Below are 144,179 nucleotides of genomic sequence, written 5' to 3'. Positions count from 1 at the left end.
TCAAAAATAAAGCTTCAATGTTGCCATAAAAATTTTAAGGAGTCACACTATAGATTTTTTTTTTTCTATCAAAAGCTGAGGACTTTGGTTGAAGAATATTTTGCTACAATGATTGATGGTTGTATTCGTCATTGTGTGTTTCCAGACTGTGTTTATAGATGGTATATTTATAGGCTGTAACATGAATGAAGTAAAATGACACCCCAATTGTGAGCTAACCTTTTAGAATATGTATTACTTAATTCTTATTCTTAATGTCACAACAGTTGATCACTTACCCTACTGACATTTTATTAACATTTACAGTCATTTATTAAAAGAAGTTTTCTTTTTTTTCTTACCATGAAGCAAATATTCACTCCCACTGCTCTTTTTTCCTTATTTAGAGCCCTTTACCTCAGCTTATGGTGTGGCTGAAGAGACTAGATAAAGCTAGGTGCTCACTGTAATTTTTAGGTTCTTTTAAAACTCCTCCCATATCAGGTGACTGTTACTAAAATATTCAAACCGTGCTTTGCTTGGTGATCTCTCAGAGTCCTAAGTTAAGTGAAAGCCACATTTGCATAATAATGGCAAGCATTAATACAAACTGTGTTAATGTTGTTGTGAATTTATCACAGTTCATAGTCACGTGAGACCTATGAACTTGACAAATACATACTGCATATGGACAACTTTTTATTGTCCCCGTGGTCCTGTTGCCCAAGAGTTCGTTATCAGATCAGTGTGATTTTAGGATCCAGTTCAAAAGACCATGAGATTTTTAATTAGCCTCATGCACTTTTATCATATGCAAATCTGACCTTTTAGACATGATGCTCCAAGAAAAAGTATGTTAATGGTTGTCAAGTTCATGAAAAACCATATCTCATAGCTGATAGGATCAAGTCAATGTGAACACCTAATGAAGAGAAGAGGAGGAAGATTTGTTGAGGGGAACATTTTAGTAGGGTGAGTAGGCACTTCTGTTTTAGAGGCAGACAGAGCAAGTTCTCTGGCTCTGAGACCTTGAGCGTATTATATAACCTGACTGTGTCTTGATTTATTCAACTGTAAAATAGGAATTAACAATAACTGCATCTTACAAGGCTAATATTAAGTGAAATAATTCAGGGAAAGTGCATAGTACACTTATACCAAGTATATACTTAGTGCCTATAGTAAATATTCAATAAATATAAGTTGATGTTATTACTAACATTGTATTATTAAAATTTTAGGTGTTGCTATGTTTACTATAGCATGACTTCTCTGGGTAATAAGGCTTCTCATTAAAGTAGCTAGGTTCTAGGTATAGGAACTTTGTTTAGACAGTCACACCTCCTTATCACCTCATAACAGGAGTTCAAGGATTTCTTTTAAATAACTATAATGAAGGTTCCAGCACCAGTTTGTTCAATATTGTGTTGGAATGTGCATAAGAATGTATAGCTTGTTTCTTAGTCATTATATACCTTTTATGTACTATAGCAGTGGAGAGAAGTTTTCTTTAATGGTTTGCCGAATATAATTTTTAGAAGAGCAGCACCAGCAGTTCCTGGGAACTTGCTTGTACTTGACCCTAAACCTAAACCTCCAGAATCAGAAACTCTGATTGCTGTAGGGACCAGCCAGCTGTATTTGAACAAACCTTTCTGATTATTCTGATGCACATTCAAGTTGGGGAACCACTGTGTGAATGTTTCTAGGAACAGAAGACTGGAAATACTAATGGCTATTATTTAGGAATTGTTTGAGAAAATATCTTTAATTGATGAGATAATCCCTACTGTGTAGTCTTTTTTTGTTTTTTTAAGATTTTATTTATTTATTTGACAGAGAAAGCAAGAGAGCACAAGCAGGCAGAGCTGGCAGAGGGAGAGGGAGAAGCAGGCTTCCCACTGAGCAGGGAGCCTGATGCAGGGCTTGATCCCAGAATTCTGGGATCATGACCTGAGCCAGAGGCAGCTGCTTAACCGACTGAGCCACCCAGATGCCCCCTTTTAAATTTTTTTTTTTTAGTATTTTATTTATTCCTGCTTTGTAGTCTTCTATTGAGAGAACAGATTTGGTAAATGAGTATTTGGCTATGGTGTGGAACAAAGTGAAGAACTTGAGGACTCTTTCAGGAGAAAGAAAGGTGATGATTACAACTGAAGGAAGGACTCAGTATCTGAAGAATCCTTGCTGCTGTAGCTGCCCCTGGAATTCTGTTAGAGTAGCATAAGCAACATCCATAGTATATAAAACGGCACTAAAACTGGTAGCTTAATAGCTCATTTTCTTCATTTTCTTAAAACTCATAAGGGATTTGGGTCAATTTAAACTATTTTAAAATCAAAATAGAAATTAGAAAACTGGATGAGAAAATGACCTGATAGAGAAATAAGAAAGTCACAGAAGTTCCCTATTCACTCAAAGCTTACCATAGGTAGAAATTTCTTAAATATGAGTCTGAGGCTAGAAACTATTTACTCCTCATTTCTGCCCTACCTAATTAAATTACTTGGGCATTTTCTAAATGGAGCAACAATTAGTTCAAGAAGTCAGTTGTTTGTAATGAGAGAGCCCATTCTTCAGAAATAAGAGAGACTTAGGTATGAGACTCATTTTCTAGCTATGTGACTTTAGGAAAATTATTAAAATGTCCAAGAATCAGGTCTTTAATCTATAAAATAGGGCTAATAATGCCTGTTCTTTAAGATGGTGTTTCCCAAAGTGGGGTGAGAGCAGCATTTTCCTTTGGAGGGAGTTTCTGACGATCACAGGATCAGAAAAGACAGTGGCACTCATTGGGTAGAAAGCAGGGCGGCTGAGTACCCTTCAATGTGTGGGGCAGTCCCAGCATGGAGGATGGTACTAGTCCCTGAATTAATTTTTAAAGCTCCCAAGACATTCATGTTGGTAAAAATCCTTTTTATAATTATTTAAGTGTAGGACCAAACTACATACAAATATTTATTTTTAAATACACTGGACTTTCCAGGAATGCAAACTACTATCATCTAAATGGAGGGAAGATTACACTTGGTTTTGTTTGTGCTTACTTACCAAAAGTTGTTCACTCTTTTAGGGGAAAAAAAAAAAAAAAGGAAAGAAAGAAAAAAAATCACATAGCAAGCAGCAGCACTATACGTGGTATTTGACTTTCAGTGAAACAACCTTATCATACTTCATTTAAGGAGATTGTATTTCCAGTGATACAACAGATTACTTCACTGTGTCTTCTTGAATAATTGTGTCCGGGCATTTCCCATTAGTAAGGTAGTTACTAACAATATTAGTAAGAGGTTAATATTTGATGCATAGTAAGTACAAATATGTGATAGCTGCTATTATTAGGAGGCAATGACTGTGGTGTGATGGATACCAGTGTAAGTCAGCATGTGGTGGTTATTCATGGGCTGGGAGGTCTGTTTCTTGTCTGGAAATACAGACTGAGGCCAGCCTTATGCTAGGCACGTGTCCATGGGGACCTCTATTTTAGAATAATGGTGAGAACAGCCTGGGAGTTTCAAACTTAACCCGAAGACTCTTAAAGGAAAGGGAAGACAGGTGCCTAGTTGAGCTGGAAATGATGGGAAGATTAGGAATAGATTCAACATACGGCTTCTTAATCCACATTGGACAGATAGTAGGGCTGTGGGTGTTTTTGTTACTACTATTACTTGTACACTCTGGCGACAGGTTCAGCCATCTGGTTGCATATACAACTCTCTCAAGTGTTGCAGGTGCTACTTTTTACAGTTTCTGTGTTACCAGAATGAATTATTGAAGGGGTGTAAGCCTCAAGCAGCATTTTAGAAGACAAGCAGAGCTATCAGGTTTTAAGTAAGTGCAGTGGCCTTAAGTCTATGCCACTGGTACATAACCGTAACACACATGGGAGTGGTTCAACAGGAACCCTCCACAGTGCCTTATTCCCATTTGACTCTTGAGCTGTGACTTTTCTTGGGAGCAGGATACGAGCATTTCTTGTGGTCAGTGAAATAAATAGTTGAGTCCTTGAGCAAGAACTTAGAGACATTTCATGGGCTTAGATGAATTCCAAGATATGCTGACATTTTTCCCATATGCTAAACTCAGGTGTCATAAAATAATTTCATAAGAATTGATGACATACCAAGTGCAATAATAGATATATTTTTAGTGATGTAAGACCAAAAAAAAATCCTCTTTTTCTATTTCTAAGTTAGTTGTAACAGATTAAAAGCTTTAAGAAGGCTTCTGTGTATTTTTATGTCAAAGCAAAGAAACAATCTAGATGATGTTTCTTTAGATAATTACAACAATTCGCCCAAGTGTGGCTGCTTGTTTTATAATACTGTCTGGTCAGAATAATGTATAAACTCTTAAGGGAGCATTTAATTATTAATGATAATAATGAGGTTAGGTAAATAGTTAAATGCAGAGTGATTTGGTATTCCGTATTATCATATACAGAAATAATGATTGGCCGGTAAATAGTTTTAATCACTATGATACCTAAATATTTTTACTTGAAATACTTCTAAAATTTAACAATGTAGAAGTCAGCATGACCTGAAAGTATAAACTCAGAAACCTTTGTCTTAGAATATATAGACCAACATGAAAGATGGCCCTGTCCCAAAAGCCATATCACCTCTGAGGTTTGTTTGACTAGAACACTTCAAAAATCTGAAACAGACTGACAGTTAGGAATATACAGGCTTTCAAAATTCTGACAATTCTGCCATAATATATCTGTGTGGTGGAAATTTTCCCTCTCCTCTGTCTTTTCAATGCTGTTTCAGTAGAAATATGAAGCCTAGGAAATTTCTTTAAGGAATATTTAGGTTCTTTCCTTTGATTCTCAACTTGTCATACAAAATATGTTCTTCCCTTTGCAAATGTGTATTTTTCCTGAAAGCTAATTCTGTGTAAAGCACATTCTGGATGGTATAAAGCTCTAGTTTGTTACCAGCTTAGAAAGGAATGGACATGATTCCAACTGGGACTCCAAGTCTCCACACTTATAATTGAAATATATACTGTACATGGTTCCTTTGCCTTCAACACTAATACCCATCTGCTGAAATGGCAAGGTGCCTGATCTCTGGTTGATTGGATGGATGCCCTGGAGCACAGGTGCCTGGCAATGATAGGTTTAGAGAAATCCCCGACATAACATTGTTCGTGACATTTCCTCTGCAGGACATCTCTCCTGGGTGTGTGTTATACAGAGGGCTGTCTCTTCCTGTCTGATGTCATGACTACTGCTGGATGTCTTTAGAAATTTCTGTTTATCATTAAAAGCAAAAGGCTTAGAACATGGTGACATTTAGAAAGTGGAAATCATAATATTTTGGGCTAGCTTGGAAGTTTTTAAAAAGTGTTCTTTCTTGGAAGATCTTAAATAGCAAGTTTTAAACCCAAACTATTCTTCCAGGTACCATTCATTCATAATTTGCATTTTATAGCTCATGAAAATTGATAATATAAAGCCAAAAGCCATGCCATAATAGTATACATGTGACAGTATTTTATGTGATGTATATATTAGGATTTCAAAGTGAACAGTCATCTTTTGGTGATCTCATTATAAAGGCTTTATGGGGAAAACTAGCACATTTCTATTTCAGCTATTAATCAATATTATTTTTCTCCCCTCTGATTATTTTTCCTAGAGTGAAATATTCCATTGGAATAGCTAGTGGATTCTTTTTTTAATCCCTCAGGGACTAGGTATGATAGTACAGAGAGAAGAGAAACCCCATACATTATCCTAACTTTGGTTTCCAAAATTCTAAGCCTAAATTTAGGACAGGAAAAGTGTTCAAACATTAGACTAAATATTTAGGAGAAACAAGGGGGGAGGTCTTCTAAGCTTAATTTTTAGTCTAGAAAATAATTCCCTTAGGCTGGAAAAGGGAGAGATATAGAAGAAATGAGATGAAAATATGTTAATGGGTCATGGAGGTAGCATCATCTGTGTCTATCTCTTGGGCAGAGGATAGTATAAAACCTTAAAAAAAAAAAAGACTACAAGCTCCCTTGCAGTTATTTGGGAGCCATAAAGAGCTTTGCAGAGCTGCCAACTAATTCAAGGATCCAAGAATCCATGCCCTTCTCCCATCTCTGATGGCCCTGAACTTTGATACAACCTAAAGAAGGAAGAATAGAAACCCAAATTTCACTGAGTGGATGTCTTCTTCCTTGGGAGGTTTGCAATTGATTTAAATTGTTATAGAATATAAAATTATATTTCTAGTTCATCCAAACATGTATACTGAAATTCATATTTAGTATATTACTTATATATTACAATTTATTCTAGAAAGATTTAAGGACTATTGCAAGACTTTAAAATTTTTCTTTCCTATTTTTGATCTGTTTTCGTAAAGCTAGGGTTTATGTAAAATGCCCCATTCTGATGGGGTACACACTATTTGGCTTTCCTTTTCTGTTCACTAGAAGCCTAACTCAACACCTTGATATAATCAAATTCAGCTATCTCACTATAGCAATACTTAGAGGAGATTTTAGCCTGGTCTTTTGCAAAAACAACCAAAGGATTTTTTGATAGTGACCAAATTGATACACTATAATAGGAACTCTGTTCAGACTAATGAGTGCATATTTATATACAGTCATTTGCAAAAGCCATGCAATGTCTACGTCTTCCTCTTTTCTTAGGAATAAATAAAAAACCCAATCTGCTTGCAAAGATTCTGATCAAGAGAGAATCTCCTTTAATAGGTGCCATGTTTCTCTAGTGCCATGATGTCTATAATTTTGTTTCAAGCTTCTTATGACTAGGACCCCCCCCCCCTTTTTCCCATCTTTGCTTAAATAATCACGCAAAACATAAGTTTAAGCACCAAATCATTCTTAGTATGTTTCTACGGAAGATTTAATTTGTTGCCCAAATGCTTTGTGTGCATACTTAGTGTGAATGACTGCTTGGTGTTGCCGTTCATTTGTGAGTCTTTGTGTTCTCATTGACTGGTATTCCTGCTGCCTGATCAGCATTCTGAGTGCACCATTGATGTTCTGCAGTGAAGAGAGTGGCAAAAACCTTTTAAAAGTCTTTCGTGGGCAAGAGTCACTTTATGTGTAAGGTCCAAGATAAAAACAGGTTTTCCCCATTATTCAGCATCAAGAAAATAGTGGGTTGACACAATTTAGCATTCCCCTGACATTTGTCTCTTCATTTACTTTCGGTTTTTTGACTTCATATCCAAAAGAAGGTGGGCACATTGTACCAGTGAACCTGAAACATCCGTAAAACCAGAACCTTGGCTGTGGACCTCTGCTCCCTTTGCTTGTAATTGTGTTGTATGAGTCAGCCTCTGACTACTGCCTTAGTACCAAGTTTTTCAAGAGCTGGGTTTATCCCAATGAGGAAAGCAATTACTAATGTGATCAAAATTGTTGAAATCTTTTTGAATTTCAAATAACTCATAAGAGTTCTAAATGGCACTTGGGGCCTTTTATTTAACTCTACATCAAACATGAGAAAAATAGAAGGAAACATGTGGAAATAATTTACAAGCCATTCATATACCACATAATATAGTTATATAAATCCATGTTAACAGGAGACTTTCTGGGAATAATTTTCATTGATTAACCTTTAGGTCAATTTGTTATTTTAAAATAACTAACCATGACTTTGTTCCATATCTTTAACCTCTGATTCTTCCAGTTTATTAATTATCAAAATAGTTAATTATTTGAGAAGTACCAGATAATTTCTTCTCATTATCTTGTTCTCTAATGATTTCTTAAACAACTGAATAGCACTTTAATGCACAGTTTCTTTAGATCTGTCACCCACTCTGGACCTTTAAATAGAAAAAGGAAACGGGAACAGAGCCTTAATCTTGTCTTTTTTTAATGCAATAAATGAGGTATTTTCAAAATCTGTACAGTTTATAACCTTACATCAAATGTTATATGTAATGAATTAATTATATTGATATGGGAAAACATAAATCATATTAAAATATTTTTGTGAAAATCTGCCAATTTAAAATTTAGAGGCACAATGTAAGATGGTATTCAAATCTAATATTGTCAAATTTTAGAAGAAACAAGACTAGGAAAAAGCTGTATGTTTGGACAGTTTGACTCAATGAAAATGAAGAAATTTAAGCTGGTTATGTGGATAATTAAGGCTGAATCATTTTATTTGCAATATATTATTGTAGCAAATAATGTTGCAATTTTTTTTTCATTTTATTCTGCTAATGTAGATCTAGCCTTCATATGAATCCCAGGAATGACAACAAGAAAACAGAATCCAAATGTAGCAAAATAGAGTTAGATTTATAGCATAAATTCAGTATCCTCTATTTAGACAAGACTGACATAGCACTAACAGCCTGATAGAGATTCCATATTTATTTACTTCAGAGTGCTGAATCAAGCTCAATGAAAAGTGATTTGTAAATTGCTTATTCAGTGAACTTGAATAAATAACTCACAAATCAATGTTTTACAAGAATTTGGTAACCAGCGTCTTTCATTTGAAGCCATACTTCAGCCTATTGATTTTCTCCTCTAGATAATGTTGAATAGGAAAAACTGGAGTAAAAGCAGGCCATTCTACCTATTTGCCAAAAAGGTCAGTTCAGTTCTAAAAGACAGAAAAGTACACAGGGAGTTTTAAAAATACCTTCTTTTCAGGTACCACTACCACCATCAGAACTTAGGAAAAGGGACCTCTGACACAATCCCTGTGCTTTAGAAGGTCTAGATCTAACTTAACCATATCACTCTTCATAGAGCCAGGAGTCCACAGGGAAGCAGATGCGTCAACTCAAAGCTCACATTCCCTCCTTTTATTTTTTAGTTTTTTAAAAAGAGTTTATTTATTTATTTGACAGAGAGCACAGGTAAGGGGAGTGGCAGGCAGAGTGTGAAGCAGGCTCCCACTTAGCAGAGAGGCCCAACTTGTGGCTTGATCCCAGGACCCTGGGATCATGACCTGAGCTGAGGGCAGACACTTAACTGACTGAGCAACCCAGGTGTCCCAACATTCCTTCTTTTAGACACACTTCAGGTACTTGTGGCTTAAGCCCACCTCCAGGAGCGGCACAGACTTTTTAAAGGGTCCCTCCTTCCAAGTGTGGACTTCATTGTACCTGAGTCAGAGATATAGATAAGTGGGGTTAGTTTACAGGGGATGTGGATAGAACTTGGAAAGGCAGGTTGGGATGTCCTCACACCTGAATGTGAGGTCCCTCAGTGAATCAAAATAGAAGTTGAAACAAATTACTGGCCAGGTACCTAGACCTGGAATAGGTACTGTCCTTGATGTCACATTCCAGTGCACAATTCTGAGAAGTCCAAAAGTTTCAAATCTGAACTTGGCCTTACTGATTGTTATAAAGACAATTTTTTTTTTAATTTAATTTTTTATTTTTTATAAACATATATTTTTATCCCCAGGGGTACAGGTCTATGAATCACCAGGTTTACACACTTCACAGCACTCACCAAAGCACATACCCTCCCCAATGTCCATAATCCCACCCCCTTCTCCCAAACCCACTCCCCCCAGCAACCCTCAGTTTGTTTTGTGAGATTAAGAGTCACTTATGGTTTGTCTCCCTCCCAATCCCATCTTGTTTCATTTATTCTTCCCCTACCCACCTAAGCCCCCTTGTTGCATCACCACTTCCTCATATCAGGGAGATCATATGATAGTTGTCTTTCTCTGCTTGACTTATTTCGCTAAGCATGATACGCTCTAGTTCCATCCATGTTGTCGCAAATGGCAAGATTTCATTTCTTTTGATGGCTGCATAGTATTCCATTGTGTATATATACCACATCTTCTTGATCCATTCATCTGTTGATGGACATCTAGGTTCTTTCCATAGTTTGGCTATTGTGGACATTGCTGCTATAAACATTCGGGTGCACGTGCCCCTTTGGATCACTACGTTTGTATCTTTAGGGTAAATACCCATTAGTGCAATTGCTGGGTCATAGGGCAGTTCTATTTTCAACATTTTGAGGAACCTCCATGCTGTTTTCCAGAGTTAAAGACACATTTTTTAAAGGAAGGAAATATATTTTTTATTTAATGGTGTGTCAATTTGATTTATAACTTTAAAATAATTAGATATACAGCATATGAGCCACCATTTGAACTCTTGCCATAGGCTTACCTGATACCACTCCATCTCTCTACTCTCCCTTACTACAAGACTTATCAAAGTTTTCTTAACTTGCTGCATCCCATTTGCTCATCCCTTACCTATTCTTCTCCTCACCTGATTTAGCTTCAACAGCTGCAACTTTAACAAATCTACTCTTGCTTATGTCATCCCTTCCTCTTTGTTAGAAAAATGAACACAATCTTCAGGCTTAATCTTGTTTTCTTGGAGTATCCAGTATTTGTTGGAAGCTGCTTGAATCTGATAATAAGGCATCTATAGATTTGTGGTCTGGTAAGGGTTTGTTTCCTACTGCTTAGATGGCAGTCTTTTTGCTGTGTCTTCACATGGTAGAAGGAACAACGGTGCTTTCTAGAGTTCCTTTTATAGAGGCAATAATCTTGTTTGTGAGGACTCTGCTTTCATCACCTATCACCTCCCAAAGATCCCATTTCCAAATACCCTCACATTGGGAGTTAGGCTCTAACATACTAATTATGAGGAGATACCAAAATTAAGTCTTGACTGCTCTACTCCATCTGATCCTAACATACATTTCTACCTTCATCCAGGATCTGTCAATCTTTTACTACCACTTCTCTGTATCAGCCTTTCTCTCTCTTCTTTTTTTAGTCCATAGGGAACCTTGAAATAATTTTCAGATTCCAGAAAACCCTGTATAAAGTTAGTATAATATATAGCTTTCAGTATGTTATGTGTAGTAAGTTGTAGACAAAATAATCCAATTATAATTGTTAATGATTTCTTTTTTAAAAATTTTTTATTGAGGAATAATTGAAACATAAATTTATAAAGAATTTAAAATGTATACCATTGAGATTTGATATGTGTGTACATTGTGAAAGGATTTCCTCCATTGATTTAATTAACATATACAACCTTTTACATATTTACCCTTTAAAATTTTTTTTGATGAGAAAATTTAAGTTCTATTCTCTTAGCAAATTTCAAATATACAAAATAGTATTATTAAGTATAGTCCCCATATTATACATTAAATCTTCACACCCTATTTCAAAGAGTTGCACATCAAAGACACATGATAGTTAAATTATCCAAAGTTAAAGACAAGGAGAGAATTTTATTTTATTTTATTTTTTAAAGATTTTATTTATTTATTGACAGATAGAGATCACAAGTAGGCAGAGAGGCAGGCAGAGTGAGAGAGAGGAGGAAGCAGGATCCCTGCTGAGCAGAGAGCCCCATGTGGGGCTTGATTCCAGGACCTGGGATCATGACCCAAGCTTAAGGGAGAGGCTTTAACTCAGGCACCCCAAGGGGAGAATTTTGAAAGCAGAAAGAGAAAAGCAACTTTTTACATACAATCTGTTCATAAAACTATGAACAGATTTTTCAGCAGAAGATTTGCTGGCCAGAAGTGAGTGCTTAATAAATTCAAAGTGTTGAAAGAAGAAAACTGTCAACTAGAACACTTATTTTGGCAAAGTTATCCTTCAGAATTAAAAGAGATATAAAGGATTCTAGACAAACAAACAAACAAAAAACCCCAAACTGAAGAGTTTATCACTACTAGCTAGGCCTTACAAGAAATGTTAATGGGAGGTATTTAAGCTGAAATTAAAGGATATTAGCTAGTCAGAAAAAAACATATGAAAATATAAAACTCACTGGTAAAATCAAAGATACAATTCAGAATACTCTTAATATTTTGATGGTGGTAGGCAAACCATGTATGACTCTAGTATAAAGGTTAAAAGACAAAAGTATTAAAAATAAATATAACTATAATCATTTTAATGGTCATACAAGGTAAAAAAAAAAAAGTTAATTGTGACATCAAAACATAAAATGTGGGGTGAGGGTATAAAAATGTAGATCTTTTGTGTACATATGAAGTTAAATTGTTACCAGCCTAAAATAGACTGGTAGAAAATAGATTTTTTATGTAAGCAAAGCAGAAGCCTATAGTAGATACACAAAAGATAAAGAGAAAGGAGTATAAGCATACTAATACAGGAAATCTTCATATTACAAAGGAAGAGAACAAGAAAGGAAGAAACAAACATAACAATTCCAAAGCAACCAGAAAACAATGAAGAAAATGGCAATAGTAAGTCCATACTTATCAAAAATTACTTTAAATGTAAATGAACTAAATCCAATCAAAATTAGAGTGACTGAATGTATTAAAATAAAGACAAAACAAAAGGCCCAGCTATGCGCTGCCTACAAGTTACAGCTTTAAGTACTCACACATACTGAACATGAAAGAATGGAAAAAGATAGTCAATAAAAATGGAAACCAAAAGAAAGCTTGAGAGCTAGACTTTATCCAGAGTCTTCAAAGACTTTATCATAGACTTAATCCAAAGACTGTAACAGGAGACAAAGAAAGTTACTGTATAATGATAAAAGAGTAAATCCATTAGGAGCATACAACTTTTTTTAAAAAATTTTTTATTTTTTATAAACATATATCTTTATCCCCAGGGGTACAGGTCTGTGAATCGCCAGGTTTACACACTTCACAGCACTCACCAAAGCACATACCCTCCCCAATGTCCATAACCCCACGCCCCTTCTCCCAAACCCCCTCCCCCCAGCAACCCTCAGTTTGTTTTGTGAGATTAAGAGTCACTTATGGTTTGTCTCCCTCCCAATTCCATCTTGTTTCATTGATTCTTCTCCTACCCACTTAAGCCTCCATGTTGCATCACCACTTCCTCATATCAGGGAGATCATATGATAGTTGTCTTTCTCTGCTTGACTTATTTCGCTAAGCATGATACGCTCTAGTTCCATCCATGTTGTCGCAAATGGCAAGATTTCATTTCTTTTGATGGCTGCATAGTATTCCATTGTGTATATATACCACATCTTCTTGATCCATTCATCTGTTGATGGACATCTAGGTTCTTTCCATAGTTTGGCTATTGTGGACATTGCTGCTATAAACATTCGGGTGCACGTGCCCCTTTGGATCACCACGTTTGTATCTTTAGGGTAAATATCCAGTAGTGCAATTGCTGGGTCAGCATACAACTTTTGTAGATATTTGTGCACTCAATATAAGAGCACCTAAATACATAAAGCAAATATGAACATATATTTGAGGTAAGAAGTAGTGATACAATAATAGTAGAGTTCTTATACATTGGATAAATTATCCAGGCAGAAAATCCATAAGGAAATATTGGACTTAAACTATATGTTAGACCAGACTGACCTAACAAACATGTACAGAACATTCTATCTAACAACAGCAGAATACACAAGTGCAGATGGAATACTCTCCATGATACATCATAGGTTATGCCATAAAAATGTCTTAGTAAATTTAAAAAGATTAAAATTGTATAAACAGCTTTTCTGACCATACTGGTATGAAATTAGAAATCAGCTACAAAGAGTAGAAAAATTTACAAATATGTAGAAATCAAGCAACATGCTTCTAAACAACTATAGGTCAAAGAAGAAGTCAAAAAGAGGGATAAAATATCTTCAGACAAATGAAAATGGAAATATAGTATACCAAATATTATGGGATGCAGAAAAAGCAGTTCTAAGAAGGAAGTTTATAGCAATAAATACCTACATTAAGAAAAAAGAGATCTCTCAAGCAATCTAAATTTATATCTCAAGGAATTAGAAAAAGGAGAACAAATGAAACCCAAAATTAGTAGAAGGAAGAGAATAACAAAGATGAAAGTGGAAATAAAAGAAATAGACACTAAACAAGCAATAGAAAAGATCAATGAAAATAAGAGCTGTTTTTTAAAAAAGATAAATAAACCTTTAGCTAGACTTAGAAAAAAGAGAACTTTTAAGTAAAATTATTAATGAAAGAAAAAACATCACCACTAATACCATACAAAACTAAGGATCGTAGCAAACTACCATGAACAATTGTATGCCCCAAAATTGGACAGTCTAGAAGAAATAGATTCATTTCTAGAAACATAAAACCTACCAAGACTCAATCATGAAGAAACAGAAAATCTGAACAGACCAATTACTAGTAAGGAGGTTGAACTCATTAACAAAGACCTTCCAAAAAAGAAAAATCAAGGATCATGTGGCTTTGCTGGTGAATTTTACCAAACATTTAAAGAATTAATTTTACCAAACATTTAAAGAATTAATACTAATTCTTTTCAACCTCTTCCCAAAAAGAAAGAAAGAAAGAAGTGGGAACACTCCCAAATTCATTTTACAAGGTAAGCATTACCCAGATGCCAAAGCCAGGCAAGGACACTGCAAGAGAATGAAATTACTGGCCAATATCGCTGATAAATATAGATGTAAAAACCCCCAATAAAATATTAGCAAATCAAATTAACAATACACCAGACATCATGAGCAAGTGGGATTTATTCCAAAGAGGCAAGGATGGTTCAATATCCTCAAATTAATCAGTGTGATATACCACATTAACAAGATGAAGAAAAAAAATTATATAATCATCACAATAGATGCAGAAAAAACGCTGACAGAAATCAAATTCATTCATGGTGAAAACTTCAACAAAGTGGGCTTAAAGGGAATATACTTCAATATAATAAAGTCCATATATGACAAATCCACAGTTAACATCATACTGAATGGTCAACAGCTAAAAGTTTTTCCTCTAAGAACAGGAACTAGATAAGGATGCCCCCTCCTGCACTTTTATTCAACATTTTATTCAAATTCCTACTCAGAGTAATTAGGCAAGAAAAAGAAATAACAGGCATCATAATTGGAAAGGAAGAAAACAATTATCTCTATTTGCAGATGACATGATACTATATTTAAAAAAGAACCTTAAAGACACCACCAAAAACCTGTTAGAACTAATAAATTCAGTAAAGTTGCAGGATAAAAAATTAGAATATAAAAATCAATTGTGTTTCTATGTACCAACAATGAAATATCAGAAAAGAAATTAGGAAAACAGTTCCATTTACAGTAGCATCAAAAAAGAATAATATATTTCAGAATAAATTTACCATGGAGATGAAAGATCTGTTAATGCTTTTTTCAATGGAAAAGATTTTTCAGTGGATATTTTTATTTTGGCTAGTGTATAAGCCTACTTTCATATCATTCCACCTCTCTGCAGGATGTCAACTCTAACTCAAGTTAGCAAGTTAGTAAGGGAAATTTTAGCTTTTCCTTTATTTATAAATTTTATATTCAATTTTTTAAAAGATACTCAAATAGACCTAAACATATTATTATAAATTTATTCTCTATAAAATGCTAATGAGATTTGGCATGTATTATGTAGAGTATGTATAGTAATAGTTGTATTTTTTCCTTATTTAAAATTAAAATTGACTTTTTGTCCAAATTTTCTTTAAAAAAGAGTTAATTTTACTGCTTTAGAAATTATCCTTTACATAAATTCAGAAACAATTATAAACAAATGTAATAAGTTTATCTTAAATAACTGCTTTGAGCCAAGATGGGATTTAACTTTCCTAATGATAGGTTATATAGACTTCATTTAAATAAAGGTCATAAATTGATTTTAATTAATATTATTTCAGTAATGAAAATACATTAACAATATTGAATAGCAAAACTACCAAACAAGCAGCATGAATAAACAATATAGCTTAGGCATAATTTTATATGACTTTGAAGAACATCTTTTGGCTGAGTCACATATCAGTCTCAAATATAGGCCTAGACAGTTACAAAATCCATATGTACATATATTGTTTTCTTCATCTATTTTATAAGTCTGTATATACATAAACTAAAAACAAAGAATGAAATTCGCCTCTTTAATGTAAAACATGTTCCTATTTTTTACTTCACAAATATATTTAAAAAAGAACCTTAAAGACACCACCAAAAACCTGTTAGAACTAATAAATTCAGAGAAATGAGGTTCTTAGACTGAGCAGGAGAATCAGAGAAAGGAGCCATCACCTAGCCTGGTAGCTGTACTGAATGTGAGGAAAAAGACTGGTTTGTTCTGCAGGTCCTCCAAAAGGATTTCAAGAAGACGAGAATCTTGCTGATAATCTTGCTTTGAAACCCGAGCAAGAAATATTTCAAGGTTTCCTGTTGAAACACGTTTTTTTTTTTTTTTAACCAATGATTCTGTTGCTTTTAAAGCCAAACATCTTGTCATTTGAAGGCAAAACATTTTCTTGCAGAGACTTGTCCAATTGGTTCACATAACGAAAAATGTTTGTTAAGCAGGTTAGTCTGCAGCTATTCTTTATCACTCAAGCATTTTGTAAAATCTGGCTTTCTGGGTCCTTCTAGGTATTCCTGCAATTTGCCTTTCAGCTCACACACCCTATAGAAATCGCCTCCTATGCTAAGTATTTGGATTTCTGTAGGTAGCAGATTTATGTTGTCCAGGTTTCTAAAAATTCTTGAGTGAACTAAATCTTTGTCTAATAAAGTTAACCATTTTTATGGCATTACTTAGAGTCTTTTTATTTCATGTTGAAGAGTTTTTTTCACTAGTACTTCTCAGTAAAGAAGTAATGAGTAAGATAATATTAGACTTTTCCCTTTCTTTCTTTCTTTCTTTCTTTCTTTCTTTCTTTCTTTCTTTCTTTCTTTCTTTCTAATAAGAGACACAGAACCTTTCATGTAGCTAATCACTGATGGGATACCATCAACACGGATGCCAGCAGTTCCACATGACAGGCCTTTTGTTTCTAGATATATGGCACAACATTAACTAGTCTTGGCCTTTGCTTGTTTGGGCAGGCTAGATTCAGCAGAAAGTTTTTTTAAATTTCATCACCATTTAGAAATCATACAAATGTTACAATACAACATTTACCAATAAAATCTATTGATTCATCACCCTGTAATGGGAAGCTGTTGTTCTTTAGTTTATTACCCCAAAGCTCTTCAGCATCATGTGACATGTCATCAATATGACAACTTATCATACTATGTAATATGGAACCTTTTCAATTTCTCATACTACAACTTGACAGCATTTTCATCACTATATATTTATATGCTGGCATTATTAGATTCTCACCAAGTGCATGATGTTTTTCATTTCTGGGCAATGAGCTCTGTTACTAAATAACTTGCTTCCTGAGTCTTTTCAATAAATGTGACTTTTTTTTAAAACAAAGTTTTACTCTAAAACTTCATTTCATCTGAAATAACCAACCCTTTTACTTGTTAAATGACTGTGATTTATATTCATGTCTTTAGTTTTCTTGCAGCCATTGATGCATTTGCACAATGGATACAACTGGGTAACCAACCCATGCAAAACTCTTTGATAACTCGTTTTTTTTTTTAAACTGTAAAAATGAACTTATTTTATATTTCTTGCATCTTTCCTGTAGTACAGGGTAAGGCTTGGAAGTTTGTGACTCTTCTCACTAATCTTATCAGGATCATTCATTGACCTAGGCCCAGAATCTTCCTTCAAACTCATCTCTTCAAAAATTCCCATGATGAAATGCCAGACATTTTGGAAAACATAAAAACCTAAAAAGTATAAGCCACGAAACTACAATATAGTTCACAATTAACCTACACAATCTGTGTTTGCAACATTTACAGCAATAGCAAAGCAACATGAGAGAAGCGGAGTTATGGCACCTAAAAATACCTTTTATCTTTTTTAAAGATTTTATCTATTTATTTGACAGACAGAGATCACAAGTAGGCAGAGAGGCAGGCAGAGAGAGAGGAGGAAGCGGGCTCACCACTGAGCAGAGAGCCCAATGCGGGGCTCAATTCCAGGACCCTGGGATTATGACCTGAGCCAAAGGCAGAGGCTTTAACCCACTGAGCCACCCAGGTGCCCCTAAAATACCTTCTTTAGACTAAAAATTACCTTACAACTTTCTGTTTTATAAGTAGAGCTCAGTCAGTCCTCTAAGGCAGCCATTAGCACATAAGAGGAAAGTAAGGGAGACAGTTTGGGAGGGAGAGTCTGATGTCATCAGCGATCCACTACCCTCCCTTTGGGGTACCCCAATATTCACCATTTATCACTGACCTCGCCTAACTCATGAAACAGCTGAGAATGTCCTCTACTACTGCATACTGTCAGACAGAGCTTCAAGACTGCTAATGAAATTTCTTTTGGGGCTACTCAATAAACAGCCCTCACTATGAGTGCTAACATTGTGTGATGTGTGAAGTTTAAGAAAAAATACCCCCTCTCCTTTCCCCAATCTAGTGAAACAGCTGGTGACATCTTACAGAATCCTAGAGTTCTGTGGAAGCTCATTTGAGAAATCAGCTCTAGTTACCTTGATTTATTTTCTTTCCTGGAGTGCATCATGTTCTTTCCACTTCATGCTCATCTCATTATCATTTCCGTTGTGTGGAATGCCCCTGCCCCATTGACTCCTGGACACTCAAGACTCCAAATTCGTTCAGATTCCTCCATTAAACCCTTTCACCATTCCCTATACTGCCATTCATAGCACTTACCACAGTTGTGCTTGAATAATTAATAATATAATTTACCATTTATATATAATTTATATAATTTATCATTATAAAATGATTTACCATCATTTTCTTCTATTCGGACATAAACAGCAAGATGGGAGGGCCCATGTCTCCTTGAATTAACTGCTCAATCTTCACAGGCTCCAGATATAATGCTTAGTTTGGTTTTTGTGGCTTAGAATTTACTGAGCAAATATATGAAAAATTTAATCACTAAGCTGAAGCTGTAGGACTCTTAATAAGTGGTGGGGATGAAAACTGGGCCAGCACAGTAGATGGTATACAGGTGGCCCAAGATTTTCTGTGAATACTCTAACAAGCATTTCACAGTAAGAAAGCTAAGAAGACAGGGTCCAAAGGAATATCTTCAGGCCACATCAAATTTTTGTTTTAGAAACTGAGCTTTTTAGCGCATAAATTAAAGTAAAATTTTGGAAGCATAGTCAGAATTTCAACTTCATCTGACATAAAGTATTTTCAGTTTGCTGGCATGAAATTCCTAATGCTTCTTATGTGGATCAGTAGTTGTCAGGTGAATTTTTTCCTCAAAATTCTAGGAATGAAATGACTCACTGAGCAGAGGCAATTGTCTTTGTAACAACCGTAGTTCTAAAAGGAGGCTCCATTTTGTCCATGAACTGTACTCTCTGCCTTCAAAAATCATATTCTGAGGAATATGAGTTAAGAAAATGAGTAGAAGCAAATCAGTGGGTTCTGAGTTCTAATCTCTGTGTATATTTTATTGTTAATGATTACAGTGAGGATTTTTTTTTTTTTTAGATTTTATTTATTTATCTGATAGAGATCACAAGTAAGCAGAGAGGCAGGCAGAGAGAGGAGAAAGCAGGTTCCCTGGTGAGCAGAGAGCCAGATGCTGTGAGGGCCTGGATCCCAGGACCCAAGGGTCATGACCTGAGCCAAAGGCAGAGGCTTTAACCCACTGAACCACCCAGGCACCCCCAGTGAGGAGTTTTTAAAATTGCTTCCATGCAAAGGCATTCTCTGGCAGAAGGTAAAAACTCCAAGCGAAGCAGTTATAATCTCTCCTAGAGACTAAAGACACTATTCAACAGGAATAGGAAACACTGCCCGTCTACTTTCTACACCCTGTCCTAAATGAAGAAATGGATTTTGAATATGAGAATGAGACTTTTAGATTTGTGATGAATAAGAAGTATTTCCTTTCAATAGACCATGAAAGAAACTTGTTTGGGGCTTAGATCAGGCTTTTGAATTCAGTTTAGTCCAAATTCTGTTCCCAGGTTTTTCTTTGACCTTGGTAAAGGCATAATATTTGTCCTTTCTCTTTAGTACCATAACATAACTAGTACCACTGAAGAAAACAAAAGACCATCCTAACAAGGCATGTGAACTTTTGTTTTAGTACATATAATTTTTCCTATTTGTTGTGAATTTTTCAAGTAAGAGAAAACTATTCTAAGAGATACCTCTACTGTATTTTTGCCCTTTGAATTTATCATTCAAACTCAGCAAAAATTTCAGCATCATTAAACAATAAACTAAGGAAACGTTACCCCTCAAGTGAAAAATTGAACAATTCTATCTGTAGCAGGAAAAAACAAATTTACTTTTACTCCTCCAAAATTTAGAGCCTCAGAAGGCATTTGTAAAAATGTAAAACTCATATTCAACAAGCAATTAACCAAAAGTTGACTTTGGTGGAGAATATGCCATGCCAATATTCTACTGAAAGAATGGTTCCGTCAGTGCAAACTTGCTTTATTTCCAAGTGCCTGGGTGAGGCACTACATGAAAATTCAGTCAATCAATGTAGATTTTGACAGACAATCCCCCAAATTCTAGTGTTTAACTTGGTATATTGCTGGTTGTTTTGCATATGCAGAGAATTTGTTTCACCTCTAAATGATTGCTTTTATTTCAAGTGTTGCTCAAGGAAATCAGCATTCCACGGTTTAGTCACGAATTCTCAGAAAGTAAACAATAAAGAAATTACTACTTAGGACAGATAATTTGTAGTGTATGAAACCAGAATCAGACAGGACAAAAATAGCCTTTAACATTAGTGTATCGCCGATTTCGTTTTTCTCCTATCAAGTACATTTTCCTGGAATCATCTGACTAACGAAATATATTTCAAGAACAGGCATTAGAATACCAATGAAAAAGTAAATTAATCCAGGAATGTGTGGACACATTTAGCACAGATTATATTCTGAATGTAAAAGGCATTTTTCTTCAAACCTTCTCTAACTCACTTCTCCCAGAAAACACATGAGAAGAAACTGTCTCAACATTTAATGAAATGAAATAACTTTAGGTTCCATCTGATTTTTCCATTCCTTTATTACTTTTTAAAATTTCAAGTTGCAAGGCAGGTAAAAATTTCGAGCTTCTAGAAATGTCTATTTTTATATTGCCTGGAGAAAGGGAGCAAGTACTAGAAGGATTATGAATACCTGTGTAAACACCTTGATGAACAGAAGGGTCTTGCAGGGCAATCAGAAAACAACTTGATGTGATTTTTCCCCCCACTATTCAAACCTTTGGTATGGGGTTAATGCTCTCCTGCCCCTTGATGAATTCTTTGGCAAACCCATAACTTTCTTGGTCACTCACTCATAGTGAAAATTCCCCAGCCAATTCAAGACACAGATCATAGTCTCATTTCCATAATTACTATATCCAGTCTGATGTAATAATTAACACTCCAAATTTATTTTTTAAGTTAATTGCTCCCTCCTTGGACCTACCCAGGCTTGCCTCCTACAGTGGGAAATGAGGAGAAAGACGTGGGGAGATTTTCTCTCTCCCAATCTAGGAATACTACCCCATTGTTCATCTTTCTGACAGTTTTTGATCCTTCAATGTTTGGAATCTGGATGGGGGCAGAGAAGGTAAAATTAAGAGGAACAGGAGAATTTTACTTGCAGAAAACACAAGATTTCATATCAGCACTCTGGCCTTGGCAGTTGCTTCTGTTTTGTTGCTTCTGTGAGCTCCCTGGAGATGTTTCCCCTGTGGGGACCTTTCATTGGCAATGGCTTTGACCGAGGTCACATGTCTTTCTCAAGCTGCTTCTTTATGAAGTCTTCTAGAGCCCTTCTGCCTCCAGCAGAATACCACATCTTCTCTCTGCTCAACTTCTTTCATTCCTCAAGACAAAGTCTTGAAAAAATTCACATTATCTTTGTTGCAGGAGACCCACAGATGGTCGAGAGGGAAAACTCATCCCCTCTGCTCTGAGAAGTGTAGGCAGCAGGCCTCTCCCAGTACAGCAACTCCTTCCTTGCTCCATTCTTTATGCACTTGGCCAGCCACAGCATTGTGAACCTTGATTTGTCTCTCTCTCTCTCTTTTTTTAAAGATTTTATTTATTTATTTTGGAGAGAGAGAAAGCACGAGCAGGGGGAGGGAAAGAGAGAATTTCAAGCAGACTCTTTGTTAAGGGAGCAGAGCCTGATGGCAAGGCTTGATGGCAAGGCTTGATCCCATGTCCCTGAAATCATGAACTGAAATCAAGACTCAGCCACTGAACCAGTAGAGCCACCTCATCTCTGCACCTTTAAACCTGTTCTGTTTTGTCAAATGGTTTTTCTGCCCACCCCCAGCTCTCCCTCCATGAAATCTCAGTCAGAAACAATAAGACCAGATTATTTCGCCACTTTCATTCAAATATTAATAAATATCAAAGCCCAACCATTCATCTAATATAAAACCTGTTGCTTATCCCAAGTCTATGTCTGACTCGGGCTTGGAGCTGAGAAGGTAGGAAGCAGCATTTCTTAGGTGCAAGTTGATAGCCAAAGCCCCATACCCCCACCTCCAGCTCTTGGAGCACATATCAGGCCATCTGAGTGGTGCCCTCAAAGGTCCCCTTCCTAGGAATGAGGTGAGGAAAAGACAACCTGACTTCTCCCACTTGGGAAGGAATCTCTACAAATACCAGCTCCCTACAGAAGGTCTTTTTTTTTTTTTTCCTCCAAACATCTTCTAAAACTCCAAAATATTTTATGTGTTAATATAAGTAATAGATCAATAATCACAAAGCTGGCTTTTGGTCACCTCCTTTGAAATCTTTCATATTTATCTTGTGCTTCGATTAGGATGCTATGTTTACTATTTGGGGGGTTCAGTCTATTTCAACATCCTGTTAAATCTGGTTCTCATTAAAGATGACAGTTTAGCTTTTTGTATAAACAATCAACAAATTTTAGGGCTTATGTTTATCTTTTTACTTTATTGTTCATGGAAGCCAAGGAAGAGTAACTCAGCTCACCCCAAAAGCACCATTCTGAAGATGCTGCCGTTATGTTTGGTGTTCACAGCCTTTGGATTTTGGGACTTTGTTCTACTTTTTCATATATTTCTATTCTTAGTTTTATTTATTATTTCTCTCCAAAAATCTTTCACTTGGCAAATTTTAGTCAATTTAAAAATAAACCCATTTTAGTTAATTTAAAAATAAACCCATGGGTTCTAGACTGCATCCTTTTCAGACTTCACTGAGACTTTAGGCATCATTTATTTATCCCTTCTGCTTTATCTCCAGTAACCCTACCATTCACGGAGTCTCTCTGCTGAGCCTGCACATACCTCTCTTCCCTCTCTTCCTTTCCTCTCTCTTTCCCTTCTTGTCCCTCCCTCTTTCCTTTATAACTCTACATATTAAGTGTCTGTCTGTTGTGTGCTGGTCATGATACTGAGGGCTTAGGTCTCTCCCATTCTGTAAAAACAAAACACAGACACACCTTGATCTTACGCTTTCTTTTAGCTAACACCTTCTCTCTCTTAATTCCCTTTTATTCGGATGCACTGTATGCCATGTTTTATTTGGATACATTGTATGCCCGAAAGCTCCCATCTGTTTCTTTTGGGCTCTTTCCTTCTGGGCAGACTCTTAATTTGGCTTCAGAATGGCTTGTTCCTTTGAACAAGGGGCCCCTCTTTGTCACTGGAGTTGTTCTTGTATAGGCGATATGACCATGATCTCTGTCAGCATCTTAAAGGCTTTATTCATGTGATATGTATAATGACTAGAGAATTCACATCTAGATCCTGAAATTCAGCATTATTTTCTGTATTTTTAGGCATTGGAGCAAAGATTCAACACCGTTTTGGGGCCACTGACACCTTTTCATGCTTTACTCTTCAGTTTGAGGAGGCCAGCCAGCCACATCACTGTGTGGAACTAATGTGATATATGTAAGAACAAAACAGAACATTCTCTGAGCCCATAGCCCTCTCCAGTTATTGGCATATCTCTCTGCTCTTTCATAACCAAACTTCTCAAAAGCCTTGTTCATACTCTACTTTCTTACCTCTCATGTACCATTAAAATGCTTTCTGATTTGGCCTTTGTACTTACCCCTCTACTTAAACTGTTTTCTTGCCAAGGTCTTTAGTGGCAAATCCAGCAATCCCTTTTTACTCTATTTTATATCTTGGCAGCATCTGTCACTAGGTCTTTCACCCCCTCCCCGTTTATTTTTGTGTTCTTTCTCCATCTCTTTTGGAGGCTTTGTCCAAAAGCCTCAAAGTTTAGGTTTTCTTAGAGGTTTTTCCCCCGTTGCATCACTTATCTTCTCCTCCTAAAACTCTCTAATACAGAGTTTCATCCCCAAACTTTAGCCTTCATCTAAAAATTTCCCAGTTCTACTTTTTTAAATGACTCCTCTGAGCTGCAGTCTCTTACTTAGCTGTCTATTGGGTATATTCTCTTGATTTCACAAGGAAACCTTGAATTTGTGTCTAATACGGAAACTCTTCCATCTCGTACTTTTGTTGGTCTTCTTTATCCTTTATCAGTGAACGATACCACTCTCTTCACCTCCTTGTTAAAGCCAGAATTCTGGGTCACTTTTCCCTCACTCATTTGTCATGAAACCCAAGTCTTGTTAGTTCTGCTAACACACACTGCTGCTCAGATCTCTGCAGTTCCTTAGTCCTGCTCTTACCCAGCCGTGGCCATTCTGGACCCTTTCTTGGCTTACTGCAGCAGCTTCTCAACTCATCTCCATGACTCCCATATTGCCTCCCCTTCTGAACATCCTTCTTGTTGCAGCCAGAGTGACCTTCCAGAAACTGCCAGCTTCTGCAGCCACTTCTCTGGAAATGTCCCCTCCAGCAATATAATGGTCAGGCCCTGTGGCCCTGGCAATAATAAATTTCAAACAGAAGGGACACCTGGGCCAATCAGAATCTTTGGGAGGGTGGGGAATTTGGGGTCAACACTGAGAACTTTTAATTTATTTTTATTAAATATTTTAACTGGAAGAACTTGCACATGTGAGAGTTGTGAGGCTGTATCTTCTCTGATGGGCACAAGGAAGCAATGAATCTAGCTCAAGGAAAGTGAAAGAAAAGTATGTATATACAGAAAGGGACAGAGGGAAGACCCCATTGCCCAAAGTAAAAAACAGAAGCAAGCTTGACATTGGAGTTCCCAAACACAGCTCTGCATATGTCTGCCAGTCTTTTAGGTTCATGATTTATCCCTGTGTCTATAATTTCATATAATGGATCTGAGCTCCCCAGCTGGTGTGCTAAAGATGTATGCTTCAATATTGACCAACCATGCCCTTAGGGCAGCTTGAGTCCCCAGGCCGATTGCTTCCTGCCACAAGCAGTATCATTTCTTTTCTCCAGGGTGTTGTATAAATATTATTATTTTCCATCTGTGCCAGGATATGAAAAAGGTTGAAAGGCACTATAATATATAGTTAATAATCTTTTTCCTTTTTGCTTAAGTCAGCTCAAGTGGGATTCTGTATTTTACCACCAAGAGCTTTGACTAGGACATCTTTCCAAAATGCAGATTTGCACTGAATTTTCTTTTATGTAAAACTTTCTCTAATATCTTGGGGGTTTAATTCACAATACTGATGTAATATATAAAGAAAGACAGTACCACTTTCCATGAAAAATATGCCAGGCTTCCTAAAACTGTGGGTCTTTGCATCCACTAGGTCATGTACTGCCACACTCCCCCCATTCCTGTCTCCCTTTGCTTGGTTTACACCTACTCCTTTTGACATTATTATTATTTTCAATCAAGATGTCATGCACTTTGGAAAATGTTCTTCTAATCACAAATTCAAGGTTCTGTGTCCCTATGGAGATCTACACAATAAACTTCTATTTGGCTATATCATACTGAATAGTAATTTCACTTTTACTTACCTAATCCCTGTCTTGAAGGCAGAGTCTACTTTGCTACTTGAAACAGTGTCAACTTTGTTTATTATGTTATGCTCAACATCCAGCACATGGGAGGTGAACAAGCAATGTCTGTTTTGGGAGCAACACTATGAACGAACACTGGTTTGTCCTTATTCATTTATTTCTTCCATCCCCTTTCAAAACAATCTTAAACCTTCTCCAACCTCTTCAAGCCCTCTTCTCACTCCCACCCCTTACATAATCTCCTTTCGTAACCAGTGGAGGACCCGAGGCTGCCATATGCATCCTTCTTCTTCTCACTATACTTTCCTGCTTGCTCTACTTTCATCCTCTGCTTGCTGTTCACAGCCAACTCCATCTCCCCCTCCCTCAACCTAATCCATTTTCACCTCTTTAAGGACAGCCATCGCCTTTCCATATCTATCCTTATAATCTTTATTGACTTCTTCCCTTAAACCTGCAAACATTTCCAGGTTTTCCATCTTAAAAAAAATTAATGGTTTTTTTTCCCTCCAAGAATACTGGATTTCTTAGAATTTTTGAATAGTTTCTAATGCTTTTATGTTATTTTGCTATGAAATTCCTTCAGCATGGAATTAACCACTCTTCCTATCGAAATAAAATCTTAACCATCAAGGTCCATCCTCACTACCATTACATCCATAAGAAACTCCTTGGTAACTGAATTTAGGAATTTTCCTGTACCTTTTTTTTTTTTAAGTTTTTATTTATTTATTTGATAGATAGAGGTCACAAATAGTCAGAGGCGCAGGCAGAGAGGAGCAAGCAGGCTCCCCGCTGAGCAGAGAGCCTGATGTGGGGCTCGATCCCAGGACCCTGACACCATGACCTAAGCTGAAGGCAGAGGCATAATGCACTGAGCCACCCAGGTGCCCCAGAATTTTCCTGTACCTTTCTGACTCACTTATTAAAATTTATTTTACATTAAGTTTGTGTATTTGCCTCAACACCTAAACCACTATAGCTCTAATTCAATACCCCATAACTATAACCTCAACTTACTGAAACTGAAGACTACATCTTATTCATTTTTGTGTTTTTATGGTAGCTGGCACTAAGTTGAAAAGTAAGACAAATGGTATAACAATAGTAAGGAATATTTAATATTATTTACTATATTGTAGTCAATTTTCATAAATTTATTCAATTTGCTTAATAACCACTGAAGTTGTTATTATCCCCAAACTAAGGCAGAATTCAAAAGGCATGTATTTGTTACAGTGAAGATGAAAGTTTGAATCTTGATTCTGCTGCTCACTAGCAGTTAGATCTGGAAAGTTATTTAACCTCTCTGAGTCTCATCTGTGGTGAAGCCCTATGTCAAAAGGTTGTTATAAATATTTAAGGAACTAATAGAGCCTGCCATGCACAATTTACTTAATAAACATTAATTCCCTCTTTCTCTTCTTTTGTACACACAGATACTCAATAAATATCTGTTGAAGTAAGTTGAATATTTGTGTATGTAGGTACCACCACAGATAGGGCTGAAGAAAATGTTGTTCCCATGTGGCTTCTAAATTGATGATTTAGTCTTGAAATATGGTGGTGCCATGTCCTACCTCTGGAATTTTATTGCACATTCCTAGGAGATTCAGAAACATGGAAAAAATAGAGCAAATGAGACAGCACTATATCTCAGTATCTCTTTAAACAATCAAAAAGTGCATTGGTGACAGTAGCCAAAAGTAGAAAACAAAAACATCAAGTACTTATCTCTAATATGGTGATGTTTGAGTTACTATGGCTACATAACAAATCATGTGGAATGTACTTGAGTTAAACAACCACTTATTATGCTCATGGACCATGAGGGTTAGGAATTGGGATAGGGCACAAAGGGAACAACTTACCACTCCTCCACAATGCCTGGGGCTTCAGTTGGGAGACTCAAAGAGTGGGGGTTGAAGTCATCTGGAGTTGTGACTAGCTGTTCACTAGAACATTCACTCTCTTTCCATGTTGAACTTTTTCTGTGCTCTCTCCATGTGGTGTAGAGAGGAAGGGTGAGGACAGAGATCTAGAGAGAGGAAATATAGACCTTACCTCTTGACTGAAGTGTTATTGTCATATTGTAAAAATATATAAGATGGGTTATATATTGGTGCAGCCATCTTGGGAAATACACTCTGCCATAGAAGATATATAAATGTATGTATATATTTTTATACACACACACACACACACACACACACAAACACCCCTGGCATTTCTATAGCCCATTACTAAGATTATTAAATGTACACTTCAGGGACGCCTGGTGGCTCAGTCAGTTAAGTGTGTGCCTTCAGCTCAGGTCATGGTCCTAGGATCCTGGGATCGAGGTAAACATTGGGCCACCTGGGAGTCTGCTTCTCCCTTTACCAATCTCCATGCTTGTGCTCTCCCTCTCTGTCAAATAAATAAATAAAATCTTTTTAAAAAATGTACTTTTTGAGTTGTAACTTTCAAGGGATAAAATGATAAAAATCAAGGTGATGCCTTTGGCCAATTTTTATCTTAAGGCTGACATTTTAATATATCTAATAGTTGTTCCAAGTACAATTTAAAAAGGCAAGTTTTCATTTTTAGAAAGTAGGGAAAGGATAGAAAGGGGCAACAATTCTGATGCCTTTTGAGTCATTAAGAATCAGGCATCTGAACGGTTATATTATCTGCTTTCCCAGGGATATCTCCCTTCCCAAACCTTTCCCAAGAATATATTTTCTTCTCTGGAAGATATTCATTAATTAAGCGAAATAAAAGAGTTGAAATGTTTTCTTTTGGCCCTAAGTTTGTCATCGTTCTTCTTAACTCAAACATTGCTTTTTAGCTTTAAATTGAAATGTCAAAGATCTCCTACTTAATCTTTCTGGTAATTCTGTCAGAGGACCAGAGTAAAGAAAACTACTCTTAAGGTCACAAAGTCAGATTCTGATTAGATAAAGAATCAGCCAAATTCATACTCCAGAAACAAACTCTCTACCCTTTACTGTTTTCATCACAACCTTCCTATGATTTTTTTTCTATCATTTGATGTCTAGCATCTTTTAAAAAGATGTATTTAAATGTATCTTTAATTAGGGTTACTATGTTAAATAGTAATTAATATTTATAGTACTCTTTCTTCAAAGAAGATTTTGACTGGCGGAGTGGTTAGACAAGTCACAAATGCTGGGATGAGAGGGAACAAGTAGACTGAGGAGGATGGGATACTTGAAGTCAAGCTTCATCTCATTTTCTCCCTTGCCCAGGCCCATTATATCCCTGGTCTTAGTTTAGACATAGAAGAAATTGGGAAGCTGAACAGAAACGTAAGAATTACTAAGCAATGTGGATGGGTATAATAAAGGTTATGTAATTTCAACCAGAAGAATTGAGCTGTGGGATAGGAGAAGATTGACAGCAGGTCAGCTAATCTGACTTAAAAGAGTTCGGAAGTTTAAGCAAAACTTATAGCATGGGAAATCAAGGCACATGTATACCAGATCATTTGATGACAGCTATTAACAGTAATGGGGCCTGATCTGTGTGGAAATGACCAAGACTTTCAAGCATTGTTCAGGTGTAATCTCAGATAGATATAGGTAATAAGATTCATCTTTGAATATCAAAGGATAATGAGAACATGTCTACATTGCTAAAATCCTCAAGTCTTTATGATCCAAGAAAATTAGGAGCTTCTAGATGACTTATGAAATATTCTGTAAGGAAATTTATTGCATGATGTTCAGGACCTCTCTCTTCTTGCTTAGGTAAAAACCTTATGCTTTCTTTGTATTCTCAAAACTGAACACACACATGTCTTACACTTTGATAAAGAATAAACTCTGAGCTAACATTTTAGACAAAATAGGAAATGATTGGAGAAATATAGTACTATGTAGATGGAAGATGATGCATAAACTAATGTGAGAAAGATATCAAGGAAATATGTGAAAATTCTATTTTCAGCTAGAAAGCACTAAACAAAAATATAAAGGTAGTGGTAGCATACGTAATATTATTTGGAGAGCAGGTTGGGTACAAGAGAACAATGCTGTGTGGAAGAAGGTTCTGAATTATTCACAATAAGTCTTTTTTGAAGTAAGTTTTTAACTGACTTTGAAAACTTCCCTGCAAAAGAAATACATGCATTTTTATAAGAATGAACAGGTGTTAAAGGATTTATTTTCCATTTAACTCCCTGTGTCAGTTTTCTGAGTCATTGTTTTCCCACAGTTCTTTTAATATAGATCTTAATGGGTTCTGCTCCTAATCAGCTTTTCATGGAGTATGAAAGGAGCATGGAGGATTACCGGGCACACGTATCACAGAAAAGAGTTTCTTGGTCCCACAGCAATAGGTAGGTAGATACTAAAAAATTATGGATTAAAAGCACAGTAATTATTAAATATGGCAATTGTATAGCAGAACTAATTACTGTTCAGGTATTTCATACTTTTGTCAAATGATTGAGGCTTTAAACGATTACTAGTCTTGAGTGTAGTTATTTAGTAACTATGCTAGATTGGGGTACCAGGTGGTGGGTATTATAGAGGGCACGGATTGCATGGAGCACTGGGTGTGGTGAAAAAATAATGAATACTGTTTTTCTGAAAATAAATTAATTAATTTAATTTTAAAAAAGAGAGAAAAAAATAATTTTTAAAACAAATCCATGGGAGATCAACTGGGTACTTAACATGGTGTATAATAACACCCTCCCTCCATTTCTAAGAGCAGGAAAAGATGCTGAAGTAAAAGAAGCCCAGGGTATGGGGGCATCATAGTTATTAGAATTTGGGCAGACTGCAGACTTCTCTGAGTTTTTTTTTTCTCATCTGGATATAAGACTTGTTCTGTTTTACATTGTGAGGACAAAGTTCTAGGCTCTAACCCTCTGGATACATTAGGGACCATAACCCTGACATGTAAATTCCATCTGATCCTATTTGACTTAGGTAATTCTCTCATTGTTCAAACAACTTCCCCAAATCTCCCTCTTTCTGTAAGTTAAACTGAATTGAAGAAGAAACATGAATCACTTTTATCCAAATATATACTAAGTGAAATTCATGTCTCAGGGGAATAGGGCTCCCATGACTATACATAACAAAAAAATGAAGATTGCTATTAATACGTAGGATATATTTGATATATATGATATGAGAAATATATGAACTCATGGTTTTTTTTTTTTTATTTCTTTTCAGTGTAACAGTATTCATTGTTTTTGCACCAAACCCAGTGCTCCATGCAATCTGTGCCCTCTCTGATACCCACGACCTGGTTCCTTCAACTCCCACCCCCCGCCCCTTCAAAACCCTCAGATTGTTTTTCAGAGTCCATAGTCTCCCATGGTTCACTTCCCCTTCCAATTTCCCTCAACTCTCTTCTCTCCATCTCCCCTTGTCCTCCATGCTATTTGTTATGCTCCACAAATAAGTGAAACCATATGATAATTGACTCTCTCTGCTTGACTTATTTCACTCAGCATAATCTCTATTAGTCCCATCCATGTTGCTACAAAAGTTGGGTATTCGTCCTTTTTGATGGAGGCATAATACTCCATAGTGTATATGGACCACATCTTCCTTATCCATTCATCTGTTGAAGGGCATCTTGGTTCTTTCCACAGTTTTGCGACTGCAGCCATTGCTGCTATAAACATTGGGTTACAAATGGCCCTTCTTTTTACTACATCTGTATCTTTGGGGTAAATACCCAGGAGTGCAATTTCAGGGTCATAGGGAAGCTCTGTTTTTAATTTCTTGAGGAATCTCCACACTGTTTTCCAAAGTGGCTGCACCAACTTTCATTCCCAACAACAGTGTAAGAGGGTTCCCCTTTCTTCACATCCTCTCCAACACATGTTGTTTCCTGTCTTACTAATTTTGGCCATTCTAACTGGTGTAAGGTGGTATCTCAATGTGGTTTTCATTTGAATCTCCCTGATGGCTAGTGATGATGAACATTTTTTCATGTGTCTGTTAGCCATTTGTATGTCTTCATTGAAGAAGTGTCTGTTCATATCTTCTGCCCATTTTTTTTTGTATGATTGTCTGTTTTGTGTGTGTTGAGTTTGAGGAGTTCTTTATAGATCCTGGATATCAACCTTCTATCTGTATTGTCATTTTCAAATATCTTCTCCCATTCCGTGGTTGCCTCTTTGTTTTACTGACTGTTTGCCTCTTTGTTTTACTGACTGTTTCCTTTGCTGTGCAGAAGCTTTTGATTTTGATGAAGTCCCAAAAGTTCATCTTCACTTTTGTTTCCTTTGCCTTTGGAGACATATCTTGAAAGAAGTTGCTGTGGCTGATGTCGAAGAGGTTACTGCCTATGTTCTCCTCTAGGATTCTTATGGATTCCTGTCTCATGTTGAGGTCTTTTATCCATTTCAAGGTTATCTTTGTGTACAGTATAAGAGAATGGTCAAGTTTCATTCTTCTACATATAGCTGTCCAGTTTTCCCAGCACCATTTATTGAAGAGACTGTCTTTTTTCCACTGTATATTTTTCCCTGTTTTGTCAAAGATTATTTGCTCATAGAGTTGAGGGTCCATATCTGGGCTCTCTACTCTGTTCCACTGGTCTATGTGTCTGTTTTTATGCCAGTACCATGCTGTCTTGGTGGTCACAGCTTTGTAGTAATGCTTAAAATCAGGTAATGTGATGCCCCCAGTTTTATTTTTGTTTTTCAACATTTCCTTAGTGATTCAGGGTCTCTTCTGATTCCATACAAATTTTTCAATTATTTGTTGCTTCTGTACCTGATTGTCTTCATGTCTACTTTCTAGCTCTTAATAGGCTTCCCTGATTTCATTTAGGTCTTGGGGACAAGGACTATGTGTCATATTCTAGCCTGGTATAATTTATTTAATCATATAAAATGCATGTTCTCATTTTCAAATGAGTAAAGTGCTGAGAAAATAGCACTGGCCATGTTACATATAGCAAAAGTGTGGATGCTAAGAGCCAGTGTAATTTAAGCAAATGGATGTTTATAGAGTAGCAAAACTAATGGTTTCTGACAGTTGCTCTGGCCTTTATCTTAACCTCTATTTTCCCAGTTACAAATAGAAAGTAGGATATCTAAGCTGCCCTGGAGGGGTGCTAAAAATGTATTATGAGTATCATCCCTAGAAGTGGAAATACTCAAGTTCAATCTTGATAATAAATTTTGGATCTCTCTAGGTGTTATCCATTTACAGTATCATACATGTTAAAACCTTTGCATCTTCACCTAGAAATATATCAAAGGGTCAGTATTCTAAAATAGCATGGACCATTTTAGACTTTGAACTTATAAGATATGAAAGTGAAATACATTATTACATCCAGGTTTGGCAATGTGATGTATTGAAAAACAAAAAAACAATAAATGCCCTAAGAAGGACTCTTGGCTTTGTTTCTGCCCTTCCTCCTATTGATTCAGTAAACTTGGGCAATGTAATGTCTCTGGTCCTTAGTTGACTCTGATAAAAGAAGACTATATGAACATGGGGAGTAAAATCAGATGATTTTTACCAGCCCTAAGATCTATAATAAGAGTATAAATTGTAATAATGATATTAACCAATTGCTCAAGAAGTTATTGGAGTAAAAGTCCACTTCATAAGAATGCTTAATATCCTTCCTTCAGAAACCACTAAAATATCATCCTGAAGTTATATTTTCTGTGTAAAGTTAATTCATTTAATAAGAACCTATTAATTATGTACAATATGTTGAGTGTTCTCTGAGACCTTGAGGGGAGGAGGGAGGGAGATAAAGATGAAGAAGTCACAACACCTGTTCCAGGGGTATTTCCAAATTAGAAGGCAAATAAACACACAAAATAATTTTAGAGGACAAATAGACACACACAAATAGAGTAGACTATGGTAAATATGATATCCATTTGTACAGAGAACTAGGAGAGCTGAGCGAGAAATGGAGGTTCTGGGATAAAGCTTAAGGCAGTTGATACTGCAGCGTGGTATGATGGACTTGTTACTGAACAAGGACCCAGAACATCCAGGTTCTGTTCTTATCAACTTTACCTACTATCAACTCCATCTACTCACCATGTAACCTAGAACATATCACTTAGTTTTTTCATCTAGAAAATGAAGGGATTTCTACCAACAAGGAAGTTTCAAATTCTACTAAAGTGCTAAAACTCTGTGGCTCTTTGGGAGAAATAGCAGTTTATCTGATACTTACTCTCACTCTCTTTCTTAAAAAATTATTAATTTTATTTGGGGTTATAATACACTTGGACAAAAACTTGATTTCCTAGCTGCCTTTTTTTTTTTTTTAATAAGGATCACCATGTGACACATTCTAGCCAATGGAAATAAAATAGAATGTTTTCATTTCCTGATACAGACACTACTCTTCCTTCTGCTCACTTTCTTTTTCTCTCTACCTAGAATATAGCACAGTACAATGAGTGCAAGTGCCACCATTAAGATTGAAGAGAAGGAAGCTATGAGAAACCTGAGTCCTTAATGGGTCACTTAGCAGCTTTGCTGGCCCTAAAATGCCTACTTACAAACTTGTTATCTAAGTAGTATTTGTAACATTTCTGTTTAAAGCCACTAAGATCAATCCTAAGTGATACAGATACCCAAGCTTCAGTATCAAAAGACGATGTATTCAGAAGTTGGGCTAAATTATAGTTCTCTATGACATAGTTCTGTATATTAGTATCTGAGTGTATGTGTGTGTGTGTGTGTGTGTGTGTGTGTGTATGTGTGTGTATTTTTTGGTCATAATTTCCTATCTAGATGTGTAATAAGTCAATGATTCCCAGATTTATATTACCCATTCAGGACTTGGTCTAAACCAATTGCCATTCTAATATATCTTCTTGGGTATCTTAGAGCTCCCTCTAACCCAAAATAATCTAAAGCAAACATTAAAAGTACACAAGCACACCTCCAAATCCAAATATTCATTCAACATTTGCCATTTTTGTTTTGGTGTCTCCACTCAGATACTTAGACTAGACCACTTAAAGTTAGTTCTTCACTATCTTCCTATACACAAGATGTCGTGAAAAGTTTCCTACATCTTCTTCCAAGGGTACTGAGTATTTAATTTCTTTGGGCTTTGGTTTCCTCATTTTTAAATGGACATAATAATAGTATCTATAGTATAGGATGGTTTGGAAGATTATATCAGTTAATACATATAGAGTATTAGATGAGTGCATGATACATGCTAAAGTGTTCAATTATCATTATCTTTGAAATAGTAATATCTTAATTACAGCTGTTCTGAATTTGTGCACTTTGATATTACATTAGTGAATATAGATAGATGTATAATTTTTCAACACTCGGTATGATTGTTGTGAGAGTCAGGTCTCTCTATATATATACTCTGATAATATCTTGGAAGTAAGCTGGAAAGATTAACTTTTAGTAAAATTTAAAGAGATTACTTTTTAATAGACTAGATAGAAGAAAAATTAATGGATCTTAACCTTAATTCATACAATGAATATTTAATGATCACTTTCTATTGGCCAGACACTCTTCTCAGCATTGACTATATAGAGGGGAATATGCAAATTCCATAATAAAACTTTGAAATTCCATGTCTGCTCTCTCACCAGTAAAAGAAAATGGTTGAATTAGAAATAGGTGATACCTAATTCTTTATGACTAAGAGCCCATGTAAATTTATGATTAGATGAAATGGTATACTGTGACAGAATGACAGAAAACTGGAACATGGGAACCTGTGAGTGCTACGCTGCATGTAGCCACACTTTAATATGCAGTGGAGAACCAGTAAACACACACACATACACACACACACACAAACTGGTGCAATAAGAATTATGCTTTAAGAAGTTTAGTTAGGAAGCATTGTGAAGATGGATTAGATTCAGGATGTTCAGAGATAAAGATCTTATTCACCCAGGGATGGGAACTGGTGATTAGCAGTGTGCCTGGAAGAGGTAGGGCCCCTCGCACTCCTGGGAACTACGCAAAAAGGTAGTTTATGGAATAGCATAATAGCACATGAAATAGGAAACTTCTCTATATTTGGGCTTGTTTGGGGAGTAAAAAGAATTTTGTGTAGTATGTGTGTATAAATAGATTTGTGTTATTAAATAATTTCCATACCAGGAGCCTATGAAGAAGGTGGCATGGAGCCAGGAAACCTTAGACTACCTTGTTTATACCCTCATCCAGGACCAGGCATGGGGGCAGGAAGCCCTTTATTCAGTGGGGCAGGAATTGTCCCTGTATGCTGGTTCACCAAACACTGGGCTTGGTGTGTGCACAAGCCACTGTATGTAGTCCCGAGGAAACACCTTGCCTTCTTGGACTGCATTTATTTGGGCTGACTGCCCAGGTTACATCAGCAGTCAGTGTAAGCAGCCACAGGACAGCAGGTAGGAACAAGGCCCTTACTCTGATAGGACGTGTTTTCCTGGATATTATTCCTGAGGTGGTAGTAAACAAGATGGCCTTTTGGATTAGGAAATTATCCCTGGGGATCTCAGAACACTTGATCACTGAATTGATTCTGAAGAGATGGAAAAGAACCTCAAAAAACTCAATTTGAATAAGATAAGTGCTACTTAATTTTGTGCCTCATGCTGTTAAGTGGGACATACTGATGAAACTAGAATGGAACTCCAATGATGATGATATTATAAAAGACTAGGAGCAAGCAACAGAAATATCAAGGGGATGTTAATGGGATTTTTGGAGTGAGAATTCACTCTTTGTGGAGTGAGAACTGCCATATACTCTAAAAACTGGTTTATGTTTTAGGGATATAGGTTGTGTCAGTTTTTATCATCATGTCCAATGTGCTTTTTCAAATATTGTACCATTTGTTTAGAATTTTGTCACATCTTGTTCCATGATCTGCCTGGAAAAAGCTCATTCATCATTGAAAATCCAGTTCAGGTGTCACTTCTTTCTGGGATCGATTATAAACTTTAAAGGAAGGAATTAAGTCCTCCTTCCTTTTTAATATTTTTATAAATGATGTACTTTTTTGTACTTTCCTTTGTCATGCTATACTATTTATTTCCTCTATGACATTCTGAGCTTCTTGGTTATATTCATGTCAGAATCTTCTTGCCCATCACACAGCCCACAGAAGGCATTTAATAACTATTTGCTTAATGAATGAATAAAAGTTTAACAAAATTGTATTATGACTAGTTATATACTGGTGCTGCAATAGTGATCAACAGTGATTTAAAAAGTTATGACCTCTGTCTCTAGAATTTGCAATTTATTGTGAGGGAGAGAAGCATACAAATAGAGTGCCAGTTTTAACCTGGTATGAGAAGCATATATGTAATCTGTATTTATGTCTGTGGAGGCACATAGGATGGATGTGCTTCCTTTGTCCAAATATTTGAGTATTATATATTTTTATCTTAAAATTAGTAATATTAGGGCGCCTGGGTGGCTCAGTGGTTAAGCCGCTGCCTTCGACTCAGGTCATGATCTCAGGGTCCTGGCATCGAGTCCCGCATCGGGCTCTCTGCTCAGCAGGGCGCCTGCTTCCTCCTCTCTCTCTCTCTGCCTGCCTCTCTGCCTACTTGTGATTTCTCTCTGTCAAATAAATAAATAAAATCTTTAAAAAAATTAGTAATATTATTGAGAAAGCAATTGAAGGGGGAAATGGCTAGGATAATGGATGTTACTAAAATCTGAATATTAAACTTTGTTTTTTAGTGTGTATCCTCTCAGTGATATTAATATTGAAAAATATTTTACATCCAGCTATATAAAAATGTCTTTTTTGGTGTGGACTGGACCAGTGATTTTTTTGGACAGCATAGAGTTAAGAGATGTGATAATGTCATCATCTCAAAATGTACATTATTTTTTCTTTCTGACATAGAAAACCCTTAAAAATGGTTTACTTCTTAAAGATTTTATTCTAGGACAGAAATGGTACATTTTTAAACTGAGTACTTAAGTAGCAGTAAAGATAACTGGCTATATAATGTGATAGTCAGATTACTTCTTTCATAACCTTCCTTCCCAACAAACTCCCAAGTAATTGTAGCTCACTGCAACTTTGTTGTCTTGTTTCCTAAAAAAAAAAAATTATTTTTAAACTGTGGAGAAGAGCAACTTTTATTTATGAGTCCACCAATAATCATGTATACATTTAAAAATCAACTGTATAGAATGTGTGTGTGTGTGTGTGTGTGTGTAATTTGTATATTTTGGCACTATTTGGTGTGAGTACACATAAAATATGAGCAGACTCCCTTTTAATCAAAATTACACAATGATTCTTTTTTAACTTAATTTAATTTAATTTAATTTTTTTCAGTGTTCCAAAATTCATTTGTTATGCACCACAGCCAGTGTTCCATGTAATGCGTGTCCTCCACAATACCCACCACCAGGCTCACCCCTCTTAAGAGAAGTAGCAGAAGCTTTATTGTTTTCTTTCAACCTAGTCTAATAGATATAGTCTGCTTAATATGGGATATTTCATGATTTGCAAAAAGAAAGTTGTAAACTTCTATCAGTAAATTTTGTTTATTATGTTGGTTATTAGAGTTGAAAACAGTATGTCTAGATGTTCATCTGTTTGTAACATTTCAGAATAAGTTCTTAGGGCAGGGATTGCCAAATTTTACTCATGATTACTATCTGTAAATATTCCTTCTCATATTTGTCATACATAAAGATTACTTTTAAAACTACATGATGAGTTATAAAAATGAAAAAAACTTTCATAATCAATATGACAGGACAATATCTTAATTCTAAATAATACAGCATAATACAGTGAAATATGTCAACTGGAAAAAATTCTGAAAAATTCAAGGATTTCAGTTTCTCAAGGTTATCTTGCTTGTTACTTGTTTTCATATAGACTGCATCTTGCAAAAGTGTGTTGACATGGATTCTGATTACTTTTTCAACTACAAAAGAAATTTTCCAATTTAGATAAATGATTTCCTGTGAAAAAGGTGAATGTAGAGGAACAGATTGCACTTAATGACACAGCCCATAAATAACTCACCCTGTACCTCCTTCTCTTTTATTTTCCATGTAATGACATATTGATGAAATGCAAATAAGGTAATAAGAGTACCTGATGGTGTTATATTATTTGGAAAATATTAAGTACTCTTCACTGACTACCAGAGTAGCTGAATTGTGATTATAAAGAAATCTGACTGAGGAGTGATGTCACCAAGATGACAACCACAGGTTGTTTCTGACTTTCCTTCCCCACACAAAAAAACAAGTGACAACTCTTCAAGAATAAGACACCACTGAGAGAATCCTAGACTGTGAGGTGAGGCTGAAACACCACCTGACTATGGGTCACCAAGACAGACCACATTAGAAGGGAAAAAAAAGAGGCTGACCATTGACCACATTGTCCCCTCTGCCAGGCCTGCTCAGCACCACATGGAGTCATCTCCTCTGAGCCTCCAGTTTTCCAGGTGGGAAAAGAGAGCCCTGGGGCAGGGTCAACCAGCCACCACCAGCACTGTGGGTTGTTTTATGGGAGCTTGTTTCTGATCTTGTCCCACAAGACTGCAGGGCAAACTGCAGGACTCAACCGCTGGGAATTTGTCTATGATGGAAGAAGTGAGAGGGCCTGCCAACAACAAGCACATGGATCGCGGCATACTGAGTTCTACCCACAGTGCCCAAGTAATAATCCCAGCCAGTGGTTTTGCTCATCTGCAGAACCAAGTCAGGAGTACACTCTGACCAGGGAATCTGGCAGGTGCAGATCTACCTGATTCAGATTCTCTAATGAGGAGTTTTGCTGGTTTTAAAGCATAGCTTGCCTACAACTACACAAGGTGCTGAGTCATAGCCCTACGTGTTGTGGAGAGCATATTCCAGTCCTACCTGAGCAGCGTCTGGCAACAACTCCAAACTGCTGTGTGGCCCAGTGGCACTCCAGCCAAGAGGTGGGTGGGCAGAAGTGATCACTCCTAGAATGAAGCCAATATGGAACATCAGTGTTCTCATGCTAGGTCAGGGGAATCAATCATAGCCAAAGCTGAAGGTAGCTCCTGGCCCCTCCCAACCAGAGAGCCCATTTGGGAAATTAAGAGTAGCCTGGTGTGGTCGATTGCCCTCCTGTCCAACCCAGGTTGCTGAGACATCCCCACCCACTCTGGAGGGTGCTTCCCAGTCCCATCTGACCAAAAGGGCTGGCAACTCCTATAAATTGTGCAGCCCATGGGCACTCAAGTCAAGGGAAGGACAGGCAGAGCTGATAGTTTGCAGAGCAAAGCCAGTGACCCTGATCAACAAGAAAATTTGAAGAGCAAGTTGGCTTGAGTTAAGATACCAAAGAGCATTACTGGTTTTAGAGCTTCTTCTCTCACTGTTCCTGAGCAGGGAATCTAATCTGTAGCCCCACTTATTAATATGGCCTCCTACTGGTCTCACCAGGGAACTAACCAGAGCATGGAGGAAGCTGCATAGCCCATTCAATAACCCTACATGCAGTAGCCCTAGAACAGAGAGCACACCCTGTGGCTTCCCCTATCTGCACAACAGAACCAGTGACCTCATCTGACCAAGGAATTCAGTGTACATTCAGGCCTGATTTGAGCCTCCAAAGAACAAGTTGTCTAGGTTCTGAGTCCTGACCTGCTGCCTTGCCAGGGCAAGGAAGCTTATTCATAACCCCTTCTATTACTGACTATAGTACCCAGTCCTGACTGTCTAGTAAGCCTGACCAAGCAGAGCCCATCCTACAGCCTCACTTAGGTAGGTAACTAAGCCAGCATTCCTATCCTACTATGGCAGCCAGTGATACACTCTCCCATCTCTATCCCTAAGGCTGAAACAGTTACCTTATCCAAAAGTAGACCACAGTATTAGCCCCTGCCTGTCTAAAGACATTATTCAGAAATACCTAGAAACTCAAACTGAGTTGACTGGGGGAAGAACTTCCTCTGCCAAAGCAAGTCTGTAAAGTCTGGAAGGGGAGCCCCATTACTCGAATACATAGATAGCAGTATAGGATAATGAATCAAAGATCATGAAAAATCATGTAAATATAACACCACCAAAGAAAACAAATAAAGCTCCTGTAACTGGCCCTAAAGAAATGGAGATCTGTGAACTATCAAAGATTCAAAATAATTCCTTTATGAAGTTGAGTGAACTATAAGAAAACATATACAACTAAAAATTAGGAAACTATGCATGAACAAACAAGATGCTCACCAAGGAAATCACAATCATCAAACAGAACAAAATAAATCCTAAAGTTGAAAAATACAACAACTGAACTAAAGAATTCAGTAGGGAGTTTTAAAAGTAGACTCAACCATCCAGAAGAATCAGCAACCTAGGAAATAGGTCATTTGTAATTAGAGACTAGAAAATGAAAAAAAGTGAAGAAAGCCTTCAGGATTTATGAGACACAATGAAAAGAAGCAATATTCACATTATGGGGATTTCAGAAGAAAAGAAAGTGAAATGGACAGAGAATATATTTAAAGCAATAATGACTGCCATTTCTCAAACTTGGGAACAGAAATGCATGTCCATATCTGTGAGGCCTAAATGATCCCAAATAGTACTCCATCCAGGTACATTATAATTAATTGTTAAAAGTCAATGACAAAGAACTTTTTTTTTTAAAAGATTTTATTTATTTGACAGAGATCACAAGCAGGCAGAGAAGCAGGCAGAGAGAGAGGAGGAAGCAGGCTCACTGCTGAGCAGAGAGCCCGATGTGGGGCTCGATCCCAGGACCCCAGGATCATGACCTGAGCCAAAAGCAGAGGCTTTAACCCACTAAGCCACCCAGGTGCCCCAATGACAAAGAACTTTAAGAGCTGCAAGAGAAAAGACAGAAGTTACATACAAGGGAACCCGCATAAGACTAGTGACAGATTTCTCAACAGAAACATTTCAGGCCAGGATAGATTGAGCTGACATCTTGGAAATATTGAAATAAAATAACAGTCAAACAAGAATTCTATACCCAGTAAATTTCTCCTTCAGAAATGAAGAGGAGGGATGCCTGGGTGGCTCAGTGGGTTAAAGCCTCTGCCTTCAGCTCAGGTCATGATCCCAGGGTCCTGGGATCGAGCCCCACATTGGGCTCTCTGTTCAGCAGGAAGCCTGCCTCCCCCTCTCTCTGTGCCTGCCTCTCTGCCTACTTGTGATTTCTGTCTGTGAAATAAATAAATAAATAAAATCTTTAAAAAAAAAAAAAAAGAAATGAAATGAAGGAGAGATAAAGATACACCCAAACAAATAAAATCTGAGGGAGTTCCCTGTCACCAGACCTGACTTATAAGAAATACTAAAGGTAGTTCCTTGAGTGGAATTATAAGGGCACTAATTAACATGACAAAAACATAAAAAAGTAGTTTAAATCTCACTGGTAATGCTAAATATAGATTTTGAAATATAGTAATAGTGCTTATGACTCATAACCATGGTTTGAAAATTTAAAAAAAGTATAAAAAACTATAACTACAAAAATATGTTATTAGTTATATAATATAAAAACATGTAAACTATAACAGCAGTAACGTAAAATGTATAGCTGAAGAGAAGTAAAAGTGTAAAGTATATGAATTTTATTGAAGTCAAGTTGTTATCAGTTTACAATAGGGTTTTATAAATCTAAGGTATTTCATTAAGCCTCATGATAATCATAAGGGAAAATCTTTTAGTAATTACACAAAAGAACATGATAAAGTAGTCAATGCATACTGATACCAAAAGACAAAAGCATACACATATGCACACAAGCACACAAACACACAAAACACAAAAGGTTAAGAAACAACTGAAAAGCAACTAGAAATAATTAACAAAGTGGCAAGAGTAAGTCTTTACCTCACAATAATTACTTTAAATGTAAATAGATTAAATTCTCCAAGCAAACGGCATGACCAAATGGATAAAAAATAATATCTAACAATATGCTGCTTACAAGAGACTCATGTTATCCTTAAGATGGAATTGAGGGATGAAGACATTTCAAGTAAATGGTAACCAAAAGAAAGAAGGGGGAGCTATACTAAATAAAATAAACTTTAAAAATGGTAAAATGAGACAATGTCATTATATATAATGGTAAACAGGCCAATATGTCAAGAAGATAAAACAATTATAAATATTTATTGGCTGAGTGGTGATTCACCTAAATATATAAAGCAAAATCTCACAGGGCTAAAAGGAGGAATAAACAGTAATATACTAATAGTTGGAAACTTCAATACCCCACTCTCAACAATGGATAGATCATCCAGATGGAGAGTCAATAGAAAATAGGTTTGAGCAACAATGTAGACTAAATGGACCTAACAGAAATATACAGAAATATACATTCTATCCAACAACAGCAGAATATACATTCTTTTCAAGTGTACATGGAACATTTTCTAGGACAGACATATGTTAGGCCACAAAACAAGTCTTAGCAAATTCAGCAAGACTAAATTCGTACCAAGTATCTTTGACCACAACGGCATGAAACTAGAAATGAACAACAAAAACAACTACAACAAAAAACTGGAAAATTGGTAAACACATGAAAGTTAACACTCTCCTGAACAATCAATGGATCAAAAAAGAAATTAAAGGGGAAATAAAATATCTCGAGACAAACTAAAATGGAAATATTGCATACTAGAAATTATGGGATGCTGCCGAACAATTCTAGCAATAAACTCCTACATTAAGAAGCAAGAAAGATCCCAAATAAGTAACTTACCTTTATGCCTTAGGGAACTAAAAAAGAAGAAAAACTAAGTCCCCATTTAGCTAAAGAAAGGAAATAATAAAGATTATAGTAGAAATAAATGAAATAGAGAACAGTAAAACAAAAGATTAACCAAATCAAGAGTTGGTTTTTATAAAAGACAAAGTTGACACACCCTTAGCTAGACTAACCAAGGAACAAAGAGAAAAGACTTAGTCAATAAAATTACAAATGAAAAAAGGAGACATTACAACTGATACTTCAGAAATTAAACATGTGATAACATGTTACCATGAGCAATGATATGCAACAAACTGGGCAACCTAATAGAAAAATTCTTGGTAACATAAAAATTACCAAAACTGGTGCGAGCGGCAGCCGTGGCGGGTACCGGCAGGTAAGGGGAGCACGCCGGCTCCTGGGCAGCCCCTGGGACGCGGCCTCGGACAGATGGAAGAGAAGAAGAACAGCAATTCTGGAAACAGAAAAACAACCACTTTCTGAAAGGTAGGACCGACAGAGAAGTGAATCCAAAGCGACGGGAAGATAGACCCTGGGGGGAGGGGCTGGCTCCGGCAAGCGGCGGAGCAATGGAGCACAAAATCAGGACTTTTAAAAGTCTGTTCCGCTGAGGGACATCCTCCAGAGGCTAAACTGGGGCGAAGCCCACACGGGGTCAGCGTGGCCTCAGGTCCCGCAGGGTCACAGAAGGATCGGGGTGTCTGAATGTCGCAGAGCTTGCGGGTATTGGAACGGGAAAACCGGCTACAGTAACAGAGCCGACAGTAAGCTCACAGCTCGGTGTTACCTTGAACCAGCCACAGACTCGATGAGCTCAGAGCGCGGCCGGAGGTCAGGCAGACGGGAGTAACTGGGCGCTGTTCTCTGAGGGCACACTGAGGAGTGGGGCCCCAGGCTCTCGGATCCTCCGGTCCGGAGACCAGGAGGCCGCCATTTGTATTCCCGTCCTCCCGAACTGAACAGAAAGCGCTCAGGGAACAAAAAGCTCCTGAAAGCAAACCCGAGCGGATTACTCAGCCTGGCCCCTGGTAAGGGCAGTGCAATTCCGCCTGGGGCAAAGACACTTGACAATCACTACACCAGGCCCCTCCCCCCAGAAGATGAACAAGAAATCCAGCCAAGACCAAGTTCACCTACCAAGGAGTGCGGTTTCTATACCAAGGAGAGCAGCAGAATTCCAGAGGAGGAGAAAGCGAAGCACGGAACTCATGGCTTTCTCCCTGTGATTTTTTTTTAGTCTTACAGTTAATTGAATTTTTTTTCTGCTTCATTTTTTGTTTATTTTCTCGCCTTCTGGTAAAATTTTTTTTAACTTTTACCCTTTTCTTTTTTAACGTTTTTGAACTAGTTTATCTAATATATATATTTTTTCTTTTTTTATATTTTTCTTTATACGTTTTCTTTTTTTAAAATTCTTTTCTTTTCTTTATTCTTTTTTTTCTTTCTTCCTTTTTGAACCTCTTTTTATCCCCTTTCTCCCCCTCACGATTGGGGATCTCTTCTGATTTGGTTAAAGCATATTTTCCTGGGGTTGTTGCCACCCTTTTAGTATTTTACTTGCTCCTTCATATATTCTTATCTGGACAAAATGACAAGACGGAAAAATTCAACACAAAAAAAAGAACAAGAGGCAGTACCGAAGGCTAGTGACCTAATCAATACAGACATTGGTAATATGTCAGACCTAGAGTTCAGAATGACAATTCTCAAGGTTCTAGCCGGGCTCGAAAAAGGCATGGAAGATATTAGAGAAACCCTCTCGAGAGATATAAAAGCCCTTTCTGGAGAAATAAAAGAACTAAAATCTAACCAAGTTGAAATCAAAAAAGCTATTAATGAGGTGCAATCAAAAATGGAGGCTCTCACTGCTAGGATAAATGAGGCAGAAGAAAGAATTAGTGATATAGAAGACCAAATGACAGAGAATAAAGAAGCTGAGCAAAAGAGGGACAAAGAGCTACTGGACCACGAGGGGAGAAATCGAGAGATAAGTGACGCCATAATACGAAACAACATTAGAATAATTGGGATTCCAGAAGAAGAAGAAAGAGAGAGGGGAGCAGAAGGTATACTGGAGAGAATTATTGGGGAGAATTTCCCCAATATGGCAAAGGGAACGAGCCTCAAAATTCAGGAGATTCAGAGAACGCCCCTCAAAATCAATAAGAATAGGCCCACAACCCATCACCTAATAGTAAAATTTACAAGTCTCAGTGACAAAGAGAAAATCCTGAAAGCAGCCTGGGAAAAGAAGTCTGTAACATAAAATGGTAAAAATATTAGATTGGCAGCTGACTTATCCACAGAGACCTGGCAGGCCAGAAAGAGCTGGCATGATATTTTCAGAGCACTAAACGAGAAAAACATGCAGCCAAGAATACTATATCCAGCTAGGCTATCATTGAAAATAGAAGGAGAGATTAAAAGCTTCCAGGACAAACAAAAACTGAAAAATTCACAAACACCAAATCAGTTCTACAGGAAATATTGAAAGGGATCCTCTAAGCAAAGAGAGAGCCTACAAGTGGTAGATCAGAAGGGAACAGAGACCATATACAGTAACAGTCACCTTACAGGCAATACAATGGCACTAAATTCATATCTCTCAATAGTTACCCTGAATATTAATGGGCTAAATGCCCCAATCAAAAGACACAGGGTATCAGAATGGATTAAAAAAACAAAACCCATCTCTATGTTGCCTCCAAGAAACTCATTTTAAGCCCGAAGACACCTCCAGATTTAAAGTGAGGGGGTGGAAAAGAATTTACCATGCTAATGGACATCAGAAGAAAGCAGGAGTGGCAATCCTTATATCAGATCAATTAGATTTTAAGCCAAAGACTATAATAAGAGATGAGGAAGGACACTATATCATACTCAAAGGGTCTGTCCAACAAGAAGATTTAACAATTTTAAATATCTATGCCCCCAACGTGGGAGCAGCCAACTATATAAACCAATTAATAACAAAATCAAAGAAACACATCAACAATAATACAATAATAGTAGGGGACTTTAACACTCCCCTCACTGAAATGGACAGATCATCCAAGCAAAAGATCAGCAAGGAAATAAAGGCCTTAAACAACACAGTGGACCAGATGGATATCATAGATATATTCAGAACATTTCATCCCAAAGCAACAGAATACACATTCTTCTCTAGTGCACATGGAACATTCTCCAGAAGAGATCACATCCTCGGTCCTAAAGCAGGACTCAACCGGTATCAAAAGATTGAGATCATTCCCTGCATATTTTCAGACCACAATGCTCTTAAGGGAGAACTCAACCACAAGAGGAAGTTTGGGAAGAACCCAAATACATGGAGACTAAACAGCATCCTTCTAAAGAATGAATGGGTCAACCGGGAAATTAAGGAAGAATTGAAAAAAATCATGGAAACAAATGATAATGAAAATACAACGGTTCAAAATCTGTGGGACACAACAAAGGCAGTCCTGAGAGGAAAATATATAGCGGTACAAGCCTTTCTCAAGAAGCAAGAAAGGTCTCAGGTACACAACCTAACCCTACACCTAAAGGAGCTGGAGAAAGAACAAGAAAGAAACCCTAAGCCCATCAGGAGAAGAGAAATCATAAAGATCAGAGCAGAAATCAATGAAATAGAAACCAGAAAAACAATAGAACAAATCAACAAAATTAGGAGCTGGTACTTGAAAGAATTAATAAAATTGATAAACCCCTGGCCAGACTTTTCAAAAAGAAAAGAGAAAGGACCCAAATAAATAAAATCATGAATGAAAAAGGAGAGATCACAACTAACACCAAAGAAATACAAACTATTATAAGAACATACTATGAGCAACTCTACGACAACAAATTTGACAATCTGGAAGAAATGGATGCATTGCTAGAAACCTATAAACTACCACAACTGAACCAGGAAGAAATAGAAAGCCTGAACAGACCCATAACCAGTAAGGAGATTGAAACAGTCACTAAAAATCTCCAAACAAACAAAAGCCCAGGGCCAGACGGCTTCCCAGGGGAATTCTACCAAACATTTAAAGAAGAACTAATTCCTATTCTCCTGAAACTGTTCCAAAAAATAGAAATGGAAGGAAAACTTCCAAACTCATTTTATGAGGCCAGCATCACCTTGATCCCAAAATCAGACAAGGACCCCATCAAAAAAGAGCTATAGACCAATACCCTTGATGAACACAGATGCGAAAATTCTCACCAAAATACTAGCCAATAGGATTCAACAGTACATTAAAAGGATTATTCACCACGACCAAGTGGGATTTATTCTAGGGCTGCAAGGTTGGTTTAACATCCGCAAATCAGTCAATGTGATACAACACATCAATAAAAGAAAGAACAAGAACCATATGATACTCTCAATAGATGCTGAAAAAGCATTTGACAAAGTACAGCATCCCTTCCCGATCAAAACTCTTCAAAGTGTAGGGATAGAGGGCACATACCTCAATATCATCAAAGCCATCTATGAAAAACCCACCGCAAATATCATTCTCAATGGAAAAAAACTGAAAGCTTTTCCGCTAAGGTCAGGAACACGGCAGGGACGTCCATTATCACCACTGCTATTCAACGTAGTACTAGAGGTCCTAGCCTCAGCAATCAGACAACTAAAGGAAATTAAAGGCATCCAAATCGGCAAAGAAGAAGTCAAATTATCACTCTTCGCAGATGATATGATACTATATGTGGAAAACCCAAAAGACTCCACTCCAAAACTGCTAGAACTTGTACAGGAATTCAGTAAAGTGTCAGGATATAAAATCAATGCACAGAAATCAGTTGCATTTCTCTACACCAACAACAAGACAGAAGAAAGATAAATTAAGGAGTCAATCCCATTTACAATTGCACCCAAAACCATAAGATACCTAGGAATAAACCTAACCAAAGAGGCACAGAATCTATACTCAGAAAACTATAAAGTACTCATGAAAGAAATTGAGGAAGACACAAAGAAATGGAAAAATGTTCCATGCTCCTGGATTGGAAGAATAAATATTGTGAAAATGTCTATGCTATCTAAAGCAATCTACACATTTAATGCAATTCCTATCAAAGTACCATCCATCTTTTTCAAAGAAATGGAACAAATAATGCTAAAATTTATATGGAACCAGAAAAGACCTCGAATAGCCAAAGGGATATTGAAAAAGAAAGCCAATGTTGGTGGCATCACAATTCCGGACTTCAAGCTCTATTACAAAGCTGTCATCATCAAGACAGCATGGTACTGGCACAGAAACAGACACATAGATCAATGTAATAGAATAGAGAGCCCAGAAATAGACCCTCAACTCTATGGTCAACTAATCTTCGACAAAGCAGTAAAGAATGTCCAATGGAAAAAGGACCGCCTCTTCAATAAATGGTGCTGGTAAAATTGAACAGCCACATGCAGAAAAATGAAATTGGACCATTTCCTTACACCACACACGAAAATAGACTCAAAATGGAAGAAGGACCTCAATGTGAGAAAGGAATCCATTAAAATCCTTGAGGAGAACACAGGCAGCAACCTCTTTGACCTCAGCTGCAGCAACATCTTCCTGGAACATCGCCAAAGGCAAGGGAAGCAAGGGCAAAAATGAACTATTGGGATTTCATCAAGATCAAAAGCTTTTGTACAGCAAAGGAAACAGTTAACAAAATCAAAAGACAACTGACAGAATGGGAGAAGATATTTGCAAATGACATATCAGATAAAGGACTAGTGTCCAGAATCTATAAAGAACTTAGCAAACTCAACACCCAAAGAACACATAATCCAATCAAGAAATGGGCAGAGGTCATGAACAGACATTTCTGCAATGAAGACATCCAGATGGCCAACTGACACATGAAAAAGTGCTCCATATCACTCGGCATCAGGGAAATACAAATCAAAACCACAATGAGATATCACCTCACACCAGTCAGAATTGCTAAAATCAGCAAGTCAGGAAATGACAGATGCTGGCGAGGATGCGGAGAAAGGGGAACCCTCCTACACTGTTGGTGGGAATGCAAGCTGGTGCAGCCACTCTGGAAAACAGCATGGAGGTTCCTCAAAATGTTGAAAATAGAACTGCCCTATGACCCAGCAATTGCACTACTGGGTATTTACCCTAAAGATACAAACGTGGTGATCCAAAGGGGCATGTGCACCCGAATGTTTATAGCAGCAATGTCCACAATAGCCAAACTATGGAAAGATGTCCATCAACAGATGAATGGATCAAGAAAATGTGGTATATATACACAATGGAATACTACGCAGCCATCAAAAGAAATGAAATCTTGCCATTTGCGACAACATGGATGGAACTAGAGCGTATCATGCTTAGCGAAATAAGTCAAGCAGAGAAAGACAACTATCATATGATCTCCCTGATATGAGGAAGTGGTGATGCAACATGGGGGCTTAAGTGGGTAGGAGAAGAATCAATGAAACAAGATGGGATTGGGAGGGAGACAAACCATAAGTGACTCTTAATCTCACAAAACAAACTGAGGGTTGCTGGGGGGAGGGGGTTTGGGAGAAGGGGGTGGGATTATGGACATTGTGGAGGGTATGTGCTTTGGTGAGTGCTGTGAAGTGTGTAAACCTGGTGATTCACAGACCTGTACCCCTGGGGATAAAAATATATGTTTATAAAAAATAAAAAATTAAAAAAATATTACCAAAACTGATTTGGGAAGAAGTAGAAAATTTAAATAGAACAATTCTAGTAAGGAGATTGAATCAGTAATCAAAGATCTCCCACTGAAGAAAAGCCCAGGACCCTAGAAGGTGACTTTAACCCAACATTAAAAAAGAATTAATGCCAGTCCTTCTCAAACTCTTTCAAAAATTGAAGAGGAGGGAACAATTCCTAACTTATTTTAGGAAGCATTGTCTTGACACCAATACCAGGAAAGTAGACTATAAGAAAATAAAATACAGACCAATATCTGTGATGAATATAGATACAAAAATTCTTAATAAAATCTAGCAAACCAAATTTAGTGGTACATTAAAAAGATCATTCACCAGGATTGAGTGGGATTTATCCCACAGATATAAGACTAGTTTAACATATGCAAATCAATTGTGTGATATATCACATTGATAGAATGACAGAAAAGAATCATGATCATCTCAATAGACACAGAAAAAGCATTTTACAAAATTCAATATCCATTCATGATAAAAGCCTCAACAAATTAAGCATAGAAGGGATATATCTCAACATAATGCTATATATGACAAGCTCATAGCTAACATCATGCTTAATGGTGGAAGACTGAAAGATTTTCCTCTAAGATCCAGGAACAAGACAAGGGTGCCCACTGCCACTATTCCTATGCTACAGAATACAGGAAATCTTAGCTAGTGCAATCAGGCAAGAAAATAAATGAAAGCTATCATAATTGGAAAGGAAAAAGTAAAATTGTTTCTTTTGAAGATGACATGATTTTATGTGTAGAAAATCCTAAAGACCCTATGAAAAAAGTGTTAGGTGTAATCAATGAATTCAGTAAATTTGGAGAATACTAAATTAACATAGAAAATCAATGACATTTCTGAATAAAAAATAATGAAATCAGTCTTATTTACACTTTCAAACAATAAAATACCTAGAAATAAATTTGTGGTAAATGTCTCTATTCTGAAAACTGTGAAATATTGATAAAAGAAACTAAAGAAGACCTATAAGTCAAAAGATATCCTGTGTTCATGGACTGGATAGGAAGAATTAATTATTGGATAATCAGAAGAATTAATATTGCTAAAACGTCATTACTGCCCCAAAACATCTATATAGATTCAGCATAATCCCTATGAAGATTCCAACAATGCACTTTAAAGAAGTAGGGGGGAAAAGAAACACAACAACTTCTAACCCCAAATCCTGAGAAAGAAGAAGAAAGCAGTAGGCATCATACTTCCTAATTTTGAGTTACACTAGAAAGCTGTAATCATCCAAATTACATGGTATTGGCATAAAAACAGACAAATAGACCAATGCAACAAAATTGAAAGCCCAGAAATAAGCCAAAGCATATATGGTCAACTAATATTTGATAAGGGAGCCAAGAATATTCAATGGAGAAAGAATATTTAATTTCTTCAATAAAAAGAATAATTGGATAATTCATGTGAAAGAATGAAACTGGACCCATATCTGATGCCAGTCACTCAAAATGGATTGAAGAGTTAAATAGAGGACCTGAAACTATGGAACTGCTAGAAGAAAACATAGGAATAAATACCCTTGAAAAGGTCTTGGTAATGATTTTTTGGATATGACACCTAATGCACAAGCAACAAAATAAAAAGTAAGCAGAACACCAAGGAAAAAAGATTTTGTACAGAAAAGGAAATGATCAACAAAGTGAAAAGACAATAGAATGGGGAAAAATATTTGCAAAACGTGTATCTGATAAGGAGTTAATATCCGAAATATATAAAGAACCCATACAACTGAATAATAGAAAGCTAAATAACCCAATTTCAAAATGGGCATAGGACCTGAACAGACATTTCTCCAAAGATATATAAAAGACCAACAAGTACATAAAAAGATGCACAACATCACTAGCCATTAGGGAAGTGCAGATTAAAACTACAAGGAGATATCACCTCACCCCTGTTAGAATGACCAACATCTAAAAGACAATAGATAACAAAAGAAGATATCAGACTTCAGGGTACCATTGACAGAGGTAAGGGGGTTGTGGGGGAACTGGAGGAAGGTGGTCAGAAGGTACAGATTTCCAGTTATAGGTTAAATAAATAGTTGAGATATAATGTACAACATCATGACTGTAACTAATTCTGCTGTATGTTATATAGAAAAATCAATAGCTAATCCTAAGAATTTGCATCACAAAGAATAAATTTTTCCCTTTCTTTTCATTTTATCTGTGTAAGGAGATGCATGTTTGCTAAAACTGTTGTGGTAACCATTTCACAATAGAAGTAAATCACACCATCATGCTGGATACTTTGATGTTATATAGTCACATATGTCAGGGTTTTCTCAATTAAACTGGGAGAAAAAGAAAAAAATGAAAGAGCAGAGTTCACTTCAGATGCTACAGACATTAAAAGGATAATGAATATTGTGTACAACTTTATTCCAATAAATTTGGTGACTTAGATGAAATGGACAAGTTTGTTGGAAAACACAATTTAACAAAACTGTTACAACAAAGTAAAATTTTAACATTTTTAAAGAAGTTAAAATTTTAATTTAAAAATTTATCTTAAAGAAAGCCCTAGGTCCCAGCAGCTTCATATGGAATCCTATCAGTTCTAAGGAAGTAGTAGTAGTAATACTGCACAAATTATTTCAGAGAGAGTATTTCCCACACTTATTTTATGAGGCCAGGATAACCACACTCCAAAACCAGACAGAGACATTAGAAGAAAAGAAAATTATAGACTAATGTTCCTCGTGATTAAAGACACATACAAAAATATATTAGCAAGGAGATTCCACAAGACATAAAAAGAAATTAATCATTAGTAAATGGGCTTCATTCCAGAAATGACTAAACTCTCAGCCAACTAAGAATAAAATAAAACTTCCTTAATCTGATAAAATGCATTTTTGGAAAACCTACAATTAACATATTGAAAAGTGAAATATTGAGTGTTTTCTCCTTGAGATAGGAACAAGGAAAGAATATCAGCTTTTCCAACTTTTCTTCATACTGGATGTACAATAAGGCATGAAAAACTGAAAGACATAAAGAAGTTAAATATACTCTTTCCTTATCATCAGTCAGTTGAGCATCTAGATATTTATTAAAACGAAATGAATGCAGATGTCCACAAAACCTTTTTACATCTATATGCATAGTGCCATTATTCTTAATAGCCCCAAACTGTAAACAGCCTCTGTTCCATCAGCAAGAGAATAGATAAACAAACTATGCATGTTCATACACTTGAGTTCTACTCAGCAATAAAAAAAAAAAATACACTAGTGACATATGGGAAACCATGAGTAGATCTCAAACAAAATTATGCTCAGTGAATGAAGCCAGATGCAAAAGATTACATGCATGCGTATGAAGTTTTAAAACAGGCAAAGTTCATCTGTGGTGATAGAGAACAGAACAGTTGCTGCTTCTGGCAGCAGGGGAGTATGGAGGGGGGAATGGTAAGATAGTTGGAACTGACACGTGGGCACTTGTTGGCATGATGGAAATGTTTTATGTTTTGATTGAGGTTGGGTTGCAGTGATGTATATACATTTGTCAAAATTAATCAAACTTTAAATTAGATCTGCTCTTTTCACTCTAAGTTGTACTTGAATGTAAAAAGTAAACTTGCACTTTACAGTAACTAGCATTACATTTCAAAAAGTCCCTTACTTTAGAGGCACCCAAATAGCTCAGTTAAGCATCAGACTTGATTTTGGCTCAGGTCATAATCTCAGGGTTGTGAGACTGAGCCCCAGATCAGGCTCTGTGCTGGGCATGGAGACTGCTTTAGATTCTCTTCTACCTTTGCCCCTCTCCTCTTCCCACCCTCTCTTTAAAAAAAAAAAAAAAAAAAGTCTATTACTTTATATCTTATATTTCATTTTGTAAATTGTATCAGTGTGATGGAAGTGAGGCTGTCCTCTAGTATTATAAAACAATGTAAGGTATTAGGATGCAAGTATAGATATGTATAGAAATTAAATTTCATTTGAGTTTCAGACATACCTAAGTGTATAGAACATTTCATACCTAATAGCTAACACACAAATTTATTGATCTGTTAGTGAGACAGTAACAGGTTTTTTAAAATCCTTTCCAAAATGATGATGATTAATTCAAGTTTAGATCTATGTATATTATAAGATAATGATAATTTCACAAGTTTTATGTTTATAAACACTGAGCAGTGAGACGATGTGGCCTTTTGATTTGAATAAAAATTGTGAAAGTTTATTTTTAATTATTTTACTGATTTTTTCCAAAAAGTACAATTCACTGAAGTACATAAGTTTAAATGGTAATAAAACATACCAGCAAACTCTAAAAGCTGTGAAAATTTGTTTAATATAGTTCTCTTAATCATTAAATGAAAAAAAATCACACCATTTGAGAAATCCTTGTGAAACTTTGCATTCTTAGTACTGCGCCAAAACATTACTTAGAGAGGAAATTGAAGTGACATTTTAGAGTATTTCCTTATTGAAATATATAGTCAAAGCTGAACAGAAGATTTAAGAAATAATACTAAATTCCTTGTTTCTCAGAGATCAAATTATGGTCCTCTTTCTCTATTGGTCATCCGGAATGAAATTTATGCTTAAGTTTTAATTATGCCCAATTTGTGCCTAAAATTATCATGGGTGGGGGGGAGTGCTCTTAACACTTGGAGCTCTTCACTATCATTGAAGCTACATGAACATTCTTCATTGTGAATGTGCTAAAATATGGCTGCAGCAGAGGATGGTGTGGGCAGTGATGAGAAACAGCAATCTAATAATGGTCCAGCATCTCTCTGTTTTATGATTTGGGGGGTGAACTAATTGTTCCACTCCAATCATTGACCTTCAAAACTATGTTCATCTATCTATAAAATGTCTTTAACCTCATCATCCAGGAACTCTATAATGCAAAAATTGTCTGTTAAATATCAGATCATTTTCTTTGCATGGCATGGATGTGAATACTGGTCCTAGTTCACAATGAGGATTGTTGCTTGTAAAGGGAAATTGTATTTGGCCTTATTTAAGCACTAATATTTGTGGTTTTCCCAATTTTAGTATAGCAGAGATAACACAAATTTCCAAATCTTCACAATTATCACCTGGTCTGAGGAATGAAATGTTATCTTTCTTAGCAGTGTTTAGTTGTAGCCAAAAGATTCTCCAGAGAAGTTTTTGGGTTATCAAAGATAGTTTCCAGAATTTAGAGAATTTGGCAGAGGGGGTGGGCAGGGAATCTCTCTATTTTGAAATAACTGGGGAGGCTTCTGTATATACTGTTATACATTTATGAAGTAATTAGTCTCCAGTTCTGAAAACAAACCAAAAAAACATCAAGGAAACTGGCTTTGTATCTGTGCTCTGTCCTTCACACAACCCCCAAATAATGGAGTATGTTTTGTAGGTGTGATATAAAATGTTGTCTTAAGTTATAAACTGGCAGAGAATAAAATCGTGGTTGCTACAATTGTATACAATGTTAAAAGTTATGACAGCTGGTGTCTTTAGGATCAACAATATTAAATTATCTTAAAAATAAGAGCATATATACATATCTTTGTGTATATATTTATATATAGCAATACATATTTTTATATAGATAGGGAGAAAGATAATTATTAGAATATTTTTTAAAAACACACGTTCTTTCTTCCTAAGCTAACAAAGTAAAGAGAACAGGAAAATGAGACTGAGAAAGCAGTTAGGTGGCATGCTGAAAGTCACAGATCTCATTAGCAAAAGGAAATGAGTCTGGGTCCCCTGATATCCACGCCCCAGTTGTTGTTTCCGTATAACCAGATTATCATCATACACATAGTATGAATAATCTATCATTTCCATTTTGAATTTTTCTTTAACCCAAGACATTATTTTTAAAAATTATTTTTAAAAACCTTATATTTTCTATAATTATATCCTCTATCACTTGATGTCAATATTGAGTTGTTGGTCCATGGTTAATAAAAAAAAATGATCTGTATGAATTCTACATATTGGAATGTATTGAGTTATTATTCATTACCCCAATTATGTATTAATTATTACACATAAAAGCACATGACGATTAAGTTTAATCATGTTAAATATGTTACCCAGATCCTCTATATTCTTACTTATTGACATGTTTGATTGGTGTAGCTGATTGACTCTGCAGCATCAATTCCATTTGCCTACCAATTATTTTTCCAAGACAGATTCTTTTACTGTCAGTCTCCTCCAAGTGATTTGGCTGAGATTGACTTTTACCCCTGTTACCATGGGCAGGTCATCTGTCCTGAATAGCTCAGGCCTGTAACTGAGTGAACTCTGGGGCTCATGCAGCAGCTACCAGAGGTCTCTGATGCCAGATGTTTGTTGAAGATAATCTGAGACCTGTAGCAGTTGCAGTTTTTGACCCCTCAAGGTCAAAACTGATTGAAGGGTCACCATTTGGAGCCTGAAGGTGAAACTTCAGTTAATATGAAAGATTATAGAGAAAACTGGAGAGAAACATCTTGCCATGAAGTCCTGCTATTTGCCATTTAGGTTTTTTTGTTTGTTTGTTTTTGTTTTTTGGTTTGTTTGTTTGTTTGTTTTTCCTCCACTACCATGATTTTCACTTGAGAGGCTTAATTCCTTTTTCATAGTAGTCTGGGATTTTGCTTTTTTGTTTGCCTGGGGAACTTTTCCTTTTTTGCTGTTGGTTTGGGTTTTGTTTTTTGTTTTTGTTTGTTTGTTTGTTTTGTTTTCTTTGAGGAGTCTTTTCATTGTGTGCTATGACAACCCTTTGAATTTCTCTGAGGATAATAATAGCACTCGTTTTAAAGTTCCCTTTTACCTTTCACATCAACATTTTCATTTGGGATTTGTTCAGAATGATGATTCCCCCCAAATGCCTGGTGATCTTGGGTTTATTAATATTTATAATACTATTAACTAGATGCAGGCTCCCTAACACAAATGAAGAACTCTCTTCTTCTTGCAAGGAATGATCACAGAAAGTGCTGGCTCTGGTTTGTGAGAACAGAGAGTTGCTGGTCCTTTGGGGTCTAGAGTCTGCCCTCTAGGTCACCTCTTGTCCTCCATGATGATCGTCATGATGACTGCCTGGGGGCACTGCCCTGCTTTTCTTTTTACTTCCATCTTAATTCTGAGAGTTTCCTTCAATAAATCTCACTTTACTGAGTGAGTTCGAATAATAGGTTTTTCTTAGAGAAAAACATTGCAACCAGAAACTGAGATCGGGAAGATTGGGACAAATATTCCCCAGCCTTTAAATTATCATGCTTACTGGGAGACAGCTCACTGCTATTCCAAGACTCATTCCTGATCTAAGGGTTATTATTATTACTATTATTATTATTATTATTTTCTGTTGGGTTGATCTATTTTTGCAGAGATCTTCTCCTCTTCAACTATGTTTGGTTTCATTTGTTTCCAACCATTCTCCTTTTTTCTAGAAATTCTTCTGTTTTAGCTCTGTTGATGGTAGCATTTCTATGATACCAGATTTATTCTTATTTGTATGTATCTTCTTTCATTTTAATGGATTTTGTCAAAAGAAGCAAGGTAAAGATTTGTGCTTGGTCAGCCATTTTAGAATGAAAAATCTTCCAAATTGTCTGTTCAGTACAATTGTCACTCATGATTTTTATCCTATTTAATATACTTTTTCTACTAGAAAAGCATGATCTTAAGTTGTAGTGATTTCTTAATCTATAAGGTAATTTAAGAATAGGTAATTACCTCACAGTTTTGCAACCCTTTGCTATTAGGGCCTTTGGCTATTCAGTCAGTGACATAAAAGTAATACTACACATACAAGTATTCCCTCATGGATTCAGTCTCCAGGTCAGTAAGGAAACCTGAGAGTCAACTTCAGGCAACGGTGGTTGTCAATCTTCCTTACCCAGGGATTTCCAGAATTTCAAATTGGGGTTCGAAGAAAGGAAGGTAGGTAATCAAAGCTGGCAATTGTCAGGCTTGTCTTCCACATCTCTCCACATTGCAGTGATACATGAAGAGAGAACTGTGCTTACCGCCAGTAACATGAAAGTGAGGTGTGAAATGCTCCTCCTCCACTTCTCACTCCTGGACCATTACCTTCTCAGGATTTACCAAGTCTTAGGTGAGGGATACATTCACTCCCTTTTCAGTAGAAAACTATTGGACATCCGTGCTCTGAGAAATTTCAACGGAAAAAAAAAAATTGTTTAGAAATCAGACCGTCTCAAGGCTTGTCAGTCTCAATTTCCTCTACCAGTTAGGCTTTCTATCTCTAAGGATAAAAAGAAAATAAATATTGCCTTACTGAAACTGGTACCAGCTTTCATTTATATTTAGATGATTAACTTCCTGCATGACTAACGAATGTGAAGTAGAAGACCTAATGCTGTTTTGTCTATTTAAAACATTTCAGTTTAGGAGGGGGAGAAAAGTGGGATAAACTGACATTATGTAGCTACTGATTTCCAGGAATATCACTGTATAATAAGGGCCAAGAGATAAATGAAATCTGTGTGCTGTAATGCATTCAAATGCTTTTTCTTTTTCTTTCTTTTCTTTTTTTTTTTTTTTTTTCCTAACAGAGGCACTGCTTTTTTGAGATGACCACTAGTTGTAACACCAAGGTTATATAGCTTGGAATGACATCCTTTCTAATTTGTGTAAATTTAGCCACTGGAAAGAAGGTTAATTGAAGGTAGAATCATAATGACATAATATCCCTGTGTGAGGCTTATTTTACAAAAGTAAATTCACTAGCATAAAACATTGTCCAAAAAAACAGTGACATGAGTTCTTAAGGGCTTAGTGTGACATAAAGTGTTTTAGTAAGGGGAATACAGTTGAAATCCTTCTTCTCTACTAAGAGAAAATAATTTTCCAAAATAATATTATACCTGATGATATTTTTAAGGGCCCAAAGAATTGACATTTGGTGGTTGTGGCTAGTCAGTTTAGTGTAAATTAAGGACAAGGATGCAGATTTCATTCCCAGACAGATGTCTTCCCCCCTCCCCTAGACAGATGTCTTAATTGGTTACTGGTTTATGGAAACAAACTCTCATCATGTGCCAAATCAGTGTTCTCAGAAACATGAACCCAGAAGATCGTATCAACACAAACAACTAAAAGCATAAGGGTTTAAGGGTATAAAAATATTATAATATTTTGTTTTCTGTAGGTCAGCATAATAAGCTCAATTACCTGCATGGGGAGGGTTTCTGTATAGAGTCTTATTTCCATTATGGCTTTAGTATTTTAGAGGAAATACTAACAAAAGTATGCGTTTAAGAAATTACTAAACTGGATAGTGGTAGAACTGGCTGGCCACTTAGCAGTTTGTTTTTAATATTTTCCATTGCTTTCATTTACTGAGAAGTTGACTAGGTATTAACTAATCCAGCTCTCAAATGTATTAACTCTTGTCTGCTGAGGGAAATCAGTTTTAGGCCAGTGAAAAAAACATTGATGGCAAAACATAAGGAAGCAAAAAAGATTCAAATTGATACCATGACAACCATTAGCGTCTAATAGGGATTGACAGAATTAAATAGTGTTCTCTGTAAGCCAAATTCTCATTGATAACTCGTCAAGGTCACTTGACACTTCTGCTGTAGATGAAGAAGTAAATAGAGATCCAAAGAAAAATGACAATAAGATCCAAAGAAAAGTGACACCTCTTTATGACTGAAGATATTGGGCTAGGCAGCATAGTAATCACTTGGAAAAGATAGGGAGACCTTTCAGCTGCTAACAAAGCTGGGCTGTCTGATTATTAATATACATACACACAAAAACCTTTCTCTTGTAATACTATACATTGGGTTCTTTTATTTCAGAGTATATGTTTTAAATATATATATTTAAATTATAAACTAAATTACAATAGCATAGTTATAATACAGCTCTTCCCCTACTAAATTCATTTTGGCTTCCAGTTTTTTTCATACGCTTACGCCTTTTGATAAATTCAGTCGTATTCACTCAAGTTTGCATTCTCTCTTCAATTACTACTTCTCGAATATTTTCTGTCAAGCATTAGGCATGTATCTACTTCAATATCATGAAGAATCCAAAGTTCACATTGGACCATGCATCTATAATATGTGTTTACATATCCAGAGAAAGAAAAATAATTTCTAGGGGTTTTTAGAAAAAAAAGGGCAACTGGATTTTTTTTAAGGTTTATTTATTTATTCTAGAGAGAGAGAAAGATACAAGCACAAGGAGCAGAAGGAGAAGGAGAGGGAATCCCAAGATGACTGCAGTGAGCACAGAGCCAGCATGAGGTTCAGCCTCACGACCTTCAGATCACAACCTGAGCCAAAACCAAGAGTCAGATGCTTAACCAACTGTACCGCCCAGAAGCCCCAAAGCAACTGGAGTTTTTAAAGTCCATGTTAATTCACCAACCAATTAAGATCCTCTGGCTTACTCTTTATGAAAAGATATGTGTATAAAGAAGTAAAAATGAAGATAAAGATAATTAATAATAGGAATTTCAAGCCTGTTGATGCAACTGCTGCTAGCAACAGCTAACTGTAGTGAGGACCTATTACATGCCTGGCTCCATTCTAAAATCTTTACATGTATTATCTTATTTAACCCTTCTAATAACCCAAAGAGGCAACTTCTCTCATTATTCCCACTTACAGATGAGGACAGAAACTCAAGGACACAGGACACAGATTTAAGAAGTGGAAGAATTGAAGCCAGGCACCAGACTCCATAACCTTTGCCCAAAACCATTAAGTTTTGCTGTCAGTTAAGTATGCTTTCCTTTGACTACTTGTATCGATATCTATACTTCTTCAGAAATTTACCTTAAATCTCATATCTTCCACAAAATCATTCTTTTCATTCCTTATAGCCAATTTTCTCTGAATTCTCATGCTTTTTATCCCTATTAGAATAATGACATTTTCTTTTTTGTGTCCCCACCTCTACCCCAGGTTTCCGTCCCCTTTCTGACCCTTTATCCACCCTGAATAGCATGAGCCAGATAGAAAAGAGCATAGACAAGCTTAATTCATAGATGTTGATGGTGTTCCCCGGAAACCTTATTTGTAGGTACCTGTAGCAAAAATTTGACAGAAAGAAAAAAAAAAAAACCTCTAAGTTTCGGTGAGAAACATGCTTTTCTTACTACTTATTCTCAGTTAGCAAAATTTAAATATCATTTAGATGGCAGATATTGCTCTTATATCAAACATTTAATACTTCTGTAAGTCTATTTTTTGAACTAATTTTATGCCTAATAATCATTCTGCGTGAGTACCAGTAACCCATGTCGCATGACATCCTAGCTCTGCTGGAAAGCTGCTTTCTCTGAGAAATGGTTGGCAAGAACCAAATTTATTCTGTGCAAATTGTTTTTATAGCAGCCTGATGTTCTTCAATCTTTTCTTAAATTGAACATTGGTAAGATACAATGTAAACTGCCTTGCAGCTACATTGGATTTGCCATGCTAGCTCTCCACACTTGAAATTAGATTGATGTTTCATTTTACACAAAGGATATTTTAAATAGCTCAGAGTATACCAATATACTACACACATTACATATTTCTTCATTATTTTAATATTTCTTCAGTTTTCTTCTCTGTGTGTGTGTGTGTGTGTGTGTTAACCAATTTGATTCCTCTCTTGGGTCAGGAGAGGAACTCATATTTTCAATGAGCACTCAGCTACAGGTTTTCCCAGAATGTACTTCGAAATCACAGCTAAGACAGTGATTCTTTTGGAGCTAATCAGAGGGTAGTTAAATCACAGAATCTAAGTTAGAATCTTAAATGATAACTAATATATGGGTATATTTTATCAAAATAAAAATACACTGGAAGATCAAAAATATTAGTGGAAACACTTTTTCTCTGAGATACTTTTGAAGGCAGCAGTTTTCTTAGTAGAGTTTGCCAATGATTATCAATTCATCTCCTTAAGCACGTAATTCAATCTTTTCAATGCATACTATGACAGTGCTGATGAGCTCTTAATTCTCTTCTATTTATTGCAGTAAATGTAGCAGTGACCTTAATGAAACATCTATTAAGACAAAAATGTCAGTGTCATACTTTTAAAGATGGACTTAAGTGTAAAAGTTTCAAAGGTCAACATGATATTTTGAAGTGGGTCAAACAATTATTAAGTTTTAAAAGAATATAACTGAAATCCCTTTTTATTTTTTTATTTATTTTTATTTTTTTTTAAAGATTTTATTTATTTATTTGACAGAGAGAGATCACAAACAGGCAGAGAGGCAGGCAGAGAGAGAGGAGGAAGCAGGCTCCCTGCTGAGCAGAGAGCCCGATGCGGGGCTCGATCCCAGGACCCTGGGATCATGACCTGAGCCGAAGGCAGCGGCTTAACCCACTGAGCCACCCAGGCGCCCCTGAAATCCCTTTTTAATTTGGTACATTTTATTTTAATTTTTTAAAATAGGATAGGCAAGAATGGCCAAAGTGTAGAAAGTATTGACACTGATCCACCTGTACTTTTACCTGACTATTGCGAATCCCCGAAAAGTATAAGATTTACTTTCTTTTTTAAGATTGTTTTATTTATTTATTTGACAGAGAGAGAGATCACAAACAGGCAGAGAGGCAGGCAGAGAGGGGGAAGCAGGCTCCATGCTGAGCAGAGAGCCCAATTCGGGGCTCAATCCCAGGACCCTGGGATCATGACCTGAGCTGAAGGCAGAGGTTTAACCCACTGAGCCACCCAGGTGCCCCTAAGATTTACTTTCTTATGTACATAGTTATATCCTATTGGTAATAAAAGGTTTGGAAAATAGAAAATATAGTCAGCTGACATTGGCCTTCTTGATACACATAATCTGAACTGATTTAAGCACTTTGGTAATAAAAAATCACATTGTCTCAGAAAATTCAGTTGTTTGGGTAAATCTGATGAATGGATTCCTTTGGGACTAATGAGCTGAATTAAATTAAGTGGATACTTTTGAATTCTTTATGTCATAGCAGTCTCAACATGAAAGAAGCTGTAAAATTAATTCAATCATAAGTTCTAAGAGCCTGCTGTGTTCATGGTTCCCTGTTAGGCTCTGTGGAGATAAGAAATATTTAGAACACTCTATTCCTGTCTTCAAGGAGTTTACAACCCAGCAGGAAAAATTAGGGACAATAACAAAAAATATATAAAGTACATATACTTTAATGTCTGACTCACTAAAGAGATGATTCTGTGTCCAATTTAAACAAATGGTTCTCTAGTCACTGACCATTCCAGCTAAGGACCTACCTCAGTGCTGTCTATTCTTTTGTAACTTTAAAATGTAATTAGAAAATTCTTTGTTGCACTGAGCTAAAATCTGTTTCTTTGTGGATTCTCCACCCGCTCCCCCCACCCACAATTCATTTTCATTCTGCTCTTTTGAATCAAGAGCAATCTACTCCCTCTTTTGTAGGATAATCTTTTAAAAATCTGACGACACCCCATGTCCCCATTTTGGTTCGGTTTACTTCAACAAATATCTTTATTTATTTCTTCTAACCAAAGGTCTCTAGTTTGGTTTTTTTTTTTTTTTAAGCTTTTTTATGTAATAATATTTTGAGACACTTCTGCCCCTTCCCTCCATCTTACCCCATTTGTCTTGTTTGGGTTTGGTGGAAAAGCTCACATGGTTTGGCGATAAAAACAATTAGTATAATAGCATGATACAGACCAGCTGTGTATTTGAAGTTGAACTGCACTGAGCACAGAATGCCATGGCAAATCACAAAGTGTGAAGCCTCTATAATCTTAAAGGATTATTCTTGGGAGTTCAGTTTTTCAAAAACTTAAAAAGTCAGCTCTGTCAGCGTTCACAATGTAGATGTTGGGGATGGGGGTTGCTGCTGCTGGAAAGAGCCAAGTGGAGTTCTGCTCACTGCTGACACACAGACCTTGCCCCTTTCATTTTCAGCTGCAGTCACCACGGAAGAATCTGTTTCATTTCCTCACAATCTGTTTGACACCTTTAGTCAAAGAATCACCCTATCCCCATACTTCATGCCATATTGTTCTGTCTCTCAGCGATGCTTCCAATACATTCCCAGCTCTACCATGCCACTGGAAGTTGGGCTGCTGTGTCTCTAGAAAGCTGCTCAGTTCAACCTGTTCTTCAGCTGACGTTTGGACTCCTGCTGGTCTGTGTTTGTTATGTGTCTCCCACAGGGCAGAGGTACACAACCACATTGGCTGCTGTTTTATACTGACTGCTTCAGCATCTTTTTGGCAATCCCAGATTGTCTCATTTTATGCTAATTTTCATTGGCTGGTGACATTAACAAGATTCAAGGAAACTGCTGCAGCATCAGAGTATGTCAGAGACATAGCAGGCATCCTGAAGATCAGACACAACCACAGCATAGACATACATTTGGGTCTGTCCCAAGGGATGTGATTTTTTTTTTTTATTAATCTATCCCTTTTTATTTCCTTGTCAATTAGCACAGCTCGACAAACCTGCTTTCAGACCAGAATTTAGGGGTAGCTTTTGACTCTTTAATGCTCAGCATATTCTGACGTCTGAGAAAGTTATTTTTGTGTTTTCTGTTTTATTCAGATTTCATAAACAACAGCACTAAGGATGACACCAAATTCCTATTAAAATCATGGAACATGTTATGCCCTAAAACAGGACTTTCTGACCAATGACCCTTTCCTCATTTTTCTTGAAGGACTTCTTGCTCATGTTCTAAGACATCCTTCTGTTCCGGGGATCTTTTCAGATCAATGCGTGATGGTGAGGATGTAGGTGTAGGGAAACCAGAGTTTGGATTTCCACCCCAGCTCTATTGCTAACTCCTGTGGGACTTTGAACATCGTATGTGGAACGGGGATGAGAACACTGATTGCAGAGAGTTATGCATATTTGTTAAATGCATGTAAAGTGAAGGCCTGAAAGTGTGTTGTCCTTGCTTTCTACTCCCAAACCAATTCCTGCTCTCCTTCTCTAATGAGACCTTGTCCCATGCATCATCAGAATCATTTACGTATTTGTTTAGCATCCTGATGGCAGGTCCTCTCTCTCCTTGGCTCTTAGATATCCAGCCATGAATAGTGCAAAATTCCTAGTAAATCCACCCATCTTGAAATGAGGGCCTTGCCTAAACTGAGTCTTCTGTGTTTGTTTTACCAACTAGAAAAACAGTGCTAGGCTCAGAACTGATGATAAAATACTAGAGAAAAAACTCAGTTATGTAGCTGTCATTTCCCCTCTCCAACCTCCCTTTACAGAATCAAATCAATTTGGAAAAGTCTGGTTCAGTCATGGTTAAAAATATGTTTTGGTTATAAGACTTTTCAGCATTTTTAATATGCCAATATGGTTTTTGTAGACAGAAAATTAACATGGAAGGGAAAAGTTTTTGAGTTTTAAAAATAGAATTAACCTTAGATAATTGTAAGAACTTCTTTTCATTAAATAGCTATTTACTAGACCCACCATCACTATTAGGGGCATCATTACTAAGTATCTAAGTTATTTATTTTTGTATTTTTAATTAAATATTTTCTTCTCTTTTTTTATAGACCATGGTTATCTCTTCATAGAGTAAGCTTGCCTGCCTACACCTTAAAGACCAGGAAAAAAAGGGGCACCTGGGTGGCTCAGACGGTTAAGCATCTGATCCCAGGTTGTGATCCCAGGGTCCTGGGATTAAGACCAGCATTGCGATTCTTACTCAGTGGGGAGCCTGCTTCTCCCTCTCCCTCTGCTCATTTTTTCTCTCTCTCTTTAAAAAGAAAAAAATCAAAAAACAGCAGTCTGCATTCTCTTGAACTCATATCCTGATGAAGTACTCTTGTAGGTGCTCTGTGTAGAAGCTGTGAGCCATCAAAAAGGATATTTATTCATGACAGAGAGTGAGCCATCAAAGGCTATTAACTATTGGGGGGACTACCTCTCTGAAAATCTAAGAAAAGCTGTGGATACTCCCTCTTAGAAAAATGAAAATGTCGTGTTTATATATAACTACAGTGTTCACAAGAACCATAGATTTCATAACTCAACTCTCTAGGATGTAAAAATTCCATGTTAAAATTCCAAAAGAACCTATCACCTTTTCTACTTTGTGTGTGCCTCAGGGGAGAATAGGGTCATTTTCCATTCAAAGAAAGAAAAATAACCAAAGAAATGAACTGACAGAAACAGAATCTCAGAAGAGATAAAGATATACTAGGTGTTCAGATTCTCTAGTGAGTATATCCCAGGAAAAGAGTCAGATTTCTCAGGATGGATCTTAGCAAAAGATATAAAAGACAACTGGAATTGTGCTTGAGGAGTGCAGTGAATGGATTTGCTTACACACGGCTTCCAATTTTGGTCTCTGAAATGGGTATCTGTTTATTCAGTGCATAGCTACCATTCCAGCATCAGTTTCCCTTTCTTTTGATAATAGCATCCTGCTTTTCTCTTTGAGGAGGCAATCTTCTCTAACTCATTTTTTTGGGGGGTTCAGGTATGGCTGAAGTCGAAAGTCTGGCACATCATCTGAAATTGGCTTCTCAGTTTGTTCTACCTCCTGCCTATAGTGATTGGTTTAGGGAAAGCTCTGTGAGCTAGTTTGGGGACTTATGCTCAACTTGCAGGAAAAAAGAACCCTTCTCGGGGCAGCTGGGCTGATAGGAGTTAGGCATGGAGCTGCTAGTGGTTTGTCACCACGAGGGGAAATCAAATCTGATGGTGGGGACAACAGAGAATAGAGATCTAGGAGATGGAGACCCACCCTGAAGGGACCCTATCTAGCTGTGTGGGGCAGCTTCTATTTGCCTTTTAGAGTAAATGACTTCTGGCTTCCAGATGAGGTGAGGCCCTGAGGAGGCCCAGCAATAGGAGGAACAGTGGTCTGATCCTTTGGATCCCTCTGCAGGACTGTCTCAGGCTGACTTGCCAGAACTCTTCTTTCCAGACGTTCCTAAACTTCTCCCTCATCTCATATCATCAGGCTTAGAGGTGGTAACAGTTCTAGTCTTGCAAAACCTGGGTTGCTATACTAGCTCATTTTCATACACCTATGTAGTAGTCCTTGTGTAAATAAACTGTTCTCATTATTTTAATATGAGTATCCCAGCTGCTTCCTATTGAGATCCTCAATGCTCCACCAACCTTGCCTGAAATCAGCTCAGTCCTAGACATTTCACATACATAAGCAGAGACATTTCATTTTCCACTTAATCCATTTTGAGAAGTGTTTCTATCACTTGCAACCAGAAAGAGTCTTAACTAATACAATCTCTCTTTGCTCCCTTTGGCCACCTTGTGCATTCTACTTGGAAAATAATTGCTTTAGAAACAGGGAAAGACACATTATGAGAGTTAAAACTCACTCAGGTTGGAATGTAATTCTCAAACCAATCCATCATGTCACTCATGATCTATTAATTCTTGTCCTGTAGAATTAAAGCAACCCTACCTACCGCCCATGTTAAAAAATGTGACCTCTACTGCTTGCAGAATTTCAACCAAGTTCTTATTCACACAAGTTTCTAACACATAAAAAAGAAGTATGAATCAAACCAAAACATACTTCTTCCAATTAAAAGGTGTGAAAAGAGCAAAGAGAAATGGCCTTTTCTATTTACTCAACTCAGCAGCTGAGCAGTTCATTAGCAAATCCTGATTGCATGTAGGTCATAAGCTCCAGGAAAGTGAAGACTGTTTTATAAAGCAATCTTAGAAAGGCAACCTTTAAGTCAAAAGTACTATTCCCTAGTGAGGTTTATTAATTGAATCATTTGTTTACAAAAGGTGAACGTGGCTCTAAGTGACACTACTGTTTGCATAGTGGTATCAATATTAGGAAAGCCTATGTGTAATGCATTAGTAATGTAGAAAAAGATGCTGCCTGAGTCAGGGGTATTTGCTTAGCACTTTGAAATCTAGGAATTTTAGCAACTCCCTGAACATGAATTGATTTAGCTTATTAAGGTTAAAAATAGTCTTCAAAAATATTGCTAATGAGTACCAAGACGTACCTGCCACCTCCTCCATACTTGGCAGAGACTTAAATCCTTGGTTGGATGCTAGAAGAGGTAGAAAAAAAAGTTGGTGTTTATATCCCAGTTATTCCTCTGTATGATTCTTCTTTAACCAATGTTAATTTTTACCAAAAGTGATTTCTGAAATGAAGACTGAACTTAATAATCATTGCCAGTACATTTTTTCTCTTATTTAAACCATGATTCCTTGCAGAAGATGTAGCAGGAGGAATAAATATACCTATTAAAGTTACAACTTAAATAAAACTTAGTTTCACCTTATACTAATTCACTGATGAACTTTAATTTTGATCTGGAGTACATCAGTTCTTAAATTGAAAAAAAGTTTAAGTATTTTGATTATTTGACTGCGGTCATGTGAAATTCTTTTCTCTGTAGATATGACTAGGTGCCCATCAAAAGATGTTTTTTCCCTTCCACAGTATACAAGTGGAGCTGGGAAGTTACACACTGGCCGGGGAGTGCATGTGACAGACCTTGCTGCTAAGTATAAACATGTGACTAACTCACAATGGACTGTGAATGAAAAAGATGTGTGTTCTTCTATTCTGTCTTTTTAGAAACACACATGCCTCCTATATGCTCCTTTTCTTCTCCTTAGAGAGCTAGATACAGATGATTACAATGCTCAGAGCCTTGAAAGAAAAGAAATCTGGGTCACTCCCTGAATTGCCAAGTGGAGGAGAGCTTCCCAATAGTTACATCAACTTTGGACTGTTTCATGAGTAAGAAATAAGATTTTTACTGCATCTGAACCATATGTTTTTGGCCTCTATGTTTTAAATTTACAGTTAACTAAGACAATCTACTCTAACTAATATAGTATACCTTTTCAACCTGGTAACAGTGGACTATCTAAATCTGACACTACTGGGTAGATAAAACAGAGTGTGTTTGGCTAACCAAACTAGAAGCAGACATTAAAAGTATAGAAAATACTCCTCTTCCTCATTCCTTTTACATATTCTGATTATATGTATGGGGGCATTTGTCTGGTAACTAAGGGAAAGGAGAGGAGTTAAACTGGAAGCAGGTGCTAATAGAACATAGAGGATGATAAGAGGTCTGATTCCTGTCTCAGAACAAAGTCTGGATTTGAACCGTCATAAATGGAGGAGAAAGGACCAGAAACTAATGTAAAGCACAGCTTAGAAACTTTACAAGATGATGGACCCAAGTAGTTCTCTTTGGGACCAAGGAAATAGGGCCTGGCCAAGAGTTTAAAAGAGAAAGTTAATCTTCTTACCTTTGTCCTGAGCTCAGCACTAAAGGAGGACACCTTTGGGATACTTGGGTACAGAATGTGTGACTCAGACATTCGCATTCTCACAATGAGCATTCACAGAGGGGGCAGTAATGAGGCTGAAAACAACACCCTCCCCAAGACATGATAATAATCACTAACATTTATTAATCATTTATCAGATGTCAGACATTGTTCCAAATGTTTTATGGATATCTCATTTATTCCTCATAACATGAGTCTGAGTGCTAATAGCTAGGACGAAGGAAGGCAGTGTTATTCCCGTTTGATACTTCGGGAAACTGAGGGATATAGGGATTAAGAAATCTGCCAGCATCATGTGATTAGTAAGTGGAGGTATTAGAATTCCATTCCTGGCAATCCGAACTCAGAACCTGACCTTTTGATTGCTGTGGTATATTTTTTTCCCAATCCACAGGGAATAGGTTACCCAAAAATAAGTGAGCCTATTACCAAAATAAGCATTTCAGTCACATGAGAACAACAGAACCTTCTAGAAATAATTAGGAACACTTGGAGAGCAGGTGCTATACAGAATTTCAGATTGGTAACGTCTTCGAATCATATTTTGTGCCAAAATATAAACATTACTTCCTTTGGTAGCCATAGTACAGTGAGTGCAAGGGACTTACAGCTTTTATGAACTCATCAGTTCCTCTCTAGTCATAGCCAATAGGACTGTGCCATAGATAGGTAAATGACATACACTTAAATTACTAGATGTTTATAATGGAGGAAATTATTATGGCTGCCACAGAGTATCGTGGTATATATTTTTATTGTAAAACAAACTCTAGGCCACTTATATTTAATAGAATATTAGAGAAAAAGAAGAAAATTGTACATTATGACAGGGAAAGAAAAAATAGGTCTAAACCGTGACCAATGTTCTTACTCATTTAACTGTTCCTTTAGGGGTCAGGGTGACTTCATCCATGAATATCTTATTTATGTGAACATAAATGACTAAAGGGCCAATCTGGCCATATTCTTCTCATGGATGGTTAATTGCATGTGTTATTTCTCCTGATCCCATTTTTTTTCTCTCTCTGCAGCTGAAGGATTAAGCAATACAGTATTTCTTGCTATGGTGTTTTTCTCTTTCCTTTTCAACACTAGGAGGAATCACCCAAGGTTTACTGAACCCTAGGCCTCTGTTTTGAACTTTCTGAATGACCATAATGGTGACTGAGAGGACGCTTGCTGCCCCACTTATTCTGCCTCTAAATTTCCCTAGGTGATTGGCCATTGTGGGCCTTCTATCCCAGCTCCCAAATATTACCAACCAGCTCTACTGTGAATAATTCTCCCTTATAAGGCTTTGTGCTCTCTTAAGCTTCAGTGCTTGCCCCTTTTTGGTCTGCTTTCCACACCATAGCCACAATGATCTTTTTCTTGTAAAATATGTGTCACCAGTCACTCCCCTGCTGAAAGCTCTCCAGTCACTTCCCAGCACACTGAGAATAGGTATCCAGCAGTCTTATAAAACCTACCCCCCCCTTTTTTTTTTCTCCAACTTCACTGGCTTTCACTCACCCCTCACCCTTCCTGGGCCTCTGCTCCTACTCCTCTGGCCTCCCTTTCTCCAGTGTGCCAAACTTATTCTTGACTTGGCATGCTCATAGCTATCCTCTGGCAGCAATATACCAGATAACATCTCAGTTCACTTCCACACCTCATTCCATTCACACTTTCTCTAAAAGGGCTTCTGCCTCTATCTCTTCTCAAATTGCACCCTTAGACACTCTACAGCTTGTTACCCTTATTCATTTTTCTTCATAGCTCTTATTACTACCAGGCTGGTTGGTCAGGGCCTTGTTAGCCATGGCAGAGACTTTGGCATGTGCTGTGAGTGAGATGAGAGCTGTCAGGGGGTTTTGAGCAGAGTTAGCTGCTTAACTTATCTGCTTCTAACTTCATCTGAGTTATGGTTTGAAAGGACAATGTTGACTGTTTTGTTGAATTCTATAGAGTAGGCTAGGAGTTAGGAAGCTATTAAATTATTCCAGGTAAAAGATGATGGTGTCTTGGACTGGAGTAGTAGGGTACAGGAGGTGAAATGGGTCAGATTCTGGACAAAACTGGTAACTAGACATTCTGTGTGTACTTCACTTCTAGAAAATCATTAGGGATAAACATATTTGTGAATACCTGCAACTTGCCTGATCTGTATGACCCTGTGGGCCTGGGGGCCTCTTCAGAGTGAAAGCTTATTGAATAGTTATTCATAGACTCTATTATCCATCCATGATGATTCTGCTATCATTTTGAATGTTACCTACTTGCAGAGTATTTCTGTGGAATTGAAACAAAACAAGTGCTTATTTTCTGTTCACTGGGAGTAACATATGCCAATTAGAAAACTCAACAAGAACTCCTTTTAGATGCTTTTTGAAAGATTTACCATTACTTTATATAGGTGAATTTCTTTGATCAGAAAGCTACCTGCTCTGCAGTTTTGCATCCTCAATTCTTGCCTCCACCTCTGTTTCAGAAAAAAAGTGATAACCCGTAACCATGTGGACTCTGTCAGAAGCTTTAAAAAGGAGGCCCAAGTGATAATTTCTATTGAAGGAGAAAAAAACTGCCTTTGACTATTAAAATTACCATGCATTTACTATGCATTAGATTTAAGGATTTTTATTTTAATGAATATATGGAGATACTTAATCTCATACAGCCAGAATACTAATTACTGAACTGTGTTGCAATAGGAAAAACAGAAAATTACTCAAATTTTAATTATGATATTCAGTTTTAAACAAGTGTATAATAATTGACTTTGTGTGCAATAATTGATTTGTCATTTAAGCAGTAATTTTTTATGCAAATGGACTACTTTATATGTGTGAACCAGTTATTATAAAATTAATTACTGAATATAATATCTTGCAGAACTGACTATCAAGAGTTCTTCTAACTGGCTTATCCATTCATGCAAAATCTGGGTTTTTATGTACAGTGATGAGCTTTATAACCAAAGGAAACGAAACCACATTTTACATGCCTGCTAAATTGTGCCTTTCATTGTAATTATCCTTTTCAAGTGCTTTACAAATAGTCTTCCTCAAGGCTCTTTATTAATGAGTTTTCACAGTAACCCTAAAAGCTAGTTAAGCATTTTAAATCTTCCACATTTTAGAGATGTGGAAATTTATTCTGTGGCTAAATATTAAATATTTGGATGATATTCTGTCTATGGTATCAACAACTGTATTTGCTCAGTTGGATTCTCTAATGAGAGAGGCAAATCCTTTTTTAATGCTTTTCTCTGACAGGTAGAGAAATCAGAGACAATTGATAGAGAATGAGAATACTTTTGAGACATAGACTTGAGGAGAAAAGGAATCCAAAAGACTCATGAATATTTGTGCTCATCTATGTAGAATATAGCTTCTCATGGACATCTTAGCATAGCCATAACAGTGCTATAGAAACTTTTGGAAACTTATTTTTATTTTCCAGGAAACTCCAGAGATATTCAGTCAGCCTAGACTGGATATTTGATCTAAGCCACTTGACATCATTTTCTCTTAATGTCCATGTTCGACCCTAAGCTTGCCACAAGGACAAGTTTGGCAATCATTTCTTTAACACAATTCTCTGAAAACACAGATGGCTCATAATTGAGAATTTAGAGACTCACAATAAAAACACAGTTTTTTGGCCTTCAGATCTATTTAGCTTCCCTAATACTACCAAAAATTTAATACTGTCTTTGTACAGTTTAGTTTTCCGTAATTTTCAGAGGTGCTCCCCAAGGCAGAGATGTTGCTGTTCAGCAATGCATCTCAGTATTTAGAACAGTCTCTGTAATACAGTGGGTGCTCAACAAATATTGGCTAAACAAATAAGTGGCTACAATACATCACCTTTTAAAATTTGTATTAAGAGCTAAAAACACTATTAGTGTTATCAGTAATGAGAAAGTTTGCATTGAGTAGATTTTCTTTAAATATTGATGCTAAAAAAAATATAGAGTGTGCTGTAGGAAATGTACCTATAAACTGACTTCTCCTTACTTTCTGGGATCATTCATAAAGTCACCTTGAAACATTACCATGTTATGGTTAGCACATTCATAAGGCTTTCCTCTCAAAATAAGTTACACGGAAGACAGTATTAAGAATAGTTAATAGTGAGTGGAATACAAATTTTTTGGCTTCCAATCTTAGTTCTGCCCTGTAATGGCTTCGCAGTTTCCCCAAACTCTCCTCAGCTACTGCTCCTCTTACAGGACAAGTTTCTCTACACCTGTGAACCGATCTCTACTGAGGTGGTTGAAAGATGGACCAAAAGAATTCATGTGCACTTGGGGATGTTAGGAAAGGATAGGAAAATACACACCCATTTGGCAAGAGAGAATGGGAAAGGAGAGATGGAGAAGGACAGGAAGAAGGGGAAGGGAGAGAGAAGAAGAGCAACTGAATTGTTTTTTTAAAAATATTTTGCTATTAGGGGCACCTGGGTGGCTCAGTGGGTTGGAGCCTCTTCCTTCGGCTCGGGTCGTGATCCCGGGGGCCTGGGATCGAGCCCCGCATCGGGCTCTCTGCTCAGCGGGAGCCTGCTTCCCTCTCTCTCTCTCTGCCTGCCTCTCTGCCTACTTGTGATCTCTCTCTGTCAAATGGATAAATAAAATCTTTGAAAAAAAAAGAAAAAGAAAAAAAAATATTTTGCTATTACTAAATTTTAAATGGAATTTATCTTGCAAAGGAAAGGGGACAAGAACGCTTGAAGTTCTTTGTTTAGGCCAGAAAGGATCAACAGGATTTGCCTCAACAGTTACCATTTACCTCTTGAGGGACAATTAGAATCTATTCTAGGATCCCAGTTTGGCAGAGAAAAAAAATCTTACCAAAAAGTTCATTTAGTCCCTGAAAGCCATGGTATCCGGTTACAGAATTCTAACAGTGAATCCATGAAACATCCCCCGGTGGCAAACAACTGTTTTTATATCTTGTAGTAAACAGAAAAGAGCAGTGAAATGTGATGTCCCCAGATACCCTGCTGGCTTGTATGAAGTCCTGTACAAAGTCCTCATTTGCCTTCTTTGGCAGCTGTATTTCTTGCCTGAAAGACATTGCTCTTGTCAGCTTGGCTCAGTTTTTTCCATCCTTTCTTGAAGTGTTAGTGGTACAGACCAGTGAAAACCAGGACAGACTAGAAAGTTGTCAAGTGTGAAATTGAACCCTTAGCCATACACTGAAAAGACTCTCTTTGTGGCTGAGCAAAAGTTCCATTAACTTTTATTTTTGGGTGTCACGGTAGTTCTTCTTGATTATATCTAGTCCCAGCTGTGGAAGAAATAGAAACATCTTGTGAATCAATTAGTACATGGCAAACTGTTGTACTATAAACAATTTACAAGCACCTGAGCTGGAGAATGTTTATCTCATCTGTACCTTAAATTATAGAAATTCTACCATCCTTATTGTGGATTAACTTGATATCTAAGAACTTTTAAAAGTTAGGCATCAGGCCTCATGAGCTGAGATTTTGTTACTACCTATTTTTGTCCCATAAAACCAGTTTTTCCAGGGAATGGCATAGGAATATGGCTGTGGAAAGGAATTCTTTCATTTACAAAGAGACTTTGGGTGAACGTGTACATCATTTTTCAATCCATTTCTCCTGATACTATTTCTCTTTGCAGTGACTCATTTTCAGTAATCAAAACTATGATTATTGTCTTGACTGTGTGGTTTCTAAGATGGAAGAAAAAGACTATCCTTGATAGAGAAACCAACCAAGAAGGTGCATAGCACAGTTTAATTTTTAGAGATTTTTTTTAACAAAAAATATTTTCTTTTTGACAAATATTGTATCTAACATAGTTACTGGCTCTCTTTAAAATATATTGTTCAATACTAGCAACTCTCAACCAAACAGAAAGAGTATTTCACATATCAAAAAAAAAAAAAAGTTCTGTGTAAGGGCAATTTACAGTTGAACAGAGAGAGCTTAACTCTTTTCTAAGCAGTCATAATTTTCAGTAAGTCTCACCCAAGCAATGAAATATAACCTAAATGTTAATGTTATCAAGAAAGATGGAATTTTGGTCGGTGGAAATGGAGTATATAAACCAGTTATGGTTTCTATTGTTCACCTGACCTCTCTGGGGTATGGTCCATTCTCCCATATGCCACATGACCCGATAATTATAGGATTCCAGGCTCTCTCTCTCTCTCTCTCTCACACACACACACACACACACACACACACACACACACACCTCTGTTTGTGCAGGGTGATCTACAGCATAGGCACACTGGTGGCCTTCATTAAATATTAAGTAATAATAATGTGCATACTGCCACACTTAAAAAGTAAATACTGCCTTATTTTAAAAGGTGTTAATTTTTCATCTGTGTAAGGAACTGTGCCCTGAATTTATAGTGCTATTTTTAAATTATTTGCCTTATGTTTGTGTTGGTTTTATAAGGGAGCTAAATTGCCCAGGTTTGCAACATCACATCAGAGCCACAGTGGAAAAGCAAACTTGCCCTTTTGAGCAGTTGTCATAGCAAGGGGAAGGGCGCACAGGGTGCTGTCCAGTGGCAGCCTGCTCCCCTCCTACGGGAGACCATGGGATCGCTGCTGCTGCTCTTTCTCCGGAGGTTGACGCCAGCTGATGGAAAGGATAGACACTGACATGATCTCCTTCCTTTCCTCCCTCCATGGTATCCAGCATAAACAAAAAAAGGATAATAATAATAGTAACTAAAAAAATAACCTCACTCTATGGAAAGATACTATCATGCTATAATTCAAGCAGCTCTACCTCAGCCTGTTGGAGTCCTGGCCACTCCGGCACATGTTTTATCACAGATGCTTCAAACATTTTTTTTTCTCTTTTATGGTAAGGACATATTGATACACAGGTGTTATACCCCTGTATGCCATTCTTGGTATCTTAGCTCTAACCTCATACTTCCTCTCCCTCTTAAGAAAGTAACTCATGGGGCGCCTGGGTTGGCTCAGTGGGTTAAGCCTCTGCCTTGGGCTCAGGTCATGATCCTGGGGTCCTGGGATTGAGCCCTGCTTTGGGCTCTCTGCTCAGCTGGGAGCCTGCTTTCCCCTCTCTCTCTGCCTACTTGTGATCCCTGTCAAATAAATAAATAAAATATTTAATTTAAAAATTAAAAAAAAGGAAAGTAACTCATAGGGGTGCCTGGGTGGCTCATGACCTTCCTTCAGCTCAGGTCATGATCCCAGGATCCAGGGATGGAGTCGCACATCAGGCTCCCTGCTCTGCAGGGAGTCTGCATCTCTCTCCCACTTCCCCTGTTCCTGATCTCTCTCTCCTCTCTCTTTCTGACGCTCTCTCTCAAGTAGATAAAATCTTAAAAAAAAAAAAAAAAGAAGAAGAGAAAAGAAAGTAGCTCATAAACTTAGTACCACCACTACTGTCTTCCTATGCTGAGGACTTGCTTCCCAGAACCTCCCTTCCCATTTGATTTCAGGGTCGTTTGCCAAAGAGCTGTATTTGGAGAAGATTTAGAAAGCAAAAGGAAGAAAAAGTGGTCATTCCTGGGAGACCACCAGTGATGGCAGCATCAGACACTTCCCCACCAGCGTCTGCTTTGCTGCCCAAAATACAACCGTGCTTAGGTTAACCACCAGCTCAATTTTCCCAGCCTCACTAGGACTGGGAACTGAAATCACTAGTGACCATTTCTTTGACCCAGGGCCTATAGCTATCCAGCCCCTGCCACATGTTTGAAAACCCCAATTTCTGTATTGAATCCTTTATTTCTACAATAATTGCAGGGACTTAGTCTTTTTGACCAAACTCAGACTGACCAAACCTAGAGAGAGAGTGCTATTATAGGTATACCCTTGTATCTTCTCTGATTTAGGAAGAAAAAGAAAATTTCACAAGCTTCAGCACTTCATAGTTGTTGGGTTTTTTTTTTTTTTAAGATTTTATTTATTTATTTGACAGACAGAGATCACAAGTAGGCAGAGAGGCAGGCAGAGAGAGAGGAGGAAGCAGGCTCCCTGCTTCCTGCTGAGCAGAGAGCCCCAATTCAGGGCTCAATCCCAGGACCCTGGGATCATGACCTGAGCTAAAGATAGAGGCCACCCAGATGCCCCAGCACTTCATGGTTAATGATACTTAAGGTAGATACCATGAAAGACTATGTAAAATATATGAATTGTGATACCACGGTTAAAAAAACCTCTTCCTCCATAACTATTATTATCATCATTACTTCTCATATTATGAGAAGTATGTTTGTATTAGTTACTTAATTCTATCTAGTAAAGCAATAGTATAAACGGATGGTTGCCTTGTTGTTTACTTAAGCAATAATTCCTCAAAAACAATATACAAACACATGCACAAATATACAGGCTTTACCTTCATTACACAAACCATTCTTCAGTGGATACACCACATACTCCTTAATTCTCTCTTATTTTTATAATCTGAAAGCTACCACAATGACCCACACACTCTTTTATCTAGCAAGTCAGAAATAAACAACTCCCTTCCCCTCCCATCATCACTCTATATTAATTCTTCCTCATTTTAGTCACGGAGCCTTCTGAGTGAAAAGTGATTGTTGACATTCTACCAAGCAGTGGAATAAATAAGGGCTTTGAGTAGAAAAACCTGCATTTGAATCTATTCCTTACTAGACATTAGAAGCAGAACATGCTGTTTAAACTCTGGAGGCCTCAATATTGTCAGGTATAAAATAAGAGAGACTTCCACCTGTAAAAGTATATGATAAAGATTACTAATGTAAACCTCCAGCAATGCATCTACCACAGCATGGGTATTCAACAAGTGTTAGTTTACTAGGCAAGACTTGGCCCCTCTAAACTTCAGTTTCCCCAGCTATAAAAGTAAGCATTCATGTTATTAGCCTATGAGGGTATTATGAGATGAAATGAGGTAATGCATAGCACAGGGCATTAATAGTGAGAAGCTAGTCAATGGTAACTGCTTCTGATGTTGTCAGTCCCTCACTAGAGACAGGATTTATGATATTCTCAAACATCGCTGTCTCTCTTTTTTTAATCAACCGCAGGGTAGATCTGCCTTTCTCAAAGTCACATTGGATGTCCAGAAAAGTCTTCCCTGGTCCAGGGGGTCAGCCTTGCCTTTGTGCAGCAGCTTTAACATACGGACTTGTCATTCCAGCCCTGCTAAGGCTTTTCTCCTCAGTCACTGATTATCTGTGGTAGTGAGTTTTACATGTCAACTTGGCTGGTCTTTTAATCAAACACTACTTATGTGAAGGTATTTCTGTAAAGATGATTAACATCTACAACTAGTTGACCTGAGCTTGAGTATAGATTATCCTTCATAATCTGGGTGGGCTTCACCCAAGCTGTTGAAAAGCCTTAAGAGTAAAACTGATGTTTTCCTGAGGAAGAAGTAATTCCTCCTGTGGGCCGCAGTGTCAGCTGCTGCACAGAGATTTCCAGCTCACCGGCCTTTGGATTCCAGTTTACGCTAGCCAGCCCCCACAATCATGTAAGTTGTAATAAATCTATGAGTGAACCCTTCTCTTGTAGAATTCCACCTTCTCTTGTAGAATTCTGTTTGATTTAATATCCTAATACCAGTATTAATCTATTTGCCTTCTATCTCACTGGTTGCAATTTTAGAATACATAGTTTGCCTATTATGACTTTAATATTAGTCTTGAATGACATACATATTAAAACTGTAGTGAAATAATGAAGATTGAATAAATAACCAGGGTCTATTTTTTGCCAATGAATATGGTTTATTTCACTGAACTACACTTGGATTTGTCCTAACCCCCTTTTCCCACTGTGTTCCTGTTACCCCTACTCTAGGCTAAGAAAAAAAAAATAGCTTAAATTGTGGAATTAGTTATTAGATGCTGAAAGGAATATGTATTTTATTTAGGATAAACAAACATAAACAATCAAATCAAGTATTGTTAACAAAGAAAACAAACTCTAGGTTGGGAAAGTAAAAGATGAGGAAAGCCACTGACTTGTACATAAAAATGAATTTAAAAAAATGAATTTTTAGTATATGACTATATAGAACATTTCATAAAGCTACTTATAGTCATTACTCTAAAAACAGTAGGTAACTTACAAAACCGTATAGTCTTAAAACGTTAGATAAGGATAGGAGCTTCCTTTTCCTTCCTGTCTGCTTAAAACGTTAGATAAGGACAGGAGCTTTTCCTTCCTGTCTGCCTTGAAAGATCCTCACTTTGTACCTATGCTGCTGTAGCACTAATAGGATTTGTTACTATTTAATGGCTAAAATGTTTGCATGACAAGTATTATTGAGCGCTTACCTAACATGTCTGGGAAAGTACTAGTTCTCTCATCTTAGAATCTTCACCAAGTAGCTTAACAGTACTATGACTACAGAAAGCAAGGACCCTGCCTTTTTCTGTAGTTTGTTCCATTGGGCTGTTGGTCTTCACATGCCTTGTTCCCACATCTTTCCTTCTTGTGTCTCAGTTCCTTCTTATGCCATCTGGGGTCTCTTCTCCCTTTATTGCTCTCTTTCTCCCTTGATTCAAATTTCTTCCTCTCCTCCTCCTTTTCTTTTGCAGTCTTCTTCCCTTCCCCTTCAGGACAGTTTCACAAGCAACTCCATCTTCCCTTCTCTAAGCACGTGAGCAACCCAAGAGGGACAACTGCTATGTTTTCTTGAGCCAGGGCTTCCCCCAGGGCTCAGAGCCACACGTTGTCAATTTGTACGTCTACATCTGTTGTTACTTTCATGTGGCAAACATTGTTTTCTTTTAGTTCTACCTAGCACTGGAACACATGTCCTGTCTCAGGAGAATCCCCTGCTCCTTGGTTGCTAAAGTCATGAGTATATGGAGTCAGCCTGCCAACCGGCCACAGTCTCAGGGGATTTAGACTCTTGCAGGAGTTCAAACACAAAGTCTGGTTCTTCCACTGTAAGGAGGAGCCGGCAGAAAGCACAGAAGCACGATAGTAGGATTTACAGTTAGAGTCCTAAGCGGATCATGCCTGTAGTTTGAATCTGGCTGTGTTCTCTTTACAGAGCTTCATTCTTTAGACTTTCTGTGAGTTCTGTGAGCTATACAAGATCTTTCCAGTATACTCTTTTCTGCTGAATTTAACCAGTGTTGTTTCTTTTTTTAGTAATCAAGAACCTAGTGTGACTAACGTACTTTAGAAGTTTTCTGTCATTTTCAGTGGGGTGTTGTGGTGTCTCTGTTAAATGATATATAGGAGACTAGGGGTAAATAGGCAGGGACTAGGCCTGCTGTTTGAAAGGCCTCTTTAGTCCTGCATATCCTGATACAGAAATCTGTACCACTTGATCACTTAATAAATGGTAGCAACCTGATGATTGAGTTTCTAGAGCCTTGCCAGTAGTTGCTGCTGAGAGGATGATGGACAAACATTCCTGAGAGCACTCTGCTATTGGTTCCCTGAAATATTATTTGTAAGTTACCACTGTGCCTGTGAAGCGAGACTACATCAGGCTTCATCCTAGCTAAGAAACATGTCAGACTACAAATGAGTGAGTACATATGAACTTGCAATTCCTTGAAAGAAATTATATAGAAATGACAGGTTTTGTGTTATTAGTCATCATCAAAAAAATTATAAGAATTATTCTTCCCATTTATAAATTTAGTAAATGCCTGGGTTGTAAAACTTAGAACATATAGAAAAGCATAAAGGAGGAATAATAATTTAAAATCCTAGGACTCAGTACATAGTTAATATTTTGTGGAGTCACTAAACATTTTCTGAAGGCAGCAGTATTTCTTTGCTGTTCTAACTATAGAACTCTATAAAGGTTTGAAAGTCGCTTAAGTTCATAGTTTTTATTCATCAGAAATTTTCTTAATGTCATAGCATTTTTAATTCTAGAGGCCAAATTACATACAACTCTAGAGAATGTGTAGACATTATTCAGCCTTCTTTGGTGAGTTTTTGGTGCTTCAAGCAAAGAGAAGGACAAGAAACCAAAGTCTGTGGATGTCGAAGAGAGGAGTGAGTTGTTTTCAGGGATGTCGACAGAGTTCAACATGGCTAGAGGTCAGTGTAAGGGTGGACCAATAAGCATCACATCACAAAGGGCTGAGACATCTGATTTTATCCTGAAATTAGTGAAGATTCTTAGAAGGCATCTCAGCAGCATAATAAGTTAATCAGATCTGCTTTTTTGATATCTGACTCATCAGCAGTTTGGAGGGTACTGGGGATAGAGGGAAGAGCGATACGTGAGCAAGTTACGTCATCGTACTTCATCGCGATAGTCTAGCAGCAATGCTAAGACTGACAAAAGCAGTGGCTGTGCCATGGAGATGGGGCGAAGACTACAAATCACTGATGAAGGGCCAGGAGAGGAATCGCTGACCATCGGGATGTAAGGGTGCGGAGTGAAGAAGGCCACCTCACTAACAGAATGTGGTTGGTTGCCCCACGCTTACCTGCAGAAGCCTAAGGAAGCCGCTTTTACATCCACTCTAAAATTCACTCCCTTATTCAAATCCCTCCTACAGAGACTGGGAAAATACAGTGGTTTAACTCGTATTCTTACATAACCTGTTCTTACTTGGTTCCATCCAGGAACTCTCAACTTGCCCCAGGGGAAACTAATAAAACAAGTCCGTACTAAGATATTAGAGAGTAGTTTCAGACAGTGTGGTCCAAGGATTTCCTGTGTCAAAATCTCAAACTGATAGAGCCTGGATATCTGCATTATAGCAAGCATCGGAGATGATTTTTATGCCTAGTAAATTTTAATAATCACTATGACTTGAGAGTTAGCATCTCAACTCTCCCAGGATTATTTTAAGACAGAAACACAAAACAAAATAATCCAATTCAATATGTGTTTATTCAGTTTGTTTAATGCCTGGCTAAATGCTGTTTGCTCTTCCAGATTATACCCATACACAGGAGAACAGAGGGAGGAAAAAAAAGGAGGGAGGAAAAGAGGAAGGAAAAGATCTGCCCACTAGACAAAAAAGTAAAAAGATCAATACAAGAAGTTTTTTGGTTTTTGGTTTTTTCTTTTTGTAGTGTTGAATGAGAGAATTCCCCTCAGGAAGTCTTACATCCCCATCCTTTGGGCAAATGCCTTCTCTGTTACTATATACAAACCCTATGTTTCCAGGAGAAGTCAGAACATAAATTTTCCTAACTTTTTAAAGTAAATCCTAGAGATTTTCCCAACTGTTACTAGAGCCACAAATAGGACCCAATCCAGTCCTTCCATATACTTTTTTTCTTTGCCTTTGTATTTGTGATTGTAAATAGTTTTCTAATGGTGTTCTGGATAATCTAAACATAATTGATCTTAACAAGGAATTAGCAATAAAGCTCATTTCAGAGTCTTTAAGCTTTAAATGGAAGTTCATAAAAAGAAAACTAAGAAATGTTGAAAAATTGATTGACTCTTATAAACCAGTGTATGATCTAAAATAAAATTCCACATCACAAAACAACTATCTCCAGTGATTTAAAAGAGAAAAGTTAAAAGTCTCATTATTTCATTCTTAGCTAAATGGGGAATAGTTGAATACACCATACCAACAGTGTTTAAAACAGAAAACACTCAACATCTGTCTAAGCACACTTGGAAGGAGATCTCCTTGAAAGTATTTTGTATGCATTTTAGATTGCTTCACGTTAATGGAGGGGCTCTATTTCCCCAATATATAACTACCCATCTAAAGTGCTGAACAGCTTTACAGGAGGATTGAGCTAAAGTTGAAAATATAAGAAATTCAATAGATATAAAAACCTGGCATAGTTTTCATTGCTATTATAATAGAGTAATGCTAGATCATTTTAAGTTAATAGAGCAAAGTATTTTTAGAAATGACTGGACCTTAAATAGATTCTAAAGCAATAGAAATAAGATTTGAGAACTTTAAAAAATGGAAAAAGATTCACGTTTACAGCTTTGTCATAATGTGGAAGCATCAGAAGGAATTTTGCCTCATTATGATTTTTAAACAGTGAACATTTTATTGAGTGTAAGATGAGCTTGATAAAGAAAACTTATCTCAAGAGTAATGGTTGATTTTCTGTGACATTAATATGAGCATTCATGTCTAACTTCTGCCCTCCTAGTTGACTAACGAAATGGAAAACAGAATATAAAAATGGGAAAGCAAGTAAAAATTAGGAGAATGAGATATCCATGTCTAAAAACTTTGAGAGATTTCTGCAGTGTAAATGCAGACAGGAATAGATCTAAAAAGGGAAGGACGGTTTGTAAATCCCTCCCTGTGAAGTCATGCTCTGCAGGAGAAGCAGTACAAGGGATTTCAGCATCCTCCCACCCTAACTCTAGCTCACCCCACTGCCACACAATTCCCCCAACTCACAGGGGCAAAGACTGGAGACAGACACACATATGACTGTGTTCACATTATCTGGAGAACCCGTGGTGATGCTCACTCCCCCATCCCATCCCCATACAAACACCTTTGATGTGGGCTACTAAGTCAGATAAAGAGCTGGCATATGGCTATGGTTGCCTTTCATCAAGAGGAGGTAGGCAAAGACAAGCGCATGAGGGAAATGAAGGTTGAAACAGAATACCTCAGCAAATTTCTGGCTGCCATATCAAAGGGAAAGGTACCCTCAACCAGAAATAAATCTTTCTGCTACAGCTGGCTCAGCTTCAGGTACCGTCCATTTGGTCCCAGAAAAACAAAATTCTGAAATAGCCAAATAACACTACTGCATATCTAAATTTTTCTCCTCTTATCCTCTTATTTACTCTTATTGGACTAAAATAGGAATCTAAGCACTCTTACAAACCCAACCTCTGTTCCTGCCCAGACAATAATAGACCTTCTTCTATAGTGATGATAATGATGATGGTTATAACAGTAATGAAAACAATGATTATAAAGGCAACGACCACACACTGAGCAATTACCATGTACATGGGACTATGTTAAGCTTTCCCTTGTATTATTCTAATTAATCATTTCAGTTCTATTAAGGTAGGTGCCATTATAAAAGTATTTTATAAATAAGGAATCTGAGTTTGGAGAGAACTACTACTTTGCCCAAGCTTCTATCTAGAGAGAAGCAGACTTGGGATTTGAATTTAGGATGAGAAAACAGAGGAACATCACTGAATTCAAGAGGTGGTATCTACTCTGAGGAATCAGAGCAAATGAGAGAATGAAGAAAGCTAAAGTTTGGAAAATCTCTAACCCATGTTCTATAAAGGATACTATACTTATAAAGCTGGAGGGCACAAACATAAAATTAGGATAATCCAAGATCTGAAAGGTCTAAATGCATTTAAAGATATAACAAGTTTTCTAAATTAAAAAGTGCTGTGGAGGCAGAGAATAATAGATTTTTAAAAAATTAAACCAGGTTTGATTAATTCAAAATCTTGGAAAAGAAGTAAAATAATGAGGGGAAAGAATAAGGGATGTGAAGAACAGATCTGGGAGATGCAACATAAAAACAATAGGCATCCAAGGAGTAGAGAGAGAAAGCAAAGAAGAGGGGAAAAAATTCCTTAAAATAAGATTTGTATTGGGGCACCTGGTTGGTGCAGTTGGTTAAGTGTCTGACTCTTGGTTTCAGCTCAAGTAATGATCTCAATGTCATGAGATTAAGCCCTGTATCAGGCTCCATGCTCTGTGTGAAGTCTGCTTCAGATTCTCCTACCCCCTTTCTCCGCTCCTCCCCCTCCCACTCATGTGTTCTTCCTCTCAAATAAATAAATACCAAATAAATATCTCAATAAATAAATAGCTAGATCTCAAATAAATAAATAAATCTTTAAGAAACAGATTTGAGTCTGAAGAGGACAAAAGATTTAGAGAGGAGAAATCCAAAACAATCTGCCCAGATATAAGAGAAAAATCATATAGGAAAAAAAAATATTTCCTACCAAAAAAGTATAGCTTAGTAGAGAAAGAGAGAGAGAGCTAATAAGAAAATTTTATTAATAAAAATCTAGAGGGTGAAGGGAATAAAAGATTGTCACCCAAGAATTCTATACTGCCAAGTTGTTGTGTATGAGCAAGAATAATTAAAATTATCCTCATAGATGGAAAGAGCAAGACAATCCCACATATGCCCTTATTGAAAAAAATTTTTTTCTCATATAATTAGTTTTCTAGACTAAGATTTAATCAAAGTAAAAAACATAAGAACAAGGAAACAATGGTATTAAGAAAAATATTAGTGAACAACAAAACCAGTACAATATAAATAGTTGTGATGACTATGATGGATTAATTTCTGTTGTGGTAGCAAATCACCACAAACTATATAGCTTAAACAATATAAATTTATTATCTTACAAGGTCAGAAGTCTGGCATATACCTCACTGGGCTATTATCAAAGTAACAACAAGACTGCATTCCTTTCTGGAAGCTCTATGGGACAATCTTTTTTTTTTTTTTCCCCTCCCTTTTCCAGCTTCTAGAGGCTGTCAACATTTTTTTTGTTCATGGTCCCCCTTCATCTTCAAAGCCAGTAGTATTGCATTTCTTTGACTATTCTTCTATAATACCATATAGAAGTATTATATACAGAGGGTCCCTCTGGTCCTCTCCTGCCTTCCTCTTTTTTTTTTTTTTTAAGATTTTATTTATTTATTTGACTGACAGAGATCACAAGTAGGCAGAGAGGCAGGCAGAGAGAGAGGGGGAAGCAAGCTCTATGCTGAGCAGAGATCCTGATGTGGGACTCGGTCCCTGGACCCTGGGATCATGACCTGAGCCGAAGGCAGAGGCTTAACCCACTGAGCCACCCAGGCGCCCCTGCCTTCCTCTTTTTAAAGAACCCTTGTAATTAGCTTAGACACACCAGGATAGTCCTGGAAAATCTTGCCATCTTAATTTCAATAAATTAATTACATCTAAAAGTCCCTTTTTCCATATAAGGTAACATATTCACAGGTTCCAGGAATTATATCACAGACCTCTTCAGAGGAGTTTTCCATATATCGGGTATGGTAATACAGATGTAAGCATTCAGCCTATTCTTAAATTTAATAATAGTAAAAATTAGTAGTTTAGCTCTTTTCCAAGATTTCTTGATTTTTTTTCCTCAATATTTCTTTTGACTCTGGCCCTTAATGTTCCTGTTCTTGACTTTGCAAACTGACCCTTTTGAGCTCCCATCTTTGGCTTTGAAACCTGGCATTGGTTTCAGTATCTTCTTCTGCATTGGAGTGAGAATAGACAGTCCTATGGTAGGACATTATATAATTCCAGCCTCTTATGTAAAACCTAGAGATAGAGATGAAATAAAACTTCCCATCATTACATATACTCTTCCATTCTTAGATGGGTTATGTGTAAGAAGGGAGACAGGAGGTTGGTATACTTATAGAAAAGTAAAGGAAATTCAAGAGAGACCAACTTTGGAATATGACAAAAGTAAGTATGAACTCATACATAATATTAACCAAATATAAATTTTAAGGTTATTCTTAAATTTTTCAATTGGTTTGGTCTATGTATAAAGCATTACCTCATTTCTAATACCATCTGTAATTTAAATTAATAGAAAAATATGTATGCATATAAAACATAAACATATACATACATACATATTTACACATGGGTACATGTAGATATATATGTACTAAGTATATATAAGTTATCAAGGAATAAATAAGGTTTCAGCTCAGAGAAACCATTACTTGAAGCAGTTTATCATATGCTGTTGCTCAAAGGGTGGAACTAAGTGGAACATAAACGTAAGTTATGCTTGAAAACCTGCTTTGGCTAAAACCCTGAATTCTTAACTGATGAAAGAAAAGTGGAATTACAGTATATATTTCCAATCCAGTTTTTTAAAAAATGTTAACTTCTGCCTGTTAAAGGAGATCATTATTTAAAACCTAAATCTGTTGATATTTTTGTTGGACATTGATTCATTAAAAGAAAATTCACAGGCAAGCCATTTCTGCCAGTTGTCGGAAAAGCAAACTAAAATAAATTGGCATGTGAGGTTTTAGGCAAGAATGAGAGCTCTGCTTCTTACTGCCTTCCAATATGTATAGGAAAAAAATTGTGATATTATTTCCAAACTGGAAATTTTGGTCAGACTCTATCCAGCCTTCTGCATTTTAAAGAAATATATCCATAAGGAAAGTGTTGGCAGACTTTTCAATATTACATATACTTCAATAGAATATATTTCTGGAATAATTAAATTTAAAGCCACATTTTATAGTAAACTCTGGGTACTTCTACTGAAGTGGTAAGAACCATGCCATAAGACAAGTAAGTGAATGAACGGGAGAACTTTTATTTGAAGAAAATAAATTTAAGAAGAACATGGAGCAGATTTATTCTGCATTGTTCTCTGAGCTAGATATCTCCTAACTGCCACTTCAGAATACTCTTCCTTTCTAGATCATGAGGCCTGCATTTGTTAGATTTTCTACACTCTACAATTTCTAGACCAGAATAATCAATCTTTCTCTACAAAGGGCCAGATAGTAGGTATTTAGACTTTGTGGGCTATATGGTCTCTGTTGCAAATACTCATCTCTGGCACTGTAGCACAGAATCAGTTATTGGCCACAATTTTATATGTATATAGCTGTGGGCCTACTCTAGACTCCAGCCTATAATTTCCTGTAGGAAAGTGAGTCTGGGGTATGTAATTTCTAGATGATTAGCCTTTGAGATATGGGGAGAACTCAGAAAATCAGATTCTTAGAGTACCAGAGGAAAAAAAAATTGCAATAGCGCAAAGACAGAGCTCCCTTTTAAATTATAAGAAAGTTATCAGACCTATGAAAAGACTCAGTTGTCCAGAAAAACAAGGAATCACTTTAAGAAGTCATTTTCTAAGCACCTTAGGTAAACAAATGTTTATGAAATAAAGACAAAACAAAACAAAAAACATGAGGGGCAAGATCCCTAACAAAGCATCAGTTCCAAGGCCCAAGGCCCAAAGCCTAAGAATGAGGCCTGAGCAGGACAACAGAAAAACCTACTCTCACTGCTATGGTAAGTTTAGAAGATACCAAGTAATAGGCAACAAATTTCTGTCCCTGAAAAAAAGGTTGACTCCTACCATGAGATGCAACCACAAAGAGAAGGCTGACGACTGAGGATGGATCAAGGACATTGAGGAAAAACCTTCTGGAAGCACATTTTCCAAGATAACCCTGAAGGAAACAATAGTAACAATGAAACTCAAACTAAAGCTCAAAGATTCAGTAGATTGACTCAGCCTCCCATGCTGCTGATTTAATAGAAAAGTCATGCCCGTTTCCCAGCATAATTGTTATTTGCCTCAGTCCCTACTTGTGCCATATGCAATGACTAGTATTCAATTAAAAAATAAATATACATAAAGCAAAAATGAGAAAAGAGAATGCACCATCAAGAGACAAATCAAATAACAGAACCAGACTCATAAATGACACAAACATTGGAAATATCACCTAGGAATTTTAAACACCTATCGTTAATAAATAATAAGTTATAACTTTTAGTAGAAAATGTAACCAATAGGCCTAAACAGATAAGGAATTTAACATAAAAATGAAAGCTCCGAGGAAGAGCCAAATAGAAATGCTAGAAAGACCTTTTTAAAATGATGATGAAATAAAGTCTTTGAGAGGAAGAGATAAATCAATTAATTAATTAATTAATATTAGCAGAACTGTACCACAAGAAATTTAAAACAAAAAAGTCTTTAGGAAAAAGGGAGATGATGCTAGACAGAAACTGAAATCTATACAAATACTTGCAAATGAAGAACTCTAGGGATAGTTAAAATGAAGGTAATTATAAAATACAGTTGATCCTTAAACAGTGCAGAGGGCAGGAGTGCTGATCCCCTGAGCAGTCAAAAATCCACATGTAACTTTTGATTCCCCCCAAATTTAACTACTGATCGCCTATTGTTGACCAGAAGCCTTACCAACATATTTAATTAACACATATTTTGTTATGCTGTATTCTTGTGATAAAATAAGCTAGAAAAAATAAAATGTTAAGAAAATCATAAGGAAAGGAAACTACATTATAGTACTATATTTATATTAAAAAAAATGTAAGTGGACCCATGCATTTCAAACCCATTGTTTAAAGGTCAACTATACACTTTTCCTTACTTTTACATGCTCAAGAAAATAATTGAATGTTGAAAGAAAGCTAGTAGGGATGCATTAGGGGTTTATAACATATGTAAATGTAAAAAGGATTACATTAGTAGCACAAAAGATGAAAGGGAGGAGTTGACAATGTGCTATTTTATGAATTGCACTCTAAATGAAGCAGCCTAATATTTTAAAGTACATTGTTATTAACAGTGTGCATGGAAGACCCTGGGGCAACTGCTAAATTTTTTTTTTAAAAGGTATATATAATAAGCTAATCATGGAAATAAAATAGAATTATGTAAATTATTCAATTAAAATTAAGCCAAGAAAAGGAGACAAGAAAGAACAAAGAACAGATGGAATAAATGGAAAACAAATAGCAAGGTGGTATATTTCAATTAAACTACATCAATATTTATACTTCATAAAAATGGTTTAAATACACTAATTAAAAGAGATTGTCAGATTGGATAATGTCTTAGTCTGTTCAGGCTGCTATAACAAAATACCATAGCCTGGATGTCTTATAAATGACAAAGACTTTATTTTTCACAGTTCTGGAGACAGGTAATACGAGACCAAGACACAGTCAGATATGGTGTGTGGTGAGAGAAAGAGCATGGTTCCTGGCTCGTAGAACAGCCATCGTCTCACAGTGTCCTCATATGGCAGAAGGGGTAAATGAGCTCTCTGGAGTCACATTTATAAAGTCACTGATCCCAATCATGAGGGCAGAACCTACCAAACGCTCACTTCCTAATACCATCACAGTGAAGTTTAGGATTTTAACCTTTGAATCTGTAGGGGACACAAACATTCAGTCTTTAGCAGATAAAAAGCAAGATGCAACTTTACTTTGTCTAGATGAAACCATTTAAGTATGAAGAAATATATAGATTAAAAGCAGAAGAATGCACAAAAGATATACTATGCTAACACTAATTAAAAGATGGGATTGGGAGGGAGACAAACCATAAGTGACTCTTAATCTCACAAAACAAACTAAGGGTTGCTGGGGGGAGGGGGGTTTGGAGAAGGGGGGTGGGGTTATGGACATTGGGGAGGGTATGTGCTTTGGTGAGTGCTGTGAAGTGTGTAAACCTGGCGATTCACAGACCTGTAGCCCTGAGAATAAAAATATATGTTTATAAAAAATAAAACAATTAAAAAAGAAAAATAAAAAGAAAAAAAAGAAAGCTGGAGTAACTATACCAATATCAAACAAATAGACTTCAGATCAAGGAAGACTACCAGGTAAAATGAGGACATTACGTAATGACAAAGGGTGCAATTAAACAATAAGACATAACATTTCTAAATGTGTATGCATTTAACAGCAAAACTTGAAATTACATGAAGCAAAAACTGAGGTAATTAAAAGGAGAATTAGTCATATCCACAATTTCAGACACTTTAATGCTCTTTTCTTGAAAATCAATGGAAGAGGTTAAGTAGACAAAAAAAGCCAGGATACAGAAGTCTTGAAAGACTTTATCCTCTAACTTCATCTAATTAACATTTATAGAATTCTCCATCCCATAATATCAGAGTAAACTTTTTTCCCAGTACTCATGGAACATTCACCAGTATGGACCATATTCTAATATGTAATGCATATGTTAACAATTTTAGAAGAATTTAAATCGTGTAGTTCTCTGTAATAGAATTAAACTAAAATCAGTAATTCAGAGACATTTGCAAAATATTCCAATATCTGGAAATTAGATAACACACATTTAAACAATCCTTGAGGCAAGGAAGAAATTACAAGGGAAATTACAAAATATTTTTAATTTAATAAAAATCAAAGCATATCATATCAAGCTTTGTGAGATGTTGCTTAACTAGAGCTTAAAGAGAAATTGACATGTTTAATGCTAATATTAAGGAAGGGAAAAGGTTTTAAATCTATTATCTAGGTTGTTACCTTAAGAAATTACATAAAGAAGAACAAATTAAGTCCAAATTATGTTTAATCATGAACATGGAAACAATATAATGAAAACAAAAAACTATTTTTGGTCAAAGAAATGATAAAATTCTAGCCAGGTTGATGGGGAGCGAAAAAGAAGACACAAATGACCAACACCTGGAGTGAAAAAGGAATATCTTTGTAGAAACAGCAGGTATTAAAAGGACAGTAACAGGTATTAGTCCTATGCCCTTAAATTTGACAACTTGGAAGAAATGAACAAACTCCTTAAGTAACACAAACTACAGAAGCACACAGAAGAAAAAGAGAATCTGAATACTGTATCTATTAAATAAATTGTGTTCATGGTTAAGAAGTTTCCAAGAAAGAAGACTCCAAACCTAGATGATCCCAGTTGCAAATTTTATCATGTTTTTTTTTTTAATTTATTTTTTATTTTCAGCATAACAGTATTCATTATTTTTCACCACACCCAGTGCTCCATGCAATTCGTGCCCTTTATAATACCCACCAGAAATGAGAACTCTACAAAAACGTTCCAGGGAAATTAAGTTAAAAGAACATTCCTATCTTCTTTTATGAGGCCAATGTTACCCTGGTATCAAAACCAGTTAGAAACAGTACAAGGAAAGTATAGAATAGCTTTTATGAACAAATAGAGAGAATGAAATGACAGAACCAAATGAGATTTATCCCAAGAATGCAGGGCTAGTTCAGCATTTCAAAATGAATCAAAAAGGCAAAGCTGTAGAAAGATAGAAAATTGATCAATTGTTGTCAAGCACTGGGCTTCTTATTCTAACCAATATTTTAAAATCAAAATAGATAAAGCTTTTTTTATACAATACTTTTGACAATTAGCATGCCATCATATGGAAAAGAAGTAGGAGTATGAAGTGGGAGTATGAACATCAGAAATGATTCAGGGATTTGAATTACTTTTTTTTTGTGCAGTGCATATTAAATCACTCATCTCACACAATAACCCACACTCAATACTATAAGACTCATTACCATGAATTAGAAAGAAGTGAGAAATGTTAGTTTATCCTTTAAGTGCTAATGCTGTAATACTTGGCATCATTTTAATGAGTTTCCTTGTGACTTATTCATAATCTAGTTTTCAATGAAAAAAAAAGATATCTCAGGCATTACTGCACATTGAAATAGATAAAGAAGAATTTTTGGAAATAAAGCAAAATTCTGTATAGCATTCCTTTCTAGACACACATTTGGAGTAAAAATTTATGTATGAATTTATAGTTAAAATATACTTAAAAATATATAACATATTCTTATGCCTGAAGCTCTCTATCCCATATGTTTTGGTTGATATAGGCTGAAATTTGATCAAAGGAAGGTAAATATATTTAATATTAACTAGTGTGAATTGGGTCATCTCTCTGTTTCACAGTATCCAACTGATCATATCTGTTTATATTTCTGCTTTGCATGAAAGGGAAGAAAACCTCCACAAATTTTCATTTTTATTTCTTTTTATATAAATATTTTAGAAATTATAATTAAACACCAAATAAAAGGACAGCATTTATTCATAATCCTGTCACCTCAACAAATTAAACTTTTTAATTTTTCACTATCCTTTTGAAGCCTTGACAATATGCAATAAAAATTGTGACATAGTAGTAAACATAGCAACAAAACCATGTATTTATCCATTCATTCGCCAAATATTTATTAAGTGTCAACATCATTTCAGGAGTTTGTTATATATCAGACCAAAAAATCTCTGCTTTCATGTAGATTAAATTCTGAGAAATTGAAGACAATAAAAAAGAAGTAAATTTGTGTAAGTGTTAGAAGATGAGAAATGCTTTGGTTAGAAAATAGAGAGAGGAGGGGCACCTGGGTGGCTCAGTGGGTTAAGCCTCTGCCTTCGGCTCGGGTCGTGATCCCGGGTCCTGGGATCGAGCCCCGCATTGGGCTCTCTGCTCAGCGGGGAGCCTGCTTCCCTCTCTCTCTCTCTGCCTGCCTCTTTGCCTACTTGGGATCTATCTCTCTGTCAAATAAATAAATAAAATCTTTAAAAAAAAAAAAAAAAGAAAATAGAGAGAGGATGAGGGTATCTGGAGTCCCAGGGCAGGGGGAGGGACCTTGCAGTTATAAAGAGCATAAACAGAGTAGGTCTCCTTGAGAAGCTGATACTGGAACAAAGATTTAAAGGAAGTGAACCAGTTAGCTTTTGAGGGTGAGAGAGTTCCAGACATAGGCTAGAGCCAAGCTAAGTCCTTTAGGCAGGAACAAAACGGAAGGCCAGTGTGCCCGAAGTGCAGCGAGCATTAGGGAGAGACAGGAGGTGAATTCCAAATCATTGTGGCGAGAGGTCAGAGTAGACCTTGGTGGGTCTCTGTAAGGCCTTCAAGCTTTTGGGTTATATAAATGATCTTCTGCTCTTGTTGCCCATTTTTTCCCCACTCACCATCATATCAGAAGCATTTTCCATATCATTTCATCCTCTTGAATGGCAAGTATATGGTATGATAGAAAATAAATCCCCAAGTGTTATTAGCCTGACCAGTGGAGTATAACCAACCCTCTCTATAAAAAGATAGATGGATAGATAGATGGATGGATAGACATAGATTATAGATAGAGATATAGATATATGGCTGGGTATCAATCCATATACACCAGGCAGATTCTATTTTTGGACTCCCTCTTCTTTCTCTCAATTTATTTCAATTTACTGTTTCCCATTCCTGTTACCACATCAGTGTCACAGGGGAAAGATGACTGTTCTCATATTCATATACCTTACAGTACGAAGGACTTGATGTTTGTTTTGTTGTTGTTGCTAATAATTGTTTTTTATTATGGATGTGGGAGAGACAGTGTTTAACACAAGGGGAAAGTGCAAAGAAAGAATTTCAGACATTGGAACATTCTGCTATCATGTGTAAGGAAGACTATTTAACATGTGAGTCCTTAGTAAGCCAGTATGCTTCCCTCCCATGAATGTGTGTGGCTAGAACAGGAATTCAGTCCAGAGGTGACTATTAAAGCCATACAATTTTGAGCCATATACTCTTTCCATTATAGCTTTAAGAAATTCTGTCCTCTTCCCAGGAGATAGTATTAGAATTGATCTGTCTCATACCAGTGTTTCATATCTCTGTGCTAGCTATTCTGAGAGCTTTACTCATTTTTCCAAAACTATTGTCAGTATCCTTTGTATATGCCATAAATAGAAACCAGAGCCTACTCATTACTATGAAATGCTTTCATGATCTCATATTATTATTTCTTTTTAGATGCAGCCAGCTAAAACGTGTTTGTGAAATGTGGCAATTAAACAACAGATCCCAAATTTCCCTTTTCACTTTCAAGTGACTAGTTAATTAGATGATTTACTATTTAAATGCTACCCAACCTATGTGACTGCTTATTATATTTATTTCCAGTGTAAATATAAACTTAAAAACAAAATTAAAAAAAGCTTAGGATAAGTATTAGCTACATAAAATTGAATGTGCTCATTTCATTTTGTGTTATTTTGGCAATTTCACATTAGATGTTTTCCTATGTGGAAGTACTTTGGTAAAACAAATTAGTATCCTCACATTTTCATTATTTATTCTTCATAGGAGTCATCATTCCCAAGAAGTACAAAGGAAATACTTCAGATTTTGTTATACTTGATAGCCATGCTGTATTTAGACAATCATCTCCCTTTAGTGCTGTCACTGCTGTCAAACTTGATACTATCAGTTTGTAATAACAGTTTCAGTTCCTAAGTAAGTCTATACTTTATTGCATTGATAGAAGTGAGTGGATTTCAGTATACTTACTCTATTTGTAGGAGGCACAATTATTTTGTTAAACAGAGTAGGTAACCTCCTTTTTCATCATTTTCACTTCTAAAACATTTCTCCTGCATCAATGCCTTCTTCTTTGAAGTGCATTTTATCAGCCTTTCTTCTTTCTTTTTGCTGTCACCTATGAACTCCTGGCAACTGTCCTTCCTACCTGGATCCCGTAGTTACTAGTTACTTGAATACATGATTCACTGTAATGGTCTTCATTCTGGTCATTTATTATCCACAACAGTGACCCGTCCCACACCTGGCATCTGTTCCTTCGCATGCCCTCCTCAAAGGCTTTTTCCTCTTTAACTGCACTACTTTGAAAAATCTGTTTCAAGCATTCCCCTCTCTGACCTTCAGTCTTTTCATTCCTGTTGCTCTGTGCTTGCATTTTGGCAACGCTGACCACACTGGGTCCTCCAATCCATTCACCCCACTGCGCTTCGCTCTCAGTCACCTCCGTGTCCTCCTCCCTTTCCTTATCCAGCTTGGATTCTGAGTCTATTAAAATAAACACACCTTTCCCCTCAATACCTTTCTTTGCCTCTCTATAAATCCAAAAATTCTGTCACTCTTTACCTACATCCAGGAATCTGAATGGCCATAAATACACTGCCAGGTTATTATATTTCTCCAGTAAGCTGCCTGCCCTAGTCTCTTTTTTTTCTTTCTCCCTCTTTGAGTTTTTGATACCTATCCCCGTTTTTATCTTGGCCAATCGCTTTCTTATATTTAGAGAGAAAATTGATGCTAGCAGATGAGAACAGCTTGCCCTTCCCATCACCAAATTCATACTACATCTATATGCAAATTTACATTGCAATAGAAGAAATGTCTTTCTTCCTTCCTAATGTTAACCCTCCATTTGTGTTCTGGATTAACCTCCCGTCAGTTTTTTAAGGTAGTACCATGTAGTCCTAAACAGTTAAGACACATTACTTGACTAGTGTGCATAAGTTTTCTCATCCATAACCTGGAGATAGTTACAGCCCCTCACTCAAAGTGAGTGAGGAGTAATTGGTACATGCAAAGTAACCAGATTAGGGCTGGACATAGCTAGTACTTTACCAACATAAACCATTTTTTTTTCTTCTCCAAGTTTTTTTTTTTTTTCCTGCAATTTCCCACATTATATCCTGCATCATTTCCTCACTCTCACCTAAATCATTCCTGTCAATATACATAGGTAACTTAAAAACTTCCTCTAGATATCAAGAAGCTCTGCTTCCTGCTGTGCCCTATACTCACTATATGCATTCACCATCTCTACTCCCTTTCTTCACTTTGTCATTTTCAATTCTCTCTTCAATTCTCTTTAATCAAGCTTTTGAAACCAACACTAAAATAAATCTGATAAAGGTCATCATAACAGTGGTTGTTTGACATGGTTGACTTCTTCTTTTATCTTCAAAAACTCTCTATTTCGTGGGATTTTCTTCTAGTACACTCAGTAATACGTCTAATTTACCACTCCTTCTAATTATTTCTAGTATCTATTTCCTGTTGGGAAATATTCAGCACATCTTACAAGCAGAGGCACTGGCTGTCTTCATTTCATTCTGTTTTGTTTTGTTTTCATGCATTTTTGTGTAGCAAATAGATGGTGTCTCTCCCCAATATAAAGATAGGTTTGTTTACTGCCCAGTACAATTAAAAAAGAAAAATTTGTTTCTCTGGGGTGGAAATTAAAGAGGCTTACTGTCTATTGGAAAGATTTGAATTTCCTAGGTTCATAGTTCCTCATTTATGGCACAAAGCCAATGCACTGCAAGGCACCCACCTGGACCCCTTTGCATCACCAGCCATGAAACTTGAGACAAGAGGAACTGATGCAAACATTCCAATGTGCCTGCCACCTGCCCTGGTTTGAGTAGTGAAGCCCTTTGGTTCTGATCCTGGAGCCTCATATCTTCTGCATGGATTCCTGAAACTTGACCAAGCTAACTTGTTAGCTTTCAAGAAGGCCAAAATCTCAGACCTTTCACAATTCTTGCCACTTCTTAGTAACCAAGTCTTCTTCTGTATGTCAGGATGTTTTAAGCTTAGCCCTTGTCATTTTCTTCTATTAACATGTTCTCCCTTGTCAATCTTATGCAATATTCTGCCTTTAAATGGTTTCTACCCTGCCAGCTCCCAAATGTCTGATTCCAGCCCAGCCATCAAGCTCCAGATATTTAGATTCAACTTACCCTAAATGTTGACCTAGCTATCTAATTAGTTATCTTAAATTCAGTATGGTAGGGGCACCTGGGTGTCTCATTCAGTTAAGTGTCCAACTCTTGGTTTCACCTCAGGTCATGATCTGAGGGTCCTGGAATTGAGCCCAGTGTCAGACTCGCATTCAATGGGGAGTCTGATCGGGATTTTCCCTCTCCCTCCCACTCTGCCCTTCCCCCTGCTTATGCAGGTACATGCACTCTCTCTCTCTAAAATAAATAAATAAATCTTTAAAAAAATTCTCTCATGTCATTAAAGTGCTTTGTGGTTCACAGTTTTAACAGCAACAGAATATTCCATCATAGAGACAAAACATAATTTATATAACTACTATCCTAGTGTACATTTGATTTTCCTGAAGTCAGAGAATAGGATCTCAGTTTGACTTACTGATAGAACCTTGTGGCACTTGGGACACTTGCAGGAAAATACATTTTCTAGCAAAGTTAGGAAAGGAAGGTAGGAATGGGCCATACCTTGATAATTAGTTCCCAATTGAGGACTCTCTAAATAAGATAAAGTTTGTTGACCACAATAAGTATATGTATAGAGTTAAGTAGTTTTTATGTCATTTAAGGTAACTTTTCGGAAAAAAAGTTTTGGAAGAATTTTAAAAAGAGGTAAAGTAATGAGGCGGAGCTGGGTGGATACATTTCTGAGGTGTAACCAGTGTAAGACATAAAGGTTTTTAACCATGATTAGTGTTTTAGACAGCAGGGCCTGCCGTTATACTCAAATTGAATCATGTCAAAATTGGGGTGGTTTAGAGAAAAAGAATCTATCAAATATCTGTCTTGACCATAGACTTCAAAATAAAGATGTATGGTTCAATAATATTGACAAAAAATAAATCGTTGTGTTAGGATCATATTTATCAAGAATTTACCTGTGATAATTTTAACAACCATGATACTATATTATATCAGGAACAAAGATTAGTGCCTTTTGACGACATAAATTTCTTTCCTGATTTCTGATTTTTTAAAAAAATATCTGTCCAGGAAATGCATATATGTATAAAAACATAAAATTTTGTGTACCTATTCAGGAGATTCAGGGATGCTTTAAAACAAATTGTTTCCTTTTAGCTCAAAAATCACAATCAAGACAATGAGAATTAATACAAAGTATTCAGAAACATCCTCATAGACAGAACCAAGCAGTATAGCTTATTAGTAAAGGAATAATAAAAAGAGAAGAAAAAATCCATAAAATAATCACAAGGTCTAAAAAGGCATGGGAATTTATCACGGTGGCAAAGGGCCCTGTATATGTCATGTGAGAATTCCATGATGGTTTAGTTGGACTTAAACAGTATATTATGATAGATGGTTACAGCACGCTCCCTGAGTTATCAAGAATAGCTAAATCATCTTTGGTGTTTCTATCTAAAAAGGCACTTCAGAAAGGGTTCCAGAAAAAATGACTTTGTGTTAGAAATTTTAAAAGTCATAAGCTAAACAGTTCCTCTGAAGAGACTCTTTCATTTCCCAATGACGCCAGATAAATAAGTCGCTATTGTGACAATATCAGTCTCCCAGTATGTTAGCTCCTTCCTCACATGCTTAAAGACTTTCCCTATGTTATTATATCCTTTCAGTTAAGAGGCATTTGGGGGATCACCTTCTTATAGTTAAAACCTTTGCAGTTTTGCCAAGATTGATTTTGGAAATACGTTAACATAACTTAGATGAACAAGCGAACTCATCATTTAAAGAAGTCGTGTAGTTGGCAACTTCTTCAAAAAGTTAAACACAGAAATTTCAGTTCCAGGTGTATGTCCAAGAGGATGAAAAACATATATCCACATAAAAACATGTACATGAATATTCACAGCAGTCAAAATATGTTCATGATGGCCAAAAAGTAGAAACAACTCAAATAGTAAATTAAACTTGCTATGTCTACACAATGGGGTATTATTCAACCATGAAAAGATTGAGATATGGATTCATGCTTCAACATGGATAAATTAAAAAACATTATAGTAAACAAAAGAAGCCATACACAAAAGGACAAATATTATATGATTCTATTTATATGAAACATCCAGAATAAGCGAATCTACTGAGACAGAAAAAGATGTTAGTTGTTTCCAGAGACTGATAGGAGGAGAGAATGGGAAGTGACTGCTAATGGGTGTGGAGTTTCTTTCTGGAGTGGTGAAAATGTTCTGAACTTGGGAGATAATAGATGTACAACTTTGTGAATAGACTAAAAATCACTGACCTCTACATTGTAAAAGGGTGCATGTTATATGTGTGAATTATATCTCAATATAATAAATTTAGATATTTTATGCATCAGCTCTTGATGTAAACCACACCCATGATTTACTTTTCCTGGCATATGACGCTTCTATAACTGAATTCAGAGGCTCCGAAATAAAGGGGTAACTCTAATAAGGCAAAGTTATAAAACAAGAAAAGGGACAGTGATTTTAGGGACTAGTCGTATCAATAAAATAACAGTAATTAGATAAAATATCTGAGAGTAGTAAGGACCCAATTAAATCTGTGCCTCCTGTTCTCTCTCCCTCCTCACTCCTTCTTTACTCTCCCTTCCCTTTCTTCCCCCCAACCTCCACCTCCAATTACAAACTCCTGAGGCATAGTTCTGAGGCAAAGTAAGCATCTCAGCCATGAAGTTGCAAGAGGGGAGCAAAGAAGTTTCATTGGTACTCTATTTCTTCCTGATTTATGCAGTTCAAATTAAGTATTTTATCTTTTAGCTACAAAGCAAATGCAACCTGGCCTGGGGATGCGGAAAATTGTTAATTAGGAAAATGGCAGAGAGAAGGAGAAGAAATCTAGCAAATGCACTTAAGCTTTATATGCAGAAAAGTAATAAACTTCTTCATAAACATCTGTGGTTTATGAGAGCACTATATAGTTTATTATTAAGCAAAAATCATGAGACAGCAGAGAATACACTAATGATGGCATATATTTGCCAGAACTAGATAAATTGCCTGAGAATAGAAAGGTTACATTTGTTAATAAAAACATCATAAGATTATTTTAGTATTTTCCCTTGGGGAAGGGTTTTTCAATATTTTATGAAGTGTAAAGGATTCCCGCTCCTCATTCACTGTTTCAAAGACCTTGTATGTTTTTATCTAATGGAAAAATAACACTCGTTTAACAGTATAAACTATTGTATAAACTCTGAGGCTTTTTCCTCCTGAGCCCTCGCATCTGAACCATGTGTAATTTGTAGCCCTGTCACCGAACTACTGAAAGTTCCTCTCTTAATTCTCAGTTGACATGAATAGAATCAGAGAGTTCTGGGTAATTGTCACATTGGAGTATTGCTTCTTTTGTGGAGTATTTTGTTATAATGATGACATGCTTGGTTACAGTGCCCAACCTGTTCATTTCAAGTTCGTCTGGGAGACAATTCCTTTTAAGAGAAAAACCATCTTTGTGAATCATCGCATCCATAAAATTTTGATGATTGCTTATAAGATGGTCAACATGATTCAGCAAGTTATGTGAGAGTGTTTTGTGTTCAGGCGTCTGTAAGGAATTATAACAATGGTTGAAATGCTTGAGACATGGAAATCATGATGTAGAACTCATTTTTAAACAGGAAGATAAGAATTTATTCAGAACATCACTAAAAATTTCCATGTTCAGAAATTATGACATGTGATTAGTATTCTCTAAGGAAAGAAGAATGAAGGGGTACCTGGGTGGCTCAGTTGGTTAAGCAGCTGCTTTCGGCTCAGGTCATGATCTTGGAGTCCCGGGACTGAGCCCCCACATCAAGCTCTCTGCTAAGTGGGAAGTCTGTTTCTCCCTTTCCCTCTGTTCCTCCCTCAACTCCTGCTCATGCTCTCTCTCTCTCATGGACCCTCTCTCTCTCTCAAATAAAATCTAAAAAAGAAAAAAGAAAATAAGAAAGAGTTTGTTAATTTAAAGAAGTGTCATTGCATAGCTGTTTTGTCAACTATTTCTGACTGTAGAAGTAGTATAAAGGCGTGCATTCATAGATTAAAAAAAATGTTTCTTTTCTAAGTATAGAATGGAAGATTAATGGGATAAAGAGGGTCTCTGGAGGGGGTTAGTAAAATATCAATATTTCATAATGTTAGTTCATGTTAGTCATGGTTCAATGGAAGGTAAAACCGAGTTTACGAAATGATTAGGCTTGGCTCTAGAAAAGGACAAAGATTTGATATGTTGGAAATAGAGACCATGATAGTGACAGATGTGGGAGCACTTAATGTTAGTGACCAGTTTATAGGAAACATATGGAGGCAACAAAAATATGTCACTGAAACACAAATTTATAGATTTCAATAGTACTTTCTCCAATTTCTGAAATATTTCCACCATGATTTTTTTTTAGTCATTTCTTTTCAGTCTCCTTCTCTTTCTGCTTGACTCATCTCCATGATCAGCATAACTGCCAGAGGCTACTTTGACTAGCCTAGCTTTACTCTTCATTATAAGAATGGGATCACAAATCCTTCTGATATTGACAGAGAAGATCAGACACCAGCAGGTCTCACTGCATCAAATTGATGTAATAACCTATGAAAAATGATGACAGTATAATATTTGTGTCAAATATATTCTGAGCTACAGTCATAGTTCTTCAAGCACCTATGAAATAAGAGGGTATTCTAATTTAAGACATCAGTGATATTATTATTTATATCATTGATAAATATTAAGTGACTTCTCAACACTTTTTGCAGTTTTATCTTTTTAGGTATGACTGGTTCTATTATCTTTTGAATGACAATTTTAATATCACATAATATTTGTGATCTGTTAAAAAGAAGGAAGAATAAGCAAGATATATTCAAGGAAAATATTCTTAAAAGAAAATACTATATTATATTATTGGAAGTTTAAAAAATTATTTCTTAACATTTTCTTCCAAAGATATTTAAATCTAGGGGCACCTGGGTGGCTCAGTTGGTTAAGCATCTGCCTTGGACTCAGGTCATGATCCCAGGGTCCTGGGATTGAGCCCTGCATTGGGCTCCCTGCTCAGTGGGGAGTCTGCTTCTCCCTCTCCCTCTGCTTCTTCCCTCTGCTCATGCTCTCTCTCTCAAATAAATAAATAAATCTTAAAAAAAAAAAAACTGGGGAAGACATATTAAGAAAATATCATATTTAAATCTATCCAAACTTACAGTTTCACTCTGGTTTCTTTAATACTTTCTATTTAGTCCTCCTTATTTGCTAATTTGCTTTAGGCTTTAGAGATGTATGAGTTTGTCTTTTTGAGTTGATAACAAGTACAGAGTTAAGTTAGTTATACCTCTCAGTTCTTTGCACATGGTTGTCATTTGTCAGTTTAAGGCTTCAAACCAGCATTTTTCTTCTTCTTTTTAAAAATATTTATGTATTTATTTGAGAGAGAGAAAGAGAATATGGAGGAAGGTCAGAATACCCATTGAGCACAGAACCCCACACCAGGCTTGATCCCATGACCCTGAGATCACGACCTGATCTGAAACCAAGAGATGGATACTTAACCAACTGAGCACCTAGACACCCTGTTTGATCTTTTTTTCAAATATGGCTCCCATTCCCCATATACTCATGGCTACCACCCTATTTGTGATACAGGTCTATGCATGCATCCCTGCAGTACTATTTTGTAGGAAGGTATTTTAAAATTTATATACAGGACATTTTGCTGTTAAGCTTGTCTGTTTCATACTTTTCATATTTAACACATTGAAATCTCTCTACTCTGTGGTTTATACATTAAGTTCCTTATTTTTTTTTTAACTATGTGGCTTTTCCATTGTCTTCAGTTTATATTTTACATATGCTTGATCAGCAAAACCTCAAGTGGTTTCCACCTTCCTGGCATCACATGTATGAACATTGTTATACATCTTCCCTTAGGAAGCTATATGAGAATCTCTTTAGGTATATATTCAGGATTGGAATCCATGGGTTTTAAGGCAAATGGATAATTTGTTCCAGTAAATAAAATACCAGTTTGCTTTCAGAAACTTCTTTACCAATTTATTTTCCTAACAACAGTATATGAAAGGTTCTCTTTCTTCTCATCGTTACCAACATTCATTATTAAATGTTTTTTTTTATTCTTGCTGTTCTGACTGATGAAAAATGAAACATCATTATTATCTAATTTTGCCTTTATTTGATTAATAGTAGCATTAATCATCCGTCCATATATGTTGCTGTTAGCCATGTGTTTTTTCTTTCCACAAATTGCTTGTTCAGCTCTTTTCCCATTTTTCTATTGATATTCCTATTTTTTTCTTACTGATTCATAATTTTCTCTGTAGATAATTAATATCTTCCCTTTGTCTATGTAGTTCTTCATTAGAAGTCTTTAATTTTGATGTAATAAAATCTGTGTTTAATTTTGCTTGGTAGTTTGTATGTTTTGTGTTTTAAGAATTTTTTTTCTATGCCTAGGTCACAAAAATATCTTCTACATTTTTTAACTTATCTATTTTTTTTTTTACATTTTTAACATGTTTTTAGTCTGCCATCTATGCTATGATCATGTGCAAATTTAGCTTTACTTTTCTTCATATAGTGAAGCTGTTGTTTTTTAAGATTTATTTGTTTACTTTAGAGACAGGAAAAGAGGTAGAGAAAGAATTAGAAAATTCCAAGAAGACTCGTGCTGGGTATAGAGCCTGACACAGGCCTCGATCCCAGGACCCTGAGATCACAACCTGAGCCAAAACCAGGAGTTGGACACTTACCTGACTACACCACCCAAGCACCCCTAGAGAACCTGTTTTCCAAATACCATTTATAAATAATCCTTTCCCCCATTGCTTTGTGGTGCTATATTTTACTTCCAAACTCTATTCCTATTGATAGGTTTGCCTTTCAGTTGAGGTTAATACTATACTGATTTTATCACGACAGCCTTGGTTCTGTCTTAATATTTGGAAGGGAAAGTCCCTGCACTGCCACTCACTCATGCACCTTTTACCTTCTTTTTCAAAGCTGATTTACCTACCTACAGACTTTTTTATTTTTCTGTAAAGATTTTAGTGTGAGTTTTCTAATTCTTCCCCAAAAATCTTTTAAATGTGTCTCTTAATGACCGTATATGGCAATCTAGTATTACATTTTATACAGGAAGCTATTTTCTTAAGCCTTTTGACAATGTTATTCTGCTCTACTGTACACTCAAAGTGTGTTTTTTGGAAGTCTGATACCAAAATTGTTTGTTTTCCATTATGGGTAGTCTGATTTTCTCTCAAGAAACTTTTAATTTTTTCTTTGTCTTCAATATGCACATAATTTGCCATAATGTTTCTAGGTTTAGACATCTTATTCTCTATGCTTTTTCATTATGAAGCCCTTTGAATATGAAGTTTTCCATTCTGTTTCAGTTGGGGAAGCTCTTGGGTATCATTTCTTGAAATAGTTTCTTTTCTGTGTCTATATATGTTTTTTTTCTCTCATTTTTTCCCATTTTTCCTCTCCTAATGGGAGTTCTTAAATATACATTTTGATATATCTATCAAAATATTTTATATATAATATATATATTTGATATATATATATCAAAACTTTTTTCACTTTTTCTTCTTTCCAAATCCTTTTTTTTTTTTCTTAAAGATTTATTTATTTGAGAGAGAGTGAAAGTGAGTGGCAGACTGACTGCTAAGCAGGAAGCACAATGTAGGACTCATTCCCAGGACCCTGAGATCATGACCTGAGCCTAAGGCAGTTGTTTAACCAACTGAGTCACCCAGGCATCCCTCCAAACGTTTTTTGGGGAAAATATTTTAACCTACTTCCTAGTATCCTATTTTATTCTTTGTCTGTATCCTTTTAGTTATTTATCCGGTACATTAATAATTTATTGAAACTCACATATTTTTCACACCAAGTATACCTACCTGATTTTATTTAAAAAGGTTTGTTTCTGCTTCATATTCTAACCATTTATTAATTCCCTGAAATTTTTATTAGTTTTATTTTAAGTAATAAATAAGATAATAAGTAAATAAAAACTAAGAGCTGGTTCAGTTAAGTATTTGCACTTGTATTTGTCACCTTTTTTTGTAGTAGTAGTTACGCTACTCAGATATCTAGTTATTTTTATGTTGGAACTTGTTTCTCTCTAGCTGGTTTCATAAATAGGGAATCCCAGGTTCTAACTTTTGTGGTTTCTGAGAGTTAAACCTGATTGAAAGGAAGACAGTCCTTCCTCTGTCTTGGACAGAGAACCCACCATGCCACAGTCTGGTATTTACCACCCCTCTTTGCTCTCTCCTCACCAATCTTACCTACCCTTTGGCTGAAATTAGCTAATGCCAAAGATGGGTTTGGTGCTGCAGTGTGATTTGCCATACTCACTGGGCCCTTTCGTTATCTCTCCTTGCCCAGTGTCAGTCTGGTGTGCAGCTTGACTATTATCTGCTGACCTGGTGGCACTGGGTAGGCACTGCTGTCCCTTGAGCTATGGCCAGGATAATGGGAGAAAAAAAAAAAAGGAAAAAGCTTAAAACTCTCCCCATCTTTTCTCTCCAGCATGGTACCTTATTCCTCAGTAATATCTCTATTTGCAATTATTTCTGTCAATCTTTGTTGCTTTTTTCTCCAAATTCACTTTCTTTTACCTCTGGGGCAACTTCTGGGATGAGATGAGAGGAGAATGCCAACATGCAGGCTAATTCTCAATTTTGTTGAATCCCATCCATGTTTGTTTTTAAATGATGAATATCAAAATAGTATCAACTTCAGCTGAATGCTTTCTGGGTGCTAGGTTTATACTGTGCTTTTATATACATGATATCATCTCATCCTCACAGACCCTCTAGGAAATGGTGCTTTTATTATACTCATTTTACAGATGAGAGAATTGAAGTCTAGATAAAATACATCACACCGCCAATAACAGAGCCAAGGTACAATTTAAGTTATCAGATTCCAAAGTTTATTTTTTTAAGGCTATATTGCATTTAGTTTTTGGTTTAAAACAGGATGTTGTTTTGGATGGATGCTTTCATGATGTCCAGGAAACCCCCTGAAAGTATATCCAAAATTTTGTTAGTGCATACAAGATAAGGTTTATCAGGGATTGAATCCATTGCATTTATTAGATGTTCACAGGTGTCCATGACTTCCCTCAAGGTGAAGAAATGTTTTAGGTAAAAACTTATGTGAGGGCTTAGGCTCTAAGGTTAGCCAGTAATACAAAATATGGTGCATTGTGATATACCTCTGAAACTTTCTTAAATGAACCTCATATTATCTCTACCGGGCCACTGGAAGCTTAAAAGCCAGAAGCAATAGATTATATTTCTCTTCACTTTTGGCGCCAGTATCTCTTTTCCTGTAGCAGTGGAGAACAAGTTACTTTGAAATTATGACGGGGGCAGAAAAAGGCTGAAAATGGGGTAAATAAAGGTTTCTCTCTCAATAAACTTATACAATTGTGTTCATTTATTTCAATGTTTATGCAATAGAAGTTAACTCCAAATTGAGAGGGAAAAAAAAACCAAACAGGATCAACATCAACCTGGTATGAAGAATAGATAAATAGTAATATGTTCAGTGTCTAGTTCTCTGTCCTCTAAAGCCCGTGGAGACATTTACCAGTTCCAGGGGTTGTCAGTTTGACCGTCTTCTGTACCCAAGTGACCCCATTGGATTTTCTATTCACAGACTTTCAGGAGGACAAGGCCTGTTATAAAACTACTGACAAATTCTTTCTGGCTAATGAAATACTCTCTGATGAGGCTTAGAGAACAATCTCCCCAGGATGTCAGAGGCTCAACTTGGCTCAGCTTCACAGCTGACCAGAGCTTACAGGGCTCCTTTGTAGCAGGGGCTCCCCCAGTTCGATTTTCCCAAATCCATTTCTGAGCAGCTAGATGATCCATGCTCAAGGGAAGCCTGAACTGAACTGCCCTCTGGAAACGATAAGTATACTGGGCAATTAGATCAACCTTTCCTCTACTGAAGGAAGCTGTAAAGCAGAAACATGTTTCATAGAAAAATACTTACATGATAGATTTCTAGGTCTCTTCAAAATGTATTTCTTATCAAAAGAGGGCAGCATGCATGCTTTTTTTATTGGAGAGAGAATACAGCTAAATAAAAGGAGGGATGAGCTAGTTTACATATCTATTTCAGAAATTGAGAGGATAGGAAATGTCAAAACTTACTGTATGCTACTTTCAGAATCCAATCATAATAGTGAAAGATATTGAAATAATAGTGATTTATAATACTGAAAGAAAAGGAAAAATATTATCTGCCAGTTTCAGTCTTGAGACATTTTGTGTTCTAGAAAGTGTCAATTTATTGGTTTTAGTTTTCTGGTCCCACATGGACTTTAAATAAAATTCCTATGTGAGGTGTTAGCCAGTAGCTTGTAGAAAATGTTCTCTTGCCAAAGGCACAGAACGTGGCTCTTGAGTTGTCCCATAAGGAGTAACTGACTCTGAAGGTGTCAGGAGTAAAATGACTCCATTTTATAATCTCTCCCAGAGGCAAGGAGCTTCTCAGTTCCAGAATAAATTGATGGTGAGATCCATTTTCTAGCTGGCAGGGTGATGATCAGCAAAGCTTTCACCCCAGCTTGCTGACAAGGGAAAAGTGCCTGTCCCAGTTGGCAGGTATATGCGATTTGTGAAATGGAAGGCTTTATAACCTGGCATGCACAATGGTTCCACTGAAAATCTTTATGTGTTATAAGCACAACTATTTGCAAATTGCGCTCACATGGGGATACCACTTCTCTCTCCTGTATGTGTGGGTTTGATTCTTCCTTCTTGCTGTTACCCAATGTGACACTGTCCATTTGGTAGTTTCTGTGCATCTCATTTCAGTCAAAATCCCAAATCTGATATTCTCATGTGCAAACCTCAGTATGGCTTTACATAAACTGTAAAAGGCTTTCACATTTGTTTTCTATATCCATTTAATTCTGAGTAAATATCACCATCTTATTTTACAGCTGAAAACACAGAAACACAAGATAGGAACTACCACCGTACAGCATGGGCTCCTTTATCCCTTTACTGTTTGTACTATTTTCCTTGATTGGGAGTTCTCAAACTTAAGTGTATATAAAACTTACTCAAATTGTTTGCTAAAAGTAATAGGAATGATGGTTAGTATAGTACTGAATATGGGAGCACCTGGGTGGCTCAGTCAGTTAAGCGTCCAACTCTTGATTTCGGCTCAGGTCATGATTTTAGGGTGGTGAAATCAAGCCCCACCTTGGACTTCATGATGGATGTGGAGATGCTTAAGATCCTCTCTCTGCGCCTCCTCACCCATCCTGTGCCCCAGCCCCACCGGCTCCTTCATACTTGAGGGCTTGCTCGCTCTCTCTAAAAAACTGTGTGTGTGTGTGTGTGTGTGTGTGTGTGTGTGTGTGTGTGTGTAGTATTTAGTATTTAATGTGTACCAGGTGCTTTTTTAAGCACCTCACACATATCAACTGTTTTTTTTTTTTTTCTTCACAACACCATGAGTTAATGAGTTAAGTTTCCTTTCAAAGGAAAGAAAGTGGAACTGTAAAGAAGCTTTGTCAATTATTCAAGTTTAACAGTGAATAGAGGCTGGAACTAGAATTTAAACTAAGGCAGCCTGATTCTAGAGCCTGTGTTTTTACCCACTCTGCCAGTCCCAAGAGGACTCCTCCTTCCCTTTTCCAGAGCTTTTGGAATTCTTGTATCTGGGGTGGGACCCAGGAATCCAAATGTTCAACATTTACTTCCCCCAACCCCCAGATGGCTCTAATATTAAGGGTTCTCAGACCATGTTTTGAAAAGCATTGACTCTGGGAATCAAAGACATGGTCTGGTTTTCAGTAGTCACATATTGCAATGAAAATTCCCCTAGGAGACATTATATGCTAATTGTTCATAGACAGTAGAGCAAAATAGAGGTGGGAGGGATGGGACTTGGGTTGGTGTTTGATGGTTAGAAAAAGGTAAGAGGTATCAAAGAAAGGAGAATTTAGATGGTAAGAAAAGCCACAAGAGAAAAAACAGACATCATCTACCTTATCATTTTCCTTGGAGCTAGATTTGCAGAAGACTACTCAAATCCAAGTTTGGAAATTAGTGTAAAATTAATATAAATTTTTTCAAGTGCTTTTGAGAAAAGTCACTGGAGATAATGGCAGAGGGATTGGGTGAGATTTATTTACTAACTGGTGACAACTCAGTTTTCCTGCTTTGTTGGATCTCTAGCTGCCCTATCCAAAATAATACATACTAGCTACATTGTTTAAATTAGTCAAAATTAAATAGCATCTAAAATTCAGTTTCTCAGTCACCCTTGTTATATTTCAGGTGTTCAATAATCACATATGACTAGTGGCTACTGTATTGGACAACACACAGATCTAGAATCTTGCCATCTTTGCAGAAAATTCTGTTGGACAGTGCTGATCTATAGACCTTTTCCCAATGATTCTCATATTTTCTTTTTCCTACCATTAGCAAAATCTTCTCCATTAAAGTAATTAAATGATGGGCATTTAGCATTTGAACTTTAGGCCTGGTTCAAGAACACCCAAAGGTCTAATTTGTAATTTTGCTGTGGTCGTCACTAAGCATTGCATCTCAACAGGGATTTATTTTCCCAGTTTATTTTTATATGGGGTTATGTGGGTTAGAGGGATGGCGGTCATGTGAGAATTATAAAACTTCTAATGTGAACAGGCTATCTTTCATGCAAATATCACAGACTCAAGGAGTTCCAAATGAACACGTATCTTAAAATGAATGCACCAGGAGGGCTAGGAACCACATCAGCACCACAAACATGACCTCTTCCATTTTGTATTGAGCTTGGAAATGACTTTCACTTTGAATTGTTATTGAAAGTCATGGATGGCGGATTTATAAGACTTTCTGCCCTGATATAAGTCAGGAGTGATTTTGTTAGATTCACATACACAACCCACCATCGCACAAACCAAAACATCTGCTGATTACACCATGTGAAGGCTCTGGGTCTTCAAAGACTCCAGGCTGCAGGTTATTTCAGTTACAGCCCCCTTCCTCCCACAGGATAATGAGCTGTTGGCCATGATTCAGCCTCCCATTGCTGGACTGCTCCAGCCTCATGCTGGACCCTAGAGCCATGAAATTGTTACAGCACTGGCCTGCTATTTTAGGGTCAGATTCCTAGTGTTATTTCAGACACTTTCCTGGAAGTGTGGTTTAGCACATAGATATCTGTTCTCCAGAGTGAGTTTTACAAGAGAGCCAGTTAGCCCTAATGCATGCAATATTAGCAATTATGAGTCATACTGACCCTTGCTCTATAATCCTAAATAGAGCCCTAAACAAAAATCCCAAATCACTGAAACTTAGAACTAGAAGAGAATTTTGAGATTAACTAAATTCTTCTTTTGAGATTAACTAACCTCTTCTTCTCTAAACAAGGAATTGCATCTCAGAAAGGCTAAGAAATTACCCAAGATCTCCAAGCTAATTAAAAGAATTAGAGCTGCCAACACATACCTCTTAATTCCTGTTCAGTACTATTTCTACTGTATCATCCTTTTCTGTAGGTGCAAAGACTTGCACATAGACAGTATGGAAATGAGGGAAGATGCTTAGACCCCAGTTCCAGAAGAGGTACAACTTAATAGCAGCTAGTGCATATAGGGTACTAAGTATATACTAGCCACTGGTAAGCACCATGGATATATGATCGCATTTAGTCCTTATGACGATGCTGAGATCCTATTATCATTCCCATTTTACAGATGAGTGAGGTTAAGTAATCACAGTGAGGTTAAGTAACTTGCCTGAGAGCATATAGCTAATACTTGGCAGAATCTCAAGTCAAGCTCAGGAAATAGAGTTCTAGATGCCACACTCTAACCATTCTGCTTTGCTGCCTCAAAGCAGCAAAGTGATCTGAGTTGGTGATATCTGAGATCACCAACTCAATGAGTAAATACAGGAAGATGAGGTTGGGGGAAAAACCCTCTGTGTGTATAGAGTACTCAGTTCTAAGGCAAAATTTTAATAACATTTTCTGGTTAACATGAAAAGTAAAGCTGTTATTTTCTTGAAAGCATTCATTATTGAAGGCACTGGGTTTTTGTTTTTAACTAAAACCTTTCAGGGGTCGTAATGAGTCCAGTGACAATGCACACAGAGCAGTAAACCCTGCTACTCTGGGGGCAATACTGAGCAGTCATTTCCCACTGGGAACAGCACTGCAGAATAACGGGTTCTCTGGCTCTCTAGGGTGCAGCCCTTCAGAACCGAGACAAGCTACATAATCAGGAGGGATTTCCATTTGAAATGGTTCAGAGTTGTTAGTGTGGGAAATTCTATTCCTGTTTTCTGTGAATGAGTGTTGATATCACAATGAAAAGGGAAAATATATTCTGATGAAAATGGACTCACTTACTTAATGTAAATATGCTGGTTTGCATATAAGGTAAGTCCCTGGGCCTGTCACAAGATAAGTTTTTGAGCTAGAGATTAAGGAAAACTGATTCCCAGGATGAGCCCTTACCCAGTATGGGGTGTGTCATGTTTACAAGATGATAACATGAATACTTGACATACTGAATGAAATAAACATAAAATGCAGGAGGGACAGCCTGTCCAGATTGAGCTCCTTGTCGATGGGGACATGTGTTGTGTTTCCTTGTTCTCTGCCTAGCATGACACACAGTCCTCAGCTTAGATAGGTGAGAAGGACACATGGTTAAGGTTAAGAGCCGGAAATGGAGACCCTGTAAAGAGGAGAAGTGCTAAGAATGCTTCTTCCTTGTTTAGTCTTGGCTATGGGTACAGAAGGAAGCTTTGATCTATAGTCTCATCGCTGATTAGCTCTCTGGTATTTAGCCATATGTGACATCTCTGAATCACAGGGCTCCTGATTAAAATGCTTATTCCATTGGGTAGTAATAAAAATAAAATTTGTAAAATTCTTTATAAAATCTAAAGCTATAATAAGTGTAAATTATTACTAGATCCTTTTGTAATCAGACAATAGGTAAACAAAACTGATGTGATGAGGAAGAACATATCTACCTCTAACTGCCCCCCCACCACTGTGACTTTCATACCTCAGCACCACCTATCTCCATCACCACCAAGGGTTAATTATAGCCAAAGTTTCTTCCTCCTCACACCTGGCGTCTACTCCATCTTCCCGAAAGGCCATGTGTAATCTTCTAAAGTATGTATATTTTTTCACAAAATTTCACAGAGAATAAATCTTATCTAAAACCCAGGAGTGACCAAATGTCTATTGTCAGACTTTAATCACTTTCAATTGTAGCAGCGTTTGTTTGCCTAACAGAATATTTAAGATAGACACTAACAAGCCCTGATAACATAGAGGGGGAAACAAGTTCTCTGGGTAGTGAATTTTTAACCACACAAGTACTTGTGAAAGTTTAACGTTCATACAAATCACCTGAAATCTTACTAAAAAGGCAGAGGCTGAATGAATTAGCTCTGGAGTAAGCCCAAGTTTCTACACTTCCCAGGTGATGTTGACACTGCTGGTCGATGATCTACACTTTGAGTGACCAGAAGCTACATGGTGATTTCTAAAATTTCCCAGTGTGAGGGTACCCTTGAGAATCTATGTATTGGCGTTTGTGATTATAAATTTTAAAATACGTAGAAGCATAAAATAATCTCATCAACCAAAGACATTAACCACAACTAAGTTGGTTTATATATGGTAATATATGGGTACCAAATCAAACTTGATGTCCAGCTATCCACATTGTTTCAAAGCTGGCTTTAAATAACTTTAAAATTACTTAAGTAATACATATTCATTTTAGAAAATTCATCAAATAAAAACAAGCCAAAAGAATATAGAACTCACCTGTAATCTCATCACTTGGACGCAAGACACAAACAATATTGACATGTTAATCCCTTCTGTCCCCCACGCCCAAACCCAACCCCAACTCCATGGCTACTGCACCATTGTACCAACATCATGGTAAGATTAACAGAAAGACACAGACACAGCTAGATAAAATTGCTTGAAATAAAAGTTAGGAAAAAAAAAAAAAACAACAACAACAACTTAGGAGACTTTTTAAACAGCATGGAGTGGGGTGTATAGGACTTTGCAAGTTTCTCAAAGTTTCCTGTGGCACTTACAGAGGGTGGAGTTATCCATTTTCCCCCTGGAGTTTTGTTAAATTTGAGTGCTATTGTTTGTCATATCTAATGAGGTTGAAGTTTCTCTTGGGAAAGGAGCATGCCCTGGCTTTTAGGTTACTTTTTTCGACTCAAGGCGAGTTGATGGGTATCTGCTACTGTGAATACTTCAGAAGAGTTTTCTGACTTCAGAACGTACACATTTTCCTCAACACCATAGTTATAGGTCAGTGCTAAGATAATGAATTACATCATAATTTTATGGAAAAATAATGAGAAAAACTTACAGGAAGTGGTATCCTGTGAGTTCAGTGGTTGATTGCTACCATAATCTGGCCTGCCAGAGGTCAGCATGGGTTTCCCTTTTATCCTTTTCCCAGAAGTTCATGGTAATTGTGAAAACTAGCAATAGGTATGACAATAAGACATTCTCTCACTAATTCTAATTACTTTAAATGGAAGTGAAACAGCCACATCTTTGTAGTTTTCCAATTGAATCAATATCCATCAGGAAGTGGGAAGCCAACAGGGCAAATTTTCCTGAGTCCTAATAGCTGAATAGCCCTCTGTTTCCTCATATGGAAGGATTACTTTTGATGCTCATTACTACCATGTTGCTCTGAATTAGAGATGGAGATTTGTACTTATGAAAAGAGGTACTGATGTATAAATTAAATTCTTACAAAACACAAAAGACAAGCATACTTTCACACCCACATTTATATGCTCAGTCTTGTACAATGTGTAGTTAGAGCCTTTTCTTGGCACCAGAAATTTTCATGATGCATTTATGTTCTTGTGAACATCAGAGGAGTACATTGGGGTGGAACAAAAAGGTCCTTGAACCAGGACTTGGATGATCTGAGTTCTAGTCTCATTTTTCTTTTCCATTTTAGTATGTCACCATAATTCTCCAAAATTTCTCGGTAATATGCTTCTGGGTCTCAAAGGCTATAATCAAAGTGTTGTCTGGGGCTATAGTCTCATGTGAGGTTTGACTGGGGGAGCCTCTACTTTTACCCTACCATGATGTCAGCAGTACTCAGTTCCTTGTGGATTGCCAGACTAAAGTCCTCGGTATCTTCTTGTTGGCTGTCAGTCAGAGGTAGCCCTCAGACCTTGCCAGATGGGCTCTTCCATCATGGTCATTTGCTTCCTCAAAGCCAGCAAGAAAGAGACACTCTCAGCAAGACAAATACTGAAATCATATGTAGTGTAATTATGTGCATGTTATGACATATGTCCCATTACCTCTCTTAGTTACAGGTAAGTCAGATCCTGCTGACACTCAGAGAGATAGGACCACACAAGAACAAGAACACCATATGGGTATATATATATATATATATGATTATAAAAGATTGTTCTTTTTTTAAAAAAATTATTTATTTATTTTTTAAAAAATCTTTTTTTTTTATAAACATGTATTTTTATCCCCAGGGGTACAGGTCTGTGAATCGCCAGATTATAAAAAGATTGTTCTTACAGAACTGGCTCATAAGTTGTTGGGACTGGCAAGTCAGAAACATGTAGGGCAGGATAGGCTGGCTGGCTGGCAACTCAGGCAACACAAGAATTGATCTTTCTTTCTTTTTTTTAAATTTATTTGTCAGAGAGAGAGCACAAGCAGGGTAGCAGCAGGCAGAGGGAGAGGGAGAATCAGGCTTTCTGCTGAGCAAGGGAGCCCAGTATGGGACTCAGTCCCAGGGCTCTGGGATCATGACTCGAGCCAAAGGCAGATGCCTAACCAACTGAGCCACCCAGGCCTCCTGATATTTCCTTTTTGAGGAAGAATTTCTTCTCTTGAAAACTTAATTTTTTGCTATTAAGGCCTTCAGCTGATTAAATGAGATTCACCCATGTTATCAAAGGAAGTCTCCTTTACTTTATGTTAACCACATCTACAAAATACCTTCGCAACAACACTAGATTAGTGTCTGAATTAATAACTGGTGCTATAACCCAGCCAAACTAGTTGTATTTGTTTGCTACAGCTACCCTAACAAAGTACCACTAACTAGATGGTTTAAAACAACTGAAATTTATTCTCTCACAGTTCTGGAGGTCAAAAGGCTAAAATCAAGGTGTTAATGGGACCATATTACCACCAAAGCCTCTAGGGGAAGAATCTTCCTTGCTTCTTCCAGCATCTCATAGCCTCAGGCATTCTTGGTTTCTGGTAACCTAACTCCAGTCTCTGCCTCTGTCTTCACATAGCCATCTTCTCTCTGTGTCTGTCCCAATCTTCCTCTTCTTATAAGGATATCTCTCATGTTGGATTAGAGCCCTCCCTCATCAGGTATGACTTCATTTTCACCTGGTTTGATCTGCAAAGACCCTATTTCCAAATAAGGTCATATTCACAGGTACCAAAGATTAAGACTTCAACATATCTTTTCAGGAGACACAATTCAACTCATCAAAATGGACATTTATCTACCATCTTGGGCTTTGCATTGGCAGAGAACTACCCCCAAGACTGTCAACTCTGGTAATTCAGCTTGCCTTTTGAGCGTTCCAGGCACAATGAGGCCAGAGAAAACTGTCAGGCAGAGCTTGCTGACAGCCATTAGCTTGTATGAGAACAGTGAGTGCTGAGGGGATATCGGGATGTGGGTGGAGCATGGACACTATCCACTGCACATGGAAAACACCACCCAGTGAGCCTCCAGAGGTAACATTACTAAAAAATTCACAGTGTGCACAGTGAGTTCATCAGTCTCATAGCAGCTAAAAAAGGGCATGGAGTACATTAGCTCCTGAAACCCAAATGACTAGAGAGAAGAAAAGCTACTACTTTGCAGCTCTTTTTTGAAATGATATGCAGTACTCCACCCTGGGAAGAAAACTTTTTTGTTTGGGGGTGAATGCTTCATGGACCTCTTTGGTTATACAAAGATGAAGCCAAACCTTATCTTGTAATGATGATGTGAGACAACTCTGTCATTATAATCACATCTTAGCAGAACTCCTTTTGATCTTAGCTGTGAAGTAGACCTTACACTAGCTATAGAGAAAGAATATTTTTTCTTCTAATCTGTCATAGAGGACACAAGAAGGTTGGTTGAGGGGCCTAGAGAGTAGGTAAGGAGAGCCCAACATCCTTGCTACAAAAAGTTACAGATTTATCTCTAGGTGATCTGTACTCTGCAGGGTGGCAGCAGGCTGGAGCCAACATGCAACAGGACCGATGGAGAGGCCTCTTCTGAAGTTTGAAGGAGCCATAATGCCAGTACTACTTTGTTAAAGCTGCTGTAGCAAAGCACTGCCAACCAAGTGGCTTAAACCAGAGAAATTTATTGTCTGATATTTCTGTAGGCTACAGGTCTAAGATCAAAGTGTCAGCAGGGCCATGTTCCCTCTGGAAGTACCAGGAGAAGATCTGTTCTGTGTCTCTCTCCCAGCTTCTGGTCATTGCCTTGGCCTGTGGGCATCTAACTCCAGTCTTCCCATGGCATTCCCCCACTGTATTTGTCTCTCTGTTCAAAGTTCCCCTTTTTATGAGGACACCAGTAATACTGGATTAGGGGCCCAGTCTCCCTCATAGACAGCTTCATTTTAACTTCATCACCAACAACCTCATTTCTAAACATAGTCAAATTCTGAGGTCCTGGGGGTCGGGTCTTCAATAAATTGTAACGGTATCTTCAACTCATAATAATACTCTCATGCAATTTTGAGATTTCTTTCCTTTTTTTTTTGGTGGTTTGTTTTTGTCAGCACACATCTTTAATGAAGTGAACTAGGTTTGTTTTCAAGCCACTGCCGGGCCTGTGGTGATGCTGTATAAGAACACTTCCTCAGAAGCCTGGTGGTCCTGGTTAGGACATACACAAAGCAGTTTGCAAAGAAATTGCTGGTGGGGAGGAAGACCACTGATAGACATGTTAAGTGACAACCAGGACAGGTTTTAGGACTTGCAGGTATTACTAAGAAACTAAGAAATAGAGGTGAAAATGACAGGATTCTCTACTAATCAAGCAGCACAGAGACTGGGACTATTGTTGTTTGCATTTTGAAAGGAAGAGTGAATCCAAGGTCTGGAATACTTGAGGATATGCAGTTTTAAACATCATCTTGCCAGAATCTTTAGGAAAGATCCAACTCTCAGGGGCACACTCCCATTAGTAAAGCTCACTGAGAAGGGTATATTTCAACCACAATGTTAATCACTTAGGTTAATGTTAATCAATTTCAGGTAGACTAAAATACTCGAGTTGGCCAATTGATGCATATACTCCCTGTGACCCATTTCTTTTTTTTTTAACTCAAGATTTTGTTTATTTGAAAGAGAGAGAGAGAGAGCGTGAGAGGGGAGACGGTCAGAGAGAGAAGGAGACTCCCCCACGGAGCTGGGAGCCCAATGCAGTACTTCATCCTGGGACTTCGGGATCATGACCTGAGCTGAAGGCAGTGGCTTAATGAACTGCGCCACCCAGGTGCCCCCTGTGACCCATTTCTTGTAGGAAGCCCACCAAAAAGCAGGTTTACTTTTTTCCAAAAAACATGTCACCCCAGGGAAATTGGATATTGATGTCAATCTTCCCATTGCCTTCTCTCACTGTAGGCTAAAGGATGCCTGCAGAATCAGAACAAGGCAAGTGAGTATTATCTGACTGGAACACTCAGGTTCAAATGCTAAGGGCTGATCTGCCCATCTTCACAGAGGGAAATGCCTCTCACTCACGCTCCCAGACTCAGAACTGGATAGATAAGTAAATAATACAAATCTATTTGTTCTTTCCTGATCCATTTTCCAGGGTGACTGTGCCTTCTCTGCTCACATTATCCTTCTTCAAAAAAAGAACAGCACCTTTGTTTAGACTGTAAAACACCCAGATATCCTCATATTTACTTCTGTGCTTCTAAGTTGTGAGTGTTCCCAAACCCTTTGATCACAGAGTCACATCCATTTTCCCAGTTTAGTCCCCATGATAACTGGTCACGCCCTTAGTGTGTGAATTTTGCAACTTTATCTACCAGAGAGCATCATGTCCCTCCACTTCAAGTTCTATAGAGAACACCTCCCTGTAACCAGCATATTCTAACAAGATTCTAGATTTTGGAATTTTCTGACATATGTACACAGTCAGGAAGATCTTATAAAGACTGAAAGTGATCTTGTGATCTAATCAAACCCTCTCATTTCATAAATCATGACTTGGAAAATGTCTGCAAGATACTGGAATACACAGAGATAGTGAGTGACAAGGTTGAAGCAGAACCTGGCCTTTCTGACTGCTGTTTGCTACCTCCCTCTGTCCTGCAGCCGCCGGGCTTCCAAGTTTTCCTTGCTTCTGCCATATACCTAGGAGTGCTCACTGATAACGATCTTTTTCCTTATCCATTGTTTCTTCTTTCCCCTCACACAGGATAGAATGTCACAAAACCAAATCACTGAAATGTAAAAACACTTAGAGGGTTTAGCTATTTTTTTCTTCCCATTTCTTGTCTGAGGAAGAACACACCTCTTTGTCATCAAGACAAAGTGGATTCTTTGAGAGGATTGTTTTCAACAAGGCTGCTGTGTAGTGGATATTGGCCATGACCTGCTAGAAAATGAATTGAGCCATTCAAACATGTTAGTGGCCTACTATTGAAAATTTATTTTCTCATTCTAATGAAAGATGATGGCTTCTTCAATCATAAACCTAGTCTGGCTTTATTTAAATATTGTAAGTGTCATCATCATAGGATCTATTGTGCTGGGCTTCTGAAGAGAGAAGCAAATAGTCACTTACTGAGCTTGATTGGGCCTGATGTGATGTGCTATGACATGCAGGATAATTTATTCTTTGCTTGAAGTCTAATTCAGGAGAGACAGTCCCCAGGACAGCAGAGGTTTTGATGGCCTAGGCTTGTATGGATTACAAAGATGTCTTTTGGATATTGTTTTTTTTTTTTGGAAGGAAAATTTACTTTTAGATGGTCCATTCCATAGCTTGAGTTAGAAAAACAATTTTTCTTAGAAAATGTTCTGTTACTGATAAATACCAGAAGTCAGTTCCTATCTTTGAGTTAACCCAGCAACTGTAAGGCTGAATGCTCAGCCATCTTTTACCATTCCACAAGCATAAACTGTGAGAGGAGAATGTGCTCTCACAGAAATGGGAGAAAGCATGGGTTCTGGGGCCACCACCCCAGCTGCGTTAGAATTCTACCTCGTTCAGTGCCTAACTGTGTGACTTTGACAAAGTACTTGACCTCTCTGTTCCTCAGTATCCTCATCTGGAAAATAGGAATGATGACGGACATTGTCCACTTGCAAAGTTGGTAAAGTATTTGAGTATTTTAGTGTTCGAATAGGTAAGAATAGTGCCTGCTGTTAATAAGACTGCCTAAATATGCACTAGTATGATAATTGTTATTACATGTCACATTGTTAATAGATAATAATTAGAGGTCAAAGTCCTATATCATTTAGATGAGCAGATATAAATCATATAACTTCCATTAACACTACTGAAGCAACTTAAGGGACACATGGGTGGCTTGGTTGGTTAAGCATCTGCCTTTGGCTCAGGTCATGATCCCAGGGTCCTGGAATCGAGTCCCGCATTGGGCTTCCTGCTCAGCGACAAGCCTGCTTCTCCCTCTGCCTGCTGCTCCTTCTGCTAGTGCTTGCTTTCTCTCTGAAAAATAATAAATAAAATCTTTTACAAAAAAATGGCTTCAGATTTTTATTTATATTAACTGTTGATTTACATTCATAAAATGGACAGAAAATGTATCTTGGAGTCATGCAGTTCAAGAGTTAACCCAAGACGCCCGTTCACATCTCAGTAACTAAGGGTTAGCACTATTGTGCCTATGTTTCTTTCTACAGAATGGAATAATAATACTTATCCATAACTAATATTCATTGAGCACTTACTACATATCAGACAATGATTTAAACACTTTAGATGTGAGAATTCATCTTAACAGCCACTCCTTGAGAGAATAAGTTCTTGTCCCAGCTCATACAGTTAATAAATAGCAGAACTGAAACTGAAATTCAAGCTTCTTGATTCCAGAGCCCAAGATCTTCATTAGCACATGTATAATGCATTCATTCATTCTGCAAACATTTACTTCATGCCTCACATGAAATAAATGGTGGTTTGGATATAGCAGCATATAAAAGAGAGAAAATAAACAAACAAATTCCTTCTGACAAATTTAACTCTCCGTGGTGACGTCTGAATTAATGTAGAAAGCAGCATGGTTCATTTGAAATATAATGCAAGCCACAAATGCAAACCACATGTGTAACTGAAAATTTTCTAGTAGCCACATTATGAAAAGAAAGAGGTCAAATTAATTTTAATAATGTGCATTATTGAGCCCAAATATCTAAAATGTTATCACTTTGACTTGTGGCCAATACAAAAAATTATTATTGAGATCATTCTTTTTTTCTATCCTAAATTTTCACAGTCCAATGTTTATTCAACGTCACAGCTTACTTCATACTGGCCACATTTTAAGTGTTCCACAGCACGTGCGGCTAGGGGTTACTGCACTGCACCAAGCAAATCTACAGGATATGCCTGAGCCAGTGAGAAGGACTTAGTGCAGAGTGGGGAAAGGGCTTTGAACTCCACAGGGTCTAGAGCATAGTGAGGAAGTGGGAGAGCGGGCAAGAGGAGGTTTGAAGGAGAAGCAGGGGCCAGATCATACAGAACCCTGTAGGTCATGATCTAGATGAGTCACCTGGGCAAAAGCAGGGTCCTCTTTGCCCTGGTACTTTAAGGCAGAGCTCCCTTTATCTTTCAGAGTCTGAGTCCTGAATCCAATGAGTATATAATGAATAACTAAGTCACAGCCAAATCTTGTTAGCAAGAAATTGTTTGCGGTAGTGTTCTTTTCACTGCAGCCTGTTCATTTTATCAGGGAAACCAACGCCTCATTTCATCTGAGTTATAAGTGGCTATAATATTAACTTCCAACAGAGCTTTCAGTGTGTGAGCCAATCAAATTTCACCTTTGCAAGCAGCATGCATACCTAATCAGCTTTGAGGTTTGATGGGAAATGAAGCATTTTCATCCAGGGTTTGTTTAGTTCATTAGAGCTGTCTTTGATTTAAATTCCAAGTGATACTTTAAGCTCATGAAACAGTTAAAATGGAATGAAATTATCTGATTCTAAAGCTTCATCCCTTTCTTTCAGTAACCTTGGAATCCGCTAAGTGTGTGGCATCAGGTGACATAAAGTGTGAGTGTTGATCAGTACAAGAATATCATGAATCCTGTATTACTTTTCTTTCAAATTTATATAGCACAATCAAGTTCATGGGTGACTTGGAAATTTTATAAGCTGAAGAACCTGGAAGCACTAGAGTCCACAGAATCTTTCAGTGCTAACAATATGCCTTAACTAACTGCTGGACATAATTACAGGTACCTTTCCATAGACAGGCAGGAAGCATCCTTAGCAAGCTGTATACATTTAGAAAGATCCTTAAATCTGTCTTCTTGTATCCTCCACAGCCTATTACCAAGGTATTTTGCATTATGAATTTAAAAATTCTTCAACATGGAAATATTTTTATCTTGGTAGATAAATTTAATGATGATGAATTATATATCCAACAATATCCAAAGACCTATGCTTTTATTGGAAAATGCTGATTCCTGAATTTCCCTGTTTTAACAAAAGCCAGCCTACACATTCCACTCCTACTATATAGAGCAGAAGTCTTTGTATGTAATTATCAACAGACTGAGCTCAGATCAGCATGAAGCAAATGAAACTATTTGGGAAACTAGTTTTTGCAAATGGGCAAGTTTCTGCCTTTCTTATCCTCACCCTTGCACTCTCCATGATTCGTTTATTCATATGTTCTTTCAGTATACATCCGGAGAACTTTTTATTTAAGATGCTAAGCTAGGTGCTGTGGAGTGTATTTTTTTAAATAACATTCTCCAGTGAGAATGTTACATAGATGATTATAACATGATTCAGAATATGCTGAATGCCTCATAAGTTAAATACAAAGTGATAAGAAATTTAGAGAAATGGGGGACTCCTGGTGCCATTCAGAGATGTGGTTTCTGAGGTTGGTTTTCAGAAATGCATGGACTTGCCATAGGAAGATCTCTGAGGGGATAGGCATTTGAGAGAGGGAACCTGTTCAAAAGAATGATCACTGCATTCTGTTTTTAAGTTAAATTCTCCAAAAAAGACAGTAAGAGGGCAAGAATAGAAGAAAAGGCAAGCTGGGATTGGTGTCTAAAAGTTTTGAGTGGCAGCTAAGTTGTCAACATAATTTTGTGGAAAATGGGAAGACTTTTTGAAATTTTTTGAGCCAAGAACTTACTACTACTCAGATTTTTTTTTTCTTGCAAAATATTTAGGATGAATTGTACAGGAAATGGACAGGAAACAGGCCAGTTGCGAAGTAATTCTAACAGGCCAGTGGGAAAATAATAGGGGTTGAAGCTGCCAATCTTAGTGACATTTTGGAATTTTAATCTCAAGGCCCAGATCTTTGAGACAAGCAAGTGGAAAATGTTTATGATGACACATCATAAGTTTCTGATCTGGCCAGTGTGAGGAATAGGAGGGTGAGTAAGCAGCTGGTTTATGGGGAGCACAATGTATACTAGAAAAACGAAATCTGACAGTCTATCCATTATCCTCTCTAGAGTGCTGACCTAGAAGCCAAACTCAAGTGAAAAGAAGGGTTGAGGAGGAGAGACAGAGACATGACAGTCTAGAGATAAGATATAACGATCCATGACATTCAAACTCTTCTCTAGATAAGACGAGGCCTGTTCTAACACAATTCCATACAGACCAATTTCAGATTGTAGCTGTTTTCTTCTTTCTCTGATATTGTGATTTACAATAAGAAATATATATGTTTGGGCTTTGTCCCTGTTTTTGGCACAGAGTTCCCCAAATGCTTGGAATTTAGGAAGTGTTGAGAGCAATAAAGATGTCTTCTGTTACGTTAATGAGTGGCTTTTGGACCTCATCTAAGAATGAGGACTGGTTGCCAATTGATACAATCATGTGATTAGAAGGTTCGACTTTTCAGTCTTGTCCCACAAACCCCCAGGGAAGAGAGAAGAGTTGGAAGTGAAATTCAATCACTAATGCTCACTGACTTAACCAACCATACCTGTGTGATGAAGTCTCCATAAAAACCAAAAGGACAGGATTCAGGGTTTGGAAAGCTTCTGGGTTGGTGAACACGTGGATCCTGGAAAGAGTAGCATACTCAAGAGAACATGGAAGTTCCATACCATTTCCCCGTACCTTGCCCTGTGCATCTCTTCCATCTGGCTGTTCCTAAGTTATATCTTTTTATTGGAAAAATCAAACAGGCAGACAGACAAACTGGTGATCTAGTAAGTACAATGTTCCTCTGAGTTCTGTGAGCTACTCTAGTAAATTAACTAAAACCCTGGGGAGGGAAGGATCATGGGAACCTCTGACTTAAAGGCTGTTGGTCAGAAGTGTGGGTAGCAACCTAGACTTGTAACTGGCATCTGAAGTACAAGAAGGGGGTCATTGAAACCCCCAGGTTGGTCACAGGTACAAGTGACAACTTGGGCTTTCAACTGGCATCAGAAGTTGGAGGGGCTGTCTTGTAGGACTGAGGCCTTCACCTGTGGTTTCTGCTGCTATCCTCCCGGGTAGATTGTTTCAGAACGGAGTTGAGTTCTTGGACACTCTGCTGATATCTGAGGATAGCTTGATGGTGTGTAGCGAAGCTCCCCACCACACACACTGGAAATGGTCTAAGATGACCAAAAGACTTCCCTCAATAAAAATGAAATCATCGTTTTGTTGTTTCATAAAAAAATTAAACATATAAGTGCTATTTGTGGAAGATTAGGACATTGATATGACTGTCCTCAATTTTCTTCTTTAAGAAGAAATACTTCTCTGTTGTGACTAGAAACATAGTCTGTGCATTTGTCCTGAGAATGGGTAGTGCACATGCTCTAAAAGAATGAAAGACCCTTGATTTTTGGGGAGAGATTTTAAGACTCTCCAACTGTTTCATTGACCCAGGTCAACAGATTACTTCCTGCTACCTTTCCTCTACCTCTCCAAAATCTAACCATTCTTCCAAGTTATGTGTAAACATACCTCATCCATGAAGCAGCTTTTCATCTACACTCATATATTTTCTGTTCTTTAAACTCTTTTAGCAATAGATATATAGCCATTATTGACATTTGTTTAGTGACGTGCAGGTTTCCCTGTTAGATTCTATTATCTTTGAAAACATAGACCATCACTCATTTCCCCAACCTTGCACATACTGAAAGGTTAATAAATAATGGGTAAATTAATCTATGTGCAATCACTTAGTTTGCTGAGGAAATTCAGTATGCCAAGCAGTGCTTTAAGCACTTTCCACGTGCTACCTCATCTCATCTTTGCCACAACCCTATGGGAGAGGGACTGCTATTTTGCCTAAGGAAAGGTGAGAGTACATACTTACTTCCTTGCCATCTCAGTAGCAGAACCAGGATACGAACCCAGACAACCTGCTTCAGAACCTATAATGCTGCTTATTATGTACTGCTGCTTACACGTACTGCAGTACCCGATTCATTTACTGTATGCAGCAAGAAAGACAAAGGGGCAGAATGGTATTTAGAGCCCTGCCTGTGTCATCACGGACACATGACTTTGTACAGGTCGTAAGTGAACTTCTCATGTTCTTCAGATAAAATGGATTAAGAGTAATATTCATTTGACAAATTTTTTGTGGGGTTTCAATGAGGCAGTGCATATAAAATGCACATAATAAAAATGAACTTTTGTGGTGATGGGGAGGATATTCCAGAGGTGTGGAATCTCACTTCTAGCTCTGGGAATGAGACTGCCTCTGTCTTTCTGTACTTGGTGCTATACTCTTTTTCCTAAGAACAATGATTTCTAGTCAATTTGAAGCTATTCAGTAGCAATTGCGGACAGAAAATAGCACTCATGCACTGTAGTGAGAATATGCAGTGGGCCAAAAACAAAATTAAAGGTCTTAAAATTTTATAGCCAAAATAAATCTCCCTCAAATGTTAAATTGTGGGCATCTCTTGGTGTCTTATTACTAAGTGTTTATTAACCCATTAATGTTGTACTTCACTCAGTGTGGTACCATGTGGATACGTTTTCCTTTTCCAACCAAATTGTTAGGTTGTATGTTGTCTATAGCACTTGAAATGCACAGATAAGGGGCACCTAGGTGGCTTAGTGGGTTGAAGCCTCTGTCTTCAGCTTAGGTCATGATCCCAGGTACTGGGAGCCCCGCATTGGTCTCCTGGGATCAAGCCCCACATTGGTCTCTCTATTTGGCAGGGAGCCTGCTTCCCTGTCTCTCTCTGCCTGCCTCTCTTGTGTACTTGTGATCTCTTTCTCTCTCTCTCTCTGTGTCAAATAAATAAATAAAATCTTTAAAAAAAAAGAAATGCACAGATAAGTAATCCTGTGGGGAGGAAAGAAAGATCATTTTATTAATTTTTTAAGATTTTATTTATTTATTTGTCAGAGAGAGAGAGCACAAGCAGGCAGAGGGAGAGAGCCTGCTTTGGTGTTCGAACCCAGGATCCTGACTTCATGACCTGAGCCAAAGGCAGACACCCCATTGACTGTGCCACCCAGGTCCCCCAAGAAGAGTCATTTTTAAAAGATTTTTTGGGAGGGTGTTTATTTTAAAAAGATCTTTTTTCTAGTTCTTTGAGATTTTTCTGAAAAAAGAGGTACTTAACTTCAAAATTACAGTGAAAAAAAATGATGCTAACTTCACTGAAGAAGAGATGAGTGGTTTAAGAAGAACTGTATGCTATAACTCTCACATATTCCTCAAATAAAATAATGCACCTAATGGTTACATATGTGCCAGGCAATGACAAAAGAAAATAATCATTTTCTTACAGTGGATATTTGTATGCAGAATTCAAGGGCAGGACCTATTCCTATCTTTGAGGGGAGAAAGTATCTGATTTATGTTTCTACTTATCTCCTTAGAAGAATGTGTAATGTAATGCTGGCAAGCCTTTACATAGCATATTATTAACTTGAAAGTCGGGATTTGTCAAGAGGTCTGAGGTTCATAGTAGTTTTCCTATAACTTTTTTCTACCTCTTTTGAATTATGGACATGGGAGCCATGTTTTAAACTATTTGGTGGGCCTGTCAGCATTTGTGGTAGCATTTGCAGTGTGCGCCTTGAATTTGAATGTGTGTATATGACAGCTGCAACCAAGTGGCCTGTAAGATATTATTCGTTTCTTTACACAAAATCTGCTAGGAGATGACATTTTGCAATTTTGTGGTATAAAATACAAACTTTCAAAATATTAATTGAAACCCAATGGGAAGCGATGTAGCATATAAGAAGCATGGTGTACTGCTTTGAATTGCAGTCTTAATAAATCTCACTATGCTAAAATGATGACTCTTGTATTTTGCTTGCATTAAAATCGTTTTAGAAGGTAATTGGTTTAGCTTATTGTAATACTGCCTGATAATATTTCTTTTGTTTTTCAAGGAAATAATAAGGTATCATTAAATTATTGTTGCATGGGGAAGTCATGTATTATAAATGTTAGTGAGTACAGAATATAAAACAGTCTTGCGAAAAATAAATACACTTCTTCACACAGGAGATTCACTACAGGTTTCACTGGATTATTTAACTCATTCAAATATATTTCTACTTCATAGACTGGGATCACTTCATAACCCATGTTAGTTATTTTTATTATTTCTAATTTACTAATTGGAAAATATATACAAATACATAAAGCATGAAAGGGCCTATTTTGGGAAAGTAGCACGATTCTACTTGAGTATTTTTTTTTTAAAAGATTTTATTTATTTATCAGAGAGAGAGGGGGAGAGAGCAAGCACAGGCAGACAGAATGGCAGGCAGAGGCAGAGGGAGAAGCAGGTTCCCTGCTGAGCAAGGAGCCCGATGTGGGACTCAATCCCAGGACGCTGGGATCATGACCTGAGCCAAAGGCAGCTGCTTAACCAACTGAGCCACCCAGGCGTCCCTCTACTTGAGTATTAAATGAGATGTGTTGTTATTGTTTGGAGCATTTGAAGAACAGAGTATAGCAAAGCTTTTTTGTTGCTGCACTTGAAGAGAGAGAATGCCTAGATCTTTATGATTTTAATGTAATTTTTTGAACATTAGAGTTTCCATAACCAGAAAACTTAAACCATTTTTAAAACTGAAGGATCCTCAGGGCATCTAGGTGGCTCATTTCATTAAGTATCTGCTCAGGTCGCAATCTCAGTGTCGCAAGATTGAGCTCCATGTCAGGCTCCCTGCTCAGTGGGGGGGTCTCCTTCTCCCTCTCCCCCTTGCTTGTGCTCTCACACTCTCTCTCTCTCTCTCTCAGATAAATAAACTCTTTTTAAAAAAATAAATAAAAATAAAAACTGAAGGATTCTCATAAGTTGTATATAAGTACATAATATATAGAAATATATGTGTGTGTGTCTACCATACATATATATGTAATTGTATCTATTTTCCAGTGATGGCTTTTTTAATGACTTAAAATAGAATGTCATTTCACTGAGTTGAAAATGTTTTTAACTGAGTAGAGTCATCCAATCAGCTGAGCATTTTCCTTCTGCACAGAGTCAAAGAAAACATATCAACAACAATTTGCTGATATTTGCTGAGGCGAATTGGCTGCAGTGGCCAGTTCTGAGGGACAGGGTGATTCCTAAAGTTACAACCCAGGAGTCTAAAGTTTCTCTGGCATCCAGCTTAATGTCATGCCTACTGTTGTACCCAGTCTTTAATAATTCTAGCATGTGCTTCTCACTTGTTTATCCTGATACATCACCACATTACCCAGCTGTAAGTTGGGGGCCAAGTGCCTTGTGAGTTATTGGCTAAGCCTCAATTAGCTGAGCACACACAGCATGTACATATGTTGGAAGAGATAATGGATGCATTGCCAGATGCCTCCTCAGCAAGGAAAATTAGAAACTGTCCCTGAGCCGGACAAGAGAAAGGAATGGAAAGCAGGACAGACGGCTCTGATCTAGGAAGCAGTGGTGGTCTAGCTGAAGCAAGAAGTGGAGGACAACAATCCTGGAGGTAGTTTAGTGGCTCTGTACTCTATAGAATCCTAGTATGTACATCTAAACAACTTTCCAGCTGGAGATGCTTGGGAAGGCAAGGGAATAGGGCACCATACTTCTGTTGCAACCTGGGTAAAATGAATGTTTAATTTTAAGGGCTGAGCAAAGACCACTCTCTGGCATCTGCCATAATAGAATGATTATGTATGTAAGTACCATACTCTCTTTGCTTGTCAGGTTGTGGAATGTGTGCATTGGGTTTTATGAAATAGACTGAATAAACTAAATATCTTGGTACATGCAGAGTTCAGAGCTAATTTATTTTAACAAATCACACAGCCGATGCCTTGATTAAGAACAAGGTGGGAGGGCACCTGGGTGGCTCAATGGGTTAAAGCCTCTGCCTTCAGCTCAGGTCATGATCCCTGCATTGGGCTTTCTGCTCAGCAGGGAGCCTGCTTCCCCTTCTCTCTCTGCCTGCTTCTGTGCCTACTTGTGATCTCCGTCTGTCAAATAAATTAAAAAAAAAAATCTTAAAAAAAAAAAAAAAGAACAAGGTGGGAAATGTCCAAAAGGCTGTATTATAAACACATAAAGCATGTGCAAGATCTAGTAAGCTTTAAGGGAGTTGGACATTTCAGTTGATAAGACAGGAAGAATGACAGAATCCAAATCAACTTAAGGCAAAAAGTTCAAGTACCAATTAAGATAGGCCCTAATAGAAACTATTCGTCAGCTATTAAGTGATTATTCAGACTTGGAAAGTCTATTTGCTACGGAGATTTGTTCATGGTTTTTAATGTATTTAAGTAAGAATTCTAAATATTTTCAGATTTTAGCTCAACAGAACTGTTAGTGGTTAGGAGAAGAAAATTGCTATCATTAAATTTAATAGATTGTCTAGACCTCTGATTTTTTTTATTTCTACAGCTTTGGTTTTCTTTCTGCTTTAAGGCTCAGTTATTTTATCTATAGTTATTATTTTATGTGGGAAATTCTAAATGTAGTCTTTCTGAATTATTTACCCTAATGAATGGAAGTAATGTCATCAATAACTGGACACCCAGTAACTGAATAAAAACAGTCTAAAATAGTTTATTTTTTAATTTTTTTCAAAGATTTTATTTATTTGTTTGTCAGGGGGAGAGACAGTGCACACAAGCAGGGGGAGTAGCAGGCAGAGGGAGAAGCAGGATTACCACTGAGCAGAGAGCCCGATGCAGGACTGGATCCCAGGACTCTGGGATCAGGACTCTGGGATCATGACCTGAGCTGAAGGCAGGCACACACATGGTCTTGATGAAGGCATTTACTTCTCTGAGTCTCAGTTTCCCCATTTACAGAAAGGAAGTGAAAAATGTCTGTCTTACTGATATTGCCATGGGGAGCAAATGAAGTAGGTATGTTACTCTACTTTGATAAATATACGAATTAGAACTCAGTGGGTTACAGAGAAGTACATGAATTAAAACTCAATGGGCTACCAACATATATGAATTAAAACTCTATGGGCTCCATTTTAAATAAAATTGTGGAACAGAACATAAAAGAAAGTAGAGTTTATTGGGGGGGAAATAAATTTATCTAATCTCCTTTTTCTTCATTTCATTGAATACTTTTATTTCTTGGTCAAGAAAATAGAAAAAATAGCTCTATACGCTTAGACATTTGACAGAAATCCTTTGACTTTTTTGTGAAACAAGTTTTATAAATACAGAGTGGATTCAAGTGAAAAGGAATATAATTAAAAATTGCTAAGCATCTTTATCTGTGGCAGTCACTGTGCTTGGTGTTAGCATACATCATCTTGCTTAGTTCTCCCTACCTTGTGACCAGCCTCCAAGGAGCAGTGGAACATGGGTGAATGAAAGTACACACTCTGGAACTAGAATAACTGGTTTACATCCCAGCTTCTTCACTGTCAAGATTTGTGACCTCAAAGAAGTCATTTAACTCCAGTGTGCCTTCGTTTTCTCACCTGAGGCACATTCAGGGTATAAATAAAATAGATTATACCTTTATGGGGTTATCTTGAAGATTAAGTGAAGAAATGCCTGTAATACCCCTTAGAATACTTCTTGGCACGTGGTTAGCTGTCAATGAATAATAATTGCTGGCATTTTTGTAGAGCAGTTATGAAATGCTAACTCAGAAAACAGCATCTCATTAAGACATTTTCCCATGTTCTCATAGGAATTGAAAGATGGAGCATTGAATCAGGTCTCTCTGAATAACATCCACTGGCCTTTATGGCTCCAACACTTTGTTTCCTAAACACCTCCATCCTGACCTGTTTGAACTTGGACTCTACTGAAGGTGTAGGTGATGAAGCAGGTTTATATCACAGCCCTGGAACCAACTAAGAATGTACCGTTTGGTATTTCTGTGCTAAAAATTACTTCAGCCTCCCCACCACTGGAAACTTCTCACTGGACATGATTTTATGCAATTCTGGCGCCCTGCCATATTCTCTAACATTTCTTGTTTTCTCTGTCTCCTGTCTTCTCTGATATCCCTCACCCCTGTGTTCCTGATCATTTCTTATGTGGAGTAGTTTTGCTTCTATATTGTTTACTTATCCTTTTTCAGGCCTGTTTTCAGGACTTTATCCACCATTTTGAAATGCTTATTTAAATCTTTATTTATAACAAAAACAAAAACAGATTCTCAGGTTAGAGAAACTTTGATACCAACTGTTGGATTGCTTCCGAGCTACTCATCTGACCATTTTGCTTCCCTTTTTTAAAAACCTAGAATATTTTTGTTACATCCAGAGTAAAATTTTAGGTCCTTCGTAGAGCATTAAAGGCCTTTTGTAATCTGCACCTTAGCTATTTTTCTACTGCGATCTTAATTCCACTCAGCGGGGAGCCTGCTTTCTCCTCTCTCTCTGCCTGCCTCTCTGCCTACTTGTGATCTCTGTCTGTCAAATAAATAAAATCTTAAAAACAAAAAGGAAAAATAAAGAAAAGTCAAGACAAAAATTTTAAAAACAATCCATAGAACCCATCACTCAAAGATAAACCATGTTACTTTTTCAGTGTTTAGCCTTAGAATTACATCTTATGTATATAGATACATGTATTTTTATTTTATAAACTTTTAAACTTACTTTATATTCTTTCTTATAAACTGTTCTTAAGAAATGGACAATAAATTATTTTCTAATGTCAATAAATACTCATCTATAATATTCTTAAGGGCTGAAAAGAAGTCGAAGATACTCCCAACATTAATTTTACCAATCTATATAACTAAATATTTAGGTTTTTCCCCCACTTTTTGATACTATAAGCAGGAAGGTTATATATATTCTTATAGCCAAATCATTGCATATCTCTTTATAACTTTTAGTATGTATTTACAAATGTGGATTTGGTGGGTCAGTATAGAGCTGTAAAAACTGTTGCACCCGGTCTTTCTAGGGTATGTAGGGTAGGGCTGTATGTTATTAAACTGTAAATATTTGTCACATTTTTTGGTGAAAATTCTATCTCATGGCTATTCCCAATGTTGCATAACTTGTTCATATCACCTAGCACATTTAGGTATTTATTCATGTGTTTCAATTTTCATTTTAAGCTTAGGAAAAGTGTTCTTACGCATAGCACTTAAGAAATCCAGTGATCATTGTTCACTTGAGCATCTCGTATACTAAAATTGACATGATGCGGAGATTAGCATGGCCCCCTGCAAAAGGATAACACTCAAATTTGTGACATGTTCCATATAGAAGGAAGGAAAGAAGAAAGGAAGGAAAGGAGGAAAAAAGAGAAGAATCTAATTATAATACTCTTGAGAGATCAGTTTGTAGCTGACCATAACTAAATACAGATATCGGAAAATTAAAAACCACTTTTGTCTAAAAGTCTGTCTTTGTGAAAGTCTTAAAAGTAATTAGAATTCTGATATGTATATTTATATTTAATAATGTTAAAAATAGAATTTTTTAATGTTACACCTTCATGCTGAAATTTTAGAAAGAATAGGTAAAAAAAATACTAAGAAACATAGCATTCTCATTAGCAGTCATAATCAAAAGGTCTTGGTCAGGGAGGAGTCAAGATGGCGGAGAAGTAGCAAGCTGAGACTGCTTCAGCTAGCCGGAGATCAGCTAGATAGCTTATCTAAAGATTGCAAACACCTGAAAATCCATCGGCAGACCAAAGAGAAGAAGAACAGCAATTCTGGAAACAGAAAAACAACCGCTTTCTGAAAGGTAGGACCAGCGGAGAAGTGAATCCAAAGCGACGGGAAGATAGACCCCGGGGGGAGGGGCCGGCTCCCGGCAAGCGGCGGAGCAATCGCGCACAAAATCAGGACTTTTAAAAGTCTGTTCCGCTGAGGGACATCGCTCCAGAGGCTAAACCGGGGCGAAGCCCACGCGGGGTCAGCGTGGCCTCAGGTCCCGCAGGGTCACAGAAGGATCGGGGGTGTCTGAGTGTCGCAGAGCTTGCGGGTATTGGAACGGGAAAGCCGGCTACAGAAACAGAGCCGACAGTAAGCTCACAGCTCGGTGTTACCTTGAACCGATCGCAGGCTCGGTGAGCTCGGAGCGCGGCCGGAGGTGAGGCAGACGGGAATAACTGGGCGCTGTTCTCTGAGGGCGCACTGAGGAGTGGGGCCCTGGGCTCTCGGCTCCTCCGGGCCGGAGACCAGGAGGCCGCCATTTGTGTTCCCGTCCTCCGGAACTCTACGGAAAGCGCTCAGGGAACAAAAGCTCCTGAAAGCAAACCCGAGTGGATTACTCACCCCGGCCCAGGGTAAGGGAGGTGTAATTCCGCCTGGGGCAAAGACACTTGAGAATCACTACAACAGGCCCCTCCCCCAGAAGATCAACAAGAAATCCAGCCGAGACCAAGTTCACCTACCAAGGAGTGCGCTTTCAATACCAAGGAGAGCAGCAGAATTCCAGAGGAGGAGAAAGCCAAGCACGGAACTCATGGCTTTTTTCCTGTGATTTTTTTTTTAGTCTTGCAGTTAATTTAATTTTTTCTTTTTCATTTTTTTTTTTTTCTTTTTCTTCTCGCCTTCGGGTAAAATTTTTTTTTTTTTTAACTGTTACCTTTTTCTTTTTTAACGATTTTTTACTAGTTTATCTAATATATATATTTTTTCTTTTTTACATTTTTCTCAGGTGTTTTCTTTTTTTTTCTTTCTTTCTTTTTGAACCTCTTTTTATCCCCTTTCTCCCCACTCACGATTTTGGATCTCTTCTAATTTAGTTAAAGCATATTTTTCTGGGGTTGTTGCCACCCTTTTAGTATTTTACTCGCCCCTTCATTTACTCTTATCTGGCCAAAATGACAAGACGTAAAAATTCAACGCAAAAAAAAGAACAAGAGGCAGTACCGAAGGCTAGGGACCTAATCAATACAGACATCGGTAATATGTCAGATCTAGAGTTCAGAATGACAATTCTCAAGGTTCTAGCCGGGCTCGAAAAAGGCATGGAAGATATTAGAGAAACCCTCTCGAGAGATATAAAAGCCCTTTCTGGAGAAATAAAAGAACTAAAATCTAACCAAGTTGAAATCAAAAAAGCTATTAATGAGGTGCAATCAAAAATGGAGGCTCTAACTGCTAGGATAAATGAGGCAGAAGAAAGAATTAGTGATATAGAAGACCAAATGACAGAGAATAAAGAAGCTGAGCAAAAGAGGGACAAACAGCTACTGGACCACGAGGGGAGAATTCGAGAATTAAGTGACACCATAAGACGAAACAACATTAGAATAATTGGGATTCCAGAAGAAGAAGAAAGAGAGAGGGGAGCAGAAGGTATACTGGAGAGAATTATTGGGGAGAATTTCCCCAATATGGCAAAGGGGATGAGCATCAAAATTCAGGAGGTTCAGAGAACGCCTCTCAAAATCAATAAGAATAGGCCCACACCCCGTCACCTAATAATAAAATTTACAAGTCTCAGTGACAAAGAGAAAATCCTGAAAGCAGCCCGGGAAAAGAAGTCTGTAACATACAATGGTAAAAATATTAGATTGGCAGCTGACTTATCCACAGAGACCTGGCAGGCCAGAAAGAGCTGGCATGATATTTTTAGAGCACTAAACGAGAAAAACATGCAGCCCAGAATACTATATCCAGCTAGGCTATCATTGAAAATAGAAGGAGAGATTAAAAGCTTCCAGGACAAACAACAACTGAAAGAATTTGCAAATACCAAACCAGCTCTACAGGAAATATTGAAAGGGGTCCTCTAAGCAAAGAGAGAGCCTACAAGTGGTAGATCAGAAAGGAACAGAGACCATATACAATAACAGTCACCTTACAGGCAATACAATGGCACTAAATTCATATCTCTCAATAGTTACCCTGAATGTGAATGGGCTAAATGCCCCTGTCAAAAGACACAGGGTATCAGAATGGATACAAAAACAAAACCCATCTATATGTTGCCTCCAAGAAACTCATTTTAAGCCCGAAGACACCTCCAGATTTAAAGTGAGGGGGTGGAAAAGAATTTACCATGCTAATGGACATCAGAAGAAAGCAGGAGTGGCAATCCTTATATCAGATCAATTAGATTTTAAGCCAAAGACTATAATAAGAGATGAGGAAGGACACTATATCATACTCAAAGGGTCTGTCCAACAAGAAGATTTAACAATTTTAAATATCTATGCCCCCAACGTGGGAGCAGCCAACTATATAAACCAATTAATAACAAAATCAAAGAAACACATCAACAACAATACAATAATAGTAGGGGACTTTAACACTCCCCTCACTGAAATGGACAGGTTATCCAAGCAAAAGATCAGCAAGGAAATAAAGGCCTTAAACGACACACTGGACCAGATGGACATCACAGATATATTCAGAACATTTCATCCCAAAGCAACAGAATACACATTCTTCTCTAGTGCACATGGAACATTCTCCAGAATAGATCACATCCTCGGTCCTAAATCAGGACTCAACCGGTATCAAAAGATTGGGATCATTCCCTGCATATTTTCAGACCACAATGCTCTAAAGCTAGAACTCAACCACAAAAGGAAGTTTGGAAAGAACCCAAATACATGGAGACTAAACAGTATCCTTCTAAAGAATGAATGGGTCAACCGGGAAATTAAAGAAGAATTGAAAAAAATCATGGAAACAAATGATAATGAAAATACAACGGTTCAAAATCTGTGGGACACAACAAAGGCAGTCCTGAGAGGAAAATATATAGCGGTACAAGCCTTTCTCAAGAAACAAGAAAGGTCTCAGGTACACAACCTAACCCTACACCTAAAGGAGCTGGAGAAAGAACAAGAAAGAAACCCTAAGCCCAGCAGGAGAAGAGAAATCATAAAGATCAGAGCAGAAATCAATGAAATAGAAACCAAAAAAACAATAGAAAAAATCAACGAAAGTAGGAGCTGGTTCTTTGAAAGAATTAATAAAATTGATAAACCCCTGGCCCGACTTATCAACAAGAAAAGAGAAAGGACCCAAATAAATAAAATCATGAATGAAAGAGGAGAGATCACAACTAACACCAAAGAAATACAAACTATTATAAGAACATACTATGAGCAACTCTACGGCAATAAATTTGACAATCTGGAAGAAATGGATGCATTCCTAGAAACATATAAACTACCACAACTGAACCAGGAAGAAATAGAAAGCCTGAACAGACCCATAACCAGTAAGGAGATTGAAACAGTCATTAAAAATCTCCAAACAAACAAAAGCCCAGGGCCAGATGGCTTCCCGGGGGAATTCTACCAAACATTTAAAGAAGAACTAATTCCTATTCTCCTGAAACTGTTCCAAAAAATAGAAATGGAAGGAAAACTTCCAAACTCATTTTATGAGGCCAGCATCACCTTGATCCCAAAACCAGACAAGGATCCCACCAAAAAAGAGAGCTATAGACCGATATCCTTGATGAACACAGATGCGAAAATACTCAACAAAATACTAGCCAATAGGATTCAACAGTACATTAAAAAGATTATTCACCACGACCAAGTGGGATTTATTCCAGGGCTGCAAGGTTGGTTCAACATCCGCAAATCAGTCAATGTGATACAACACATCAATAAAAGAAAGAACAAGAACCATATGATACTTTCAATAGATGCTGAAAAAGCATTTGACAAAGTACAGCATCCCTTCCTGATCAAAACTCTTCAAAGTGTAGGGATAGAGGGCACATACCTCAATATCATCAAAGCCATCTATGAAAAACCCACCGCAAATATCATTCTCAATGGAGAAAAACTGAAAGCTTTTCCACTAAGGTCAGGAACACGGCAGGGATGTCCATTATCACCACTGCTATTCAACATAGTACTAGAGGTCCTAGCCTCAGCAATCAGACAACAAAAGGAAATTAAAGGCATCCAAATCGGCAAAGAAGAAGTCAAATTATCACTCTTTGCAGATGATATGATACTATATGTGGAAAACCCAAAAGACTCCACTCCAAAACTGCTAGAACTTATACAGGAATTCAGTAAAGTGTCAGGATATAAAATCAATGCACAGAAATCAGTTGCATTTCTCTACACCAACAGCAAGACAGAAGAAAGAGATATTAAGGAGTCAATCCCATTTACAATTGCATCCAAAACCATAAGATACCTAGGAATAAACCTAACCAAAGAGACACAGAATCTATACTCAGAAAACTATAAAGTACTCATGAAAGAAATTGAGGAAGACACAAAGAAATGGAAAAATGTTCCATGCTCCTGGATTGGAAGAATAAATATTGTGAAAATGTCTATGCTACCTAAAGCAATCTACACATTTAATGCAATTCCTATCAAAGTACCATCCATCTTTTTCAAAGAAATAGAACAAATAATGCTAAAATTTATATGGAACCAGAAAAGACCTCGAATAGCCAAAGGGATATTGAAAAAGAAAGCCAACGTGGGTGGCATCACAATTCCGGACTTCAAGCTCTATTACAAAGCTGTCATCATCAAGACAGCATGGTACTGGCACAAAAACAGACACATAGATCAATGGAACAGAATAGAGAGCCCAGAAATAGACCCTCAAATCTATGGTCAACTCATCTTCGACAAAGCAGGAAAGAATGTCCAATGGAAAAAAGACAGCCTCTTCAATAAATGGTGCTGGGAAAATTGGACAGCCACATGTAGAAAAATGAAATTGGACCATTTCCTTACACCACACACAAAAATAGACTCAAAATGGATGAAGGACCTCAATGTGCGAAAGGAATCCATCAAAATCCTTGAGGAGAACACAGGCAGCAACCTCTTCGACCTCTGCCGCAGCAACATCTTCCTAGGAACAACGCAAAAGGCAAGGGAAGCAAGGGAAAAAATGAACTATTGGGATTTCATCAAGATCAAAAGCTTTTGCACAGCAAAGGAAACAGTTAACAAAATCAAAAGACAACTGACAGAATGGGAGAAGATATTTGCAAACGACATATCAGATAAAGGACTAGTGTCCAGAATCTATAAAGAACTTAGCAAACTCAACACCCAAAGAACAAATAATCCAATCAAGAAATGGGCAGAAGACATGAACAGACATTTCTGCAAAGAAGACATCCAGATGGCCAACAGACACATGAAAAAGTGCTCCATATCACTCGGCATCAGGGAAATACAAATCAAAACCACAATGAGATATCACCTCACACCAGTCAGAATGGCTAAAATCAACAAGTCAGGAAATGACAGATGCTGGCGAGGATGCGGAGAAAGGGGAACCCTCCTACACTGTTGGTGGGAATGCAAGCTGGTGCAGCCACTCTGGAAAACAGCATGGAGGTTCCTCAGAATGTTGAAAATAGAACTGCCCTATGACCCAGCAATTGCACTATTGGGTATTTACCCTAAAGATACAAATGTAGTGATCCAAAGGGGCACATGCACCCGAATGTTTATAGCAGCAATGTCCACAATAGCCAAACTATGGGAAGAACCTAGATGTCCATCCACAGATGAATGGATCAAGAAGATGTGGTATATATACACAATGGAATACTATGCAGCCATCAAAAGAAATGAAATCTTGCCATTTGCGACAACATGGATGGAACTAGAGCGTATCATGCTTAGCAAAATAAGTCAAGCGGAGAAAGACAACTATCATATGATCTCCCTGATATGAGGAAGTGGTGATGCAACATGGAGGCTTAAGTGGGTAGGAGAAGAATAAATGAAACAAGATGGGATTGGGAGGGAGACAAACCATAAGTGACTCTTAATCTCACAAAACAAACTGAGGGTTGCTGGGGGGAGGGGGTTTGGGAGAAGGGGGTGGGATTATGGACATTGGGGAGGGTATGTGCTTTGGTGAGTGCTGTGAAGTGTGTAAACCTGGTGATTCACAGACCTGTACCCCTGGGGATAAAAATATATGTTTATAAAAAATAAAAAGTTAAAAAAAAAAAAAAAAAGGTCTTGGTCATTAATATTAATTATAAATTAAGAGTTGCTGATATCACATAACCAATGGGTGTTGGTACATTCAGTGGCTTGAGTTATAACTTGGAAATAATAATCTGTGGATCCTTAGGGAGTCAGTGTTTTATCAGATAGAAGTAAGGATATAATATGGCCAGATAGAAGATATTACCTTGGGCCTTCCTTGTAAATGATCTCATCCTAACCTACCTGGTTGCCTGGGGTACTGGAACTAGTTGGTAAGACTAGGTGGTGTACAGTCCATGGTGGTCTGTTTGTTCTCAGGATGGAGGCTCTGAAACAGTGTATCTGTCTGAGAGCATTGGTATGATAGGAGTTATGATTGTGACCACTTCCTGTTAGGAAGATCTGAAGCAATCAGTTATGTTTAGAGTGTGTGGTTATAGTAGTCACTGTATGAGTGTTCAGACCATCCTCCTTCTGAACATCAGTGTCCAGAGTAACCTGCATGTTACTGTGGCCAGTACATCAGTCTCAGTTAATGTGCATGATGCTCTTCAGGAGACCCATGGCGAGCTCTAAGTGCCTCTAGAGTGCTCAGTGTATCCCAGCCATAGTTGGGAGAACTCTCTGAAAAGTCAGGGTATCACCCATATCTTTTCTTTATTCCCAAATCACCTTCTAGTTTTATGTGAAGACCAATTTCCAGTTAGGAATGCAGCTACTATCCAGAGGAAGATACTAGAAGTGGATTCATATCCACTTTCCTGTTTTTATTACGGAGAAAGGAAGTGAGGTTCTACACAGAGTTCATACTAGACTAAGTAAGAGTCCTGAAAATGGCATGAACAAAATCTTTTTAATACCTTAATTATACTGCTAATATAGCACCTTAAATTGTATTTGATAAATTTTAGACTCTTTAATATGGTTTATAAGACTCTCATTACATGGCCCTGTCTCAGGATGGGTTCCCCAGAAGCAGACACGGGAATAAAGATTTGAGCACCATGAAGGAAGCACTAGCAGAGAAGTGGGGAAATGAGATGCAGAAGAAAAGTCAGCCAATAAGGCGTGTCTTCAAGGTGGTTACCACTGAAGGTAAATAAATCTTAGTCCACTGAAGAAAACTCTAAGATCGTGATAAAACCTGTGCAGCAGAATTGTCCCACTGAAGGGACAGGTATTATTATGTTCCATCTCTCACTAGTGTTTGGTTGAAAGCTGCTGAAGGTTGGTGGGGGGTAAATTTTCCAGCACTTCGGGTCTGTTTCAGGGACAGGCAAAGTAGCTTCAGTACTATGTGCCTAAGGTCTAAAAGGATGTGGGCAGCTTTCATGGCATCTGCTGGAGGTCCCTTCTTACATTACTTCCTTCTTATGCCACATACCTTAAGAATTTCTTCCTGCCTGTTTGATTTCATTATTCAAGATATTTACAGAATGCATACTATGTACTAGGCACTTGCTAGGTACTAGTGATTACAAGGAACAAGACAGAAATGGTCCGTGCATTCAAAGACATGATGCTCTTCTTTCTTTCTAAAACATTCTTCCCTCCCTCACCTAATAAACTTGTTTGCAAATGACCTTTACCTGTCTTTACTCCCCCACAAAAATGAAAGTTTGGCAAAGGCATAATTCACCTGAATTCCCAAGCCATGCCAAAGAGCTTTGCATAGACTATATGTTCAGTATATTTCAGTTGACCATGTTGTACTATGGATAACCATAAATAGGAAGGTTGGTTGGGGTAGACTAGGAACCACTTGAGGGCACTCACTATACCTTGTTAAGCAAATCAAGCTCATCTCTGGCACATAGTAAATATTCAGTATTTTTTAACGGAGTTGAATGAAGTTTAATCAGATCAAGCTATTGTTCAGAATACATCGACCCAGATATGCCAATAACTTGAAATCAAGTTTCATTAAAAAATTCCTGCAAGAATTTGAAATATTTTGTATGAAAAAGATAAGACCTGGGAAGGACATGTGCTTGTCTTCAAATATAAGAGAAACTGATAAAGAAGAGAAACATGAGGCTTGTTGTGCCTGCCCCCCCCCAAATGGATTGTAGCCCTGGATTAGGGAGAACTATCAGATTTAGTACATTACTGGTAAGAGCAATGTGTTGCTCATCATTAGAGACGCCCAAGCGAAGTCTGGGGGGTGTGGTAGACAAAATTCAACACTGATATGTATAGTCAATATAAGTACCTGAGAACTGAAATTCCATGGTTTTTCTAGATAAGTATAAAGTTATATAGTTCCTCAGTCCTTTATAATTTTACAAAGGGTGTTCTGGAGGAAAATTATCTCTACCTTTATCACAAGAAGGTTGTGCTTACACCTAATAATTTGATTGCTTTATACTTTACAAGTGGCTTTCATATAATCCTTGCAGAGATCCTTTGAATAGGTAGACCAAGTATTATTTCCATTTTACATGAAAGAAGACAGGTGTTATATAGATTAACTCATTTGTCCAAGGTCACACATATAGTAATTGATGTAAATAGAACTTGAGCCCCAGTCATTATGGTTTCTTCTTCTGAGTTGTTTACCACACCGTAACACTTCTGTTATGACTGAGATGAGAGAGGAAAGTCAGAACCTCCTTTTTAAATACGAACACAGATCTTCCCTTACAGGAGTCTGTCAAGCCTTCTGTAATTATAGTTAGCCTGAGTTTAAGTGCTATGATCAAGAGCAGGGGACAAAGAGAAACAAGATCCAGGTAAGAACACAGGGCTCTGGTACCCTATGTTACTATTTGCCTCACAGAATCTGACTGTTTTTCCTGGGAAGGAATTATAATGATGCTTTTATGTTGCCGGCCAGGAAATGTTTATAAATCATAATGTACCATTTGCAAGTGATGTTACCTTATGAATATTAAAAGATTAGGAAATGACATTGGCTTTTGTTGAAAACCTTGAGTGACCCTGTAAGCAGACACAATAAATGATTGCTTTTATTGCAGTGCCCTCTAAATATTATTAAAACTCTTTATAGTAGGCAATAAATAATGGCAAACGAATGCTTGATTTATAGCAATTACAGTACAGATGAGTTGGATTCATGTGCTGCACTGTAATGAAGATAATAGCTCAAAACACACGAGAAACAGTCACTCAGTGAAATATGAGCTGATTTGCATGATCCATGTCCCTTGAGTAACCTGTAATTGGCTATTATGAAATGAACTAAGAATGATTTGGTCTGCAAATAAGAGAAGTGCTACCAAATTACCATATAATCTGTGTGGATATCTTTTATTTTCAACACCAAACTATTTCTGTGGCTTCTCGGATCTGTGCTTCCATATCTAACATGAGTGAGTATTCAACAGCTGAGGACCTCCTCTAACTCCTTTGAAAGTGTTTTCTTTAACGATTACTATCACTTCAACATTATTCACAGGAAACATACAAACTTGCTTTATTTTAGCTTCCTAAGGTACCACATTCTTTCCTAGTATCCCTTTCAAGAATAGATTTTGGGGATGAGGCTGAAATAGCATCATGGAATTCTTAAACAAAGGGAATCAGAGCATACGTGTGACTTATTTTATTCAGCAAAGCACATTTAGTTAACTCATGTTAATATTTTAGATCTCAGGACATGTCTGACAACACTTGACTTTCCTAGTTTTGTTTTGTTTTGTTTTGTTCTTTGTAATATTTGTCTAAGTCTCTCTTTGACTCTTCCCAATAGAAAACCTCACCAAAACGATAACAATCCACATGAAACTTTTTTTTTTTTTTTTGGTGGAATAAGCAACCATTTGAAAGGCAGTGAAGGGAGCTGTGCCAAAACAGTATTTCATGCCTAGACCGTCTGTCACGCTCCTGAAATCTCATTCTCATTATCACACAAATAACCCAGGGGATAGAGCTAGTCCCACTGGCAAGGGGGATCATCAATGTTTATTCTAAGCTGCTGTTACAGTGGCCATAATGGGAAAAGGTATACCATAATTAAGAGCTATAGCCAACTAATTAAGTCAAATTACATCTAATTATAAATCCAATAATCTATGCCAAAACCAGTTGTTGATAGCTAAGGGAAAAATATACAGTTTTAATTAACCTTCATTATGGATTGGTTTTTAAAGGCATTTTTTAACTCAAAAAATTTTTTACAAAATAAATGCTATTCTCTTCTCTCTAATACTTCGATTTAGGAATGGAACAACTAAAAAAATGGAAAATCGTTTTAGCAAAGAAAAATTGACCTTTAAAATGTATAAATTATGTTAATTATTAAATATTCCTAGAAAATTTGAAAGAAAATTATAAGATAATATTGGTGCTGGATAATTATTTAATGTACTATAATAAAGTCTTCCTAAAACAAATTAAGAAGGATATATAAAGACTGGAAATAGCCAACAGTGGACTTATTAAATAATAAGATGGAAAAGAAGGTGCACATAATGAGAAAAATTGAAGCTCTGTAATATCCACATTAAGTTAACTAGGGACAAATTAATAACTAACTTCAAATAAATGAAAAGTAGAAATAAGGAAATAAGAAAACTGCTGACAAGCAGTTTTTAATTATTCATCCTGCATCTGAACAAAAAGTACATTGAAAACATTAGTCTAACATAAAGAACTTACTAATCATAAAGATGGTTAGTGTTACATAGTCTCCTGCAGAAAACTATGGAACTTTTATTTCTGGATATCTTTAAAAATAATATATGTGTGTATACATATATATATACATGTATATTCACACATGAATATGAATAAAAACCCTAAATGTCTCTTCCTTTTAGTGTTGCTTGATAATTTAAAAATCTATAGAAATTCTTAACTTTAAAGAAAATAATTTCAAGAAAATAAGCATTTCTATTTGGCATATGGTGCATTCGTTTAGGAATAAATCCATTTTGAAATACAAGTACCTACCTTCTTCTAGGTAAAAAACATGATATGACCTCTATGACCACAGAAATCCAAAAGAATGTGAGCTTTCTCAAAAGTTTGTGCTTCACTGCTCCCAGCATATGACAAGGCTATTATCGTGAGACCTGGGATTTCGCAACTGAGTTGTTAGAGCAACTTATGTCTGAGCATAATGACGCATTCCTGCATTTATTAAATAAATATTTATTGGCCATCTCCTACATGTCAGCCATTAAGCTAGATGGATGTGTAGAATACAAACTTGAAAAAAACTTAGCTCTTGTCCTCAAGAAACTGGTGCAATAGAAGGAGAGGTAAGATCTATATATAAATTACTAAAAATACAGGTATCATGACAGAGATAGCAACAAAGTACTGTGGT

The sequence above is a fragment of the Mustela nivalis genome (genome assembly GCF_964662115.1).
Source record: "Mustela nivalis genome assembly, chromosome: 11".
In the NCBI taxonomy this organism is placed as follows: Eukaryota; Metazoa; Chordata; class Mammalia; order Carnivora; family Mustelidae; genus Mustela; species Mustela nivalis.
The sequence above is the reverse complement of the archived record's forward strand: the minus strand, read 5'-3'. Positions refer to the sequence as shown.